Source organism: Quercus robur, chromosome 4, assembly GCF_932294415.1.
Source record: "Quercus robur chromosome 4, dhQueRobu3.1, whole genome shotgun sequence".
Classification (NCBI taxonomy): domain Eukaryota; kingdom Viridiplantae; phylum Streptophyta; class Magnoliopsida; order Fagales; family Fagaceae; genus Quercus; species Quercus robur.
Window position 1 is genome coordinate 7282570 of NC_065537.1, and position 144179 is coordinate 7426748.

Sequence of the window (144179 nt, forward strand, 5' to 3'; positions counted from 1 at the left end):
CATTAGCGTTAAAGAAAAACCCAAACTGAAAAACCCTTTTGAACCCATAGCTAACGCATCAATTTCTGGGTTTGGATCGTCGAATCCGTAGATCTCAGTCTCTCTATCCTTCCTCATTCTCAGATCGGAGCTTAGATTTTTTTATTTTATTTTTTTTGTAGAGAACCAAACGGTCCTCACTCTCAGATCGGCATGGAGCTTAGATCAGTGTGGATTGTGAGATATCTCCATTCAATGAAACGGAAAACAAATCAGTAAGTTGTGGTTTGGGTAAGTGATTGTTCTGATTTGGTATTTGTTTGGTGGTGGATTTCTAGGTGGATCTGAGCGTGACCGGAGCTGGGTGTGTGCTGTGATGTGTGCGTGGGTTTGGATCGGTGAGTTTCTCAATGGGTTTCTAGGTTGATCTGGGTGTGACCGAAACTGGGTGTGTGCTGTGATGTGTGTGTGGGTTTGGATCGGCGGAGATCGGAGTGGGTTTGAACTAATGCTTTGATGGGGTTTTTTTTTTTTTTTTTTTTTTTTTTTTTTTTAATTTCTGGGTTTGTGTTCTTGGATTTGAGCTTGTGTTCTTGTTGTTCTTGTTCAAGACATACTTAGATCTTATTCATATAATTTTTAGTTTTAAATTCTGTTTTTTTATTTTTTTATTTAGTTAAAATTAATAAATTAATTTTTTTAATTTAAATGTTGAGGCATTTTTTATTATTATTTTAATGGCCACGTCAGGCTAACAGTGCATGTCGTTTGCCAGCTATGCAATTTTTGTTACATCAGTAATGGCAGGGACCAAAATAAAAAGCGTTTTTCAAGATAGGGATTAAAAACGGTAAAAATAAAATTTAGGGACTAAAATGGGAATCGCCTGAAAATGTAGGGACTAAAATGTGCTTTTTGCCAAATTTAAATCATTAGCTATGTATGATCTTATTGTAATAACTTCAGATATATCGATTCTAATCATGTGTAGCTGGAATTCCAGTAGTGACTTTAAAAAGAGAGGCCATAGTACATTTTAGATCTTAAAAGAGCACCTACAAAAGTCATCATAAAACGTGTCTTAGGGTTTCCTTTAAATACTATGTGAAATACATCTAAAACCCTAATCACTTAATGGGCTTAACTGGTTGTTGGGCCAAAATTAAATTCTGTAGATCCGTGTCTCGATTTGTCAAACTTGGCATGTTTCGAATTCCTGAACCTATAGCTTTCTTTTTCTTGTATTCAGACTTGCAGCACCTTGAGTATTGCCTAATCATACCTATAGACTTATGAATCTATATCTAAAAAAGTTTGTGCTCACGATTTGCTAATTGTTCTAAACTTTTAGAACCTAACAAAACAATTATATATTTTAGAAATGTATAGTTTAAAAAAAAGTGTAAGTTAATGCCATGCATATTTGAACATCTTTTAGAAAAAAAAATGTATAATTTGAATCGTATAATTACAATTGTTTTTAATTGTAGTTGTGCACATGCATGGGCAATACACTAGTTTAAATAATAAAAAAGAAATGAATTGAATAGAATTAGATAATATTATTTGGATTTTTTTAAGTTAATGATGAAAAGAAATAGAATATAAGTGACTTTATCGGAATAAGTGTTTGAAGAAATGGTACGAAATTACATTATAATAATATTACTATTATACTCCTATTTCAAAGAGTAATGCTAGCGTCACATAAAATAACACAATTTGTGCTACAACTCACCCATGTGGAGTTGTGAGTGGTAGAAATGTGTCTCCATATAGACCCCTATCACACTTATATCACTTACAACTCGCCATGTGGGCAAGTTGTGCCATTTTATTTAGCACCAGTTTTACACCATTGGAAGCATATTCATCCAAATTTTAGAGAAATTAAATTTTAAAATTTTAAGGGAAAAGAAATGAATAACTGATCTTGCTTACCCATTTCATTCATTCCCATTTAAACACTCAAATAACATAATTATCTTTCAATTTTCTCCATAAAACTCCCAAACAATGGAATAAAATAAATATTTTAATATAATTCTTTTTCACTTGAAGAACTTATAAAGTAAGTGCAATTGGTGTCCAAACAATTTATAATGCGGAACATGTATTGATGTAATCCTTGTCGACAACATTTTTGCTATAACCTATAAGCATTCATATATATATTAATAGCCAAAGCTTAGAAAAAATCCAATTAGATTTTAATTGGATTCTCAAATTTACGCCATGTGTCTCATTTAATTTTTAATTTTGTGCCAAATGAATTATTGAATGTAAAAATCGAACAGTCCAAATCCAATTAGATTTCAATTGGAGTTTAATTTTTCACTACGTGTCCATCTATTTTTTAAATTTTTGTGGGAAGCTAATTATTTAGTGCAAAAACTGAAAAGTATAAATCCAATTAAATTCTAAATCATATATATATATATATATATATATATATAATGAGAAACCATTACATATTTTAAAAACATATAGCTTAAAAAAAATGTAAGTTAGTACTATGTATAATTTAAATTGTATAATTAAGATTATTTTTAATTGTACCCGTGCATATGCACGAGACTACATACTAGTACTATTTAATAGCTAAGACAAAATACCATTAAAAGGTAAAATACTATTAATACTCTTAAAGTTTAGGCTTGATGATGCACAAAAATCATCAGTGAGTTAATCGTCCACATACGTGCCAATGGATATAACTAAAAGGAAAAAAAAAAAAAAAAAAAAAAAAAAACCAATCAAAGGCCTCTAGTGGGGTACTGGCCAAAGACCCTTCGAAAGTTAAATCAGTAATAGAAGACTCTCCAAAACTCAAGAGTGCAAGAGATAGAGAGGGCATCCTTGATTGTCTGTCTACCACTTGAGTATAACTTAGAATTTGATCTGGTGCACGAGGGCATCCTTAATCGTCTGTCCACCCCTTAGGTAGGACTTAGGATTTGATTAAGTGTACGAGGGCATCCATGATCGTCTATCTATCCCTTCGGAAGGACTTAGGATTTGATCAAGTGCACGAAGGCATCCTTAATCATCTGTCCATCCTTTTGGTAGGACTTAGGATTTGATCAAGTGCGCAAGGGTATCCTTGATCGTTTATATATCCCTTAGGTAGGACTTAGGATTTAATTAGGTGCACCAAGGCATCCTTGATCGTCTGTCCATCCCTTAGGAAGGACTTAGGACTTGATCAGGTGCACATGGGCATCCTTGATCATCTGTCTACCCCCTACGCTTTCCAAACCGATGAGTTAGGAAGATGTGTGACATCCCTCGACAGATCCTTGATGACAGAGTAGATCAGCTTGGTCACAACCCAATTAGTCAGGGGGATGCGTGATAGATCCCTGATGACAGAGTCAATTGGCATGGTCACAATCTATTGGGTCGGATATGCTGACAATCTCTTGATACGTGATGATCGTTAAGGCGAAGTGTGTTGCATAGTGTCAGGGAAGGTACCTGACGATGCTTTTGGTAATCGAAGACTCTAGGGTGTTAAAAACTTTCTAGATGGTGAAAATATTCCCTATCAGTTGTCCCTCATTCCGTGGTTGTTACACAAGTAGATGAGTGCAGAATATGAAGGTTTTGTAATAGTAGAGTGTTAGGGGTTCATTTATTTTCCCCCTATTCCATGAGAATTCAGTGTAACTTGTTCGGTTGACCACCACTTACACATACCGATGATTGGCCAGGATATTGGGTCATCTTAGCAACTTAATTAGAGGATCATTACTTAAGTCAATTGTCATCAAAGGATTGCTGTTTGACTCAATTATCTTTGGAGGGTTACTTGGATCGTTTGTCACCTTGGTTACTTGATTCGAGGATTTCTACTTGAGTCAATCATCTTTAGAGAATCACTTGGATCATTTATAGCCTTAATGACTTGGTTCAACAATCTTTATTTGAGTCAATCCTATTTGAAGGATTTCTCGGAAAGGATAATTTGGATCATTTGTCACCTTGGTGACATGATTAAATGATCTCTACTTAAGTCGATCATCTTTGGAAGATCTCTTTGATTAGTTGTCACCTTAGTTACTTGGTTGAATGATCTCTACTCGAGCCGACCATCTTTGGAGGATCATTTGGATCGTTTGCCACTTTGGTGACATGGTTAGATGATCTCTACTTGAGTCGATCTTCTTTGGAGGATCTCTTAGATCATTCGTCACCTTGGTGATTTGGTTGGATGATCTCTACTCGAGTTGATCATCCTTAGTGGATATATTGGATCATTCATCACCTTTGTCATGCCCAAACCCCAAAGAGTCCAAAGCATGAGAAAGACGTCTCAAGTACCTGTAAATTTTTCCTTTTTGACAATTCAATCCACATAAATCCTATCAAGTGCCAACATCAAGAATTTTCATAATAATCTCATAGAATATACTCTTAGAGTAAGTCAGAGCTCTAAGCATTAATTACAAGGACCATTGGCCACAAAAGAATAGAAATCTGAATAAACAATTACATATCAACCACTTGTCCCATAAGTGGGAATACAATCATAACCATTATAATATACAAAAGAATGAGTCAAGCCTAGTCTAAGATGTATACCATCTAATATATCCATTACAAAAGTTCAGCCTCCATCAGTAGTTAGTCTAACTACTATTAGCTACCAAAAGCTGTCTCAAAAAATTGTTGCCTACTCTGAAAAGTTTAGAAAATAATGGAATGAGACAGAGCATAGTAAGTAGCATATTTAATGGGGGTGAGGGAAATGCAAGTTTCATCTTCAATAATAATAATATGATAAGGATGATTAAATAATGAAACACAAAGTTTCTCAAAGTAAATACCTTAAAACTATATACTATAATCTGTGAGCACCAACAATATAATTTCCAAATCCATAATATCTAACATAAGGTAACTTATTATAAATATACCACACTACCACATAAACCGGTCAGGAGATCCACCCATTCACAACTGGCGTGATATTGTCCTCTTTGTTATGCAAACTCTTGGCCCCATGGACAGCAGCCTCACTTATACCCTCAAGGTTTTTCTCTCCCCCCATGGGCAGCAAAGAGAGCGCGTCTAATAGGACCTCTCTTGCATGTGGTCTTTTGGCCCCATGGACAGCCTCTTCACCCACACACAATCAAGGAACCTTTTCCCCCCATGGACAACAGGGTAGAACGCGTCATCCAAAGTGAAAGGGCACTGACCTAGATTTGATTCCATTGTCACAAAGACTACGGAAACCATATCAAGTGATCATCGGAAAATCACACATGGCATGGTGTTAAAACCACATAAAGCTCACAGGTATACATTTTCTTTCAAATACATAGTTTATAACCAGGTAGTTTCAGAAAAACTTAAATAATCAAACTTCCACAAAGTTTGTAAGGTTTTCAACTTCATTCTTGTCAAAAAAATTTCTAACAATTTCCCACATAACAAGACGAGATAAGCATCTTTAAATTTTCTAATATATCATAAAATCTAAGATTTCCTTATCTAAGAGTGAATAAAAGATGCTTATTTTTCCATATCAACAGTTTATGCATTCCCTAAATGCGATACCAAATATGATGCATTTTCATATATATAATCATGTATATATTAAGGTTACGACACAATAATTTTTAGGAAAATATAGTTTTCATAGGTAGTTTTCAAAAATGTGTCTCATTTATGCAACATGATTATATTTTCAAAATTCCATTAAAAAGCTACTTACCTCGCAACCGCAAAATCCTAATTCTCCAAGCTCCAAGAAGATTAGCTAGAACCTAAACAATATCAAGTAAACCTATCACAATAAGCATAGAACTTGAAATTGCATCTAGCCACAATTTAGGAATTGCCAATTAATCACTTAATTAGACAAGCCTAGTATCTAACCTCATCAATAATAATATATTCTACTTCCAAAGTTTCTCAACAATTAGATTCACAAGACAAACTCCAATTTACAAAGTTAACCCATTTAATATCATCTCCAACATTATGACTAGCTTCCATAAAATTTATACTACATCATTAAGAGAACCATGAAAGCAAAATCAATATATCCTCCAAGATAAGAAATTTAGAACTTCAACTAACTACAAATAAACCCAATGGCAATGGAAAAATTAAATTTACCAACAATTACATGTAATAACTTAAAACCCCTAAATTTTTCACCATACATAAACCTTAAGTAGTCATCAATAGCACAAAGTATATACCCACTCATCAAATAATTCCACCAATACAAAACCCATATATAAAAACACATAAATATCACTTCCAATACTCATAAATCACATGTGTATCATTATTAAAGCTTAGATAAAAATAACCTCAAGCAAAAGTGTAAAACCCACCAAAAAGATGAGAAATTTTTTTACCTCAAATAAAATGATGAAGATGCTTTGGGGTTCCTAAGTATTTTTCTGGTGATCTTGCTGGAAAAATGATGGTGAGATTGTGTGATTTGGAGTGGAGGCCGGTGGGTGAGTGTGTGTTTAAGAGAAAAGAAAGAAAAATAAAAGAAAGAAAAGAGGGAGCCGGCCAAAAGAGAGAAGAAAGGTGGGTGAAAATGAGTGGTGGGGAGTGGGGTTAGGTTGGGGCACACGTGGTCCACAAAAAAATGCTGACTTTACATTTTTTTTTTAAACTGACGGGATGTTACAACCTCGGTGACTTGGCTAGATGATCTCTACTTGAGTCAATCATCTTTGGAGGATTTCTTGGATCGTTCATCACCTTGGTGACTTGGTTCATTTGTCACCTTGTAGGTAGGAAGACTTAGATCGTTTTCCAAGGACCTCGTGGGTGGCTTGGTTCATCCCCCTATCCATCGGTAGGATGATTTGGATTTTTTACCAAGGCACTCGTGGATGGTTTGGTTTGTCCCTTCACCTCTTGGTAGGAAGATTTAGAATTTTTACCAAGGCACTTGTGAGTGGCTTGGTTTGTTCATTCACCCGTAGTTGACTTTGGTCGTCATCCTTCCCTTTCGGTGATGAACTTACTTTAGTCGTCGTCTTTCCCTCTTATGTAAGACTTTACTTTGGACCGTCCACTCGTAGGTGACTTTGGACATTGTCCTTTCCTCTTAAGTAGGACTTTACTTTGGACTGTCCACCCATAAGCGACTTTGGTCGTCTATCCACCCGGAGGCGACTTAGGTCATTGTCCTTCCCTCGTAGGGATGACTTTATTTTAGACTGTCCATCCATAGGCAACTTTGATTGTTGCCCTTCCCTCTTAGGGATGACTTTATGTTGGATTGTCCATCTGTAGACGACTTTGTTCGTTAGTCCACCCATAGGTAGGACTTAGTCTTTGGGCGAGGAACAAGTGCCCGTTGGCATCCTTGATCAGTCCATCCCGTAGGTTGGACTTAGTTTTGGATAAGAATTAGGTGTCGTTGGCATCCTTGGTTGTCGATCCATCCCGTTGGGATGAGGATTAGGTGCCCATGGGCATCCTTGTTTGTTGATCCATCCTGTTAGGATGAGTATTAGGTCCTATTTCTGTTGCAATCAATGATACTGTATGGTCCTTCCTAGTTGAGTCCTAACTTTCCTTGTGCTGAATCCTTTGCAGCTATGGTCACTTTCCTTAAAACAAGTTCCCAATGCTGAAGTGTCAAGGTTTGACTTTGGTGTTACAGTGTTTAGCCATGAGGTGTAACGGGCCATTCATTGTTCAGCAATTGCCCTGACCTCATCTAGTATATTCAAGTGTAGATGGATCTCTTCTTCGTTCTTCCCTTCGTAGTGTTTAGCCATGAGATCTTACTGAAGTGTTGGTACTCATTTCATGCTTTTACGTAGGATTGGGCATCCTTCTGCATGGTAGGACAATAGTACCGTGCTTGTATGAGCCTGTGGTGGACCAACAATTACACCTTCAAGTGGTTTCCATACACCCCTTCATGGACTTTCCTCATGACATAGTTTGCTTCGTCAAGGATCAAACACTTTAGGTATGGTCAGGAGAAACCTCTCCTATCAGCACAAAGCGTGATGCTCGAACTTTCGACCTTTGGGACATGTTGTGGTCGTCCAGAATCATCCCATTTTTAAGGAAGGAGGTGATTAGAATTTTCCAATCAGTACTTGTTGATATCACTTGTACTTTCAATTCCTCAATGGTAGAGGAGTGTTGGGTGAAGGATAGTACCTGATGATCGATAGTCATGTGTTCAGCAAATGCGGCCTTGGCCAATCGATCAACATGTTCCTTTCCTTCCTATGAGACTTGTGCAAATTCTGCTGCAAAATTTTGATATGTCCGTCTCTTGACAAGGATAAGGTACTTCTTCATCCGCTTTCCCTTGGCTTCGTAGTCTCCATTGATATGCTTGATGACAACTTGGGAGTTGCTATGGATGACAACTGATGAAACCCTAGCTGCTTTGGCTAAATCGAGTCCCGTTAGTACAACTTCGTACTTAGTCCATTATGGTCATCGGGAACTAGAGTCGGACGGTACACTCTATGACATCCCCTTCAAGAGATAGTAGGACTACTCTAGTCCTTCCAACATGTCTGTTGGATGATCATTCTGTTCAGACCTTCTATGGGGCTGCCCCCCAGCCTTCCGCCTTGTTCGTCGTAAATTCTACGACGAAGTCAACTAATGCTTGGGCCGAGGGGTTTGTTCGTCTAGACAACTATGGTGTGCATTTCTAATAATGGCCTAAGCTTGCAAGCTACTGTGATTAGAGTGAAGGCCAACTTCTCCATGGGGGGATATCTTTCTTTTACTCCTTTAAGCACTTGGCTATTCTAGTGTACGGGTAATTGCATACGATCCTCAGTTTGGATAAGAGCTGAATTAATAGCCATGGGGGATATGACCAAGTACAGGGAAGCTTTTCATCGGGTGTGGATGGACTGAGGAATGGTGGATATGCGAGGTACGCCTTAGTTCCTAAAATGCTTTTTGACATTCGTCGGTTCGCTCAAATGCTTTCATCTTGGTCGTCCCTTTCCCGGTCATCGTTCATCAAGGGACGCTTGTTGTTGCATTTGCCACCGCCCTATTCGTCATTTTGGTCATTTGAATGTTGTTCGTTGTGCAGGCCCAACTTTCACTCCAGCTCATGATTTTGTTGGGTGAGTTGATCAACTACTGTAGTGAAGGTTTGCACTTGTTTCTCTAAGGTGTTGGGTGGGTTTTCAAGCTCTTAGTTGATGGTAACCATTGATCGTGTTAAGACTATACAACTCTTTGTCTTTGAAACGACAATATAGCTTATCACTTGTCCCCACAGACGGCACCAACTAATGATGCACAAAAATCATCAGTGATTTGATCGTCCACACACGTGCTATTGGATGTACTTGAAGAATAAAAGAGAAGAACCAATCAAAGGGCACCAATGAGTACCAGCCAAAAACCCTCCGAAGGTTAAGTCAGTAATAGAAAACTCTCCAAAAACTCAAGAGTGTAAAAGATAGGGAGGATTCACATACCTCAAGAAAGGTAATGTTTGTGATTTATATAGTGGTAGAGAACTGACATGAATCCCTTGATACGGGGGAATTTCCTTGTAGAGAGAAAGGTCCTAAGATACTCAGGATCACCTTTCCATATATAAGATATTTGATTGCATAGTAGGGCCTTTGGTCATGATATGCAAGTAATTTCCATACAAGGATGCATAAGTGGGCCCCACGTAAGCCCCATGGAAACCCTAGGGGGACGAGTCGTAAAGATCAGGGATTGCCTAATTCATCAACCCACGTGTTGGTCATCACTTTTTGGGGTCGGTCATCCATTTGGGATCGATCATCCCTTTTAGGATCAGTCATCCGTTTCAGGGTTGGTCATCCTTTTGGGGATCAATCATCCCTTTTGGGGTTAGTCATCCCCTTTTAGGGTTGATCATCCCTTTCGAGGGTCGGTCATCCTTTTTGGGATCAATCATCCTTTTCAAGGGTCGATCATCCCTTTTTAGGGTCAGTCGTCCATTTTGGGATCGATAATCCCTTTTGGGGTTGGTCTTCCCTTTCGGGATTGGTTATCCCTTTCGGGGGTCGGTCATCCCTTTCGATTGATCGTCCCTTTTGGGGTTAGTCATCCCTTTTAGGGATCAATCATCCCTTTTGGGATTGATTATCCTTTTCGGGGTTAGTCATACCTTTTAGGGTTAGTCATCCCTTTCGAGGGTCAGTCATCCCTTTCGGGGTCAATCATCCCTTTTGGGATTGGCCGTCCCTTTTAGGATTGATCATCCCTTTTAGGGGTTGATCATCCCTTTTGGGATTGATTATCCCTTTTAAGGTTGATCATCCCTTTTGGGCACCTCCATAGCAAGCAATCAAAATTATCCTTGTCATGGCCAATGCCAACCAAGTTCAAGACTTTTCAAAATTGATCAACTTTACTATTTTTTTTTTTACTTTGTCTCTCATAGTAGCATTTCTACAAACAGATGGAAGACATGACTCCAAAGAAAGAAAATCACATCTCAATCTAATTTCCAACATTTTCTTCTCTTTTGAACCATCTATATGGATTGGTTGCTCTAAAAACAATTAAAAAAAAATTATGAATCTCATATTTTTCATCACTTAGGAGCCAAAAGTAAAAACCACTACCCAATTAAACCTAATATGGTTTCTCCAACCAAAAAAAAAAAAAAAATGTAAACCTAAAATGCAATAAAAATACGTTACAAAGTGCACCAAACATTAATGAATTTCAAAGCACCATGAAACAAAAAAGATTAAAAAACTATGTTTTTTCTTTGTCTGTTTTCTCAGGAACCAAACAGGATTGGGTTTGAAGATGGTGGATAAGAGATCTTGTAAATTGGGGGATAACTGTGAACTTGGGTGTAAGGGTCAAGATACCAAAATGTGACACCCTTCACAATTCACAACAAACCAAAGTGTGTCAAGTTGTGTATCTTGACCCTAACACCCAGTCTTACCGTCATTCTACTTTGTCAGTCTATGCGGTCGAGGAGGAGAATCGGGTTTGTGAAGGTTTTTATAGAGGCAAGGCTGCTACCACAGAGCTCTGTTTTTGCAAGATTGTCCTTTTTCTAACACTATAAGTCCTTCATCGAGGACCCTCTTGTTCACTAGCGGCTCTATTTGTCTGTAAGGGTGGACCCAGATCCGGATCCTCTCCATTTCTATTTGAAATGGAGAGTTTCTAGTTAAGGGTTAGGATCTGCCTAAAAACAATCAAAGGCTTATAACATTCCACCTCATTTAATAGCTTTAACCTAATCAAATAGCAAATTCAAATTTTGTAACCAGAGTTAACTCTTGTCCAAAACCCAAAAAAGCCACCCTAGGTTCCCAACAAGGCAGCAACCGTATCCTCAGGTTTAGATCCTTTCAATCTCAACCCCGAGTGCCCATCAGCCACCAGCAACCAAAGTGATCAAACACTGATTTGTCTAGTTTCTTCTAGTATTGTATCAAACACTGATTTGGCTTGCTCTCAATTTTCGACTACATCATTCTTTTTCATTGATGTAATAATCACTACTTTTAATTCCATTTTTTGATGTCTCAAAACGTTAATAATCCAAAATTAGGCAAAAAAGAAAACAAAAAAAATGGTTTTGCAAAAGTTGACTATATGTAAAGGATAAAGGATTTCTAATTTCTTTGTTAGTTATGCAGGGTGTTTATTGAATTAGGTTAGTCAAATTAGAGGTGACTAACCTCCCAGAACATGAGAAAGAAAAGACCATTTGTGATTTAATTTGCTTGCTTTATTATTCAAGTCTCATTGCTTAATTACAGTGTAGTTTACAAGTTGATACAATCGAATAGAATAAAAGATAACTCAAATAAATGAAACAATCTAAATAACTTAACTCTCCAAAAAACTAGAAATCTTATTTGTTGAACTCCAATACTACTCTTATCAATGGTCCTTGAATTAAGGCACAAACTCAATCCATTAATCCATAGCTCATCCAAACAAAATAATAATAATAACGATGATGCTAGGTTGATGTCTATCCTTATCCTCACTTTCACTGTTCCCTTGCTTCAAAGCTCTGGATCATTTGATTGATTGCTTCACCCATTTCTTAAATTACTAGACCACCATAAGTTCATCATATTCAGAAACACCAAAAGACTAACGAAGCATCAAAAGTTGAATATATAAAACAAGCCATAAATCACAGCCATAGAACATAAAATAAACGTGAAATTCACATCTCGCAGGGCCTGTAGCAAAAGCCAAACGAAGAACAAGAGAGAGAGAAATGACGCCCCAATTTTGGAAAATCAACTCATGGGTCCACAGTAGCGTGATAATAGCGAAGATGGTGGCCGGTGGCTGATGGGCAGTTGGGATTGAAGAACTGAGTCTTGAAGGGGATCCAAATTCCGGACACAAGGATCTAGTGCTTTTTTTTTTTGGACCATAGTTAACTTTGTTTACCATAGTTATTTGTTATTTGGTTAAGTTAAAAACTTTTAATTGAGGTGGCACTTTGTAGACCTTAGATTCTTTTTAAGCAAATCCTAACCCTTAATTGGACACTCTCCATTTCAAATAGAAATGGAGAGGATCCAGATCCAGTCCTAGGACCACCCTCACTTGTCAAAAAAAAAAAAAAAAAAAAATTATACATGCAAAAAAAAAAATATATATATATATATAATTATTTTAAATTAATATGTTCCGTAACCACCTTGACTTGAAAAAATTGTATATATATATACTTTTAAAAAATATATTATTTACTAAATTAACCTATTTTGACCACCTTAATAAAATTTTTGAACACTTTTACTTGAGACTCATAAGAATTTGAGTTCAATAAATATAAGAGCCACAACAATTTCACAATAAATCTTATGTGGTAAGTTGTTGCTCTAATTCAAGCTCAATATTGACATGTTTTTCCCACCATTAATATGCTAACAACTTGTTACATAAGATTTGTTATGAAATTGTTGTGATCACTTTATTTTTCTCATATCAGCATTTTCAATTTACACTTTATCTTTTATTAGTCTTTTTTTTTTCCTTATTCTCTTTGTTAGTATAAAAAATTGTAATATTTTGTGTATTTGCATTTTTTTTTTGTGACGTTGATATATTCAAATTGTATCTTTATTAAATTTTGTATAATTTAAATTTCTTAGTGATCACCCTAAAAAATATTCCTAGAGTCGCCATTACTCTTGTTTTTAACTATTTAGTATTTAGTGGGACCATCTTTGAGTCCAAAACCAAAATTGTGGGAATGGTGGTATCTGAATCATGTCTGCGAGGATGAGTGCTGTGCAACAGTAGATGGAAAATGAAATTAGTAAAGTGAGCTACCAAAATGAAAAATTTTGTTTGAATGGGTTCTTCATTCTTGTCCTCTTTAGTTTTGAAATTTATTTATTTATTTTTATTATTATTATTTGTGTGTGGGTGGGAGATATGGGTTTGTATGTTTACAACGTGGGTGGTGGGAAGCACAGGTGTGGCTCTAGGGCCACGACACCCACACTCAACACACATCAACGCCCCAATTCGCTTATCCTTTTTTTTTTTTTTTTTTTTTTTTTTCATTTTTCGATTCATGCTGATTTGGGTCGATTTAGGCCGAAACTAGGCGAGAAACTGGCCGAAATACTTGTTTAAAAAATTAATAAAATAAACTTGATTTGATTTTTTATTTATTTATTAACTTATTATATATTTGTCAAATTATTTGTAGGTTAAACAAATTAAATTAAAATTACTAAATTATTTGTATTTATTATTTCTCTTAAATTGGTATATATTACCATTATATGAATATATATATATATATATATAATATTTTTTTTAAAGAAATAAATGTAGGGTTAAGGGCCCAAATTGTACATTGGGCCTTGGCTCTTGGCCGAGAGCATAGTAATCCGAGAACAAATGAATGGTGTTGGATGGGTCAAGCTTAGAATCTAATGAGTGAGATACAAATGGGAGGGCGGTCTGAGGAGGAATAACTCCTCAGATATGCTAGGTACAGCTCAAATGTATGTCCCAATAGTCAAGGGAACCTTTGAGGAAGCTCTAATGATAGGGACGTGCATCATGAACACACAAGAAGGATGGGAACTCAAAAATATCTAAGAGAAAACTACTACCACCACATTGAGTGCCATGCAGCTAAACTTCTGGTCGTATTTATGTGGAGAAGACCCCTGAACAGTGCTACTTTGGCTACCACAATTCACAAAAAGTCAGAAAGGGTGTCTGATGGGACAAGCACTCAAGTAGTGGCTCAAATGATTGACAAGTGTAGGATCAAGATCGTCTAAAGGAAACTATATAATGTAAGTGGTCCTTCATAGATGGGGACCCGAAAATGAAGAGAGAAAAACATTGTAGCAATCAAAGTTATATTTGTAACCTGTTTAGTTGATTTATATGAAAACTTATGTCCTCGGACAGTGAATTCATTCAGTTTTATGTTCCTTGTTCTTGCTTGATCATCATCTAAATCCATACTGGCCGTTATCAAATTTATTACGGCCTAATTCTTTGACCCATTCTCTACAAATTTATTGTACTAGGCTCACTGGGCCAATATCCTATACATCTTGGGCCAATATCCCATACATCTTGGGCTTGGGTTGCAAAATGTGTTCCTACAATAAATATTTAATAATTTATTAGTAAACGTATCCTACCACACTCACACTCTATTTTTTCAAAAAATTTTGAGTCACTTCACAGTACTCACACCTAAACACGAATTTGCACCCTTGCTTCCTAGGGTGGTACCGGACAAAATATGGGAATTTTTTTATGATTGGTTTGTTGGATCGTATATGGGGGCTTCGAATTTGAGGTCATGGGTATGTTGGTCAAGTGTTTGTGGTTGGTGTTGAATGTAAGCTTGGTATTTAGAGTGGTGTGGTTTGGGAATTTTCAGGCTTGGTTATCAAATGAATAAATTTCGATGTTTGATTTGTTAAGCGCTTAATGTGGTTTTTATGATTGTTTATGACCGTTGAGAATAATGAATGTAGTTGGAAAAATAAAACTTTGAGAGTCCAATTACGCTTAAGAATTTGAGAATGAGTTTTATAGATTATGTGTTTGGGAATGACTTTTTTAATAGTTTGAGTTTGGAAATGGCTTTTGGAGGGTATGTGAATTTCTTAGCTTATTGCTTGATTTTGTAGCAGCGTTGATGTGTATATATATATATATATATGATAGTGTTTGAACCTTTATGTCTCCATTCTATGATGATTGTTTTTTATCATCATGTCAAGATAACAATTATTTTTTGGTGATCTCATATTTGACGATAAGAGATTTTATAATTGGAATCCACACACTGTTAATGTATTTGTTTATGTGTTTGAGCTGGGCGGACCTCAAATAAGTGTTAGAAACAATTTGGTTTGGAGTTATTGCATGAAACCACAAAGGACTGCAACTGTTAGTGCAGTCAACGCTCTAGTTCTTAAGGGAAGTGCTGATCCGCACTTAATGCTTTATATGGATACTTATATGGATTTTATAATGTATTAAGAAATAATGATTTTGTGTATTTATAATTTGTTAATACTATATAGATGCTTATTTGGAGTTTTTTTTCTTTCTTAAACTTTGGCTCCCTCTAGTTTAAAATTTTGGGTTCGTCCTTACTTGCCAATAATAACTTGGCCCTTGTTTGCTGATCAGTTTTATAATGAAAAGTTTATTGTACAGGTGTTGAAGGTTGGTGTGAGTTTAGGGGCTGAATTTGTTGTAAACTGGGTAGAGGAAGAGAAGTTTGGGGTGGTGCTAAATAGGGATGAATTTACAAGGGCTATAGATCAGTTGATGGAAGAAGGAGATGCAGGAGAAGAAAGAAGAAAGAGAGTTAGAGAGCTTGGGGAGATGGCCAAGGGTGCAATGGAGGGTTCTTCCTATCTCAACATGAAACTCTTGATCCAAGATGTCATGCAACAAGTTATGGGAAAATTAGAATATGATCATTTTGGTTGTTGCATGTGAAGTGGTATTTTCAATAAAAAAACATACAAGATTTAAATTCCTTCTCTCCCCACAAACTGTTGAATTATCTGAAAAAGAAAGTCATTGAAAAAAAAAAATCATTTCACTAACTAAGTGTGTTTGGGGAATAAAAATAATTTATAAATATATTTTTTTGCTTATTTTATATACTAGTAATCATGGTTTTTAGATCCGAATCGGACCAGGCAATCCAATTGGGTTAACCAGGAATCGGACTAAAATCCAGTTTTTTAAGCATAGAGAACCAAATTTATTGTTAATTCCATGAACCCCTTAAACCAGGGTTGGATCGCACAGTTCATGCAGAACTGGTGGCATGAACCATACGATCCAATCTTGGTTCAAACATGCACGGTTCTACATGAACCGTACAGTCCAACCCCAGTTCAAGCATGCTTATTAAATAAGAAAAAATCAAAAAAGTGCGCTTTCCAAGTTTAGAACCTAGGCACGAGCCTAACCACTCAGCTAAGCTTGCAAGTTGATGCTCAACAATAACTAAAAAAATACTTGAAGTAAACTCAACGAAATTTTTTTTTTTTTAAATAAAAACAACTTAACACAATTCTATTCTACATAATTAAATTATCCATCTCTTACAAGGAATATAATATATATATATATATATATATATAAAATTAAAATCCTTCAAAGATATTCAACTCTACTTCAAAAATTAATCAAAAATTATAATTTTTTCATGGTTATTATTTTATTTATTAACTTACTTATTTAATTATTAAATATATGCTTAAAAATCATTAAATTTCCCTCACATATATAGATATATTAGTCAATTTTGCTAGTTTTATAAATTTAATATCTATATTTAGGTTTTAATTAATTATTAAAGTAATTATTATGTCATAGCGGTTCTACCTCGATCGAACCTTGTTTCGACCTTAAAAACTTTGAACCTCTCCCTTTACCAGTTTTTTGAACGGTTTAGATCTGAAAACTATGCTAGTAATTGGTACATATGTTGCACAATTTTTTTTTTTCAATAAAATTTTTGTAACAACCAAAACAAAATTTAGTGTACATTAAAATAACAAAATTATAATGAAGGGAAGTAAAATGGTTGTTTTTGCTTTCAAAATTTCTTTAATAATAATGAGATTCGAAATATATTAACCACTCATCAATATCCTCATGTGATATTTCATTCTTTTTTGATGTCTTTATCATTTTTTTTAAAGAAAATCTGATTTAATTAATCATAGATTTGCCATCAAGTTGGCAAAGGAACTTTTATTATAATAATTAAAAAAAAAAAAAAAAAAAAAAGAGGTTAGTTAAACTTCTTTTCCTTGAGTTTTGAGGGAATGACACTTTATCACAAACCTGAAGGGAAAAAATAGTTCCCCCTTGACATTCATTTGACTAAATTCTATTAAATTGGAGAAAAAAAATATTGTATACTAACTTGTCCTTTGGTTAAGGGTAGAATTCTAAAATTACCTTCCATTTCAAAGTTCAAATGTCTACACTTAACCTACCCTATGATGAGCCTATGATGAGGTACACCTAAATAATCAAGACTCGTCACCCTTTTTTTTTTTTTTTTTTAGATTATAATTCATGTGTTTTGGGTGGGGAGGGGTTGTTAAGATATATATATATATATATATATATATATATATATATTTCAAACAAACAATGTTTTACTAAGTAAGGTTAATAAGCAACCAGAACTTAGCATATTGAGATAGTAAATACCTATATTTCGCAATTCAAACTTCAAAAATATCAGTTGAATATGCAGCTCAGTCTTCGTTTAAGTCAAAAAAAAAAAAAAATTTCTTCACAAAAATAAAAAATTAAGTCAATTTGTTTACAATTTACGTACTAGATAGAATTGAGTTTATATTATTCTCTTTTTACTAACCATGGTTAAACTTAGGTAAAGAGAATTTTTTTTTTTTTTAATTAGAATATATCATTACTAATATTAATGGAGTGGGGAATATTATTTTCTTCAAATCTCTCATGTTTTTTCCCTTTTAAGTTTGGAGTGAAGTGTTATTCCCCCAAATCTCAATAGAGGAGAGTGTAATTACCCAAAAATGAAAAGTCAAGTCCAGTCTAGAATAAAAAATGGAAATAGAGCTACATCCTTAATAATAATAATAAATATACAGTCTAATGATGCTTACTTTTAAAATACAATATATTGATACAACACCACTGGTTACATGCTTTTTGATAATAAGCAAAACCAAAAAAGTATATATCATAACCATCATTTGCAACAACCCGGTTGCAACTTTTGGATGAATTTTCCTTCACGGTTAGAGGATTGATGATGTCAATCTTGTTTTAAGTTATCATAACATGTTCAACAGTCTGAGCTATGGTATCCATCTAAAAGCAAAAACTAAACATGTGGTGAGATGATCACCGTGTAGTCTTAATGTTTAAACTAAATATATTGACATTAAAAGTAAAATCTAAAAATTTCATTGCAAACTAAATTTAAGTGAAGTAAAATATTAAAAGTAAAGTAACAGTTTTTGCGTATTCATACTAATTCACCATGCACGCATGGCTAGAAATCGATGTCAGGTTAAAGCCGATTATAATTTTTAAAATAGCAAAATGGGATTTTCCAATTAATATGATCACACAGCTCAACTAGTGTGGAATATCAATTTCCTTGGAAGAGTTAGTGGAAACTTAAAATCCCTTCATTGCCAGTTTACTAGAGACTAGAGTGGTGTGGCTTGGCTCATTGAGGATACACACCATATTGGTACCCAACTTTTGAAGAGACCTTTGGGCTTGAAATAAAAAACTAGTCAAGCAAAAACAAAGACCCGCAAATGGGTGTGAAGGCCTGAAAAGGCCCATACAAGAGGCCACAATAGAGCCGAAATGAACGGATAATTTCCAAAAGCATTAACCACAGGGTGGAAACATTTACAATTTTACCGAAAGGGTATACAAAATACCTATCCTATTCCTAACTGAACTTATTTGGGACCTTAAGCTTAATGAAAAATTATCTACCTCTAAATTCTTCAAAAATAGTTTCTTTAAATTGGACTTTGTTTGGGTAGGACTCAATTGCTACTCTAGACTTAGCTGAATACTGATTTCCTACTTTAGTTCTATAATTGCAAAAGATGATACTGTTGGCAAATACCGAAAAAATTGCTGAAGTCATTATTTACATTGCTACTATCGACACATACCGACAAAGCTGTTGAAGATCTGCTATGATAGTAAAAAAGTTAAATTATTGCTCACTATTCACCATTCAATTAGTGTCTAATTTTGCCTATGAAAAGGCTACTTCGCTTCAATTGTAATAAGAACTCAATTGTCTAAGCTTCTATATTCTTCCAAGATTCCCCTTACTTTCCTAGTTTTTAATTTTGTATTTTTCGTCCATTCCTACTTAGACTAGGTCTTTTGATAGGAGTAGCCAACACTTAGACTCCACTACTTTGATTCAATACAACTGACTCAAAGGGTGTATAAATTTGGTACACTTTTTTCATGATTTTCTGTCTTTGTCCATGATAACGTTTTCTCTATTACAGTTATCTTTTTATTACGGTAGTCTAAAAAGTCAAAGAAACTAAAGTATGTCTTGGAGGGAGCAACTAATGGCTCAAAGCCATATTGTTCACAAAAAGTTCCTAGCTCCTTTTTAGCATAGGAAAAACTTGCTTTTACCTCTATTTCCATTCCTACTTGGAAAATTTTGTTTCTACCTCTATTTCCTATAAGTGTTTTTTTTAAATAACTTGCAATGTCCTACCATGTCTAATTATAGATGGTATCAAGACGTTTTCATCTCTAGAGTTATGCTTCGTAATGATAGCCTGAAAACCTTATTGGAAAGAAAAGTTCATTGATAGTCTGCCTCATCTTTTTGCTTGTAAGGTAAAAGAAGAGTTAACTAGTACAACTAGTATAATCAATTATGATATATTGATGATGTCCTTCTCTACTCAAAGTCTATTGATAAACCTAGGAAACATTTGTATTCCTTTCTTGATATCATTAAACATAATGTCTCATTGTTTTTGTTAAGAAAATCAAACTATTCCAAACAAAAGTTTGTTTCTTGGGTTACAATATTTCTAAAGTACAAATCCATCCTATTTATAGAACCATCAAATTTGCTGATAAATTCCTGATATTATCACAAATAAAACACAATTTTATACATGTCCACAATCAATTGCTGTTGGTAGTATACCACTACAATTTGTTGGACGCAAATGTATCATCTTCAATGTTTTTCCCTAATGAAAATAAAACGATATTCATACATCTAATTCTACTCTAAAGTCTTAAAACAAATAAAATATAAACTTAAAATATAAAATTGAAAACAATCGATGATGAAAATGATAAGAGTATCAACATACATAGCTATGCGATCTCCTGAACAAGAAGTAAAATTAACTGACCCACAAACTCAAATCACATGATCAAAGAGGAAGTAAAGTTTTGAACAAGGTAGCATCAACCTCAAAAAAGAAAAAAAAAAAAAAAAAAAAAAAAAAAAAAAAAAAAAAAAAAACAAAACAAAAAAAATTCTAAGCATTACTCCAACAGTTTGAAAATTAATCTAGTCTGTCTGAGCGTTGCTTTGCTGCCACGAGTTGACAAGTGACGCATCATTAAGTGACGTAGTATAATCAAAATAGGTTCAAGAGGAAGGTTTACTCAGTACGACAAAAATAACGAAGATGCAATGTGAGAGATAAAATTGCAACAACTTTTTGCACTTCAATTTTTTGTTTTAAGCATTAAGCATTCTCAAAAAAAAAAAAAAAAAAAAGTTTTAAGCTTTCTTTGTTTATTCAATCCTCCAAACTATGATATCAGCAAAAATTATGGCCGCAATTTTACCATTCCACCAAATGGGTATTTTCTGTAGAGAGAGAGAGAGAGACTAGCAATTTTCATTTTCTAAACATCACCTACTAAAGTTAGTATACGCATATTTGTACATCATCGAAAAAAAATAATAATAAAATAAGAAAACAAATAATATGGACACATCAAGCAGAACCAAAAACAAATAATGCTACAACATTGTCAAAGCTGCGAGAGAATGGCAGGGATGTAATGGGATAATTCTGCAGTGAGGGACTGAAATCTCCAGTGGAAAGTGAAAAGATCCTTTCCCTTCTACTTCCCAAATCTTCATCCTCCATTACTGCATCAACAGCAGTTATCTGCAGGTAGCAGACTCCAGGCTGTAATTCGTCTGCCTTCACTTGTCTCGAATCTGGAATAATGTGTAAACTGTGATTGCCATCCATCCTAGACTCATATATATGACTAAGTGTCTCCATTATGTCACCTAGCCGAACGTCACGGGGCTCCCGGTATACATACTCCTTTCTATCAAGCTTCCCAAATCTATCACCATAGAATCCCACCCGATAGTATGTGGCATCAGTGAATGGAATTGGGCTTGATTCCTGCTCAAGAATTGATTCATAGATAGTAGTGAGTAATGTGTGACATTTAGCCAACTGCCCATATGCCCTCCTGCTTTTATAAACTGGAATTACAAGCTCAAGAATGCTGGCACAGAAGTGATAGAGCTCAGCTTGAGAGAAAAGCTTATTAGCAAGCTTAAGGTACTTCACTGCAGAGTCAACTGTGAGCTTTGAAGCACCATATCCCTCTACCTCATCAGCAGAAGCCTCTGATGTGATCTCATTGCTCACCATTGGGCAAATTTTACGAAGAGCAGTTACATGATCCTTGCTCCAAACACCATCATTTCTAGCCACAAGGGCCTGCAGTAAATTTAATTAGACATATGAGCAAAAGGCAGTTAATATTTAAGCAACAGTAAGCAAATCATGAAGTCAACTTTACAGCTCTGCACTGTACAAGGTGAGAAAATAGGGAAATAGTTAGGTAGATTTTCTAAGGTCAACTTTCCATATAAGGACTGAGGGTGGTTGAACCACAAGCCCCAATAACAGTTTACTACCTGCATCACAACAGCAGCAACAGCCACAGCACACTGGGCAGCTTCAGCCCAAGACTGCATTTCCTGATATGCATCACATAAATGTAGCAACCACATTATGTGAAGATCTGGGACGGGCGCGAATGCCATTGCAAGTTTGTAGAAACTTTCAGCAGCTGCATATCTATCCATAGTCATCACAGATCCCTGTGAGAGAAGGGGGAAATTGATAGTATTATTTTTGCTAGTTCAATAACATTTACTCATCAGGACAAGAAAGTAGGAAAGTAATGACCACATTCAAAATTGGAAAAATTTCTTCAATCCCATTTGCGCAAATATGCGCAAACTTCCTTATTAATGGTAACAAAGATATGTCTCTGTGTGTATGAAGCTCCTCTCTTTCTTATCAACCCAATATCCCACAGCATCCACTCCATGGCAGTTGTCAATTATAATTGAATTTGTAATAATAACTTACCTCGTGTTTCAAAAGCACTCTATCAAACATCCACATAAATTTGACTAAACGCTATTGGGTTGGCACTGCAAAAACCCTATCTTGACCTTAACCCTATTCCTAAAATCTATATCTGCCACTTGCCCAAATAAAATCCCATCCCTGTTAGGGATGGCAATGGGGCGGGGCGGGGCTGAAGGATGGGGTCTTCGTCCCCGCCCCGCATGGTTTTGTCTTACCCCATCCCCGTCCCGCCTCGCATGATGGGGAATACTTTCTCACCCCATCCCCGCCCCTTGGGGCCCCGCGAAGCCCCGCCCCGCCCCATAAAACTCTACTTTTTGTTAATTTTCCCTACAACTAGTACAATTTTTTTAATAAAACTTATTTCATTAATAAAAATATACTTGAAATTACAAATTTATCCCATCAAATCAAATCAATTTTTAGAAAAAAATTGAATAATATAACACATAACAAAATAAAGACAGAGAATCACATTGGGTAGAATAAAATATGCTAATATTAATATGTTTGTTTAAATAGTAGGGTTTTAGGGTATGAAAAATTTACAATTATAACCCTTAGTAATGCGGGGCGGGACGGGGACGGGGAGGGGCGGGGCGGGGTGGGTCTAAAAGGTCTAAACCCATCCCCGCCCTGCCCCGTGGTGTGGGGCTAAAATCTTGCCCCATCCCCGCCCCACTGCCTTTGCGGGGCGGGGAAAACCCGCGCGGGGCGAAGCCGGAAGGGGCAGGTTAAGCGGGGCGGGGAAAAATTGCCATCCCTAATCCCTGTGCCAATAGGGAGTAGAGAATCAGGTCACCTCTTTAAATTGATCCCTCGCCATTCTAGCATACCTGGCACAGGCCTACTTTAAGGTGGGAAGTTCGGGGTAAGGAGTGGCGAGGGAAGGGGCTCCCTATCAATTTATAGAAAGGATTTTTAAGAATATTTAAGTTTGTTTCAAGTACATGTAAATTGTCAAAGTTACTAGTACTTCTAGGAAATGTGTCCTTTTAAGTGTCCAACTTTACATGTGTCTGTAGGTTACTTTGACTTTGATGAAAGAAGACATACTCTGCCAAAGCAAAAATACTTATACAACCTACTGATAAAATTACAAACCCAGATAAGTAATATATGGAAATAAGCAGCTCTATAAGACTTATCTCCCACCATGAATTAGAAGCAATGTTAAATGTCCACACAAGATGTGCCAGTTACAATGAAAGCAAGAATGTAAAACAGAAGTTTAAAAAAGATGTCAGTCTTGTCTTGGGATGTGAGGCATCAACCCTTAACCCTGATTAGTGCAACATTCCCATCCTAATAGGGTCAGGGCGTAGTGTTTATTAATTGAGTAATTATTCCGACTGTTTCTCAAACTCAAAGCTGATGCAAATCAATATATATATAAAAGCAGAGACCTCATGCGAAAGTGCATAAGGTTCTGCCAACTAGCGTTTTCTATAGCTCTTATTTAAGCTATCCATCTTCCTTTTCTTTTTAATTTTTTTTTTTTTTTTTTGGTTTCAAGTAATTACACCTCATCTGTATTACTCCTCCTCACTCCTCTAACGTTTAAACTTTCAAGTATACCATTAATTCAACCCTGCGTCTAACCCTTCGTTTGCCTGCCCCTTGCAATTATCCAAGTTACATTTTAGGCTTTACCTTACTTCCAGCCCTGAGTCTTAACAAAAGTCTTAACAATTTCTTTAATTTTTTCATCTTTCTTGCCTCTCCTTTCACTCTACGACATCACCACCATATCTTCATCACCATCACCAAACAAATCTATAACTTCACCATCATCTCTTGAGCCAAACTTAAAAAATTTCACAGCAAAAACTGAAAACCCAAAACCCACCATTTTAGCCAAACTGAAAGCCTAAACCACCTACCACCGCCACCAGACAGCCCAAATGTCCACCATTTCACCCACGCTACTGCCGATTTGCAACTCAAACCCAGACCCGCAACACCACCACCCAAAGCCAATGCTTTTAACCTGAGGAGGTGGATGGTGATCTGAAAAAGGGTGGGGATCTCTTTGTTTTGTGGTTCAAAAGGTGAAGTTTATGGCCAAGAAAGAAGTCTTAAATCTTTGTTTTGGAAAATTTTCTTTCATTACCTTCTTGCATGTTTATGCTCTGTAATTTTTTGGTATTTCAGTTTGGCTAATATGGTGGGTTTGTGAAATCTTTTCAGTTATTCTTGTCAATATGATGATAAGGTATGGACTGAAATCTATGTTAGTAATGTGCAGTTCTTCATTGTTGATTTTTTTTTTTTTTTTTTTTTTTTTTTTTTTAAAGCTGGTGCTTCTGCCTCTATGGTGTCAATGGTGATACTGGGGAGAGAGAAGATGAAGAAGGTCACGTTAGATCTTAGAAACTGGAAAGAGAATGAAATAAAACAATAATGAGAAAAACTGTGGTCGACGTTCCTTTTTTAAAAGGCTTTTAGATGAAAAAGTTGCACGTGTTACTCATCTCCCATTACGGATTTGTAGTGAGTCTCTTATCACATTTGAATATGGAAAATGTGAGTTCCTCCTAAGTCCAAGATTAAGATCTTAAGATGACATGTATGTACAAACATTCTGCAGACTGCAGTATTCTGTACATCATGTACTAAATAGACAAGAAACAAGAAAAAGGAATTGTACTATTTTAGGGATCTAACCAATCCTTATATGTAGATTCAGAAGTCACAACACTTTGTATTCAATTTTTTATGAATGTTGTGCTCTACTTAATCCTAGCAGTGTCTTGCTTTAATGGCCCAATTCATTTGGATGTGGTGGTGATTTGTTTGTTGTGAAAGTTTTGGAGTTATGTGGTTGAGAAAGAGAGGAATTGAGAGATTCAAGGTAAAACTTTTACAATCACTTCTCTTCTTTTCTTTTTTACATTTCTCCTTTTTAAATTTTTTTTCTAAAATCTTTAGCTACACGCTTTTATAACTCAAAATGTTGATGGATTGTGCTTCAAACGGGTACTCCTAAGGCAAATCTCTAGACTCTGTGAAGTTCAAATATGATGAGTAAGGGTTTGAAATTTTATTCTTTTTCCCCTTTTGAAAATTTATTCTAGAAAAGTGATTGCATTCTTGGGTAAATAAGAGGGAACACGAATACAATGCTTTAACAAAAATTAACTAAATTGATTTATATATATATATATATATATATATATATATTTTGTGTAAATCAATAGAGGGTTAGGTTTTAATTATGTTGTTATCAATCTAACATTAGAGTTTTCAATTTCGACGTGTTGGGTTTTTTGTTGGAATTACAGACAGATAAAAAAGTAGTTTACGAAATCCCATGACAAAGGCAATGGCAAAGGATCCCATCATATCCAATTGCTCTCTCTCCACAGTTTACACCTTTGCCAAAATCACAAATGTGTCATCAAAATTGGAATGTCTCTTTAAGGCCAGTTTTATTTTTCCCTGTTGTTTCTTTTGGGATGTTATTTTTAATGTTCAAGCTAGAAGGAACTTTTCTTTTTTAATTAATAATAATTTATAATTTTAAGGCATGCAAAATTAATGAAGTTTTCTATGTATGATGAAGGATTGAAGATTTGAAAGCTTTAAGGGAAATTTATATGTTGGAATTACTTTTTAACCATTGTGGTTTGTAACTTTCAAATGACTGCATATTGCAAATGGTCATGTTGATATTAGTTTGGGATACTTGCAAAAAATTACGGAGTGTTTTCAAATCAAACTTGGCAAATTTGGCACTAACTGCACTCACTAGAATTTTTAGTTTTAATTTTGAGCTTTAATAGGATTTGATTAAACATTGATGTTAAAATAGGAGTGTTTTTTATGTTTTAAATTTATTTTTTGTTTCTCATTATTTCAGTTCAATAATTATGATGGATATATGTATGCAATTTATAATTGTTGCTTTTATAATGAACTCATTACTAATAAAGTTCTATAACAATTATGCTATTATACATGTACAACATTCTCCAAAATCATTTTATGTAAAACATTATAACATTATCGGTGCATCGCACGGGTAACTTACTAGTAATGCTAAAAACTTACCAATAGTGCATGCTCCAAGCTTCCATCAAGGGCAAGAAGAAGACTATCAGAGAGATATTTCACCTCTGACCAGGACCACCTGTTCTCTTCCGATCTTTCTGGAATTGTTACCAGAGCACTATCAGAAAGTCCACACTCCCTCAATAGGTTGGGCCTTTTACCTTCATCTGACATTTCCTCCAAAGACTTTCTAAGCCGTCGTGCTTCACCACTTTCCTCTAGCGTTCCGTCAGGCTTCATCTGAGTCACTTGCACATCAGACATCAGCTCTGATAATGTGATAATCAGCATGACCCTCAACCTCGCTGTCTGCATGAAGCAATAGAAGGAACTCTGCAAAACATATAAATAAAATAATGTAAGTTAAGAACAAAAGCAGCAATCTATGAACTTCTGTCATACCTTCACAAGTATCTGGAGCCCAATAACAGCCCTTTTCCTGACGCTTTCATTTCGGAAAACTGCAAGTCGAAGTAGATGGAAAGTCACTTGCTTTAAGAAACGATCATTTTCCCTTGCCATTAGAGTTCCTCCATGAAGATCAAAGACATTGTTGAAGACAGAAAACAAAGCTTTCCAGAAAGACACAGGTTGATTTCGGGAAAAGAAGCTCATTAATATGGCTGTGATACAATCAAGTTTTCCATAGTCAGTAGAGATGCTATGGGAGGCAGCCATCATGGAAAATTTCTCTGTTATTTCCAAAACCTGGAGATTGACAGAAGCACTCAAGTTTTCTTCCCAAAGCTGCTGGAGTGAATGTGAAATTATCAGTGGCCTAAAATAGCTACAATAAATGTAAAACAAAAATAATAGTCATTTCTTGGAGTAAATGGTGCTGTTGCAGCAATCAAACAAGCAATCGATTTTTCTATCCAAAACTGTACCAATTTTTGTCTCAATATCGGGTGCAAAGATTCTCGAAGTGCTTGTGCAGAAGCTCCAATCCTAGAAGACTATGCCTGAGCCAGAGCTTCTCTCAAGGAATATGGCCGGCTAGGGGAGCTTAATTGGGAATTCACTCTCTGCCATAAATAACCATTTTCAGGTGTTCCCTGAGGCTGCATTAGAGCTTCAAGGCGTATTGAGGATACAATGAATATGTTCTATGCCGTGAATATTTTCAACTTCAAAAATATTTTGTTCATGAAAGAGACAATAAAGTACATAATTTCCAAAAGCATTTACCACAGGGTAGAAACAGTTACGATTTTACCAAAAAGGGATTCAAAATACCTGTACTATGTGGACTTCTTTGAGACCCAAAGTTTAAGCTTAATGAAAAACATCTACCCTAAGTTTTTAAAATTGGAAAAAGTAGCAACACACAAGCCAGGAGGATATATATATAAATGTCCACACAGTCAATTGCTGTTAGTAGTCGACCACTACAATTTGTTGGAAGTAAATCTATTATCTTCAATGTTTTGCCTTAATGAAATCAGACAATATTCATACTTCTAATTTAACTTTAAAGTCTTAAAACAAATAAAATATAGACTTAAATAAAAAATTAAAAATCAACGATGATGGAAATGATAAGAGTATCAATGTTGCTATGCGATCACCAAAACAAGAAGTAAAATTAACTGACAAAAAAACTCAAATCACATCATCAAAGAGGAAGTAAAGTTTTGAACAAAGTAGCAATCTCAAAAAGAACTAAGCATTCCTCCAAGAGTTTGAAAAATAATCTACTCTGAGCGATGCTTTGTTGCCACGCTTTTACAAGTGATGCATCTTCAAGATTGCGCACAATTTGCAAAATAACAATTAAAACTTCACACTTTTCAACGGCATTTAGGTTGTAAAAGACAGGCATTTCATCTACAATATGCATATGGGATCATTAAAGTGTGTTTGGATATCGCTTATTTTGTTGAAACTAAAAACTTATTGCTTAAAGTACTGTAAATAAATGTAATAGTTAGTTGGAATAGCACAATGGGACTCATGAAAAGTACCAAAAAGTGCAATAGAACTCATGAATAGTAGAAAAAATAAGTTGAATAGTAAAATTGTTAGGTTCTAAATATTTAGAACAATTGGCAAATCGTGAACACAAACTTGTCTAGATATTTGATCTATATTGGAACACCCTCAATCACAAAATTAGAAACACCCACAAATTAAATATATACATATATATCTGTATATATTAAGAGGATTCAGAAAGTTAATTATTTCTTTTTTCTCTATCAAAAATACCCTTAAATTAATTAACCAACAACTTAAAAATTGGGTTAAAATAGTAAATTAGAAAAAGAAAGTTAGTTATTGCTTTATTTATTGTCAAAAATACCCCTACCTAAAACTTAAAAATTGGGTTAAAATAGTAAATTGACAAAAATAATAAATTCTTATTTCTACGTTCAAATGTCTTCGTGCTTCTAATAAACTCCTATTTTTACGTTGATTTAAATTTCTATTTATACTCACTAACTCCCTACAAAATAGGATTACTCTTTTGTTAGTTTTAAAACTCCTCCAATCTACAAAACTCACCCCACGTATTCATTTTTTTTTTTTTTTTTTTTACTTCATCACAATGTATATGTTTCTTTTGTCTTCCTTTAAAAAAAATAATAATAAAATTAAAAAAAAAAATCATTACACCCTTAGAGTTTTTTTTTTTTTTTTTTTTTTTTTTTTTTTTTGGTGATTGGAAAAAGTAGAAATCCCAAATTATAATAAATGCAAATTATTATAATTTGAGATTTCTACTTTTTCTAATCTAAAAAAAAAAAAAAAAAAAAAAAAAAAAAAAAACCTTAAGGGTGTAATGAAATTTTTTTTTTAAAAATTGAAAAAAAAAAAAAGAAAAAAAAAAGATAGAAGAAACAAATACATTGTGATGAAGTAAAAAATAATAATAATAGTATGTGGGGTGCATTTTGTAGATTGGAGGAGTTTTAAAACTAACAAAATAGTAATCATATTTTGTAGGAAGTTAGTGAGTAGAAGTAGGAATTTAAATCGACGTAAAAGTAGGAGTTTATTAGAAGCAGAAAGACATTTCAATGTAGAATTAGGAATTTACTATTTTTTTCAATTTACTATTTTAACCTCATTTTTAAGTTTTAGATAGGGGTATTTTTTATAGTAAAAAAAGCAATAACTAACTTTCTTTTTCCAATTTACTATTTTAACCCTATTTTTAAGTTGTTGGTTAATTAATTTAGGGGTATTCTACTTTCAAGAAAAAAATAATAATAAAAAAAAATAAATTTTGAACCAAAATCTGAAAGAAAAAAAAATTGTAACAGAGCCAAGCCCATGGCAAGCCCAACAGATTATAGAGGTAGCAAACCCTTGGATTCTCAAAAAAAAAAAAAAAAAAAAAAAAAAAAAAAAAACCAAACCCCAATATAGAGCAAATCAAATCAGAAATCACTGAAGGCCTAAAACAAGCAAACCTAAAGAGTAAAGACAGAGCAAGCAATGCCTCAGTCCCTCAAAGTAACGCCTCACTGCCTCAAACTCAAGCCAACTGCCAACAGACGAAGTCACAGAGATCGAATCAATCACGTCACTCACAGTAGCCAATTTTCTTGATTTAAACTTGAGTTACTCCTCTTCTTTTTAACTGAAATTATTCTTTGCTTATCAGAGAAAGGGTATATAATTAGATTCCTTTCCCTGTTTGATTTGCAGGGCATAATGTACTAGCATATTCATGCTTGGAATGAATTTTAGCCTATTTTTTGGTTTGTAGCAATTGCCTTAAATAGTTTGAACCAAAATCATGGTCATTTCTCCTGTTCTCCTGTACTTTGTGGAATTTATTGTATTTTTCTTTCCTCTAATTTATCCACTTATTTGTTCTTTTGTTGGGAGCTTACAAACTCGGACTTTCAGTTACAATGATGAGGGTTTGCTTCTTCTCACAATAAAAGTTTGAATGTTTGAAGCACAAAGTTTGTAAGCAATGACTACAAACTTTTACTAAAAAGTTAATATGGTTACATATTTTGAAAATCTTATCGTTGGATTGCATGTTCTTTATACTTTTAATATGCATATCAAATTTCGTTCAAATCAGATGTTATTTACTATTCAATTTATAAACTTACTTTCAGTTACAATGATGAGGGTTTGCTTCTTCTCACAATAAAAGTTTGAATGTTTGAAGCACAAAGTTTGTAGGCAATGACTACAAACTTTTACTTAAAAGTTAATATGGTTACATATTTTGAAAATATGATTGTTGGATTGCATGTTCTTTATACTTTTAATATGTATATCAAATTTCGTTCAAATCAGATGTTATTTACTATTCAATTTATAAACTTATTTTTTATACATAGTTTAAGACTACAAAAACATGAAATTTAAATATTTGATCACTGATAGGACAAAATTTAGTTATAAAATTGGTTGTAGCCTAAGGCTATAACCTTACTCAATAAAATAAACATTATTATTTATTTTGAAAATCTAACTGTTAAATTATATATTTTTTACACTCTTGATACACATATAAAATTTTGAGTCAACTGGATATTATTTACTATACGATCTATAAGTTTATGTATTATGCATAATTTTAAATTACAAAAACTTGCAATTTAAATAGTTTATTGATGACATAATTATTGATCTTCAATTTTCTAGAAATTTTGTAAACATGGAGTATATAAGAAGAAAATGTAATCTAATGATGGATTTGTCAAAATTCACCTCTAAGAAAAAGATATTGAGTAGGGTTGTAGCCTAAGGTTACAAATAATTTTATAGCTAAACTTTGTTCTTAATGATATAGCTATCGCTCTTTAACATTTTAAAATTTTTGCTAACATGAATAATGTTATAAGAAAATACAGTTTAATAGTGGATTTATAAAAAATTCACATCCTATAAAAATGAGATATAAAGGGAGTTTGTAGGCAAACTTTGTTCATGTTTGAAAATCTAATAAATGATTAGTATCTGTTTATGTAAAAGACATGTAAACCCCTGGCTCAATCATAACTTTCTTCTGTCAGGATGGCATAGTGTTCAAAAATTGTAATTTTACACTGTACCTGCTCTAAAACTCTTCAGAATTTTTGTTGCTGAATTGATTAGCGTTACTGGTGGCAGGTGGTTCCTAAGGTCAACTAGTTGGAAGCTGACTTGTAAGCCAGAATGGGAACTACTTCGAAGTTTCTTGTATCTTTTTATCATCTTCTTTATTCTCTTTTTCAATTTTGCCTCATCAAACCTGAAGGATGCCTCATCCTCCTCTTTTATGCTTACTTCTCGTTCCTAAATTTTATGTTTCTTTCTTTCAATTTTGTTGTCTTTTAAATTTCACTTCTTTGCTATTCTGTGTCCCAAATTGTTAGACTCTATTATATTTTAAAATGTCCCAAAAGGAATCTTTTAAAAAATTTTCAATAAATAAATGTCCAAACATACACTTCACCTTATTAAAAAAAAGGCTATCGCTCTCTCACTAAAGTGTTTGTTTGGTATTAACTTATAAGCTTAAGTTTTAACTTTTAGCTTTTATATACAATTTTTTAAAACATCATTTTTTCCACTTTTTTAAGGTAAAATTATACTTTAGCACACTTTCAGCAAAAAGTTAAATAAGTTGTTCCCAAAGAGACACTTGAGCTTTTAAAAACGTGTCTATCCTAAATTCCTAACTATTTCAATTATGTATTTATAGACTACCTATAATCCAATGACTCATTTCTCTACATTTTCTGGAACACTCCCATGGCATCACATGACATGGCAGATCACATTCACAACACTTAACTATGTCATCCCATATATAGTTTCTCATTTGTCAGAAGTCAGTAAAAGTTCAAATACATAAAAAAGTTAACATTAACTTTTTTTTGAAAAAAAGAAAAAGAAAAAAAGAAGCTAGTTTATTGCTTTTTTATTAAAATAAAAAGTTGGACAAGCTAGTTTATTGCTCTTTTTCTGGGGCTAGAAAGCTTCTATCCATACTGACAAATGTCTAACCCAGATAAATTCACAAAACACTAGCATATGGTTAACAAATACTTTTACCCCCCCACCCCCAAAAAAAAAAAACATAATTAGAAACACAATAGGAAGAAACTTCAGAAATAATAATATCTGCCTCTACATTTTTCGCCCTTAACCGTCAATCCCAAAATCCTTGGTGAATTTCTCACACGCAACAATTTCAGCTTTACTCACAGTTGGCTTTTGTTTCTCAAGCACACTATCAAAATCTGCTTTTGTGTTGGGTGGTAGCTGGATCTGCAAGTCATCAATTCCCAGACACACGAATATGAAAATTCAAAGTGAACATAGGGGTCTAGAAAAATACTACCACAAATACTGAACTTGAAAAAAAAAAAAAAAAAAAAAGGAATCCGCCTATATTAATGAGAAGAGAAAATCAACACCAAACATGAATCAATGCAATTGAATGAGACATGCTCTTTTTTATTTTTCTTTCCAGTACACTAATCCCCTCCCCTCTTTTGCGTTTTTCTTCAATCCTATTTTCCATAAATTAACTAACTACTAAAGTCAGGACAATCTACATATGTTCAAGAAATTTATTTATTAGTTACTAATACTCAACCATAAACATGATTTATTGGAATGATTTCATGTGTTGAACATCAGTTTCCTAGCTAATCCATACCTTTGGAGCTTCGACTTTTGCTTTAAGTTCCTCGAAGGTACGCTTCTCAGCTTTTGGCTGATCACCTTCGCAATGGACCCACATGCCTGGAGAATATTCTCTGAAGAATTCAGCATCAAGAGTTGCACGAACAGGCTGATATAGTGCATTTTAACCTACAAGTAACTACCAGTTTTCAGCCATATAATCACTTTGAGGAAATGCTGACACCTAATGTAAAAGTGTAAAATTGATACTTAACGCAAACGGATATATCTGAACCAGAGAAACCATCTGTTTTGCTTGCTAAATACTGAAAATCCTCTGTACCAAGGTTATGAGGAGTTTCCCCAATATGCCACTGCTCAAATTAAAAAACTAGAGGATATTAAACAAGACATAGATAAACAACAAAAGCATTAATCACAATGGGTTTATAACTACATTCCTTTGATTTTCCAAATGCATTGCATTACGAAACTGAAGTACCTTAAATATTTGTTCCCTTGCCTTCAAATTGGGAGAGGGATATAGATTCGCTTATCAAAACGCCTCCTGATGGCCTATGCTAATTAACTTAGCATTAGCCTCAAACCTAAAGCATTGTAGACCATAAAATATTTTCAATACATGGCCGTAGGTTAGAAGGGTGGTATTTTTTTTCTCACCACATCCAAATGATAAGGAGTATTTGTGGCTGCAAGAACAAGAACATTTTTCGCATCGTTGGATACAGCCTGAAATGTATTAAAGAAAATTTCTATTTCAATATTACATGTAGATAAGTGGAAGGAAACAATGCAAGATAGTGCTATGGATTAACTATCTAATAAAACATAAAGTTATTATGAACTGCATTGCAAACTAGCCAGCCATTTTAAGGCCAACAAGGCTACAAGGAAATGGTTTGTCATTTTCTCCTCTATTAATTGTATGTTAATGATTCCTCTTCTTTTAATTAATTAATAGATTTAATTAAAATCACAAATAATAGAACATAGTGCATGGGATGTATACAAGAGTAAAAACAAAAAAAAAACAAAAAAAAAGCAATTTTTTTTGGGGTTGATTATGGATCTTCAACAAATAAACTAGAATCGGATACATATATTCCTGTCTTCCATTATATTCTATTCAAAGTAATATTTTCTATCACTTCCTTAATTGATGTCATTTTTAACTACTTCTACTAATTTTATTTTTGGTCTTCCTTTACTATTTTTCTTACTAGTGAATTAGTCACTCTCCTCTGAATATGATCAAACCATCTCAAGTGACTCTCCCTCATGTTTTCATCGTTAGAAGCAAACTCAATCTTTATTCTTTAAGTGGATTTTTTTCATTTAAAATCCTATACTTCTATCTATTTTCACTTATCAATCTTAACTATTGCATTTCAGTTAAAATCATTGTATAAATATGTTTCTTCCCAACAACCCAACATTTAGTACCATAGAGGATAGTTGGTCTTATAGCAGTTTTATAAAAATTTTCCTTTTAATGTAATAAGCACTCTACGATCACAAAATACTTTTTATGCGCTTCTCCACTTCATCCATCCTGCTTTACATCGTCTTCAATCTCTCCACCTTTTATGAATTATTGATCCAAGATATTGGGAGCTCTTGTTCTTTACCATCTTTTGACTATCAAATCTTACAACCCCTTCATCTAGCTCTATTTACACTTTTACTAAACTTGCATTCCATGTACTCTGTTTTAGATTTACTTAATAAAAAAATTTCAGATTTTAGAGCATCTCCCCAAATTTCTATATTGACATTAACTCCACTTCTAGTTTCATCTACTAAGACTATATTATTTGCAAAAAGCATACACCAAGGGACTTTCTCTTGATGCGAGATCTTTTAGAATTCAGCACTATACTAGATTTCTTGATGAGTTCTTGAAGGTTCTTAATGTTTAAGGGTTTCAAGTTAGAAAAGAATGGATCTTTGATGGTTGTTTAGGGCTAAAAGCCTAAAACAGAGTTTTAAACAAAAAACAAAATAGATAAAACACTAGGCAATCACATCTACGTCTTCCTAAATAATCAAACTTATGTAAGAGAAGGCAATCACACCCTCAAGGCTTAAAATAAACCACACGAATTTTGTTAATCAATCACTTTATGAATATTATTGAATACAATATAGCCTTATAAATAAACTATTCCTAGGATGACAAGGAATACTAATAACAAACCAAAAAGGATTTAATAACTTCTAAACCAAATAGGAAAGGACTCAAAACATAAAAGAAGACTCACCGGCCTCCAGGACAGCCAATTCCAGAAAATTTGGAAATTACTAAACTACTCTTATTTTATTAAAACTAAACCAGTAAGTTTTTAACCATAAAAACATAATACTAAGACTCAATAATAACTAAAACAACCTATGAAATTTGTGAAGAAAGTATGAAATCATAACTAGACCACAAATCTTGATTCTTTTGATATTTAATCTTGTATTCCGTTAAACTCTTTCTTGTCTGCATCAGCCTTGCTTTTCCAAAACCTGCCACATAACTTTTCTAGGGACCATATCATGTGCTTTCTCAAGAACAATAAAGACCAGATGAAGATATTTACAAGCCTCTATATTTTTTCATAAGATGTCTAAGTAAGAAAATAACTTCCATGGCAGATTGTCCGGACATAATACCAAATTGATTCTCTAATGTTGTTGTTTCTTGTCATAACTTACATTCAATTATTCTCTTCCAAATGTTATAGTGTGACTCATAAGTTTAATTCCATAGTAATTTATACAATTTTAAATATCTCCCTTGTTCTTGTAGATAGGTATCAAAGTACTTCTCCTCCACTTATTAGGCATGCACAAGAGTAAAAATCAAAAAGAAAAACTAAAACCTAAAGTTCAAAAGAAATCACATCCTTCTTTGGACCACATACATGATTTCAAGTTGCTTAAGCTTAAATACCTTACAGTTAGGTTACCAATAGTTTAAATTTTCCATCAAATCCCTCAATTCCATTTTAAGTATAAAAATGTTCAACAAGATGCCTTGCAACTCATATCATGAAATGTAAAAAATTCATACCCAACAGAATAGTAATAAACTCAATAAGTTATTGACAAACTACTTGCTCCAATTAATCTAAGCATATCAATTATATTATATAAAAATTCTTGGAAAAAATCACTCTAATCTATTACCAGGGAAAACATATTACCTGCATTTGTACAAGAAATTCTGTTTTGATTCGTCGAGAGGCTTCATTCTCATTATCATTACCTCGCGGGCCACATAAGGAATCAATTTCATCAATAAAAATAATGGATGGAGCTTCATCACGAGCATATTGAAAAAATTTGAGACTTTCTTTTCACCTTCTCCCATCCATTTGGACACAATGTTCGATGCCAAAACACTGTGTATAGACAGTACACATGTAATTGTGTTGGCAACATTCCATCTATATGGAATGATTACAAAGCAAACGCATCTACATCTATGGGAATTTTGTACATGAGTTGTAATAATGCACCCCTAAATAACTAATTGGAAGAAGTAGACATCAAAACAATCGTAGATGTGAATCAATTGAAGCATAATGGCGTAGATGATGAATTAAGAAATTCAATACATTCCAATAATGTGATAACTGCAATGAAAAAGCATATGAAAGTACTCAAAGATCTAACCATATGAAGTAAGAAATTAAGCTGCGTCAACAATATAAAATATTAAGAACTCAAGGCTCCATTAAAAAGACAAACAGAAAACCCTCAAGTCCACATTTGCTGAAACTCAAATATCTTACATTTCAACAAGAATACTTTTTGTCCATCATTTCAACTATTGGACATTGTATTTCTACTCTAGGCCTTTAATAGCAAGTAAAATCTATAGAAAATGGGTGAGAATAAGAATAATATGTGATTGAGAATTGCTGCCTAAGTCACGAGTTAATTTGCATAGAAATTATGCAGGAAAACTGAAACATGGAGAAGAAAAGCCACATAGACTTCAAAATATAAGAATCACAATTAAGTGCAATTAGCAATATGTATTACCATTTAGAAGATGAAGATTAGTTCTTTCTTCTCTTGCCATGCATAATTATCAGTTATTGTAATCCAGTTGCTTGCAATGTATTGGTATTGGTCAAAATATAAATATTTACCTAAAGAAAGCTGAGCCTGCGTCTGTTGCAATTGCGTTTGCCACGTCGGTCTTCCCTGTCCCGGGTGGATCATTTAGCAATATAACCTTCCATGGTTTTCAATTCCCTAAACAGGAGCTCAATTGGTAATTTTTCCCAAGAAGAAAAATCACCAAGGTGTTAAAAAGAATTTTTTTAGCACCAAAATACTAGGGCTCCATTTGGTAGGATAAATAACTCATTTTCAATTTTTAAACGACTTTACACAAATTTTTACACACTTTTTTATTACAAGTATTTCAAAAAACTACAAATTACATTACTATCTCACCCTCTGCTCCATCTCTCTGTTTTATCTCTCTCTATTCCACCTCTCACCAATGCCTTGCCACCAAGGGCATCTTTTTTTTTTGTTGCTCCGGATCAGCAATGGTATTGAGATTGGTGACAGCTTGGGCGTGCAGTGGCGGTAGAGATCGGTGTGCAGCGTTGGCGTGGTGATTGTTAAGATCGTCGTTGGTGTTCTGGGTTCGTGGGTTGCGATTTGTTGAGATTGGTGGGTTTTGTGGCTTGTGGGAGTGGGGGGTAGTGGTGGTGGGTTGTGATTGTAACTTCTCTCTCTTTTTCTCTCTGTCTCTCTCTGAGTCTCTGAGTCTCTCTCTCTCTCTATCTGAATGACTGAATAGTCTAAATTGAAAATTATGAAATGAATAACTCACTCTCTCTATTCTTTAAGACTAACTCACTCTCTCTTTTGAACCATATGTCAATAGTGGCCGAACTTTAACTTGATTAATATTTTGTCTGTTTTTGACTTTTTGAATTTGGCATTTTGTTTTGGTGTTGGTGCTAGCGTTGGTGACATATTAATTGTCAGGGTAATGTTTATTGTGATTTGTGGTTGTAAAACTTTCTAGTTCGCAGCTGGTTCTTGTGATTGGAGGCATTAGATATGAGGCTTTTGCTTGTCTGATAGTGAGGTGAGAGGTGAATGTGGAGAAATTCTTGGGACCTCCCGGAGGACCACTGACATGGTCCTCCTGGGTCCTGCCATCCAATAGGGAAGTGTCATCTAGCCATTTTATAAAACTCAGCTCCACATCGTCTTACCCATGAACTAAACTATAGTTAGCAAAACCAAAGCAAGGTTAAAACAAAAACAAAACTCAGCAACCCAAACGTGTTAACCCAAAATCATTTGTAACCTTCTGAGTTCTAACCCAAGTTCTAACTCAGCAACCCAAACCTTTTCTCTCCCCCTTTACCCACACCCGACAACCCAAAATCAAAGCCAAAATCAACGGCAACGGCAACAGTAACGGCAACAATAATGATACTCTGAGCTCATTCAAGCGTGCGAGAGCATGGGTGTCACTAGATCGAACGAAGAGGCCGCTGCTTTCGCTCAGGTTCTCAACGAAGCCGGCGTCATTCTTCTCTTTCGCGACAAGGTCTACCTTCATCACGATAAGGTCGAAATCTCTCTCAAGCAGCATCCTTGCCGAGAAGCAAAGATAGGACCCAAAGCCCACAAGCTCCGATCGGTTTTGGTGGTCGTGGGAATTTTGGGTTTTGGTTTTAAGACTCATGCCCATTCGATCTTAACAGGGATGTGGTTTATGAGATGAAGAGCATACAGATTTTTTTTTTTTTTTTTTTTTTATGGGAATTTGAGTGTTGTTGTTGATGCTGCGAAATTGATGTCCCAAAGTTTTGAAGAAAGATTGTATCAGTAGCTTTGAAGAATTGGTTTTGTGTGATACAAGGCCAAAATACTGAGGCACGTGCTAAGGCAATGGTGTGTATTAAGGTGTGTTGGGTGATGCACAGCTGTGTGCATTGAGGTGTGCACTAGGGTGCGCGGGCTGTTGCTGTATTGTGCGTGAGCTGCTTCTGTGAGGTGCGTGGGCTGCTGCTGTGTTGTGCCAAAAAGTTGAGCAGTTGGTTGGGATGAGGGGTAGTTAGTTAGTTAGGCAGTTAGGGCAGGGTTGTTAATCATTGGGTAGTAAATTAGTTACTTACTGTTAATGCATTGATTAGTGAGATGTAATCATTGATTAGGGGATTAGTTAGTTAACATGGATTCTGTTACATAAATAAGCTGGATTGTATTGATAAGGGTCATAAGGAATAACACATTTGATTTCACTTGCTTCCTTAATTGCTCTGTTTTTGGTGTTTGGATGTCACTGTAATTTTTGTTCATTTTGGCAATAAAATTTCTCAATTGTTGGGCAGCTTGTTGTTGAGTTGGAGCTTGTTCCCAATTATATGAATTGTTTTTGAATAGTGCCTCTCTCATTGAGTATCTGGGCAAATTATTGGTATTGTTGTTAAAAGGGAAATTTCTCATTGAGAAGTGTAAGTATTTTGCTTTGATGGATGAACTCCTAAAAAAAATAAGGTGCCGATTCATCTTTAAAAAGGGACATGGAAGAAAGAATTCTAATACATCATTTCCCTCCCAAAACCAGGTTAGAGGATCATAAGTATATTAAAATAACCATATCTATGAGAAAAGATTTTTTAAAAAACATTGCTTAAGGTAGGCTGATGATTGTTATAAATATATTGAATGGTCCATGTGTTCTTCTTTGTGATCAGAAATCAGTTTTTAAAAATGTTTGGTGTTGACTTTATTAATATTTTTTTGTTGATTCCCTCATCCCATGTGATAAACTGTTGCCTGTTTTCCTAAAAACTTTGAAAAGGAGAATTATGGACAAGTTGGTTTTTCCTTATGAAGATTTGCTTCTTCTTTTGAAATAGCTTGGTATAGGCTTCAAGTACCTTTTTGTGCCTTCTGTTGTACTTAATAGTGTCTATTCTATAGCTGTTTTTTCTTTTTTTTGCTGAATTATTTTTTTCACTGGATGTCTATTCTATATCTGTTTTGGCTACTAAATCTTCTATGCACTATAACTGGGCTATGCCACCAAGTGTGTAACTCTCCTTTTGTTTTGTTATCAAGAAAAGAAAAAAAAAAGTGTAGTGGGTTGGGCAGTTACTACCTCTCTCTTGTATTCTGATAAGTGCCTGTGTAATTGTGTAATTGTAAGTGGTAGGCCAAACAGGTAGGATTCTTCATGGCATACTTAGTAGATGCATTAACGGGTCCTTTTGTGGTAGGCCAAACTGGCAATTTCATATGCAAGGTAGGACTCTTTGTGACAATCATCAGTGTGATACTTTTAAGATGAATTGAAGATTTTGAGAACCTGAAAAAGCTAGCTGATGAGGCTACCTTCTATGACAAGCAGTGGCAAGCATTATGGCAAGACCAAAATGCTGGTGCTTTGGAGCAAATTGGAAAGAAAATTAAGTTTGCCTTGTATAAATTTGTTCTTTCACTGTGTTACAAAAAGTCAGGACTTAGGACTATAATAGGCACCGGATTTGCAAGTGAAGGAAAATTGTATGATGATTGCATAATGCATCTGCTAACTGTTTTGGACTACATAGTTTTCATTTGGCATTGCTGTGGGAAGTAGAGCTTTAACTGTAAATTTTAGTAGTAGAGCTTTTGTGATACCAAGTTATGATATTGCTGGTGTAATGGTATAAGTAGGTAGTCAAGTGAAAAAGGTGAGGATGAAATATATGGAGACATAAATGAGAGAGCATTGAAAAGGCCTAAGCAGTTTCATTATCTTGCATACTACCCAGGATGCTCATGGCCAAAATTTTTTATATACAGTAGCTTTACATCAATAAAATTTCTAACATTTCTCTCAAAAAGCCATCACTAATAGTATAACAAATGAGAAATTTTATTGTCAAAATGAACAAAATTTACAATGATATCCAAACACCAAAACAAAAAGATGAAAGTCATCTATAAACGCAAAATTTATTTGCAAATACAATAACTATACCAAAACAACTATACCAAAACCACATAAACAATTCACATCAGAACACACTTCCTACAAGTCAGTAGCAAGACTACAACCAAATACCACTAATACAATCTTGCCCACAACCAAATACCACTGATACAATCTTTCTTCAAAACTTTGGGACATCAATTTCGCAGCATCAACAACAACATTCAAATTTCCATAAAAAAAAAAAAAAAATATATATATATATATATATATATATATATATATGTATGCCCTTCATCTCATAAACCACATCCCTGTTAAGATCAAATGGGCATGAGTCTTAAAACCAAAACCCAAAATTCCCACGACCACCAAAACCGATCAGAGCTTATGGGTTGTGGGTCCTATCTTTGCTTCTCGGCAAAGATGCTGCTTGAGAGAGATTTCGACCTTATCGGGATGAAGGTAGACCTTGTCGCGAAAGAGAAGAATGACGCCGGCTTCATCGAGAACCTGAGCGAAAGCGGCAGCCTCTTCGTTCGATCTAGCGACACCCATGCTCTCGCAAGCTTGAATGAGCTCAAAGTATCATTATTGTTGCCGTTGCCGTTGATTTTGGCTTTGATTTTGGGTTGCCGGCTGTGGGTAGAGGGAGAAGGAAGGTTTGGGTTGCTGAGTTAGAACTTGGGTTAGAACTCAGAAGGTTACAAATGATTTTGGGTTAACACGTTTGGGTTGCTGAGTTTTGTTTTTGTTTTAACCTTGGTTTGGTTTTGCTAACTAAAGTTTAGTTCATGGGTAAGATGATGTGGAGCTGAGTTCAATGTGTGTTTTTTTTATTGTTATTATTGTCAATATATAAAATTTTCTTTTTATTAAACAGTATAATTTATGTTTATTGAGGAACGCCCTCGAAAAAATTTCTAGAACCGCCATGGTCTCTTCTCCCAATCATACATCACATTACCACACGTCACATTGGGTAATAAAAACCGTGATTTGATCTATTCAATTATTGAGGAAAGACATTGAACAAAGAAAATTGATAAAACAAAACTAGTACTTTTAAGATAATTGTCAAAGATATGTTAACGGTGAGGTGCCACTTAAGTAATTTTAGAGAATATAGAGTCAATAAAGTTAATTTTTTAAGTTCATTTATCATTTCAGTATTATTTTTAACCACCTCATAAATTTATACAAGTTCTTTATTAGATGGACATCACAATAAATCATTCTATGACTTACTTTGGACTGAACTGAAGAAGGGGACTATGAGCAGCAATCTTCAAAGTAACGTAACTTTTCTTTTTATTCTCAAAAAATTACAATATCACGCATCTGCAATCAACTCTACCCATTTGTGACTCTTTTCTCAGTTTCTTCCTCTCTTTGTGTTCCAACTTCAAGCTCAATAATCATTGTATTAAAGTTAAGTTTGATTTACTATTCTTTTTCCCCTTTTCTTTACTCATTAGCCATTTATGAAGCAGACAACTGGTCTTCATTGCTCCAATTTCCAAGAGAACGTGCACCACATGTGTGATTAAAATTTGATGTTTTCATCGATTGAAGTGGTGGCTAAGTATGACTCCTCTTTCTTCTTTAATTCTTATTAAAATAATATATATTATACTACATAACATTAATATATATATATATATATATATATATATAACTATTATTAAACTACTATACATCATATAATATATAAAAAAAAATAGAAATATAACATGATTTTATGGGCTAAGCAAAACAATTGATCATTATTATTATTTTTTTTATAGTAATTGATTATTTGATTAGATTTTTCATATATTGAGATTTGTCTACTTTCTAGCAAATCTTTCATTTATTATTATTTTTTTATGAATGAATAATTTTTTATCCCCTTCTTGGTCACCTTTATATTTTCTTCTCCTTTATTTTGATGAATATATATATATATATATATATATATATATACATATATATATATATATATATATATTATGGTTTTTTATATTTTTTTTAAATAGTAATTTTTGTAGATGAACCACCAAACCCTATGTCTATAATTGTATATGATTCGTTTAAAGTTTAGATTCATTAAAATTTAAAACTTATTATTTTATGGGTTCGTGTACTTTTTTCTTTTTCTTATATTTCTCTTTTGAATAATCATATATTTTTTGAATTGTTTCAATAACTTATTCTTTAATTATATATCTTATTGGCATTTTGGAATTTTTAATATCTAAATTTGTGTTAGTATTTGCAATATTTGAACATGTTTAGCAAATTTTAATGACTATACCATGTATTATTCTTTTGAAGGTAATCAATTTTTCTTTTATATTTCTCTATTGTGTAATCATATAAATTTTGTTTTGTTTCAAAAATTTATAGGAATTATTCTTTAATATTTTTGGGCCTTTCAAAAGTTTTAACATCTAAATTATTCTTTTCATAGTAACACATCTTTTTCTTATATTTATCTGTTGTGTAGTCACACACACACACACACATGCACATATTATCTATAATTTGTAGGCTCTAAATCTTTTGATTCATTTCAATAGTTATAGCCATGAATTATTCTTTTGAATGTAATTCATCTTTCTCTTATATTTTTTTTTTATTGTTTAGTCAAATATATATTTTGTTTTGTTTCAGTAATTTCTAAGCCGTGACTTATTTGGTTTTTAATATTTTTTGGTTTTTTAGAATTTTTAATATCTAAAATTTCATCATTGAAAATAACAAAATCCATGCAAACATTAAAATAAAAGTTAATGTTATATAAATATTAAAAAATTATAAATAGAATAGTATTCCTGAATACGGATTTACTTTATGTGAGTAAAATATAATATAAGATTTTTTTTCTCTTAATGTTTAAATGTGCATTTTTATACGGTATTCCTGAGTAGTTAATGTAAATTCATGCAATATAATAAAATTTCTATGTTATTTTACAAATTTTTTTGTATGCCATTACACGCTCAAACAATGACATTTTCATCAAATTGTAACACAAATTAAAGTCATACAAAAGCAAATCATGCAATGGTATAGTTTTTTAATCAATTTAGGATTTTATAAAATTATTTTAGCCTATCTCACAAATAGATAAGTTCCCGTACATAACATGGATTAGCGACTAGTATTATAATATTTTTGCACTAACAAATTCCAGCCATTATAATAGTATTTCTTATTGAAATTTTTGTCTTGTCTTTTGGTTGTTTTTTCTTTCTTTTTTGATGGATAAACTAAAGCCTATTGGGTTTTGGTATAAGTATAAATTCACATATAAAGATTCATAACATATTATATTGGCTTTTCTCAAACAATTAAACTTATACTAACCTCATCACGCACGCGCTTTTTTTTTTTTTTTTTTTTTTTTTTTTGTGGTCTTGTTTTGTAGCAAAAAAAAAATGTGTAAAAAAACATGTTTTATTTTATATATAATTTTTAGTTTGAAAATTTAATTTATAAGTGGATAAATCAATTTGAAAATCAACAAAAGAGTGATCCTATTTTTGAGGCAATGTTTTAGTAGAAGTTAGAGTTGTATTTTTACCAAATTATCCTTTAGTTTTGTCTTTACTTAAATATAGGGGTGTAAGAATATTTTTGAACTAAAAAAATGAGAAATCCAAACAGGAAAACCTTTTAAATAATAGTATATAGATAATATAAACATATAAATAATATGTTTCTAAAAAAATATAAACAATATATATTTTTTAAATTTATTATATTAACAATAATTCTAAAACGGTACCCCGATCGATACCGAAATATTTTATTTTCTAACCCAAATTGAAGCAATCTCCATTACGGTATTGGATCGTACATTGGTGAAGTTTTGGAATGGGCAAAACATCCTTTTACCGTAGCTGGGACCACCTACCACACAACGTTAAAAAGCATGGCTTTGTGGCTATTTCAGAGCAGATGACCTTCACCTTCACCTCCATCTCCAAAATCCAAATATTTTACCATGTTTGCCACCCCCACCACCACCACCCTGCCCACCATTTCCACCCCCCACTCTGCCTCCAACACCGCCAGCGCCAGCATTTGAGTTTCCTCCACTCTCACCTTTTCCGCCATTGCCCGATTTGCCGCCTTTCAGTGCATCACCACCACCACCACCCAAACCTCTGTCACCACCAGACAACACATGGCCACCACCAAGTCAACCACAACCACTACTCACGCCGCTCCTTCTGGTGTGTATCTTGGCTCTAACAATAATAACCACCTTCGTCACAATGAAAATTTACAATTCTCTACGAAACCCGCCTCCGGGAGAGCAGACACAACACAACCAGGGTCAAGGACGGGCTGAGGAGCATTCAGTCAATATACTGTACGTAGTGATGTTAATATGGCCCTGGCTTACAAAGGTGCCGGGGACTAGATCACATTGACCGTCATAGATAGTGACTGGTGAAGGTAATTTTTTCCCTATCTGGATTTATTTTTTCCCAGTTTTTACCGTTTGGTCAGATCTGAGTATCAGAGTATTTGAGTGTTAGAGGTTCTGTAACGTTTTTTTTTTTTTTTTTTTTTGGGGGGGGGGGGGGGGGGGGGAGGGTGGGGTGGGGGTTGTGGGGTTTAGTTTTGGAGTGCTTTTATTTGACTATTTGGGTGAAATGTTTCTTTATATTGGTGTTTAACAAGGTGTGGATAAGTTAAAAGGTCTTTTATGTCGTAAAGAGGGTTGTATCTTTCCCAGAAATTACTATTGTATATGCAGTTAGGTTCTTTTAAGCTTACCTCAATTTAAAATTCTTTCATTAAACGGATGGAGATTGCAGAAGCCCTTGGCAAGCTGGAAGAAACAGTCTTTGTGTTTGTGGTAGGCTTACTTTTATTAAGAGTACATATAAGTATTCCGTTGGTAACAGAATGTTAATAATTTAAAAAAACTGATGGGTTGTAATCATATAGTGGTCTAGTCAAAATTTGAATTCATCAGAACTTTTATAATATATATATATATATATATTTATTTAAAAATTAGCTTTAAAAATATTAATTGACATTCACAACAAAGTAAATAAATAATTGTAAAAAAAAAAAAAAATTCCTACAAAATCTAATATAAACATAAGTTGTAATATATTTTTTTAATACCTAATTCAATTTACTCAACAATCTTTGGTCCACATGATTTATTCATTAATTCCCAATTGTTTGAACTCATTATTATCAATCTCAATCAACTATAAGAATATGTTTTATATGATTAAATAAAGAAAAAAAAAACCAATTCATAATTATTAACAATCAAAGTGAGAGAATAATCCAAATATTGAATGGATGTGTTTTAATTTTCTTAATATTAAATTTAATGCTACATCATAGTTCCATATTGAGACTAACATCTATTAACAGAATGACCAATTAGCAAACTTTAAAGACTAATAATGTTTAGTTAGCAAATTTAGAGACCAATAATATTGTTTTACATTTTGTTTTTTTCTATGTCGGCATCTGTTTCTTTAAAGTTGGAACCAGGGAAGTGCCTTTTAACCTTTTTTCTATGTCAATGAGGGAAAAGTAGGTTCACATAATCACAATACAAGTATCCATAAAAATTTCTGCAATTCTTGCGCTCAAACATGTGACATATTGCTTTCGGTGGAAGATGCTTGCCAGCGTACCAAGGTCAAACCTCTAATGATGATAAAACTTATAATAGACTATACTTACTCAAGGTCAAACCTCTAATGATGATAAAACTTATAATAGACTATACTTACTCGTCTGTTTCCTATTGTACTTTGACAAATCAAATTAACTTTTGGTGCTATAGACTGCCAAGAAAGGTTTTTAACGCATTAATTGTACCATAAACCTTTTGGTGTAGTAAATTCCTGTTCGTAAACCAAAAATGCTAGTGAAGCTGCAACTTCATGACACTGATATTGCCAAAAAGATCATCTCTATGCCAGTTTCGATTCATGCTGGTTTCACTGATGAAACCATTTGGCCTTACACAACTAAATAAACAGTAAGACACGGAAATATGAAAATAAATATGAACTTCTCAACTAAAGAACAAAAAAGTATATAAATATATCTCAAGTGGTCATCCCCACTTTTCAATTGATACGAGGATATATGTTTGATATATAACACTTGAGTACAGGTGATATATATATATATATAGAATCGAGTACAATTGATATAAACTGCTTGATGCATTAATATATTAACCCAAATATAAAGATGCTTGACAAGAGGGGTGCTTTCATTGTTAAGCCGATCAATGGCTGCTCTAAGAATTTTTTTTAGGGCAGTCACTGAGAAATTTAAATTACCACAATATTTTTCTTGGTACCATTTTTAAAAAAATGAAATTAGAAATTATTTTTATTGAATAAGTTGAACGAGCTATAAATTTTATCCTTTTGTTTTATAATAGGCTTTCTGTTGAATAATTTTTTCACTTCTTGTTGTTTGGTCTTGCCTTGTTTTTGTTTGGTTTATGTTTGTTGTTATTTGAGCTAATATTTATTGTCATTATTTAAGCTTTAAGAAAAAAAAAGGATTAAGAATTATGTTTTGAAGTAGAATTAATTTTGGAGTAATGTTACGTTCATAACATTTTTACAATAAATCTTATACAAAAAGTTGTTATTAGTGGGTAAAAAAATAATATTAGTATTTGGCCCAAATTAGAATTAGTAATAATTTACTACATTAGATTTGTTGTAAAATTATTGTGAAAATATTGTGAATGTAATAAAACTACTTTTATTTTGTTGAACCCAAATTTTTATACTTTTTAAGTCAGGGTATTCATAATTTTTATTTGGATGGTCACAACAAATTAATTTAATATATAATATTTTTTTGATATATATATATATATATATATATATATTTGCAAGTTAGGGTGATCATGTGACCATCCTAATTTGCATGTAGGGCTGCCACTGAAGCCATAGAAGATTGGCTAGATGAGAGGCCCTTTTTTCTCATGAAAATATTATTTAAAAAGGTTCCAATTATTGACCTACAATGATTGCGTCTATTACTTCTCCCATGACCATGCGTCACATTACAGCGCGTCACATTGAGTAATAAAAATTGTGTTTTGGTACATGTTTGTGTTCTGATAGAATTTATTGTGCATCTACGTTTTCTATTTCACGTTTCATTCATTTTTTTTTTCAATGCATGAACAATAAAATCATATGGATTTATTGTGTAGGAGACAATTATCACTGTTCACACACTGTAGCAGCATTGTTCACACACTGTAACAGCACTGTTTATGAATTTCAAAATATTAAAAATGGATCCCACGGTATTATTTACACATTTAAAAATTATTTTGTTACAATATTTTCAGTTTTCAGTTTCAGCAAAAATAAATTGTATCCAAATTGACCCTTGATCTATGCCTTTATTGAGAAAAGACATTAAACAAAGAAAATGGAAAAACAAAGGTAATAGTGAGTGCTTTTAAAATAATTGTTAATAAATTATAAATCATGTTAACGAGTAATAAATATATTAGCATTTTTCACTTAGTAATTAATTTTGAGCTACAAGACAGTAATACTTGTTATGATCCTTATGGACAATGTTGATATCCTATAATTGTTTGTGCAACTATTAAATCTTTTTGTTTGAATGATTTTTCAAGTCGGAAAATTTTTAGGTATTTTTGGTGTTCGAAGAAATTGTGCTCCCTCCTCTTACATTTATGGTGGATCCCACCATAAATTTAAAGAATGGATCCTACCATAAATATAAGAGAAGAAAGCATCATTTTCCATGCTCTGAGAATACCTAAGAATTATTCTTTGGAGTCCATTTTAAAACATCAGCAATAGGACCCCACATAGAGCTTCTGACAATCAGCTTGTGGTTTTAATTGAGAGCTCAAACAAGGAGTTCTCTATCTGTCTTTTTTGACCTTGCAATCATAACTAACACCATACATATAAATATATATATATATATATATATATATATATATATATATATATAAAGGTTAATCTAACACCATTTCTATAAGCCAAGAGTGATTATTATACTAAAAGACTTTATATCACATTGGACCATATATCTCAAACTAGGAGATTCCACCAATAGAAATTCATATATATATTTGTGTGTGTGAATAAAAGCTGGAAATTCTTTTGTTATTTAACAATAAGGATTAGTATTGTTAACTTGCCATTGGATATCCATTTGACTTATTCTCTGTTTGGAGCTCCTTTGTTAATTATTTTTTTTATTTTTTATTTTTACTAAATGTTACATGATAAAATGCTCGAACTACATGATAATCGATTAATCGAACATCAGCAATTTGATTCTTTTTGACTAGTAAAATGCAATCACATTTCCATTGTAGTTTATTAGGCTTCGTATTTGTTTCAGGCACTGGAGAATGCGGCATTGCTTCTAATACTCCATTATTTTGGTTTTGTTACGTAGATGGACAATAAAAAAAAATCAGAGCAGCAGTTCAGATTTATCCATCCTTACTATCGGGGCTATACTATTGGATGGTAGTGGTTTTATACTATTACGGCTATGTATTATGGAATATTGTTTTAAGTGTTTTGGATGATTATGTATTAAAACTTGGATGGTGTGGTATGTGGTAGCAAAATGAGAATTATAATGTTGGAATTTTAGTTGTACAGTCTATTTTCAATTACTTCTACTCTACTCTCCTCCCCTTCACTCCCCCTCCCTCTTCCCTCAATTCAAATGGGTTTGACAATGATAGTTGTGGAATTTGTACTGTGTTGCTTTCTCCCAACTAGCTGAAGCTGGATGAAACCCTGTTTCTCAACTTGATTTGCATTCACAAGTTTCTTTCTTTAGCTTATGTTTTAGCGTGCTACTATAGATAAAGATGTGTAACGTTTTATGATTTGTTCCAACAAAAAACTGTTTATTGCTTTCTGGTAAACAGTAACAGGCTTGAGTGCAACGTGTGAGAAACCTTATTCAATATCTCACGTACTTGAGCATTCCTTGCACTACTAAACATCTCCGTGTACATTTGCATCTTATAAGCAGTTACTAGTAAATTCCTATGTGATTAACCATTAAAACCAAGTAACCAACAATGGGCTGTTGTGGAGCTCAAACAAATGTCTGAGTCTTTTTTGTTGCTAAGCTAATGTGTCATGCCTCGAAACCAAGAGCTAGGCATATGACAACAGTCACATACTTATAAAGTTTATACCCGAAAAGTGTAAAAGACCTTTTTAATAACTAAAGAATTACCTTCAAAGAAAATTTCAAAATTTAAAAATATCTTCAATAATGCAGTTCTCAAAATATCTCCAAATAATAATCTTTCAACATCAAAATAAAAATAAACTAAACCCTTTAAGTCTTAAAGTCTACACAAATGGTAATTTTAAACATAAAAGTTCAAATCTTACTCTATTGATTTCCTAAACTTCACTCATCATCCCAGCGGAAGCCCAAACATATATTACACTTCCTGATCAGAATCTGAAAGGGGAAAGGGGCGCTCAGGGGGGTGGGTGAGTTGACAACTCTATGAGTAATCAAAGTCCTAATAAGTTTTACCAAGCAAATAGATCTGTAAAATAATAAGTTGTATATAGAGCCCGTTTGGATAGGCTGTTCACAAAACCTTAACGCGTGTTTTAGACAAAACGTGATTTGCCAAATCGTTTGGCTCCACAAAATTAGCACGTTTGTGTTTTCAAAATCCAGATTTTTCACGTTTACAAAACACTGCAAAGCTTTGCTTTTTCAAAGACGCAGATGGGCTAACTGCTATTTTTTTCTTCAGAAAATAAAAATAGCGCCAGTACGATAAGAAATACCAGCTTTATCCCTTCCCCCATGTATACCGTACTGGAACCTTGGCTGGTACAGGAACAATAGTATTTCGTTCCGGTTTAAATATCGGCCGTACCGGAGTCATTCTGGCAATACCAGAGCGAATACCAAATTTTGGATACCGGATTTCTAAGAAATTGAAGGTCTTTGAAGAAGAATAAAAATCGAAGAAGCAGTTGAGGCTTTTGTGAATCTTTGAAAAAAAATTTCACCTGTCGTTGCAGATCAATCAAGCTGCTGCTTCTTCTCATTTCCCCGATGCTACCTCATGAACTTCTTCTCTTCTTTTGCTTCTAGCAAGTTCATTCTCCACCAATATTACTTTTTCTTTGTTTTATCCGGCTGTGAATCTCAATGCAAAATTTTGAAACTTGTGGTCAGTGATGGGAAGTTAGAAAGACAAGTCTTCAAGTTCACTTTTTACCCATCCAAATGGTCATGTCACTCACATGGCCTATAGATGGTGTATTTTTTATTCCCTTTAAGAGCATCCACATCAGTTGGTGGATACTCTTCTATAATACAAAAACTTCCTCATTTTACACATTTTGGCCAAAAAATCTCCCACATCAGCTCATGTAAAACTATGTAAAATCTTCTAAAAATTTCCATGAGCTACAGTAACCGTGCATATATACACGGTTACTGTAGCTCGTCTATACATTATTATAATAATTTCTAATTTCGCTCGTTTTTCTCTCTCTCTTCTCCATCTGCACAACCAACACCTTCATCATCATCTGCTTCTTCCTCTGATACACACACTCCCACAGTCAAAATCAAAAATCAACCACAAAAATAAAAAATCAACCACAAAATCACCCAGAAACACCACAAAACCAAACACACCCACACACGGACACACCAACGGAGACAGAGAAAGTGGATCGGAACTTGTGGCAGATCGGCATGCTTGGATCGGAGTGCTTGGATCGACGTTCTTCTCGTCGTGCTTGGATCAGAGATAGAGAGAGTGGATCGGCGCTTGAGGCGGATCGGCGCTTGTGGCGGATCGGCGTGCTTGGATCGGAGTGCTTGGATCGGCGTTCTTCTCGTCGTGCTTGGGTCGGAGTTCTTCTCGGCGCCGTGCTCCTTGCTTGGATCGAAAGTTTAGAAAGTTTGGAATAGAGAGGAGTGAAAATCTTGGAATAGAGAGGAGTTTCAGAGAAACTCTAGAACAGAGTCTCGTGAGTGGAGAGAGAGAGAGGCTTGTGAGTGGAGAGTGGAGAGAGAGGGTTTGAGATAAAATAATAATAAGAAAAGTAAGAAAATGATTATTTAAATAAATAAGATGGTAGAATAGATGAACTGATGTGGGTGTTTTGTAAAAATGAATGTGTAAAATAAAAAAAAGTAAGTTTTTAGTGTAAAAATGGATGTGTATAATACACAAACTGATGTGGTTGCTCTAACCGTGTTATATTACTACTCTTTAACTCAAAAAAAAAAGTACAGTAGTATATATAAATATATATATACGGGTTATCAAAAATATATATATTATAATAAACTATATATTCTGTACATTAGTTAAATAATATCATATATTTGTCAACAATGATCATTATTGGCTCATTGCTGCTAAGAGATTTTGGGAAAAAAAACTTTACCATTGGTGGTAGAAGTATAGATTCTTTGATGAGGTTGATTTAAAAAAAAAATGACAAACCTTGAATACTCACTTTTTTGAAACTGTATGGATGACTTAATAACAATCCAAAGGGAGCAACATAATTAGTTAGGGACCTTTGCCTTATGAAGTGGAGGTCACCACTGTTCCTCTTCCTTGGGGCCAAAACTTGTTTATCTTAAAAAAAAAAAAAGGATGACTTAATGACAACATTATCTACCTCCACTCTTAAGTTTCAACTATTTGTCAATGACTTTGATGAGCTCTACTTATTTCATGGTCTTAAATTTACTTTAATACTTGTTTGATTCCCTTGAGTTATACCAATTAGCTCTGCTTATTTTTTTTAGTAATTATTTTAATATAATTATTTTCCTAATCATTTTAATATCTTCCTCTTGTCAGGGTTTTTTTTTTTTTTTTAAATTTTAAATTATATAAATTTCTCTCCATGATTCCAACAACAACAACATTATTATTGTTATTATGAATGTAATTGTCAAGCTTAATTACATATTTTCAAAAATAATTAAAAAAACACTGATTAAAAGAAAAATGACAAAATAACCTTAACAAAATAGTTAAGTCCTTTTTTGGAATTTACACTCCAAACAATCATTTTTGAAACAGCTTATCCAAACGCTTAATGTAGCTTTAAAAATAAAAAACTCATATTTTCACATTTTTACCAAACGCTTATCTTTGGTTTTTAAAATGATGTTTTCAAAATGCACATTTTAAAAACGCACCTTTATGAACAGCCTATCCAAACAGGCCCATAGATCAAATATTTTAAATCTTACAAATATATCATAAATGGATTAGAAATTAATCTGTTTTCCATATATATCAAAGCTATAGTTTACAATAGGTTCCAAAAACGCATAAGCAGTTTCAAGGACTTAAAACAATTCAAATATTCAACATAATTCGTATTTTTACCAATCTTTACGATTATGGTCACGCTATATCCCCGTGACTAGGCATTAGATTCAAATGAAACTATGTTTTGTGCTAATGTATATCCCCCGTTAGCTGAGTCCAGAAACACCATAGGCTCGTGATGCCCCAAATAGAACTAGTTTCAGTACCAATGAATAACTCTCATTGGCTGGGTATTAGAGTCAAAGCATAGTCAAATTGTCTAAAATCGTATATATCAAATCATAGTTCAAACAAAAATATATTTCATTCAAATACATACATAAAATCATATATTTAGTAAATCAAATACATTTGAGATAATTCTTTATTCTTTAGTTTAAATCAATATAGCTAAAACAATTAAATAAAATTATAACAATTATAAACAATGTTCAGTAGTTAAAATACGTAAAATAAAACCAATTAGGATGAGGTTACTTACCTCAGCTACCTCACCACAAAAGAACTTCTCCCTAACACTTTCTCTAAACTTATAACGGTATCTGATCAGAATAGAAACTGCTAAAAATATCCCATATCTATCTACTGTTATCTCCCACCAAAATTCCACCTAATCATAAATATTTTTCTTTATATATATATATATATATATATATTGTTTTTTTCTGCCACAAAGCCTTAGAGATAAGACCATAACTCCTATTACTATGTAGGCATGTGGGCCATCTTCAAGTACGTGTGTTCCTTTGATTTTTTTTTTTTTTTTTCCTTTTTTCACCTTCCGCCATTATCATCTTTTGAGATGGTGATAACTCCAAGTACAAGCTAAGCACATGACCTTACGGAAAAACAGCCATTATTCCTTTTTTTCTTTTTTTACACTATAATTTATGACTTGTTAGGCTTCACTGACTTCCTATTCACCCCTACGAAGACTAATAAACAAAATATAATAATAAAAAGAAGATGAAGGCTACTTTGTTTCTTGTTTTTTTTTTTTTTTTTTGCCCTCATTTTTTTTTTTTATAAGAGGGACACTTACAAAGACCAAAAACTGAACTACAACAGAGAGTAGAAAGAACAGCCCCACTACAAACAGTCCAGCTGAACCAAGTTTCTCACAACAGGGGGAGACACACCCCTCCAAACCTGGCTAATATTATTACATTTTGCAAAGTGGGCCAACTCATGTGCAACCCTGTTGAAATCCCTTTTCAGGTGCCGAACTTGCTAGCTATGAAAACCTTCAAGAAAACCCGAAATACCATGGACAATATGGCCTAGACCTCCGTTGAAATCTTTCACCAAAATTTGATGAACAACTGAAAGAGAATCCAATTCCACAATGACTTGATGCAGGTCCAATTCTCTTGCAAGAATGATTCTTGCCTCTATAGCCAATGCCTCTGTCTCATCCACCGAGAAGCAGCCAGGAAGAACTCTGCAAAGAGCAGCAGCCACCTTTCCTCTAGAGTCCCTAATGACCACTCCTATGCTTGACCGCCTACCATCAACTTCCGTAGCTCCATCAGTGTTTATCTTAAAGACCCCAGCTTGAGGTTTTTTCCACCTAACCTCACAGGCCGAAGGACCCAGCCCACAAAATTTCACAGCCTCTCTGAAATCAAATAGCATACTGATAGCATGATTCCATACTTGATCCGCCCCCTGACAAACCATCTCAAACACTCTCAAGTTTCTACTACACCAAATTGCCCAAGCCACCACAATCAGTAGCTCCATGTCTCTCGGAGTACCACACTCTAGCATCTTTAAAGCTAAATCTGAAAAATCCATGTTTTCAGTCCCTATCACCATTGGGCACTCCTTCCACAACTCCCAAACATTCTTAGCACCAACACACTTGAAAAGAGCATGGTAAATAGACTCAACCTCCTGCCCACACACGAGACACATTCCATCCGTATTCACCCCCCTTCTTCTTAAATTTAACATAGTTGGTAAGGCATTAACACAAGCCTTCCAAAAGAAAATTCTAATTTTTGGGGGAATTTTTAACTGCCAGATCTGCTTCCAAAGAGGGGTTCTAGGATCGCCATAAGAACTCTCCCCGCAGTCTGATGAGTTAATCACCAAAAGTACAACTTTTTAAGGCAAAAACTATGTAGAACTGGACCTAATCACCATGCGAGCACTTGCATCAGTAAGAAAAAGTGTTGAAATATGCATATTATGACAAAAAAAAAAAACACTCATATTAGCAGATGTAAAGTTGTGCATAAATGCACAAGTGTTATAGTAACTATGCATATATGCACGATTACTGTAGCTCATGCTTTTAATATTTTAGTATTTTTTGGTAGTGTTGGGTATGTTCAAGAGAGGGGTAGTGAGTGAGGAAATAATAAAAAATTGTAAAAGAATAAATATTTTATTGAATAGATATGTAGAATAGATAGACTAATGTGGGTGTTTTGTAAAAATGGGTGTGTAAAATAGAAAATGTACTTTTTTTTGTGCAAAATAGATGGAAAGTTTGCATGAGCTGATGCGGCTGCTCTAACCTTCTACAAATTCATCTATACTTACAAACTAGACCCACCATGACCATGCCTAATTTTCTACAGATCAATCTACACTTAACGCAATAGTGGCCTAGGAAAAGAATAATTATTATCGAAACAGTACAAATACTAAAAATATAATTTAATCCCTTCTTCGATCACATCATAAAATTCATTGAGTATTTAAATAGTTTCACTTCTGGCCAAAATACCCAAATAAAATATACTCTAATTCCAAATAAAGCTTAGATTTGACAAGAAAGAGATTCTCAAGCTTTTACCTCAATTGTGTAGTCAAACCTTTTCTACTTGAGTATTTTGGGTAGTCTCCTCTCTCAAAATATATATCATTATATGATAACTTAAATTAGATTATATATTGCTAGGGTTTCAACCTTATTTTCTAAAAACCTCCCTTAGTAATATTAAGTATAAAATTGACCCCATAAACAAATTTACTTAAATACCCCTCCTTTTAAATCTTTTTTTTTTTGGGTATCACATTCTCCCCCCCCCCCCCCCCCTTAAAAGAAGTTTAGTCTTCTAAACTTGACATACCTGAGTCCTCAAAAAGATACGAGTATTTCTCCTTCATTTCATCTTCTAACTCCTATGTAGCCTCTCTCACAAACTGGTTCCTCCATTGAACCTTGACATAATGTATGGTACGATGCTTCAACTCTTACTACTTCTTGTCCACAATTTTAACTGTATGTTCTTCATAAGTTAAATCATCTCTTAATTTTAGAGGCTCATAATCTACTACATGACTAGGGTCTGGAATGTATTTCCTCAACATTGAGACATGGAAAACATTATGTACCCCTGTTGACACCCTATTTTGCAACCCGTATTTAACCTCACATGAAGGGTAAAAGGGTAATTTCACATTGGAAATATGCATCTTGATTCTGGTAATTAGATCCTTAATCTCATTTCACCAAAATGATCTTGATGTTGTAACGATCAAATCGACTGGTCATGAGCCCTAATCGGACCATTAGATTGAAAGTTATCATCAAATCAAGTTTTAATAGCTGAGATGCACTATTACAAATTGAGTCTGACTATATGTGATTATGAACAATTGATTTCAATTGGTTATAAATATAATCAACTTGAGATAGATGATGTGTCATAATTTGATTGGTTAGGATTACATTTTATGATAGAGTTGCAAACACCTAATTAACAAGATAGTTAAACATTAATTATTCAATGAGTAATTTGTGCAATTATCTTTTAATTAGAGTAAATTAAGAGCCAATTAAGTCTGAAATGGGAGTGATTGGAGCCATTTAATATTAATTGGGAGCTAATTTGGGGACCTATTAATGTTAATTGTTCTGAAACCATTTTCTAACAAATGACCTCTGCTTACTGTTTCATTGATATCTCTCAGAATATTTTGAATCTGTGAATGAGGTTATTTTTCCCAGAAACTAGACATCCGGAGTTTCAATTTGAGCACAAGAATGAGACAATTCCGATCAGAATTGAGGCAGATATGATTTTTCAAAGTTGGCTCTATAGGCTGTGACAGCAGTTACGGGAAAACCGAATTTTGGCTTGCTCCTCACTCCCACCAATCTTTCCATTTAATGCACCAGATTTTCCCAAAGGCTAAAATGAGGTCTAGGTTCATGATTCCTTGTCAACTCTCATTAAATAGCCTTCCATTCATATTTCCTCCACCACTACTATATAAACCCCCCTCTCCTTCATTCAAAAGACACAAAAAATCCCCCTCTCTTCTCTTCTCGAGTTCTAGTGAAGTTGAGTAGTCTTGTTATATCTTGGTCTTCCTGAGACTCAAGGTATTGAGTGAGACTCACTCTCCCTCTCCTAGTTCTTCTTTTCCTCCACCCTTAGGACCCCCATCAAGAATCTACTCCTCCATTACATGGATCTTGCATGAAGGTATAATCCCCTTCCCTAACTGTTTGCTTATATGTCATGATGAGAATTTAAGATTAAAGCATGATAATTCTCTTGAATATGTTTGAATGTTCCTAATTGTTCTTATGTGTTCTTCACATGTTTTTAGTTGTTCATCACATGTTCATGTATATCACTAGATTTAATCTTAAATCCACATCAAAAATATGAAAAAACATGTTTGTTTAGTAATTCTTTCAAATTCTTGAATCTAGGTTATCACTATCCACACACATTCACTAGAGTTCATTTTTTTAATCCAAACGTCATGCTTAATAAATTGAATTAGGGTTTATCATATGCACACACATTAAATTCAACATACAAATTGATTGACATATTGGATGATGTGATATGAATGTTGGCCACCATAGTCTAAAAGACCGGTTTCACCGGGTAAGGTGGGTGCCTAACATCTTTCCATCTTGTAACATAGCCTCCGAGCTTAGATCAAGGGTTAGTAGATCAAATACTTATCCATGTAATTTTTTATTTTTAGATTGTGACTAGGAAATAAAGCCATGTACTTTATCTTAGATTGTATCTAGGACCAAAGCCATGTAATTTTCCTATGATCAATGTAAATTTAATTTCAAATTAATAAAATGAGGAATTTTTCATTCATGGTTTTCTTATTTTTCCAATAATTAAATAAGTGGCGACTCCATTGTAAAACCCTTAATCTAAAGAGAAAAATATAACTAGTCGAATCTCCATTTTGAGACACAATAACACGACTCCACCCATTCACGTGGGTTTGGCCCAACATCCTATAAAAACGGGCCGGGGACGCGGTCTCTCGCAACCCCTGATAAAGTAGGTGGTTAGGCGAGCCTATAAGCAACCTTACCCATCCTTTCCAAGACTTTAAAAGGTCCTACAAAACAAGGGCTCAACTTACCTCGAAAACCAAACATCATAACTCCTTTAGTAGGTGAAATCTTCAAGAACACATTATCACCCACTTGGAACTCTAATTTCCTTCTTCTAAGGTTTGCATAACTCTTTTGCCTACTTTGAGCCGTTTGGAACCGCTTTTTAATCACTTGAATTTTATCCACTGTTTGCTATACAATTTCAGGACCCAACAATCTTCTTTGTCCAACATCATCCCAAACTATAGGAGACCTACACTTCCTACCATACAAAGCCTCATATGGTGCTGCTTTAATACTTGCTTGATAGCTATTATTATATGCAAACTCCACCAAAGGTACATGTTCATCCTATGAACCTTTGAAATCAATTACACAAGCTCTCAGCATGTCTTCCAATGTTTGTATAATTCTTTCTGAAAGTCCATCTGTTTGAGGGTGAAAAGCTGTACTAAACTTCCAATTAGTACCCATTGCCTTATGCACACTCTCCCAAAATTGAGACATAAATCTTCGGTCTCTATCAGACACAATGGACACAGGAGTACCATGTAATCTCACTATTTCATTGATATACAATCTAGCTAACCTTTCGAGTGAGAAATCAATCCTAATGGCCAAAAAGTATGCAGATCTTGTCAACCAGTCCATAATCACCCAAATTGCATCTTTACCAATAGAGGTTCTAGGCAGCCCCGTCACAAAGTCCATAGTAATATTCTCCCACTTCTATTATGGGATTGGAAGAGGTTGCAAAAATCCAACAGGTCTTTGATGCTCAATCTTGACTTCTTTACACACTAAACATTGAGCAACATATTGAGCAATCTCCCTCTTCATGTTGTTCACCAAAACGTCTCCCTTAAATCTCGATACATCTTAGTGCCTGTTGGGTGTCTTGTGTAACTCATGTTATGAACCTCCTTTAGAATTTTTGCCTTAAGGTCTAGATCATTTGGTACACAAAGCCGATTACCAAACCTTAAGGATCCATCCTTATGAATGCAAAACTCAAATTGAGAGACTAGATTTATCAAATCTCTTATCTTCTACAATTGTGGACCATTACTTTGTGCAACCTTTATGCTTTCAATCAAGGTAGGTTGAACTCTAAGGTTTGCCAATTGTACCTCTGCTTCATGAAACCGTACTTCTATCCTCATCTTCCTCAAATCTTCCAGGATGTGTTTTTGAGTAGTCGTCAAAGCTGTCAAATTTCCTGCAGACTTCCTACTTAAGGCATCAGCTGCCACATTGGCTTTTTCAGGACAGTAACTAATAGTCAAGTCATAGTCCTTTAATAGCTCTAACCATCTCCTTTGTCTCATATTCAACTCTTTTTGAGTAAAGAGATACTTAAGGCTCTTGTGGTCAGTGCATATCTCATATTGTTCTCCATACAAATTGTGCCCCCAAATTTTTAGAGCAAAAACCACCATTGCTAACTCCAAGTCATGTATGGGATAATTTTGCTCACAAGGCTTCAATTGTTTAGAGGCATATGCCACTACTTTCTCATGCTGCATAAGAACACACCCCAAGCCCTTCTTAGAGGCATCACTATAAATGGTGAAACCTCCACTACCCAAAGGTATGGTGAGAATGGGTGCTAACACCAACCTTCTCTTCAATTCCTAGAAGCTTTATTTACACATTCTAGTCCACTCAAACTTAGCTCCCTTGTAGGTCAAGCGAGTCATAGGCATGGCTACGTGAGAAAATCCTTCAATAAACCTCCTGTAATAACTAGCCAGTCCCAAAAAGCTACAAACCTTTGTCACACTGTTTGGTCTATTCCATTCTACTACTGCTTCCACTTTCTTAGGGTCAACAACAATCCCATCTTTAGATACAAATTCCCAAGGAATGCAACACTTTCTAGCCAAAATTCACATTTTTTAAGCTTTGCATACAACTTCTTCTCCTGCAATAGTTGCAGTACAAGCCTCAAGTGATTCTCATGCTTCTCCACACTCTTGGAACATATCAAGATATCATCAATAAAAACCACAAAAAATTTATCTAAGAAGCGTTTAAACACCCTATTCATCAAGTTCATAAAGGCTGCTGGTGCATTGGTTAAGCCAAAATGCATCATCAATATTTCATCACCAAAATTTCATAATGGCCATATCTTGTATGGAAGGCTATCTTGGGCACATCAGCAATCTTAATCTTCAATTGATGGTAACCGGAACGAAGATCAATCTTAGAGAAAACCTGTGCTCCTAGGATTTGATCAAACAAATCATCTATCCTCGGTAAAGGGTACTTATTTCGCACTGTCACCCCATTCAGCTCCTTATAATCAATGCAAAGTCGCATGCTCCCATCCTTTTTCTTTACAAACAACACAGGTGTACCCCAAGGGGAAACACTAGACCTAATGAAGCCTTTGTCAAGTAGCTCTTGAAATTCTTCTTTTAATTCCCTTAACTCAACAGGTGCCATTTGGTATAGGGTTTTAGAAACTGGGCTAGAACCTAGTAATAGGTCAATAGAAAACTCTATCTTCCTACCTAATGGTAACCCTAACAAGTCTTCTGGAAACTCTCTCACTACAGAAATGTCCTCCAACTTCAATTCACCTTGTTGTGTGTCTCTCATGGTGGCCAGATATCCTTTACACCCTTTCTTCAACATATGTAAGGTTGAATTTTATCAACCATCTTATTGGCTTTATTCCGTGCCAAATTTTCTTATATTTTAGCAATTAATAACCCTGTATTTTCGTGGGAATCATGTAAGGATAGTGAGTGAGAGAGTGTGAAGAAATGCTCAAGATTGTGCAAGGATACAGAGACTCGCGGCTGGGACTCACAGGTGACTCGTGACTGGCAAGCCGCCAACTGCAGCACATGAGTGAAGCGTGCAGAGAAGATGAACAATTACGCCAGTTGGAGCACTACAGGACAAAAAGTCCAACCTGGCCGTTCTGTTAACTCGTGGCTTGAACACGCAACTCAGTCAAGTCATGAGGCCAAGCCGCCAGCCAACTCTGTTTTGAAAAACCTAGCTCTTCGCATTTCACTCTCACCCTAGTATAAATACCCCTTATACCCATGAAATGTAGAGAGCTTCTAGAGAGAATTTTGGAAGAGAAACCCTAGAGAAAAACAAGATTGACTCATCCACAATCTTCACATAGAGACTTTTCAAATTTCTCTACTCTCTTCCTCTCCATTGTTACATCCTTGAGAGGTACATTACCAAAACCTTTTCTCACCATACCCATATCTGTGAGAAGGTCATTTGGTGCTTTGCCAAGCAGTTAGGAGGGGACCAATCATATTGGTTGATGCTATGGTCAAGTAGCGGAATCCGGTAAGCTAAAGAAGAAATAAGTTCGGTGTAATCTCGTTGGAGTAGGAGCTTGGAGGGCTTAGATACACTGGGTAGATTGGGCTTGGAGGGTTTTCTACTATTCATGTATCTCAACTACATTCTTTAGTGGATTATTTACCGTTTGGAGGGTGGCGGAGAGGTTTTACGTTGAGGACTTCGATTTCCTCTTCAATAATACATTGTTGTATTATCCTTGTATTTGCATCTCTCTTCCCTTAATCTTTGCCATTTAATTTCTGCTGTGGATGTGATTTTATTTGGTTTAGATCGTTTATCAAATCTGCATTAAGCTCATGTTCATATTTCGCACATTAATTGTTTGATATTAAACTTGAATTGGTAATTTGTTAATTGGGGGTTAAAACGTTCATAGCATTTTATATACTAATTGAACTTTCAATTGGTATCAGAGCAGATACACTTGTTTTGGTTTAAATACCTAAGTGTGATCCTTGACCCCTTATGTTATTTGCCATGGATAGTGCTTTGTATGCCTCTATGCATGTTTTGGATGTTGATGAATGTAACATACCACGTGTTTGTGAAAATGCCTTTGTGAGTGATACTCCTCATGATTGTGATTCTATGTTACATGAATCTTTGGGTGTTGTTGATATTCCAAATGACAAACTCTTGAAGAAAAAGGCTAAGAAGTTTCAAAAGAATTTGAGCAAGATATTTTGTGAAAATGATGATTTGATTGCTAAGCTCAATGAATCCAACAAATTGGTTAAAAAATATAAGAAACTTGTTGAAAATTCTCTTGAAAAACTGAAAGAGTTTGAATGCTTGAATATGGACTTGGATGATAAACTTGTTTTGTCTAACAAACTTGTTGATGAGCTAACATGTGAAAATGAATCTCTTAAGATACATGCCAAGTGTTTGATTGTTGAACTTATTGCAAAAAAGGATGATAATATATGTTGCAATCATGTTATGGTACTCGATTTCGTGCCTATTATAGGTTCTACCTCAAAGGACAAATCGATGTACATTCCTCCACATAAAAGAAATCAAAAGGTGGAGGAGAAAGGCTGTTAAGTCAAAGCCTTCGTTTAAGTCTCAACCTAAGGTTGTGGATGGATCTAAGTTTGTTCCAACTTGCCGCCATTATGGTGTGATTAATCATATAAGATCTCAATGTCATAAGTTGAAGAGGGAACAAAACCATGCTGCTAGATCCCTTCTGTAAGGTTGAATTTTATCAACCATCTTGTTGGCTTTATTCCATGCTAAATTTGCTTATATTTTAGCAATTAGTAACCATGTATTTAGATGGGAATCATGTAAAAGTAGTGAGTGAGAGAGTGTGAAGAAATGCTCAAGATTGTGCAAGGATGCAGAGACTCGCGGCTGAACTCGTCGGTGACTCACGACTGGTAAGCCACCAAAGTTGGCACACGTGTGAAGCATGTAGGGGAGCTGAAGAGTCATGCCAGCTATTACACTACAGGACAAAAGTCCCAAGCTGGCCAAGCCGTTAGCTCGTGGCTTGAACTCGTGACTCAACCTAGTCACGAGACCAAGTCGCCAGACCCTATTTAGGAAAAACTGACTCTTCGCATTCCTTTTTCACCCTACTATATATAGACCCTTATACCCACGAAATGTAGAGAGTTTCCAGAGAGAAACCTTAGAGAAAAACAAGATTGATTCATCCATAATTTTCACATAGAGACTCTTCAAATTCTTCTACTCTCTTCCTCTCTATTGTTAAATCCTTGAGAGGTATACTACCAAAATTTTTTCTCATCATACCCATATCTGTGAGAAGGTTGTTTGGTGCTTTGGGAAGTAGTTAAGAATGGATCAATTTCATATTGGTTGATGCTATGGTCAAGTAGCGGAATTTGGTAAGCTAAAGAAGAAATAGGTTCGACGTAACCTCGTTGGAGTAGGAGCTTGGAGGACTTAGGTACATTGGGTAAATTAGGCTTGGAGGGTCTTTTACTGTTCATGTATCCTAACTACATTCTTTAGTGGATTATTTACCACTTGGAGGACGGCGGAGAGGTTTTATGCCGAAGGCTTCGGTTTCCTCTTCGATAACACATCGTGTGTTGTCCTTGTGTTTGCATCTCTCTTCCCTTAATCTTTGCCATTTAATTTCTACTGTGAATGTAATTTTATTTGGTCTAAGATTGTTTATCAATTCTGTTATATGCTTATGTTCATATTCCGCACATTAATTGTTTGATAATAAGCTTGAATTGATAATTTGTAAATTGAGGGTCTAAACGTTTAAGGTTTTTTATACACTAATTGAACTTTCACCTTCCTAAAAAGTCTAGTGGACCTAAACACATTATTTGTCACCATTGTGGTGCCTTTGGTCATCTAAGACCTCAATGCTCTAAGTTTTATATTTTTTAAAGAATCAAAAGAAAAGAGAAATTTGAGCTTCTTGGAAGTAATACTAAAAATGGTAAACCGGATTTGAGTGAAAATAACATGTTGTTAAAGAAAGTGTTTAATACTCTTAACTCCTTATCTATGTGCATCTCCGGTTCTTATTTTTCCAACCTTCGTCTCACTTCTCATGAGACACTCATTCAAAACAATTGTTGTGTTTGGATGAGGAAAGGTTTCTATGGTTGAGCTTTTGTTCTTTTGGTCATTGATCTAATTCTTTTGATCTTTGTAGGACCCTTCATGCATTAGATACTTCATTGTCATGCATTAGATACTTCATTGTCATGCATTTGTGCATCGTGCATCTCTTTATATGCATTGTTTTGATTGTTTTTGCATTTGATCTTATTTTTGTTGTTTTAGTTTTGGGTGAGTAAAAATCCAAAACCTCATAAAAAGTGAAAAATTCAAAAAGTTTGATCGTATATGTTTGAGCACATATCACATATGAGTTTTGCCTTGTGCCTTTGTACAAATGGTTTTATGCATTTACGAGTTTAGCTTGTTCTTTATGCACTTATTTCTTTGTGGGAAAAATCTTGAAATCTATGTGTTATTATTGTAAATCGATCTTCAAGCTTGTCATGAATTATTGGTCAATAGTCTTGATGGTTTTGATACTTGCATAGATTTGTACTTATATATCTTCCCACACTTTTTATTATTTTTGCTTAAAGAGCTCAACAAATGTAAATCTCAAAATGAAAAGAGATAATGAGTTGTAAAAATCATCGCATATACTAGTATTTGACTAGGAAAAAGGGAAAGCGACTCGTGTTGAAAATATATGATACCCAAAAGCTAAAAGCCTGTTCATCAAATTGAAATATCAAAAATTTCAGGCATCAATCTCAAAATGAGATGTATTGATTCAAAATGATCAAATGTTATGAAGTGTAAAGAAGCCAAATGAAAAGTTTCAAAGATAAATAAATGCCTTATTTATTTGTTCGATTGTACTTGTTTAAATGTGATGTGTGTATGCTCAACTATATATGGATCAATCCAAAAATATTTTTGATCATTTTATATGTTTTTGGAAGTGATGTTTATCACTCTTTGTGTCCATGTTTAGTGCATACTTTGTTTTTCATTGTTTAAACATGTTCTATGTTAAAAAACATGTGTCATAGTTTTTCGAGACTCAGCTAGTGACTCACCAATCACGAAACCCTAGTCACGAGTCCATCCAGAAGTTTTGGCGACTCACTCGCGACTTGCGAAAATTTTCGCGACTAAACCTAGCGACTTGCCCAGTTGCGAAACACCCAAAATCAATTTTTTAAAGAGTTTTTCATGGGAAATCTGTTTTAAACCTCTTCCATCCTCTTTTAAACCCCTCTATCAATATTTTTACATCAAAGCCCAATCAATTTGAATGGTTTTTCATTCCATTAACATCTCTAAGGTAATTATAAACTCTTTTCATTAATTTTGGATCCTTGGATTATGTTTTAGTGAGTTTTGTGCTCTTGATTGGGATTTTCATAATAGGGGTTGGGAAAACTTAATTTTTATCAAAATTTTGTATGAGATTGGTTTCTTTGGTGATTTGTTTTGGTTGTTGGCCCCTTGTGGCAAAAAGAACATGTATTAAAGGTGGATTTCATGATGTTCATGCATTGTTTCACATTGTTGTTCATAGTGTGTATGCTAGGTGTTTGATAAAATGCCTCTTAGGCATTTTCTCGCTTGTTTGGACTCCGATGAGTACCAAACTTTGAGGTTTCTCATGTTTCCTCATTAGGAACATTTTTGGTTCATTGGTTGTGTATTTAACACAACTTCCCCACATGTGTATTTTCCATGCATTGGTCATGCATTGCACATAGCCACCTCTTACACACACCTTTACTGCTCTTGTCATACTTTGGTCTATACTTTCTTCATCCTAGCATGTCATGTTTACCTTGTGTTTTGTAGCATTTTGATTTGTTTTAGGTTTGAGCTTCATTTTCTTATTCATCTCGCACTCCTCATGCATCATTATCATTGTTCATACCTTCATCTCTTACCCTTGTTTCTCCTTGACCCTTTGTCTATTCCTAACAAAAAGGGAAAGAGTATACTCTAGAGAGTATACCAAAGTGTTTTGTCATTTCTATTTGACTCTTATGCGCATCCTTAGGGGGAGAAATTCTATTTCTCATGCATATTTGTAGGGGGAGAGATATTCCATAGGGGAGATGCATATACCAAGGGGGAGAAGATATTGAGTTAACAATAAAACTTTATTTTGTTTGTTTCTCTTTATGTTTGCCTTCTTATATTGCATTGTGTTTGTGTTTTAGACATGCATACATCCTTATGCTATTGTGCTTCATTGAATGCATGTTCGGATGATCAATTTCTTTGCTATGTAGTCATTGTAGTTATTTCTATATGATTGTTTTGGTGTATGATCAAGTTGCTCACATGTTTCACATCATGTTTACTTGATCGCAATTTCCTTGTTACATTATGCTTGTCATTTTATTACTTGCTTTACCTTGAGGGTCTAATGTGTTTTGTGTAAGTGTTTCAGGTTACAAGTATATATGTTCCAAGTGCATCACAACTTCTCATCATTTTGAAGGGGAGAAACTTTAAGCATTTTTAGTTTATATTGTTTAAGTTTATATTCAGTATTTTGTGATTTTGTACCCATGTTGCTTTTGTAAGCTTTTAGGGTTTGTTTCCATGTGCTTTGTAGGTTTTTATGGTTTGTACAATGCTTATGCAGCCTCTATGCTTTGTTGCGAAGTACTTCTAGCTAAATGTTATGCATTTTCTTTAAGTACTCTTACTCTTGTGCCCTAGTAGGATCTTGGTCCTAGATGTATATACTTTATGTATTATGCATTGGTTGAGTGTTGGGCATGCAAGTGATTTGCATTAAGCTTATTAGCTAGTATGTCCGGATGTTCATTCCAAGTGTGAATGAGTATTGTGGTCACTATTTTGTAGTGATTGTTTGTATGGTCAAGCCATGGTTTATTACTTAATTCCATTTTGCTTGATCGCATTGTACTTGCTTCATATGCAATTACAAGTTTTTCTACATACAATAATCATACTGTGTTGTTGTGTTTCAAGAGATTCTTGTTCATATGATTCAAGAGCTTATCAAATTCTAGAGTTAGGTGTGAGTGAGTTTTGTTCAACTGTTCCCAACTCACATGTTAAGTCTAGAGTTTGTTTTAGGGTTTTGTCACGGAATAGCCAAAGGGAGAGATTGTAAGGTTGAATTTTATCAACCATCTTGTTAGCTTTATTCCGTGCCAAATTTACTTGTATTTTAGTAATTAATAACCCTGTATTTAGGTGGAAATCATATAAGGGTAGTGAGTGAGAGAGTGTGAAGAAATGCTCAAGATTTTGCAAGGATGCAGAGACTCGCAGCTGGGACTCGCGAGTGACTCGCAATTGGCAAGCCACCAACTGCAGCACACGAGTGAAGCGTGTAGAGAAGATGAACAGTTACGCCATCTAGAGCACTACAAGACAAAAAGTCCAGCCTAGCCGTTCTGTTAACTCGCGGCTTGAACTCGCGACTCAATCAAGTCGCGAGGCCAAGCCGCCAGCCAGCTATGTTTTGAAAAAACTGACTCTTCGCATTCCACTCTCACCCTAGTATTAAATACCCCTTATACCCATGAAATGTAAAGAGTTTCCAGAGAGAATTTTGAGAGAGAAATCCTAGAGAAAAACAAGATTGACTCATCCATAATTTTAATATAGAGACTCTTCAAATTCCTCTACCTCTTCCTCTCCATTGTTACATCCTTGAGAGGTACATTACCAAAACCTTTTCTCACCATATCCATATCTGTGAGAAGGCCATTTGGTGCTTTGGGAAGCAGTTAGGAAGGGATCAATTTCATATTGATTGATGCTATGGTCAAGTAGCGGAACCCGGTAAGCTAAAGAAGAAATAGGTTCGGCATAACCTTGTTGGAGTAAGAGCTTGGAGGGCTTAGGTACACTGGGTAGATTAGGCTTGGAGGGTTTTCTGCTGTTCATGTATCCCAACTACATTCTTTAGTGAATTATTTACCATATGGAGGGCAGCAGAGAGGTTTTACGCTGAGGACTTCGGTTTCCTTTTTGATAACACATCGTTGTGTTGTCTTTGTGTTTGCATCTCTCTTTCCTTAATCTTTGCCATTTAATTTCTGTTGTGGATGTAATTTTATTTGGTTTAGATTGTTTATCAATTCTGTATTAAGCTTATGTTTATATTCCGCATTTTAATTGTTTGATATTAAACTTGAATTGGTAATTTGTTAATTGGGGGTCTAAACGTTCATAGTGTTTTATACACTAATTGAACTTTCAACATATGTCTAGCTTGTAAAGCTGAAATCACCCGTAGAGAAGTATATGCCCCACTTCCCACAAAACAATACTCAATCTCACCAAGTACTTGGAAAATTACCTTCTTCCTATGACAATCAACTATGGCATAATGAGTAGCCAACCAATCCATCCTAAAGATTATGTGAAAATCCCGCATCTCCAACAATGTTAGATCTACTTGTAACTCTTTATTTGCTATTTTGACTAAATAAGACTTGCAAACACTATCAATAACTACTACACCCCCAACTGGGGTATCCACATATAATTTAGATTCCATAGGCTCAAATTTAAAATTATGTTTCTTTGCAAAATTAGTAGATATGAAGGAGTGAGTGGCACTAGGATCAAGCAATGCAAAAGCAAAAGTTGTGGAAACTGGAATAATATCTGTTACCACAATATTAGAAGTATTAGCATCCTGTTAAGTAAGTGCATAAACCCTTCCTTGGATCTTGGGCTTTTGGCTTGCTCCCTAACTTTGTCCTATTGTTGGTCTTGGAATGGTCTAAACCTCCTTCTGTTAGGGACACTCAACAATCCTATGACCCTTTTGTCCATATGAGAAACACGCTCTAGTATTCTAGTGGCAATCCTTATCTGTATGAGACCTACCACATCGAGCACTTTGGCAGTTCCTTGGTATCATCACATTGTGTTCATTGTTTTTTTGGCTTGAAAGCTAGAGCTTTGCTCTCCTTGCCTAGGCCTCTTCTTTTGGTTGTTATCTCTATCTACCTGAGCCTCATTAAGTCCCATCTCCCCTAATAAATCCTTACTCACAACTGCCCTAAAGTTAGTCAACTCAAAGGGCACAACTCCTTGCTTGATTCGGAACCTAAATCCATCTTCAAACCTTCGAGCCTTAGTTTCTTCATCCACCACCGTTATCGGATCAAATTTGGCTAACCTGGAAAATTCTACTTCATATTGAGCAACTGTCATGCTACCTTGTGTCAGCTTGATAAACTCTTTTTCCTTTTGAAAATGGATGTTCTTAGGAAAATATTTCTCATAGAACATAGACTTAAACAACTCCCAAGTCCAAGGTTCAGCCTTTTGGCCACGTTTGCCTTCTTCTAGCTGCCACTAGTGATAAGTATCTCCACGCAACATATATGCCGCATAAGCCACTTTCTAGCCCTCAGAGCATTCAAGAACTCTGAATACTTTCTCCATCTCAATGATCCATTCTTCCATAGGCTCAATAGTCCCCTCAAAAGCTGGAGGAGACAACCTCTTGAATTCAATCATCCCACCATGATGACCTCAACATTGCACCATCATCCTAGCTAGGTTGTCTCCAGTAGTGACCTGTGTTAGACCACTCCAACCAAGGTTTGCATCATCTGAATCATCTTTGATGGCTAGCCTTGGTTGTGCCTAGGTTCTCAATTCCCATCTTGCTGATTCCTACCATTGCTAAAGTTATTGGGAGTTTTCACAGTGTTTTTGCTATGAGGTGGCATCCTAACCTCTGTTCATTATGCACATGACAAACTAACATGTTATCAAATTTCTAATTTAATTAAAAAAAATAGATCAAAAACTCATCTAGTATATATATCATACAATGTATCCCTAAATGCCTAATTTCTACCCCTCTCATCATTTAGTTTCATAAATCAATGCCTAAGGATCCAACCTAGAGCTCTAATACATAAATATTGTCACACCCCGAACCCAAGTAAGAGCTAGGCACGTGACAACAGCCTCACACTTATAAAGTTTACACCCTACAAGTGTGAGAGGCCTTCTTAACAACAAAAGAATTATCCTCAAAGAAAATTTCATCAATAAATTTAAAAATATCTTCAATAATGCAATTCTCAAAAGATCTCCAAATTATAATCTTCCAATGTCAAAATAAAAATAAACTAAATCCTCCTTTAAGACTAAAAGTCTACACAAATGGTAATTTTAAACATAAAAGTTCAAATCTTATTCCATTGATTTCCTAAACTTCACTCATGCACACATCCCAGCGGTAGCCCAAACATATGCTACTCTTCCTGATAAGATTCTGAAAGGGGAAAGAGAGGGGGAGGTGAGTTGACAATTCAATAAGTAACCAAAGTCCTAATAAGTTCTATCAAGCAAATAGATCTATAAAATAATAAGTTGTATATAGATAAAATATTTTAAATCTTATAAATATATCACAGATGAATTAGAAATTAATTTGTTTTCCATATATATCAAAGCAATAATTTACAATAGGTTCCAAAAACACATAAGCAGTTTCAAGGACTTAAAACAATTCAAATATTCAACATAATTCATATTCTCAACAATCTTTACGACTAAGCTCATGCTATATATTCCAGATGAAACTAGTTCTGTGCTAATGTATATTCCCTATTAGCTGGGTCTAGAAACACGATAGGCTCGTGATGCCCCAGATAGAACAAGTTTTAGTACCAATGAATAATCCCCATTGGTTGGGTATCAGAGTCAAAACATAGTCAGATTGTCTAAAATCATATATATCAAATCATAGTTCAAACAAAAATATATTTCATTCAAATACATACATAAAATCATATATTTAGTAAATCAAATATATTTGAGATAATTCTTTATTCTTTACTTTAAATAAATGCAGCTAAAACAATTAAATAAAATTATAACAATTATAAACAATATTCCATAGTTAAAATACGCAAAATAAAACCAACTAGGATGAGGTTACTTATCTCAGCCAGCTCATCACGAAAGAACTTCTCCTTAACACTTTCTCTAAAATCCTTAGATATCACCTAAACAATTTTAAAGCACCATTTACTCAATAACCAAATAATTCAAGAAAAACTTATAATAGTACTCGACTAGAAGAGAGACTACTAAAAATATCTAATAACTATCTATTTTTATCACACACCAAAATTCCACCTAATCATAATATTTTTCTTTATATATATATATATATATATATATATATATATTTCTACCACAATTAAAGCCTTACAAATATATAAGACCATAACTCCTATTACTATGTAGGCACGTGGGCCATGTTCAAGTACGTGTGTTCCTCTGTTTTTGTTTTTTTTTACTTAAATACCCCTCCTTTTAAATCTTTTTTTTTTTTTTTTTTTTGGGTATTACGTAATGCATTGTCCCAAGCTCAATCAGTAAGTATGCATAAGTTATGTGTACAGTTTGCATACACTCATAAAAATTTTAAAAAACTAAAATTTAATTTCACTTTGTTAAAATTAGTCTATGAGATTTAGATTTTGTCAATTCAATCCCCCTGTTAAAAAGAGTGATTATAGACTTTTTGTTAATTTTGGTTAAAGTAGCTAGTACCAATAAGTCATTAACCCCCTTAAATGGCATCTTTTAAAACTAACTAGCCAATGTTCCCATGCGATGCACGGATATGGTATAAATTTATTTTAAAATATTTTATAAAAAACTATCTTCATGATCATGCATAATACTCATTATGTGATTTAATGCGTGTGAAATTAGTTTCAATTACATTACATGTTATTAAACACAGAGTAAATATAATTTTCTAAGATTAATACACAAAAGAATATGAATGTAATGATCATATTTTAAATTGTTAAGTTTACTCAAACTAAAACAGTAGTTGTCCTCATAATAAAAAAAAATTAAAAAAAAAAAAAAAAAACAGCGGTCGTGAAGACTAAATAAAGAGAATGTTGTTCTTTCAAAATAGAAAGGTACATAGCACTAATTTTGAGTTGCAACATAGGGTTTTGCTTCATTGATTATTGCCTTACTCATGGTTAAGAACTTAGGATAAGTTAAAAGCTAATCTGAAATGGTGAAACCAATTTTCAAAAGTAAAATTAATCCAATCAATGCTCTTATGCCTATCAAATACTGATATGCAAGTTGGAAAAATCATAGCTGATGGTACTTCAAAATTGTGAATCCTAGTCATTCTATTGAGTTTCCAAAAACCCATGTTTTATGATTACATCAAGGGTGACATCCAACAACCCTATATCTTCATATTTTTAATATCCTCTGGGGGGAAAAAAATATATCACTGAAGTTACAGCAAATTTTGAGAAAATCAGTAATTTTTTCAAAATATTGAATCTATTGTTCAATTCTTGTAACACAAAATCAATTGTGGCAATAAACACATCAACTCAATAATAATGCTCTACATCAATATCATCTCATTGACGTCGAGATCGACCACGCCTTCCAATATATCGAGCACTCAAATCAGGAATATCTATTTTGTGCTCCTCACAAAATAATTTTACTTTCTTAAGAAGATCTTCCCATCCAACTTCTCTCATTTTTGCAATCAATTTTTTAGTACTTGAAACAAGATCCATGGCATTTAGAATATCTTGAGATTTTTGTTGCAAGACTTGAGAAAGAACTTCAGTGATTTCCATGATGTCCATCATGAGATGTAATATAAAGATAAAGTCAGAGGACATTAATGAGTTTAAAGCAAAATCTACATCTCCACGTTGACAATAGTTTCCTTCTGTAGAAAGATTCTCTAAAACTTTATAAGTTGCATCAAACATTTTTATCAAGTTAGATATTGAATACAAGTTAGAGCCCCAACGTGTATCTCCAGCTCGCTTCAAAGTTCCAATTTGATTTAACCCTCTTCCGGATTCTATTTCATTATTTGATTATTTTCTTGCAACATCAATAGCTTGAGCATCTTTCAACTCATCATTCCGTTTGCTTGAAGGTGTAGTGGTATTAATGATTGAAGTCAAATTATTGACAATTTGATGAACAACACTTACTTTAGAATATGCTATAACTAATGCAAGTTGTAGGCGATGTACAAAACAGTGAATATAATAAACATTGGGACATTCTTTACAAATTAAAACTTGCAACCCATTCAATTCACCTCTCATGTTGCTCGCATTATCATATCCTTAATCTTGAATATTTTGAATAACTAACTCATGATGAGAGAGGACATTAAATATCTCATCTCTTAAAGTTAAAGATGTAGTGTCTTTGACATGGACAAGACCAAAAAGCAAAAAACCTTTCACAAATAAAACCATCTTTATCCACAAACATAAAGCCTATTCGGCTATTCTACTAACTTTAGGACGGTAGTATGGACCCTAGACCCTAAAGTGCGCTCACAAATGTTTTAAGCTTTTAAGTTTTAACATTTGTTTAGTCTTTTTCTTTTTTCTTCTTTTGACTCAAATATTTGCTGGACACCACAAACATAAAGCATATTCTAGGAGAGCCTTCACTCTTCTTCCATTAAAAGGAAAACTTGAATGGCTGAACAACAAAAGCTTGCCATAGAGAGACTCTTATAGTCATAAAGAAAGTGAGAAACTTACCAAACGTCCATAGTGAAGACAGATCGAGGCGGGAGAGGCGAAGGTAGCTTGACTGCTTGTGGCTAGAGAAGTTTAGATTTTTAGGTTACCAGGTTGGGAAGTTTGGGCTGTGTTTGTGAATTATTTATTTATTTATTTATTTTTTTTATAACCGTGTTTGTGAAGTTTAATGTTGTGATTTGTATCTATTTATTTGGATTTTATAGTCCTAGTTTAATTAGAAGTTGGTGTCCTAATTTAATTAGGAATAGGAATTTGACTAACAAGCGATTTGGCTTTTGTTTCTTTTTTTAGCATAACTGTTTATGGGCCAAAAGAATGGACTGGGTTTTAAAACTGAATTGCTATATGCTATATGTATTTTTTGTCAAAAATATGAGGGGGGCGGCTCTTGCTAGCCACAACACGCGGCAGTTGGAGTTCTCCGATTGTAGATGGAAATGAGAGAGATGAATGGGAAATCGGACACGCTGATTAGATTTATTGCTCATGCATATATATATATATATATATATATATATATATATATATTGCATTGGTACAAACTACAATAAGTTATTGACAAACTACTTGCCCCCAATCTTAATCTAAGCATGTCAATTATATTATACTAGTGTTTAATCCGCACAATCCGCGGGATCACTTGAAATCTCATAAGTAGCAGAGAATTTGGCTAATTAAATCATTTTTTAAAGAAAAAAATTGTTGCAAAGTGTGTAAGATACGTTAGTTATCAATTTGTTTTTTTAATTAATCCAACCAAAACACTCAAAACTAACTCATATTTCTTAGTTCATATACAAATCAAAGGAAAAAATAAAAAAGAAAAAGAAAATAAGTAAAGCTAACAACAACAACAATTGCATATTTAAAAACACTGCCAATAAACTGAACCTAATAGCCTAAGCAGTACAAAAAATAAAAGATACCAAGTCTAATAGAACAATTTTGAAATAAACATCAAGAAGGAAAATTAAAAAAAATAATAGTAAGCATTCCAGTAAATCAAAACAATAAATCAGAAGAGAAACAATAGTAAAATAAAATACTAAGAAGAAAAATACAAAGGCAAGAATACAAGTGAGTGTGCTAAATATGTTTAAAATCATGAAATTTGGTGTAAAGATAGAATTAATTCAGATGTATTCTTTGAAACTTGAAATCTGAATTAAAATTTGAAAATCAAATTTTAATGCTAAGATAAGAAGCTAGTATGGGGTAATTCTTATGGATTACGTCATAAACAACCATCCAAACCCACAAAATGTTCATCCAACAGGTACAAACTATCAGTTGTGATAGAACATGATAGAATTATAATGACAAAACCAACTTCAATGAAATACTTCAATTTAAATTACTTTATCAAAACTGAAACAAAATTGTATCATAATTATATGATTTTGAAATTATGTAGACAAATAAAACTGAAGCACCACTTCAAAAACCAAAAAAAGCTTTTTAATTCCTCAAAGCTTTTCTAATCAATCTAATGAATCACAAAAGTCAAGCAAAAAACAGAAGTTAGCATCTTGCTATATTTTAATATTTTTCGTCGCACTTATAATAGTAATTGAAAGCCTATAAATGCATACTTTTGGATGAGCACATCAACCAAAAAGGCTTTGCTTTTACACCACCAACAAAGAAAATGCCTTTATTACAAAAGAAGTGTAAGACTGTTTTTCTGCAAAACACTAATTACAAATGCAGGTATCAATTATACAAAAAGGTTTTAAAAAATAAAATTTATAACAAATTTTTTTTTTTCAAAAGCATACTACAATTAGAATCCCTAAATATAATAATATATTTAAAAAAACAGTTGAAGAAATAGATTAAAGAACCAAACAGATATGAACAATGCAACTGCAAGAAAATTGTACCTTCACATAAACCATGCATGTTACTTAAAGAATCAGTCTCATAAATATGGTCATTAACAAACTCTTCAAAGTAAACAAAAAATAACCTTGAGCAAATATTCAAAATTCCACACTCTCACCCCCCCTTACAAATAACAGAACAAGTAATAGAGAAAACAAAAAACCCAAAAATTATAAATTAATTATTAAGTTTAAAAGATAACCAACCATTAAAAGTTAGGGAGGTTTCAAAATTTTAGAAACTGTATTACAAAAAGTTACTGTTGTGAAACCTACAGTCGGTACACTCCTCCATGGATCTCAATTTAAAAATACATTTGAGCAGTTCATTGAGTTGCAAAGCTAAATTGTCAATAAAAGCTCGAAAACTAACACCAAATGGTGGGTGCATGCACATATGATAAATTTTGTGAATTATAAAAATCAACAGCTACTATACATGAAACACTTTATGCTAAGGACCACAAACTAAATATTGAACACTGGCTTGAAATTGTAATTAGCAGTTATACAACCCTCAAGATTACAAAGTAAAATATCTCAAAAATCAACCAACACAAACACAAATAAGTAAACAAAATATAAAAGCAGTTCCTACTTTCTAATAAATCAAAAAATGAAAATAAATATCAATAGATGCATATTTCAATAGAGAAATAAAAATAAAATTAAATATCAAAAAAGGAAAACAACAAAGGCGATTGTATATTCCAAGCATTCAGTTTTTTTTTTTTTAAATACAATCTAAACAAAAATCTGCCAAACTAAAACTAAATTTAATCAATACTACAATCGAACAAAACAGGATTCCATAAATTGTAAAAATAAATGAGAAATTAGGGAAAAAGGAGGAAAAAATGCCTACGTTCAACTATACCCATTTTTTCTTGGAAACCCTAGAAACGGCAAATGAATAGAAAACAAAAAAGAGGGAAAAATGTCTACCTTCTTAATTGTTTGTTGTTGAAGAGCAGAGACAGGATAGTTTCTAAATCGTCTGTTGTAGAGAACGAACAGAGGTTTCCACCGTTGCAAAGGTTTTCACTGTTGCAGAGGTTTTATATTTCGTCCATTTATACTTCAATCGAACAAAACAGGATTCAAGAAATTGTAAGAAAAAAAAATGAGAAATTAGGGAAAAATGGGGAAAAAATGCCTACCTTTGACTATACCCTTTTTTTCCTTGGAAACCCTAGAAACGGCAATTGAATAGGAAAACAAAAGAAGGGGGAAAATGTCTACCTTCTGAATCGTTTGTTGTTGAAGAGCAGAGACGGGATGGCTTCTAAATTGTCTGTTGCAGAGAACGAACAAAGATTTCCACCGTCGCAGAGGTTTTCACTGTTACAGAGGTTTTATTTTTCGTATGTTTGATAGGTTGGAACACGCAAGTCCGGTCTGTGTGTTTGAAGGTGCAGCGAAGTATCGCTAGTCTAAGTGAGTCTGAATTTTGATTGGGAAATACGGTTTGGGTTTTAGGGTTTTTGTTTTTTTTTTTTTTTTTTTTTTTTTTTTTTTTTTTTTTTTTTTTTTTTCTGTGGAAAAGCGGCTGGTGTTTTTATAAGGGCTTGCGTTTCTTTTTTTTCTGTTTTTTTTTTTTTTTTAGATAAGCGTGTTACTGTCTGAAAAGGAATCTCTCCAAACGCACCGTGCGGTTTTTCAAGTTTAAACTCTATATGTGTCAGTTTTTTAGATAGGCATTTTTCCTAACGTGTCAGCACCTCCTTAAAGGCTTCTGCTGTTATATATAGTATTAGATAAATGGAAGCTTGGAACAAATGACTTTAATCCATTTCCAAAGAAAATAAATTACCTGCATTTGTACAAGAAGTTCTGTTTTGATTCGTTGAGATGCTACCTTCTCATCGTTTTCACCTCGTGAAGCACATAAGGAATCAATTTCATCAATAAAAATAATGGATGGAGCAGCATCACGGACCCGTCAGAAAAGAATTGAGACTTGCTTTTCACTTTCTCCCATCCATTTGGAAACAATGTCCGATGCGGAAACACTGTGTATAGACAGTACACAACACATGTAAATGTCTGTGTATAGACAGTGCACAACACATGTAAATGTGTTGGCAGCATTCCATCTATATAAAAACATTAGAAAGCAAACACATCTACATCCTTGGGAAATACATTAGCTGTAATAAATGCACCCAACAATAACTGCTTGGAAGAAGCAGAGAAACAAAACAATCGCCGATGTGAATCAATTGAAGCATAGTGGCATAGATGATGAATTCAGAAATCCAACACATTCCAATAACGTGATGATTGCAATGAAAAAGCATATGAAACGAGTCAAAGACCCAACCATATGAAGTAAGAAAACTACACCAACAATATAAAATATTAAGAACTCAAGTCCACATTTTCTGAAACTCAGACATCTTAGGTTTCAACAAGAACATTTAATCTATTAAATCCAAATTTCATGAATTTTGTCCATCATCTCAATTATTGGACAATGTATTTCTGATCTAGGCCTTTAATAACAAGTAAAATCTACAGAAATGGGTGAGAATAAGAACAACATGTTAACTATAAAATGCTGCCGAAATCACAAGTTTTCAAAAGAAATTATGCAGAAAATCTGAAACATAGAGAGAAAAAAAAAGCCACATAGACTTCAAATATAAGAGTCACAATTAACTGCAATTGGCAACATGTATTTGCCTTTTGAAGATGAAGATTAGTTCTTTTATCTCTTGCCATGTATGGTTCTTACATCATCACTTATTGTAATCTTGTTGCTTGCTATGTATTGATATTGGTAAAATTATAAATATTACCTAAAGAAAGTTGACCCTGTTTCTGTTGCAATTGCATTTGCTAGATAGGTCTTCCCTGTTCCAGGAGGACCATGTAGTAATATAGCCTTCCACGGTTGTCGTTTTCCTAAAACAGGAGTTCAAAACATTATTTAGCATAATGTCCACATTAGTGTCCACAGGAGTTCAAAACATAATGTCCACATTAGTGGTCACTATAACCCAACTCTTATTATTAGCACTGAAACTAAGAATAACCAAATAAACTAAAAGCAGAGATTAAAAAACCCAAAAGTTAAATACAATGATGGAGGGAGAACTTACCAGTAAAAAATTGAGGATTCTGGATAGGCACTATGGCAGCTTCAACCAATACCTCTTTGCAAGCCTGAAGTCCGCCCACATCACTCAACTTCGCATTCGACTCTGTAAGACCAAGCCCGCTTTCTGCTCTTCTAGATAAAGAGGGTCCATGTAAGTGATGACGGCCTCTTATTTTTGTTGCCCTTCTATAATGGCCCAAAAATAACTGCCTATTCTGCTTCTTAAGCCATGGATTGTTCTCATAGAAGAGATAAGTGCCTGCATACTCTAATGCCTTCATATAAAGCTTATAGGCCTCTTCAAGTTGTTCAGCCATATCCTCCACAACTGCCAGTTTCACATTCTTTTCAGCAAGCTCTAAGAGCTCGCCAGTAGGGACAGTAGCCATCTATAAAACACACACACACACACACATGTCAATTAGTTCACTCATACAGTTATTCATAGTGATGAATTTGCAATAGATATGCATGATGAGCAGTAACTCTAATCAGAGTAATCATCTAAGACTCTAACACACACACACACAATTACACATACAGTTATTCATAGTGATATGAATTTGCAATAGATATATGCATGATGAGCAATAAATCTAATCAGAGTAGTCATCTAAGACTCTAACACACACACACACACACGCACATATACACATACAGTTATTCATAGTGATATGAATTTGCAATAGATATGCCTGAGCAATAAATCTAATCAGCGATTCTGATTTCTCTTGATCTTCCTCTCATTTTCATCCGCAGTCCGTAGGGGGTTTTCTTTGGGCCGGGGCCACCTAACTGACCATGACAATTTTGGCGAGCCCCAGCCGCCGCGTGTTATGGCCGTGAGCGAGGGTGGTTTCGTTTTTTTTTTTGGGTGTCGAAGGTTTCTCAGCCACCGTGTGTGGTGGCCGAGATTCAGATTGAATGAGGGTTTTCCTTTTCATGTTTGGGGGTATATGGTAATGGTATGGGCGCTGTTATGAATTCTTAGGTGTGCATATAGGTGACCATTTTCATTAATTGTGAACTGTGACTTAAAAAAAAAATAATAATAATAATGAAATTGTGACATGTGATTTTGTAACGGTAAAGGTAGTGTTTTCCGGTTTTGTTTATGATCTTCGAATGAATATTATAAATCTATAATATGGAACATAATAATGATCTTAGCCAAAGGAAACATAGGTCAAAAATATTAATCAGACCCATTACTAGCTTTTTTGCAAAGTGTGTAAAAAAAAAAAAAGGTGATGATTTAATACCTGGACAAGTGAGAACGGTATTTGTTTTTCTACCAAGAGATCGCTGAGATAAATCAAAGTTCAGACAAAGATATCGTTTGTAATTGTGGTGTGTGGGTGGAATTGATATGACTTTTTTTTTTTTTTTGGGAGAAACGATTGATATGAGATATGAATGATAGAAATCTAGAACATAATTATATCATAATAATGGGGGATAGAGATCAATGTGCTTTCTCTCTACCTTAACATGCAAGGTATAGGGGGTAGTAATAATAATAATAAAAAAGTCGAAGGTATACAACATTCTAGAATATGAAGTCTAATGATTCTAATAATAATAATAATAAAAAATCTAACATATATTACAATTAGTTTAAAATATCCAAAATATTTGTGTTGTTCCTTAGTAAGTAAGAAATAGTTTTTTTTTTTTTTTTTTTTTTTTTTTTTTTTTTTTTTTGGGTTGAGAAAATGTAAGCAATAATTATATTCAAGAACCAAAAGTGCTTCTCTCTATCTTCCACATGCACGGTATGTAGGAAAAACGTAATAATATAATAATAATATTAAAGTCGGTGGTATAATAGATTCTAGAATGTGAAATCTAATGATTCTTAAAAAAAAACATCAATATAATTAGTTTAAAACATCCAACATATTTGTGATGTTCCGTAATAAGTAAGCAAACCACTTATATTCTAAAAGGATTAATCAATTTTTAATTTGAAATTTTCATAATTACCAAGAAAACCAATATTCATTTAGTAAACACTAAATGTTGCTCTCAACATGTACTCACACAATACATATTATAACGATTTAAATCAATCAAATTTATACAATTTGGAATATAACAATCCAATTCAAAGTTAGTTCACATACTTTTTTTTTTTTAGAATTTTAACTTATGATAGCTATAATTGAACCTCAAATTTCTTATTCAGCTACCAGAGACTTTACTAATTGAGTTAACTAAAACTCATTGTTATTTCATATACTTTTTTTTTTTTTGATAGTTATTTCCCATACTTGGGTTATATATTTTGCCACAACTTCCATTAATAATAACTTGTAATTAGATTATATTACTTATACATTAATTTGTTACTAATTCTTAATAATACATGTTTAGCAAAAAAAATAAATACTTAATAAAAAGTTATTCAATTATCCTCTGTCACGTGTCTTGGTGTCTAATAAATTGGTGGTTGTTGGCAGATTCTGTTCTGTTTTGACCGTGCAATGCAGTACACATTGGTGAGACTGTTTGCTTGGACTCATTGGTCATGACCAGTAGGTCTAGAACTAAGCAAAACTAAGAAAAAAAAAAAAAAATTTAATGTGACTAATCATATCTGTCAGGTAATCTATTATGAGTTTTACTGACGCGTGTTCTTTGGGATATGCTAGTAAATCATTTCAGAAAAATTTCTATTCGAGAATTGAAAAAGCTATTAAACTAATGTATGCCCTTTAAGCATATGTTAGTAAATTATTTCAGGAAAATTTTTATTCGGAAATTGAAAAAATTGTCATACTTTTTTGACAGCTTTTTCAATTTTTGATAAAAATATTTCTAAAATGAATTATTATTATATGTCCTTAGACCCATATTTTATTAAATGCTAGTACTATTGCAAACTTAAATATATGAAAAACATTTAAAAGATGATAAAATTTCTAGAGATGTTGTTCTTATGTTCATGGAAACTGACATTGAGATTCTATTTCAAGAATATACATGTGCTAAAATTATGTTTGATGCTTTTACTAGAGCATCTAGTGTATGCTTTAAAGCATATACTTAACTTTTAGTTGAGAGATTCAATGGAATTGTAACGAAAGAGTTAGAGATATATTAGTCCAATAGTGTAGATCGAAGCCTAATCTTACTTTGTGTATAAGTCATTGATATATACTTTCACTAAAAAAAAAAGTCACTGATATATACTTGTACTACAAGTTTATTAATCATAGTAGTGTATGATTACTAGTTAGTATAGAGTTTAACCTATCATATTTAGCACATGCTTAATTAGTTAATTAAAATAAGTTAGGCTAGGCATATGTGCAATCAATCAATCAACCAATAAGAATTAAATATGCCCGTGTATATAAACCCTCCTGTAATTATAAGTGTGGAAGGTCATAACAAGAAAGTTAATTGCATCTTTATGTTCTTTTCTCCCATCTAATGGAGAGAATGAATTTCCATAAGATCCACCATTTTTATTTCCTTCCAAATTGTAAGGGAATGAGAAAGTAGAGCGAGTTATATACGATATGAGGCCCACCTCTTTCCCTTCTTTTCTAAAACCTTGCAAACCCAAATACTATGAAGGGGAACTATTCTCTTTTCTCTTTCTCTTTCTTTTCCTCTCTCCTCTTTCCTTTGTTTTCTCTTTCCTTGTATTCCGTTTTGTCAAACAGTGTAAAAGTTTCCTCTTTCACTCTTATTTAAATGATTAGTTATTTACCATGACTTTTGAATGAAATTTGTAATATGCTTTTATGTTAGAACCAATTTCCCTCTCTGTTATGTGTGTTTTTTTCTCAATTTTTTTTTGATTAATTATTTATTTATGAATCTCTTTTACTCTCTTAATCACTTTTTCCTTTAGAAGGTCGTGACTCCCTTTATCTATTTATTCACCACACATTCCATTCCAAACCTTAAATACCATACTATCCTAAATATACTCAAAACCCTAAAGCAATCCCAACCAGGTTCCTAAGCTTTCATCATCTTAAACACTCAACTCAATTCAACATGACCTTAACCCTAACTGTGCTCCTATCAGAATACATCTGCACTCTCCCAACATGTTCAAACTTGGAGACTTATGCATCTAAACCATGCATGTGCATGCTCCTAGCATATCTGCATATGCATGCATGGCTCTTATGAAATAAGATTTTCTTTCTTTCTTTTACGTTAAAAGAATTACCAACTTTAAAGTTTTAATAAATAATTTATTAATATAACCATTAAGATTCATATTTATGTTATATAAAAACACACACACACACACACACACACATATATATATATATGTGTTATGACATTGACAGAGACTCAACTATTTTGAAGTTTTTTCCATAACTTGTTATGATAAATTATAATATGAACATCATTTTAAAAGGAGTCCACTATTAAAATTTTCTTCTTTTTTGAGCTGACCTAGAAATTTTAATCTAACCTACATATAATTCTTCCCTAGCTGGGGCTAAATCCATGATCCTTCCCCCACCCCACAATTACTAACCATCACGTGGCTTAAAATCTTCTTTATTATGCACCAATCATAAAAAATATACTTCTTAAGAAAAAGAAATTCCTTATTTCAAGAAAAAGAATGAATAGTTGACTCCTAGTAAAATATACAATTTTGCTGATTGATTGTCATGGCAATAAATTGATTGTTTTAGTAAAATTACCATCGAGTTTCTGGTTTGGGCAAACTAACAAATTAAACCATTGTTGAAATTTCATGAGTTTGACTCTAGATAACCTTAAAAAAGGAGGTAGTTCCAACATTATTGTGATTCTCTATACTAAATCTCAAAAGAAAATTGTAATAAGAACCTAAACCAGCGAACTTGAGTTGTCATTGGCCAATTTGTTGTGGATTTGGGGTCCGATGAGCTATTGTACAGTGCAATTACCCCTTAATGTGTGTGAGAGAAGTAAAAAGAGTGAAATTTTTTTAAAGTAATAATAATAAGAAGAAGAAGAAGTGAAAAAGTTATGATCCAATTGTTGTGATCAAAGATAAACTTTTCAATTTTCTATCTCAGCCATTAAACAACTATTTCAATTGTATCTCAAATCTCAATCCATTGGCTATAGGTAGCTTCCCCAAGGCTTCAAACTGATGTAGAGTTTGTTTGGTTCAACCTTTTGATTTTGGATTTTTGGAAAAAGTGGCGCTTTGTAATTGCTGCTTAGGAGATGCAAATTATGCAATTGCAGCATAAAAATACACTTTTTCACCAAATGCCCTATGGTCACGTTTTTAAATTGCCAATATGATTTCGGCCCAACTACAAAAGCTCTAACAAAACAGGCGTGTAGTAGGCTTCATACGTTGGGCCTTGCACTGCTGAAAATTAAGGTAAACTTGACTGTGAGTCCGTGACTCATTGTTGGGTTCTAGGCTCTCAAAGTGTGGGCTTCGATGGGCTGATATTATTGGGCGTTTTTGAATGGGTCGGGTTGTTGTTGGACAATTAGAATGGGCTTGGGTTATTTTCTCTTCAATGGCTTGGGTTAAGAGCTTTTGCTTCGGTTAAGGATATGGAGGCTAATCTAAGATGATCAGGTTTCGGTTAGTTGAGACTGTTACCAATTTGGGACAGACTCGAAGGTTTGCTTCATGTTACTCTCTGACTCTCTTTGTTCACTGTAAATAATATTTTGTCTGTGACTAATTTTTAGTATTAATAAATTGAAATAGTTTTGGACTTCATAACGAACACATTGGTTTTCAAACTAGTTTGCTTCTCAGATCAATGCAGTTCAGCTGTTTGATAAAATTCTTCTCAAAATATGCACAATATGCCGTCTAATATGTGTGTGTATTTTGTGTTTGTGACTATGCTTTTAATCATGCATCATTGTTTGCAGTGTGAAACCCAGACCCAGTTGAAATTTTCACCATTTCAATCGGTCTTTTTTTTGGTTTGGATAAGTAACTTAATTGATAAAGGAAATAGACTATCTCTTGTAAATAATAAACACACAAGATAGTCTGAATAATTACATAAAAAATTATTACTCTTTTGTTCGATAAGTTGTGGTATTTTATTAATGGAACGATTAATATATGCTCAACATTATGAGCATGAGCACACAGTAACATTAAAAAAATTCTGCTTAAAAAGATTGCTTCTTTCAGTTTTGTGCACAACTATTATTCAGATGGGTTGTCTTATATTCTGCAATGTTCTGTTGATCAAATTGGCTACTACCTAATAATCCTAAGTAGGTGACTTTATCTACCCATTAGTAAGCCATTCTTTTTCACATCATTACCAAAACTTCTATTTTGCAAAATGCTTTGATATGCTTATCAAAGCATTTGTGATCATTACGTTATGATTGAAATACCATTATTAGGCATGGTAACTAAATTAAGGTGAACAAGTTATTGCTTATTGTTACATTCCCAAAAGCAAAAGACTTAAGAGACCAAACCTTTTGCTTAGGAAAAAAAAGATCCCTTTGATGAGAGAGTAAATCTCCTACTGTCCATAGCAAAATTCACATCGTAAAACTCTAGAAGGATCTAATTTCAACACCCACAATCTCTCTTTCTCTCTCTTATTTGGTTGTGTAAATGGAATGGTTGAATTTCAGGATCAATAAGTATATTGGTTGGGAACACCATTGTTTAGTACCATGGAAATTAACAAGTTGAGATTTAGAATGAGATTTGGCGGTGGGGGTTTTGTGTACAATTTTGTCAACTGTTACAAGTTTCGGCAATTCTAGCTGAAACTAAACAGTATTAGCACATATGGTTGATAGGATGTTTCAAAAAGCACAATGGGAAGTTGAAGGGGATTTTGGCTCCAAGGGTGGCCAAAATGCACCATTTCTCATTTTTAAATGGGATGTTTCAAAAAGCACAATGGGAAGTTGAAGGGGATTTTGGCTCCATACGGTGGCCAATTGTTACACTGCACAACTGCAACTATATTGCTCCCAAAGGTCAAGCTCTTACTGCATAGCTCAAACCATCCGCCCATATGATAGCTTCTGGGTTCAAGCCACACCACATCCTCAACTGTCTTATGGATATCTATTGTAAATCATCCAATATTGCCTATGCTAGCCAACTGTTCAACAAAATTCAAACCACATAAAGTTGCAAGAATGACGTTGATTACTGCACTCTACTACAAGAAGTCTAAAAGTAGCTTAGGAAGTATTTGGTGGAATCCCACTCGGTATGCGAGACACTGTTTTTTACAATGCAATGATCACAGGTTATTCCCACTACAATGATGGCCATGCTGCTATTCTACTCTTTCGTGATATGAGGTGAGACAAACTTAGGCCTGAAAATTTCACTTTCACTAGTGTTCTTGGAGTGTTGGTGCTAATAGTCGAGGATGAAAAGCATTGCCAACAAAAATGCGTTGTGCCGTGCTAAAGCCAGGAACAGTGTTTGTTAGTTCAGTGTTGAATGCGCTTATATCCACTTATGTTCGGTGTGCATCTTCACCATTAGTATCATTTTCTTTATTAATGGGTGCAGCTAAAATGTTGTTTGATGAGACGACAGAGAAGGATGAGTTAACATGGACAACAATTATTACAGGGTATGTGAGGAAAGGTGATCTTGATGCAGACCGTGCAATTCTTGATGGCATGACTGAAAATATGGGGGTTGCATGGAATCCAATGATTTTGGGTTATGTGCACCGTGGTTTTATTCATGAGTTTACCCACACGAGTGTAATTAGTGCTTGCACTAATGCTGGATTGTTCAAACATGGAAAGTAAGTGCATGCTTTCATTTTGAAAACAGAAGAGAATCCTAAACCAGAATTTTTGCTGTCTCTAAATAATGCATTAGTTACACTATACTGGAAATGTGGTAAAGTTGATGAGGCAAGGAAGATTTTTGATAATATGCTCATAAAAAATCTTGTTTCATGGAATGAAATCTTGTCTGCATCTGTTAATTTAGGGCACATTGTGGAAGCTAAGTCCTTTTTAAAGGAGATGCCTGAGAGGAATCTTCTGGCATGGACAATGATGATATCTGGTTTAGCACAAAATGGCTTTGGGGAAGAAGGTTTGAAGTTATTCAACCAAATGAGAATAGAGGGTTTTGAGCCATATGATTCTGCATTTGTTGCAGAAATTACATCTTGTGCAGTGCTGGGAGGGGAGCATGGACGTCAACTCCATGCTCAACTAGTTCAGCTAGGGCATGATACAAGCCTCTCAGCTGGAAATGCAATTATCACATTGTATGTGAGATGTGGCATTGTTGAGGCTACAAATTGTGTGTTCCTTACAATGTCTTATCTAGATTGAGTACCTTGGAATGCCATGATTGCCGCTTTAGGGCAACATGGACATGGTCTGCAAGCAATAGTACTTTTTGAACAGATGTTGAAGGAAGATATAGTGCTTGATTTGGATAACTTTTCTCACAATTCTCTCTGCTTCTAGCCATGCTGGTTTAGTCAAAGAAGGACATTGTTATTTCAATTCAATGCATGTTTGTTACGATATAGTCCTGGGTGAAGATCATTATGCTCGATTGATTGATTTGTTGGTTTGAGCTGGGAAGTTTTCAGAGGCAATTGATGTGATTGAATCAATGCCTTTTGAGCCAGGTGCACGAATTTGGAAGGCTCTTCTTGCTGGTTGCTGGATGTATGGGAACATGGATTTGGGGATTCAAGCTGCAGAACGACTTTTTGAACTAATGTCACAGCATGATAGGAACTATGTACTTTTGTCAAACATATTTGCCACTGCAGGCACGTTGATTGATGCAGCTAAGGTGCGGAAATTAATGGGGGACTAGGGGATTAAGAAAGAGCCTGGTTGTAGATGGATTGAGGTTTAAAGCAAGGTTCATGTGTTCTTGGTTGCTGATACTGTGCATAATTATCTTGAGCAATTGGCATTTGAAATGAGAAAACTTGGGTGTGTCCTCAACACAAAGTATGTGCTGCAAAATATGGAGTATGAGCATAAGGATTCTGTCTTATAACTCATAGTGAGAAGCTTGTGGTTGTTTTTGGGCTTATGAAGATTCCTCTAGGAGCCACAATTAGGGTTTTCAAGAACCTTAGGTTTTGTGGCAATTACTGGTAGCCGGATATTTTGTCTGCCAATTATCTTGAGGAAGGTTACTGTCAAAAACAGAAAGCCCCGTTCTTCACTTGTTCTTTTTTGCAGCCCCATGGTGGGAATTTATAAAATGGACGATCATGCCAGCTATTGATCCAACTACTCAAACATATAATTACCTCAAAACTACTTTTAGAAAACTATGTAGAGGCAGATACATGAGTTTTTCACTTCAGTCTGGATTTTCTTTAGAGAAGATGGTGTAGCTCAATGGTGCAAATATGTAGGTGGTTTGGATACCAGAGTGTGGTATGAATGGTTAATGTACCGTATTTTGTTTTGAGGTTAGGCAAATAATATGATTGTTGGTTAAACCACTAATTTTGAATATGAAATTTGTTGATATCGCCATGATGGCAATTGTAATTACATTCAATAGGTGATTTTTATAAATTTCTCAATAGAATGAGCAACAGCCTTGGACTTTAGTTTCTGTTTTTGGCTATACTTGTTAACTGACGTTTATTTTAGTTCTCGACTCACATGTTAGCTAACTAAAATTTCTTATACTCTTACATTGTTGATCCAATAATATTTGAATAGCAACGTAATTTTGCATCCAATGATTTTTCTTATACTCTTACATTGTTGATCCAATATTAAAATTTTTACTGCATGTACATTTCATAATGCCTTCTTTTTTTAAAGGATTTAATTAACATTTAAATCAGAATTCAAGGATGGCATTCGAGTTAATTAAACTTTTGCATTTGCAAATATGCTTGCTAGAGTCTGATTCTGTTTTTAAGCTACGTACTTTCTTTTTTTATTTTACTTTATCTACCTAATTTTAACCATTGATGTGAACTTAATTACAGGCCGCCTGATAATAGATAATGTATTGGTTGCATATGAGACCTTACATACTATGCATGGTAGGAAAACAGGGAAAAAAGGGTCTCTTGCTCTTAAACTGGATGTTAGTAAGGCATATGATCGGGTTGAGTGGAGCTTTCTAAAGGGTATTATGATTAAATTGGGTTTTCCTGAGGTCTGGGTGGATAGAGTCATGTGTTGTGTTACTACACCATCTTATTCTATCCTAATAAATGGGAAAACATATGGTCATATTATACTTCTAGGGGCCTCCGACAAGGAGACCCTCTTTCACCATATCTTTTTCTTTTATGTACAGAAGGATTCACCTCATTGCTTCATAGAGCAGAAATGGAGAGACAAATCAGAGGGGTGTCCATTTGCAGGAGGGCCCCAAGAATTACTAATCTTTTGTTTGCAGATGACTCATTGATATTTTGTCAAGCTACTCAAAATGAAGTCCAAGTGATCTCAAAGATCTTACAGGTGTATGCTGGGGCGTCGGGTCAATGCATTAATTTGGAGAAATCTTCCATTTACTTTAGTGGTAACACACCACTTGAGCAGAAGAGATGGATCAAAGATTCTTTAGGAGTAAAGGAGGTGGATCGGTTTGAGACGTACTTGGGCTTGCCCACGCTGGTGGGGCGAGCTAAATACCACTCTTTTGCTTATCTGAAAGATAAGGTATGGAAGAAGCTTCAAGGGTGGAAGGGAAAGATGCTATCTAGAGGTGGGAAGGAGGTATTAATAAAGGCAGTGGCTCAAGCTATCCCCACGTATTCCATGGGGGTATTCCAATTACCCAAGAAACTTTGTGACGAACTCAATGCTATGTGTGCCAGATTTTGGTGGGGGCAGGAAGGAGAGAAGAGGAAAATTCACTGGAAAAGTTGGGATAAATTGACCGAAGCTAAGAAGATGGGAGGGTTGGGTTTTAGAGACCTAACATCCTTTAATCTTGCCATGTTGGCAAAACAGGGATGGAGACTAATACAGCAGCAAGACTCCCTGATGGCCAAGTGCTTCAAAGCTAGGTATTTCCCAAGGAGCCACTTATTGGATGCCTCGGCTTCTCCTAATTGCTCTTATGTGTGGAAGAGTATAATGGCGGCAATTCCAATCCTAAAATCTGGATGTTGTTGGAGAGTGGGAGATGGCTCAAATATTAGAGTCTTCATGGATAAGTGGATCCCAAATTACCCAACGAATGGAGTTTTGCATCCACCTAGGATGGAGGAGGGTGGTTGGTTTGTCTCGGACCTCATTAACCAGGAGCAGAAAATGTGGTATAGTGAAATTATACGGGCAAATTTCCATAAGGAGGATGCCGATGCTATTCTCAAAATTCCCCTAAGCCATAGACAAGCCTCGGATATGATAATGTGGTTACATACAAAGAAGGGAGTTTATTTGGTCAAATCCGGCTACCATGTGGCAAGACAGCTCAAGAAGATGGAGTCATGGGCAGAAGCATCAGCCGGTCCGATTGGTGTTCAGGTTTGGTCTAAACTCTGGATGCTTAACGTGCCTAAGAAAATTAAAGTATTTGGGTGGCGTGCTTGTCAAAATATTCTGCCAACCCGGGCCAATCTTAGGCGACGAAAAGTCATGGATGACGATGTGTATATGCTCTGTTTAAGAGAGGCCGAAACAAGGGTCCATGCTCTATGGGATTGTACCGTTGCAAGGGATGTCTGGGCGGGTAGCTTAGTTCGGCTGCAAAAATGGAGCGTGGGTCAACAGGATGTTCTTCAATTATTTCAAGAATTGATGATCCGGTTAACCACAGCTGAGTTTGAGCTTTTCCTGGTTCAGTCTTGGCTGATTTGGAGCCAAAGAAACACCGTAGTTCATGGGGGAAAAATGAGAGACCCGAGATGGCTCAATAAGAGGGCATGGGATTACCTTAATGAGTTTCAACAGTCACAAGATCAGTTGAATCCCCAGCTGCAACGATTGACTACAAACACCTGGGTTGCCCCTACGGATCCGGTCTACAAGCTGAATTTTGATGCCACAATCTTCAAGGAGCTGAACTGCTCTGGAGTTGGAGTAATAATATGGAATGCAAATGGAGAGGTCATGGCAGCCATGTCTGCAAAAGGACCGCCGGTTGAGGACAGTGAAGTGGCAGAAACGCTAGCTTGTCGAAAGGCGATGGAGTTTGCAATTGATGCAGGTTTTTCGGAGCTGCTCATCGAGGGAGACAACGTGGCTGTGATGTCCTCACTTTCACATGGTGGACCTAATTTGTCTTGGCTTGGTCATGTTGTGCAGGATATTCAGTGGCTTGCAACAGGACTTCGATGGGCTCAGTTCAGTCATGTGAAGCGAAGTGCTAACTCAGTGGCACACGTACTTGCTAGATATGCTAAAAATGTAGTTAAGGAAATGATATGGTTGGAGGAAACTCCACCACCTGCTGTAGAAGCCCTGTATTTGGATTGTATGCATTTATCTGAATGAATGAGAAGGTTGGTTTCAAAAAAAAAAACTGGTTTAACTTTTTTTTTTTTTTTTTTTTTTTTTTTCTCTTCTTTTGAACAATTCTTTCAATCAAAATTAATTAAAAAAATTACTTTACCCTCTCCTCCATTATTATTTTCATACCCCTCTCGCTATTGCCTTAGTCCCCCACCCACTCGCCTTCCTCATCCTCAAGCTGTTACCCTTTTCGCTGCTATTATCTACCCTCTCACATCCCGCCTCCTCAAGCTGTTACCCTTTTTGCCGCCATCATCTACCCTCTCACATCCCGTCACCATCATCTGTCTACAGAAGCCAAACTTCACTGTTTGATTCACTTCAAAGTCAGTCATCCTTACAGTGGTTTGATCATAAGATATGAAAATTCAGTTCATACATTTTCCTTGTAATGGCAGAATGGACAAAATACCAAGGTGGAAATATTACATCTTCTTTAGCAATGATAAAATAGTTCCCTTAACTATTAACATTCTGATTTATTGTATAATCATTATATGACTTTTTTTATTTTTTTTTTTTTAATATCAAATTTTAAAATTGTGTTTAATAAATTTTTATGTCATGTCATGTAACCGAACAATAATAAATTCCAAGGTTTCAAATAGGTAGATAACTAGGTTGTTATGAAACTTTTACAATTATAACATGTTTATGTTTGCTTCTTAGAAGTTTAATATAAAAAAATAAAAATAAAAAACTTTGATTTTCCAATATGATTTTCCTAGTTAGCCCAAGAGTCAGTTCATTTTTTTATTTATTATTTATTTTTTATAACCTGCAATTCCATTCATGAAGAAGAAATTGATGGACAGTCTAGCTTACAGACAGCAGCTAAGGCTTCTGCTAGATTGTCCTTATTGAAAACAAAAGACTCTTTAAAACTATAAGAGAAAATTTTGCTGCTGCATGAGCAGCTACGTTGCAATCCCTTCTGACCAACGAAAGAGACATCCTAAAAAACGAGATTTAAAACCCAAAATATTGCTAATTACATTATTGATCGACCACTCAGGGGAGACGTCATTAGAGAGTAGTGGGTCTAGACGATTCTTAGCATCGCTTTCAAATCTGACATATCTTCAACCTTCACAGAGAGCAAGCTGCACAATCCAAAGCATGGCCGAGGCTTCAGCCATTATAGGTGAACTTTTTTGATGTAGTTTAGACCAGACTTTAAGAACCTCACCGTTGTTGTCTCAAGTTATAGCTGCTAAAGAGGAGATGGGATCAGCAATGACAGCGTCAACATTCCCAGACTAGCTGGTTCGGGGCAGGAGGGGGCATTCTCATTTGCAAGTGTTGAGGTTTACTCAGCTAGCTTATGTTGAACTCCTATGATCGAAGTGACAATGTCAAGGCTTATATTTTGAAATAAAACTTGGTTCTTGAGATACCAAATTTCATCTAGAATAATGGCCATATTGAGGATGATCATCCATTGGTTTTCCTTAGGACAGCTAGCCTCAGGAGGGTCTAAGATCATCTTGATGATATCTTCACAATTGGAGATGCCATGTATAGCTTTGAATCCCCAGCAGCAGGTAAACCACAGAGCCTTTGCGACTGAGCAGTTAAGAAATAAGTGGCAATTGGATTCCACTTCTTGACGGCATAGTGCACAACTTGGGTTGTTTATCTCCATCCTTCTTTGCATGTTTTCTTTTGCAGGGAGAACATCTGCCCCAATCCTCCATAGTCGCATTTTTACTCTCAGAGGCTTTGATTTTCCACAGTTTCCTCCATGGTAGCTCTTGGGAAGTAGGTGTTGCAGATTGGTTGGTTAAGAGCTTGAATGTCGAGTTAACCAAGAATATCCCTTTGGAGCTTGGAGTCCAAATAAGCTTGTCTCTAGCCTCCTGCTGGAGTGAAAAGGCAAGGGAAGAGATAGGACGGCTATAAGAACTTTGAAGATGATAAAATATTGGGCATGATGGGCTTACCTTAATGGGCCTGACGGATTGGGTCTCTTGGGCCTGCGTGGGTATGGTCCCAGCTTTGAAGGCCCATCACTACTGACGCAGCAAGGGCCCATGATCCGGTAATGAGAATCCTTGCTCACCACGTTTGGAAGAATTGGGAATAGAGTCCCACATTGAAAAGATGTGGGAACCAGAAAGGGAAAGTCAACCCCTTATCACTATAAAAGGCGTAATACCCACAGAAATCGAGGTATGCTTTTATGAACCCTCTCTAACGCACTAAGTAAAACAGAGGAAGTCTAACTTGACCGTCGGAGAGTCTTTGGCCGGCACCTCACCGGTGCTCTCTGAAGGATTCTTTAGTTTCTTTCCTCGTGCAGGTTCAATTCGAGTCGCGAGTACGGTGTGACCCATTGGTGACGGGAAACGACGTCATCAGTTGGCGCCGTCTGTGGGAATCGACGACCGGGTACGGTAACATTTCCTAGATAAAGGAGTTACATGGTACTCACGCGCTCGATGGCAACCACAAATGACGTCCAAGAAGAAGCTCCTACGACTGCCCTTGAGAGACAGGTCAAGACGCTCGCCGCAGCTGTGGAGCGCCTCACCAAACAAAACCACGACCTGACGGAACAGCTGAATCAAAAGAGTGCAGCCGTGAATAGCCAGGGAGATCAAGAAGGGAACAGTGCGGAGAGGAGAAATAATGACGGACCGCAGGAGAGCAACGCACCGAGCAAACAAGTGCGACGGGACGCTAGCATCCCCTCAGTGACGGACACAGCTCCACAACCCATCATCGCAGAGATGCAGGCGATGAAGGAACAGATGGAAGTCCTGATGAACGCTCTCAAGGGGCGAGTGTCCAGCGATCTTGACGACCTTGTCAACCGGACTGACTCGCCATTTACGGCGTCCGTCAACTCCTTCCCCCTGCCGAGTAAGTTCCGCATGCCGAGCATGGACAGTTATGACGGAGTCAAGGACCCCCTCGATCACCTAGAGACCTTCAAGACCCTGATGCACCTCCAGGGAGTGGCGGACGCAATTATGTGTAGGGCATTCCCTACAACCCTGAAGGGCGCGGCAAGGATTTGGTTCAGCCGCCTGACACCAAACTCCATCGGCACCTTCAGAGAGCTGAGCGCTCAGTTCACTACACACTTCATTGGAGGACATCGGTACAAGAAATCCACGGCTTGTCTGATGAACATCAAGCAGAGAGAGGAGGAGACGTTACGGGCCTACATATCACGCTTCAATAAAGAAGCGCTCACGATCGACGAAGCCGACGACAAAATATTGGTGGCCGCGTTCACAAACGGGCTGAAGGGGGGTAAGTTTTTGTTCTCCCTATACAAAAACGACCCAAAGACAATGTCGGAGGTGCTTTACAGGGCCACCAAGTATATGAACGCTGAAGACGCTCTACTAGCAAGAGAAGACAGACCGAAGAAAAGAGACAGACAAGAGGATCCCCGACAGGACCAGGGGCAAAAAAAAGGACGGATGGGAGATCGAAGGGACGAGAGACGTCCAAAACCCATGGGTGGAAGGTTCACAAGTTTCACCCCGTTGACCGCTCCGATAGACCAAGTCCTAATGCAGATTAAGGACGAAGGATCCCTGACGTTTCCGGGAAAGCTGAAGAGTGATCCCAACAAAAGGTCAAGAGACAAATATTGCCGCTTCCACCGTGACCATGGTCACGACACTGCCGATTGTTACGACTTGAAGCAACAAATCGAAAACCTTATCCGACAAGGAAAGCTGAAGAAGTTCGTCAGCAAGGAAAGAATGGATCAACCCCAACAAGAACAACACCCCCGTCGAGAAAACGAGCGGCCAAGGCCCCCAATAGGGGACATAAGGATGATAATTGGAGGAACAGCTGCGGCCGGATCGTCCAAAAAGGCTCGCAAAACGTACCTTCGGATGGTACAGAATGTCCAGCTGGCAGGCACGGTACCAAAGATGGCTAGAAGGGAAGGCCCCATTATCGGGTTCTCGGAGGAGGATGCAAGACGCCTACACCATCCACACGACGATGCACTCGTCGTCACCTTGCGGGCAGGCGACTACAACATCCACCGGGTGTTGGTCGACAATGGTAGTTCGGCCGACATCATGTATTATCCGGCATTCCAACAAATGAGGATTGATAGAGAACTGCTAATACCGACAAACGCCCCGCTCGTTGGCTTCGGGGGGAGTAGGATATTCCCTTTGGGCGCCGTCACGTTACCGGTGACGGTAGGAGACTACCCCCAACAAATCACCAAGGACGTAACATTCCTGGTGGTCGATTGCTCGTCAGCCTACAATGCTATTATTGGACGGCCCACTCTCAACTCGTGGAAGGCGGCAACATCAACATACCACCTGATGATCAAGTTCCCAACGGAGTATGGGGTAGGAGAGCTACGCGGAAGCCAAATTGCCGCACGAGAATGCTACGTAGCTATGATGGAGGTGGAAGACCAGATCCAGGCCTTGAACATAGAAGAACACCGAACGACGGCAGAACCTACTGAGAAGCTAGAGGAGATAGTTCTCGACAGTTCCAATTCAGATCGAACTACCAGGATCGGAACGCTTGTCAAACCCGCAATCCGTCAAGAGCTCGTAGCTTTCTTGAGGAGCAATAAGGATGTGTTCGCTTGGAGCCATGACGATATGCCAGGAATCGATCCCTCGGTCATGGTACATAAGTTGAATGTGTTGCCCTCGTTCCCACCCGTCCGACAAAAGATGCAAGCTTTATCAGGGAAGTCTACTACCCCGATTGGCTGGCGAATGTGGTAATGGTGAAGAAAACGAGTGGCAAATGGCGGATGTGCGTGGACTTCACCGATCTTAACAAAGCATGCCCCAAAGATAGCTATCCCCTCCCAAGGGTCGACATCCTAGTGGACTCGACGGCTCAACACCAATTGCTAAGCTTCATGGATGCTTTCTCGGGTTATAACCAGATCCGCATGCACGAGGACGACCAGGAGAAGACTTCGTTTGTAACCAGTCAAGGTCTCTTCTGTTACAAAGTAATGCCATTCGGTCTGAAGAATGCAGGGGCAACATACCAGAGACTAATGAACAAGATGTTCGCACAGCAAATCGGGAGGAACGTCCAAGTTTATGTCGACGACATGCTGGTGAAGAGCCGGAAGGAGGAAGACCATTTGGAAGATCTCAAGGAAACATTCGGCACACTCCGATCCTACAACATGAAGCTCAATCCAGGAAAGTGCGCGTTTGGTGTAACGGCAGGAAAATTCCTAGGATTCATGGTATCTCAAAGGGGGATTGAAGCTAACCCGGACAAAATCCGAGCCATAATGGAGATGGCCCCCCCGAGAAACGTGAAGGAAGTACAGAGCCTTAACGGCAAGGTAGCGGCATTGAATAGATTCGTGTCGAGAGCGACGGACAAATGTTTACCTTTCTTCCGAACATTGAAAAAGTCATTCGAGTGGACGGACGAGTGTCAACGAGCATTCGAGGAGTTAAAAACCTATCTATCTTCACCACCTCTACTGAGCCCCTCGCAACCAGGTGAAGAGCTCTTCCTCTATTTGGCCGTCTCCACTGTGGCCGTCAGCGCGGCCTTAATCAGAGAGGAGGACAGGGCACAGAAGCCCGTGTACTACGCCAGCCGGGCGCTCCGCGGTGCCGAGGAAAGATACCAACCTATGGAGAAACTCGCTTTTGCGTTGGTCACGGCGGCTCGCAAGCTCAAGCCCTACTTTCAAGCCCATACCGTGAACGTAGTGACCGACAAGCCCTTGCGAAGGGCACTAAGTAATCCTGAGGCCGCAGGTCGACTGACGCTGTGGGCAATAGAATTGAGCGAGTTTGACATCAAGTATCGTCCACGTGTGGCCATCAAAGGACAAGCTGTAGCCGACTTCATAGCTGAGTTTACGCATGACGCGGACAAGGGGGCAGAAGAACCCCCCTAGTGGAACATCTACACCGACGGATCATCCAATAAGCGAGTTGGAGGAGCCGGCATAGTATTGCTGTCACCTGAAGGAGACAAGATTGAATGTATGGTCCGTCTCGACTTCCCCATTACCAACAATGAAGCAGAATACGAAGCAGTAGCAGCAGGACTCGACCTAGCCAAAGCCGCCGGAGCTGAAAGTGTGGTCGTGCATTGCGACTCTCAAGTCGTGACCAATCAAGTAAACGGAGATTATGAATGCAAAGGGGAAAGGTTGAAGAGATATCTCGATCAAGTGAGGGCTAGAGTCGATGGGCTAAAAGCAACGTTCGTCCAGATCCCCAGGGGAGACAACGAGCTCGCTGATCGGCTAGCCAAAGCCGCTTCAGCAGAACACATGATAACACTGGGTAATGTACTTCCCTTTGTTCAAATCTTTCCGCTAATAGACCCCGACAACATGCAGGAGATACGCTCCGAAAGAAACTGGACTACGCCGATAGCTTCATACTTAAAGGACGGGATATTGCCTGAGGAGAAGGAGGCAGCGAGAAAGCTAAAAGTCCGAGCGGCAAGGTTCGTCTTGATAAAAGACATTCTTTACAAGAGAGGTTTCTCCCGTCCTTACCAAAGATGTCTCGGGGTTGAAGAGGCAGACTACGTGATGAGGGAAGTACACGAAGGAATATGCGGGAACCATTCTGGATCGCGGTCGTTGGTGCACAAGCTGTTACGAGCTGGTTATTACTGGCCGACCATGCAAAAGGATGCTGAGTCCTATGTTAAAAGATGCGACAAATGCCAGAGGTTCAGCAATTTTATCGGACAGCCAGCTGAAGAGCTGACCCCCATAACGGCTCCATGGCCGTTCGCTCAGTGGGGACTGGACATCATGGGACCTTTCCCAACGGCGATAAGGCAGCTAAAGTTCTTGGTAGTGGGCATTGACTACTTCACGAAATGGGTAGAAGCGGAAGCCTTGGCCACCATTACAGAAAAGAACATTAGAAGTTTTGTCTGGCGGAACATAGTATGTAGGTTTGGTATTCCTAGAGTCCTTGTCTCAGATAACGGGAGGCAGTTCGATAACGGCCCCTTCCGTGATTTCTGCTCACAACTAGGAATAAAAAACCACTACTCATCCCCCGCCCATCCTCAGGCTAACGGTCAGGTTGAGGTCACAAACCGATCCTTGCTAAAGATTATCAAAACTCGGCTCGAGGGGGCAAAGGGCATATGGCCAGAAGAACTGCCAAGCATACTGTGGGCATATAGGACAACGGCGAGGACTCCGACAGGAGAGACACCGTTTCGACTGACCTACGGGAGCGAGGCAGTCATCCCAGCGGAAGTTGGGCTCACGAGCTACAGGGTTCACAACCACGACGAGGGAAGGAATGACGAATCCATGAGGCTACAGCTGGACCTTATAGACGAGGTCAGGTCGGATGCAGAACAGAGGATCGCTAGATACCAGGATCGCATGTCCAAACATTTCAACTCACGGGTCCGACAAAGAAGCTTCCAAGTTGGAGACCTCGTACTCAGGAGGGTCATGGGTACAACTAGAGACCCTACACAAGGAAAGCTCGGCCCCAACTGGGAAGGACCCTACAGAGTTACGTCGTGGAAAAGGAAAGGGACATACCACCTGGAGACAATAGACGGAGAAAAGCTACCACATCCGTGGAATGCCGAGCACTTGAGGAAATACTACCAGTGATAGTATTTCGACAACCAGTTTCTCTTTTAAGACTTTTTGGGAATTATTAACTTTTATTGGCACTGTTTAACTATTTTTGCTACAATATTGTCGTGCCTTTTTTAAGCCCAAGGGGGCAGGCACTTTTCCTTTACGCGTTCTACAATCAGATGCAATTTTTGATCTTCTACTTGAATGTATGTCATTGCAATTGCCCACAAAAGTTAACGGAAACGATAGAAGTCCGCAAGATGGACGGATTATCCTACAGGGACGATCCCACTACGTCCACAAGGTGGACGGATCATCCTACAGGGATGATAGCCATAAGTCCACAAGATGGACGGATACAATATGAAGTCCGCAAGATGGACGGATTATCCTACAGGGACGATCCCACTACGTCCACAAGGTGGACGGATCATCCTACAGGGATGATAGCCATAAGTCCACAAGATGGACGGATACAATATGAAGTCCGCAAGATGGACGGATTATCCTACAGGGACGATCCCACTACGTCCACAAGGTGGACGGATCGTCCTACAGGGACGATCACCCTGAGTCCACAAAGTGGACGGATCACTAAGGTGATGAAACAAAAGTCCACAAAGTGGACGGATCACTAAGGTGATGAAACAAAAGTCCACAAAGTGGACGGATCACTGAGGTGATGAAATATGAGTCCACAAAGTGGACGGATCACTAAGGTAGTGAAACATAAGTCCACAAAGTGGACAGATCACTAAGGTGATGAAATATAAGTCCACAAAGTAGACAGATCACTAAGGTGATGAAACAAAAGTCCACAAAGTGGACGGATCACTAAGGTGATGAAATGTGAGTCCACAAAGTGGACGGATCACTAAGGTGATGAAACAAAAGTCCACAAAGTGGACGGATCACTAAGGTGATGAAATATGAATCCACAAAGTGGACGGATCACTAAGGTGATGAAACATAAGTCCACCAAGTGGACGGACTACTTAGGTGATGTGACATAGGTCCACAAAGTGGACGGATCACAAAGGTGATGCAATTAGTCCACAAAGTGGACGGATCACTAAGATGTTGAAATACATGAAATAAAGTCCTTGAGATGGACGGACTGTCCTACATGAAATAAAGTCCCAAGGTGGACGGATACAATGGATGGACGTTTTCGCAAAGTGGACGTATATTGGCTACGTTAAAATTTTCTACAAGTCCATTAAATACGCGATATATTTAAAAGTGATGAACAACGCCACAAAGTGGACGGTCCGCATAATAAACCCCTCAAAACAGACGGAGAAGGAAAATCCTCACCGATGTAAATGCTCAATCCGTCTGCAATGTGGACGGATAATCACAGATTAACAAATATCCTCACAAAAATAATCCCTCAAGAAGGTAGACGGAGTTTTAAACAGAGCACCAAACAATTATAAAAAGCATGTGAACTTTTAAGCCAAAAGCCCCAAAGGCAAATGTTCAATACAAAAAAAGGACGGATTGTCTTAAAAAATGAATAAAAAAGAAAGACGGATTGTTCACAAAATAAAGTACATATGCATCAATCTTTCTTTTCTTCAGCATCTGGGACATCCTTCGACGGGGCGGACTCTCCGTCTCCCTGAGCAGCACCGTCTCCAAAAAGGTCCTCCGTATTTTCGGAGGCGACGGGGAGGGCAGAAGTCTGGGCTTGGTCCTCAAGTTTGACCATTGTCAAGTCCAGCTCTGGATAAGCCTTCTTGACTTGACGGAGGGAATCATCGAATCCTTGGAGGAAGGAGTCCGACAGCTCGCCCAAACAGGACTCCGAGCATCGGTACTCCTCGACGGCTGCCACTCTAGCCTGACGGATCTCTTCTTTGAGTTGTTTTATCTCAGCTTCTTTGTTCTCTATGACCGTCAGCGAAGTAGCCGTCTTCTCCTCAAGCTCCTTCCTCGCCTGCTCAGAAAGCTCCAGCTTCTTCTCCATCTTGGACCTCCATCTCTGAAGTTGTCCGAGCTCTTCCTCCGTCTGCTGCGCCTTCGCGCGCACCCGGTCCAAGCTACTCTCACGGTTGAGACACCGGTCAAGTAGTCCCTTCATCATGACCAAGGACTGCAAGTAGAAAAGAGACCGTCACATAATGTAAGTAACAGGAAGAATGAAAAACAAAAACTTATTTGACAAACATAACCAACCTGAGCGACGGCGAAGAGGCCCGTCTCCCCCATGGCCTCCGTCGAATGGTTTCCCAGGTCTTCGTAGTCTTCTGCCGTGATGATGGACGACAGTTTCTCCAATGCATACTTGGAGTCATCACGAAGAAGGGAAGGAGGTCTCTCTTGCTTACCGTCTGGGACCGCCATCAATCCTTTGCCCTTCCCCTGCTTCGCTGGGGTGACGGCCTTGTTACCCTCAGCCATTAAGCCAACCACAGGTTCAAGAGAGACCTTTGGTTGCTTAAAGGGACGGTCGGATTTTGTCGTCAGTTTCCTTTTAGGGACTGAAGCTGATGCCTTAGGAACCTCCTCGCCGGATTCCCTCTTCTTGACGGCTTGGGACTTGATCAAAGCTCTCCTCTTTGCGTCATCCATCTCTGCAAATAATGACGGATGAAATTAAAACAAAATAAAGCAAAGTAAATGACAAGTAAAGTTGACGGGCTTACGTTTGTGAACTCGCTCGTCGTATCTTATCGCTTCTTGGGTGGGCTCAGGACCGTCGCAGTACCAATGTATGGTCCTCGGGTTCACCAACTTCGCCCAAGTCCTTTCCTCCGGCGTAGTCTTCTTGCAAACCTTTTCAAGGAAGCTAAACTCCTCGAGGCTGACTTGTGGGCGCCGTCTACCTGCAAAGAAAGATGATCAAGATATACACATATAACTGGACGGATATGAAAAGCAACACAAAATTTAGACGGATGCATACGTGTCTGATTTATAACTGCCCAAGTTGTGTCGACGGGCATGAACTCCGTCTCCCCTGGATGGTTCATCCATCTATCACCCTCCAGGAAGAAGTACCGACTCTTCCAGTCTCTATTTGAGTCTGGGGTCTCAAAGATCACCTTCAACAAGGGGCTCCGACTGGCAAAACTGTACATCCCCCTTGATCCAGAAATCTCGTCTGGACGGTAACAGTGAAGAAATTCACGGACCGTCAATTTCCTTTCCCTGTTTGACATTGCACCGTAGAGAATCTCCATGGCTATGAAGACCCTCCAGGCGTTAGGGGATATCTGGGTGACGGACAACCCCAGATACTGCAAGAGTTCCCTATGAAGGGTAGAAAGCGGGAATCGAAGTCCAGCCTTCAATGCCTGTTCGTACACTCCTACACCGTCTACCCCTTCGTAATAACACTTCTCCGACACATATGGTAGACGGATGGAGACATAGTCTGGAATTTGGAAGTTGGTCCTGAAGGTGCTGAAATGTCTCTCCCTGATGACGGATGTAAACCTATGAACAGTCCACTCTGGCAACATGATGAACTGCCTTAGTCCATCAGCGCCTACAACGGACTCCAGTTGTTGATCCCCGTCATCATCGGAACCCTCTACTTCGACTATCTCCACATCCTCATTTGTTGAGGATGAAGAGGAGGCAGACGGACTCCTACTTTCGCCGGGGCTCTCTTGGTCTTTATGACCGGACGGGTATACATCCTCGTATTCCGTCCCATCACGAACCACCGACTGGTTACTTGACGCACTAGACATTTCCTACAATTGACAATAAAACCTAAGACCGACGGGTTTGAAAGTGTTGACGGGTATGGAAAGCCTAACAACAATGCATAGAAGAGAATGTAACTTGACTATAGTAAATTAGAAGCACTTACCGAACTTAGCAGAGGACGGGTGACGGTTGGTGTAATCAGCGAATATTCGTCCTCGACGGATTGCACAGATTAGGTTGACGGCTTTGCTCTGACAGGGTTGACGGCTTCGCTCTGACAAGTGTTTTCTGAGTGAAAATTGAAAAATGAAAGAGTGAGGCGCCTTATATATATAGGAAGTGCACGGAAGACGAAGCGACGCTTCGATCCTATACAACGACCATTCAGAGAGTGACACGTGGCATGCTTAATAAATGCTGACAACCTGTCAGTACGTACCAACAGATTTGTACCTGCCATGTATCCGTCAACTGGATGATTCTCCCTTTGACGGGTTGATCCAGCTAGGACCGTCGTTCTATTTTGCATGAATCCGTCATATCCATATGTAAGGACCGTCACCCCACTGATCCTTTGACCTTAAAGGTGACGGATCATCGGGGTGAAGGGGGCAACTGAAGATGATAAAATATTGGGCATGATGGGCTTACCTTAATGGGCCTGACGGATTGGGTCTCTTGGGCCTGCGTGGGTATGGTCCCAGCTTTGAAGGCCCATCACTACTGACGCAGCAAGGGCCCATGATCCGGTAATGAGAATCCTTGCTCACCACGTTTGGAAGAATTGGGAATAGAGTCCCACATTGAAAAGATGTGGGAACCAGAAAGGGAAAGTCAACCCCTTATCACTATAAAAGGCGTAATACCCACAGAAATCGAGGTATGCTTTTATGAACCCTCTCTAACGCACTAAGTAAAACAGAGGAAGTCTAACTTGACCGTCGGAGAGTCTTTGGCCGGCACCTCACCGGTGCTCTCTGAAGGATTCTTTAGTTTCTTTCCTCGTGCAGGTTCAATTCGAGTCGCGAGTACGGTGTGACCCATTGGTGACGGGAATCGACGTCATCAAACTTAACTATATCATATATATATATATATATATATATATATATATATAAACAAACAAACAAAAACAAAGCACAAACATTGTGTTTCAGAATTTTTTTTGTGACATTACTTCCTATGAAAACCAAATAACTTTGTCCACTAACCATCATAATTAAGAATAATGTCACCCACTAACCACATGGATCTTATTGCAGTATGAAAAACCAATGTAAGAACAGAAAAATATCTGCTTATGATTACAATGTAATGAAAACACACTAAAACAAAGAGAAAAACCAGTAGTGTTGCAATACAAACCTAATACAAATATTCATCAATAAACATGCCTCTTTCTTTGAGACGGGTCTTTCCAATACTTGGTTTACTTTATAAGGTCTTTAGGGCGAAATATTTTCCTAATGATAGCATCCTGGAAGCTCCGGTTCATCCACAATGTTCTTTTCCTTGGAGGAGTATTTTAGAGGCAAGGGATGTCATTAATAAAGGTGCTGTTTGGAGAGTGGGGAATGGAGAGTCTATTAAAATTTTGGAGCATACTTGTTTGCCAGACCATTCCAACAGTAAGGTTGTTTCTCCAAGGACTAACACTGATGCTCTCTTTGTGAAGGACCTGTTTTTGGAAGATAGAAGGGTGTGGGATCCTGGTTTAGTGGAAAGGATTTTTTTGCCGTGGGAGGCTGAGTTGATCCAACGGATTCCAGTGAGTGAAGAGTATGTTGAAGACCTGTTGATTTGGCCTCTAACTCGTACTGGGGATTATAGTGTGCAGAGCCCCTATCAGATGTTGGAGACAAATGCAAGACGATTAAATCCAGGTTCTTTTTCACTGGATGGGCAGAGCAAGGTATGGAAGATCAAGACTCCAAATAGAATTCGTCATTTTTTTTGGCGAGTTGCACGTGACTCTCTACCTACAAAACAGAATCTTCGACATCGACATGTCCCTGTTGAAGCCTCCTATTCAACGTGTGATGAGCATACGGAATCTTTAATCCATTGTTTATGGTTGTGCGATCATGCCTAGGCAGTTTGGAAATCTAATATTAGTTTTGTCAGGTTCTACAGAAAACAATATTGGAGCATTTTCGAGTTATGGGAGGAGGTATTATGTAGCGCTTCGGAGTATCAGGTGGCTCTATTTTCTACTATTTCTTGGTGTCTGTGGCAGAGGCGGAATAGATTGAGAGAGAACCAACCAACTTGGCCGTTGAAGGAAGTTGGTGAAGGGGCAATTGTCTTAGTGAGGGAATTCTTTGATGCATGCAAGTCTGATGCTGGGCCGAGTGTTCTTGCTGCTCATGTGCGTTGGTCTCGTCCTCCAGAAGGTATATATAAGGTGAACTTTGATGCTGCTATGTTTGAGAATTCAAGTTGCGCAGGTATCGGGGTGGCGATTCGAGACTCAGATAGTGAGATCATTGCTACTTTGTCCCAGAGGATTCCTCTTCCTTTTTCAGTGGAGATGGTAGAAGCCATGGCAGCTCTTTTTGCGCAAGGAAGTTGTCTATCTAAGGAATAAAGCAAATGCAAAGTAAATGGTAGCTCTTTTTGACCCATAATAATAAACAATATACTATAAGGAATATAAAAAATAAAACAATGAAAAGTAAAGTAAAAAAAATCAAAATAAAGCAAATGCAAAGCACCTAACCTATCTGGGAAAGAGTTAAAAAAAATAGGTCATGGGTCATCCGGTTTGGGAGAAAGAATACTATATTTTAGTAATACCAACTCAGCATTTATTTTGGTATTTCCTATTCAATAAATGAGTGATACATGTTCCAAAAAAACCACATCAACCTGTTGCATTGGACCAAAGCAAAAGCCAATTTTATCCTAAAAAATTTCAAACCAGTGCCACTTTCTTCCACACTTTACCAAACTTGAAATTGCAAAACCCATATGTTTCTCTCTCTGTCTCAAATGCTCCCTCTCCTTTCTCTCTCTCTCTCACTCCGAACCTCGCTGCCAAATACAGCCATTGCCGTGCATTGCTGGTCCAGCGAGATCGGAATTTGTATCCTCTGAAAACCTTGAAAATCATTTTTATTCTATTTCTAGCATCATCGTTAGAACCTGCACCACTTTCTCAGTCATCGATTCCAACACCCAACGATGCAAAGGGGTAATTTTTCCTTTTTATCTGCTTCTTTTCAATACTTTTTCACATCTTTTTCATTTTCTTTTTATTTACTTGCAAACTACTGCTGGGAGGCATATTTGAGCGTGGAAATGAGACAAATTTTTTATTTTCTTTTTATTTCTTTGCAACTATGGATGGGAGACATTTTTTTTCAATACTTTTTCACATCTTTTTCATTTTCTTTTTATTTACTTGCAAACTACTGCTGGGAGGCATATTTGAGCGTGGAAAGAAGACAAATTTTTTATTTTCTTTTTATTTCTTTGCAACTATGGATGGGAGACATTTTTTTTTTCTTTTCTAATAAAAGTTTAGAAGATGGGAGGCACATTTGAGTGTGGAAAGGAGATCGATTTTTCAGTTTCTTTTTATTTATTTGCAACTATAGATGGGTTTTTTTCACTTATCACCACACAAAATAATGCAAAGGCTCATTTTAGCGTGGAAAGGAGATAGATAGGAATACTAGAACCTGAAACTTGTTGTATATGTGATAGCCTAAAAAAGAAGTTTATTTTTTATATATATCCCAGTTTTTGTGAAACAAAGAGTTTAAGAAACTCATCAGGATATTGAAACTGATCTGTCTCTCTTTGAATTTGGCATTGGTGCAAGGATGTGATGCTTCTGTTCTATTCGGTTTGCTGAAGGAATTGATTCCAATAGTTAGTCTCTTTCTAAAAGTCTCCGCTAAGGCATTCAATCTATCTCTTCCTTTGTCTTTTTTTTTTTTTTTTTAGTTTTAAGTCTCTGATTGTGTAATTATGGAAAACTATGAGTTTTGTCTATTCAAGTTGTTCATTCAATATTCTTTTTCATGATTAGGCTATACTAGTAATGGATTTTTCAGAAAATGCTCTTGATACAGTTGGTGACAATGAAAAAAAGTGAAAATCATGAAATATAATATTGGGTAAATACTATGAAATTAAACTTGGAATGCTAGTGAGTTCCTAAGGAGAAGCATATAACCTTTATAATAAGTATCAAGTATGCTTTAAACAAGGGGTTTGGCATTCGAAAAGGGGAGATGGTGGATCAAAATTAGATTATGACTGTTTTGAGAATACTATTTTTTATACCACTTATTAAACTAATAAGTATAACTTAATATGTGCACTATTTGTGGGAATCAATCGTCATTAGAACAATGTTTTAATTGGTCGTGCCTTGTTAACAGATGAGACTATTGAGAAGAAATGGAAAAGATGAGAAGTGTAAAATATGCAACTAGTTCACTAGCTCAGCAAGCTAGTTCTATGATACATGGTATGTTCAAAATTACTATTTTAGTCTCTCTTTTTTTCTTAGCTTTGCTTGTTAAGTTAAACCATTTGTTACTATCTTCTCTTTTTCTTAGGAGATATTCAATCATCATTATTTTCCCCGGAGTTGTCTATTACTTATCCCATGTTTAGTTATACATGAATGCTTCAAGAAAGTACCTTAATGTTACACATGAGCTAGGTACAATATGTTACTTTATAAACTTTTTACATTAGGGGAAAAAAAAAAAGGCCCTTTAACATATAAATTTTTTTTCCAGGGCCCTACTTCAAGATTCTGAAGAATGATGGAGAACGGTATTGGACAGTTTTTTGGAATAGCAAACTACACAGATATATGCACAACTAGTGGACAATATTTTTGGGCAACATATTTGACTTGGACAGTTTTTTAGATGGGATATCTAACAATTTGGACAATTGATATCTTTTGTAACAACTCTTTTGGATACATTTTGTAACTAATGTGGCTAAACAAAAATGTTAGATTCTATATGAAAATGATGAATATTTTTAAATGTAATGGTAAAGTTCATTTCTATATGTGCATCTTTGAATAAGACAATTGTGGATGAAGGTCGTAAAATTCATTAAGGGAGAGGTTGATAATTTTGGAGGGTGATTACAATTCCTCCCATCTAGACAATTTGCAAATAGTCTTGGGGATGACTTCGGAGTTCTCATTTTCTTTTGCTTAAAGTTAACCTTACAAAGGACTTTTGTTCAATACGCGCAAAATTTAATTGTATTAAGGGTTTGTTTGGATATCATTTATTGCTAAAAACTGAAAACTGAAAACTGGAAACTGAAAACACTGTAGTAAAATAATTTTCAAATGTGTGAATAGTGCCATGAGATCCAGTTTTAAAGTTGTTTTTGTTGAAAAAAGTAGTTTGCGAGTCCTGTGAATAGTGCACGAGATCCACTGTTTTAAACGTAGACACAAATGTGCACCAAATAATCTATATCCAAACTCATGCTAAGATGAACTAAATACATTGATGTGCTCTCTAATTTGTGTTGCCAAAATGTTTAGCCATTCAATCTTCAATTTTTCTGAAATCCAACAATTATAATCAATTTACAAAACAATTTAATACATCAAATTTGAATTTGAGCTTTATGAGTAAATTGTTGTGCAATCATAAAATTCTGCTTAAAACTAGATCATTCTTTACTTCATAATTTTTTTTCACCTTTGGGCGAGGTCCACCTCCATATATAATGATGAAAACTCAAGCATGCTTTATTGTATCCTAATTGGCTTGAAGATAATATTTGCAATTACAAACTTGAAAACAATATCTTAGCGAAAAACAAACTTGAAAACAATATAATTGTCCACTATTCATATATGAAAGTTGTATGACAAACATGAAATGAAACAATCTACTTATAAGACTTTTTTCTTAAATTATGGCTCTCAAAACAACTTGCGAGCATACAATTGCCTAAGTAGAAGACCTCAAATGTCTTCTTTTCTCAACATTCATAAATATAGATAGTGAGACAATTTGCAAATCACATCTTCCATCATTAACCCAGCATAAGCTACTTGATATTCGCTTTCAATGTTTTACAGCATTTAAGCTCCAGCCTTGGAGATTTATCTGTACAAAAAAAAGAAAAAAGAAAAAAGAAAAAAAAGAAGGCACTCACATAAGAATAAGAAATTAAAGTACCTAACACAATCATAGGCATTAAACAGTACTAGTAATTGCAGAGTAAAATACAAAAACTATATGAATACTGAATAGCTTTGCCACTACAAATTTCCAACAAATCTGATGGTATCAAAAATAAATTCAAAGAAAGAAAATAGAATTTCATTCACTCATTTTGGGAATGATTAAACCCCAAACTTTTACTAATGAAATGTATAAATTCAGTAAAACGAAAATGATATCCACCAATGAAACAGTCATGAAAGAAAATGTTAATAGCTATGTAGTAAGTATCACCAACAACAATGACATTGAAGACACAATTAAGAACATCAAACGTGCTAATAAGCATGTTATGTGTTATATCATACCTTTACGGCTTTACCAACAGTAAACTAAGACAAAGTATTGTACCTATCAAAGAATATGTCTAATTCCTCTTATCAAAATTATCCATTGACTGCCCACCTTCTCCTACAACGAGCTCTCTGCGTACAAAACTTCCTTGCAACCACCTTTTCTTTTGTACCACAACTCTACTGAGCCTAACACCACATTTTCAAAAACCAAATAAATAAACAACAGAAAATAAAAATATTTTATTAACATAACTGATAATGGAAACAAAATTAACAAAAAATTTATAGTAAAAATAAATGTAATTTGTGCTTAGAATTCCAGATTATATTATTTCTTTGTAACTTTTAGTCTTCTAATTCTCCAATACCATAAAAGGATCTCTACGTTACAAATCTAGACTACACATTCATATAAATATAATGGGTAAAAATAATAGATAAGCATAGTAACTTCAAATTTTTGGCCTGATCCGAACCTACCCACAAATTGCTATTTTCTTCATCCATACTTTTGAATACATTTTGGAGGTAGAGATAAGGGCTATCAGTGTATATGGATATTTTTAAAAAGAAAAAGAAAAAGAAAAAAAAGGAGAAAATTACCCCAAAGAGAGAATACCTAGAGGTGGTCGGAACCGCAAGTAGGGATGGTGCTTTGTGGTGGTCGGAACTGGAGGTAATGGCTATAGTTTGTGGTGGTCATAACTAAAGGTTGGGGAGAGTGGTGCGGTGAGGAAATGGAAGCTGTAGTTGCAGGTAGAATGGAGTTTGAGAGAGAGAGAGAGAGAGAGAGAGAGAGAGAGAGAGAGAGAGAGAGAGAGAGAGAGAGAGAGAGAGAGAGAGAGAGAGAGAGAGAGAGAGAGAGAGAGAGAGAGGTAGAGAAGAACTAAAGAAGAGTAAAGTTGATTTGGGAATTAGATTCCAAAAAGCGGAAGAAGGAGAAAGAGAGGAGTCATAAGGCGGGGTTTTGAAAAAAATTCAAGGTCAAGATGGTCTTTTTGTTTGGATTAGATGAGGAGTCTGGTGTGATTTTTTGAACAACAAAATAGATGTCGAGTTGGTATTATTGAAACATAGACATGACAAAACGGTCAAAATTTTCTGACCTGACCGACCCGAACTCGAACCATTTTTTAAAACTTTTTTTGGGTAAAAAATAAAATAAAATAAAGACAATATTGATTTAATTATTTGTTGTGAGTTTTAAGGAAACAATTGAAACATTTACATAACTACATGCAAATTAATTGAAAGATGAATGGTTGAGCATTCTGTAATGAGTAAAGCTTTTAGATATCAAATAGCAAAGTACATGCCAAGATAATTTGGTTACAGTACAGTTAAAAACATAGATTTAAAATTGTAGACGTGCGAGAAACATTCACAAGTGTGAAAATAGTGAAGCCAAAGTATCATATTAATATAAATTATGAATGCTTAGACCTATTTTTTTAACAATTTATGTCCAAAATAAACGGATTTTCAAAATAAATTATGATATTTCTTAGAGTGTGTGTTGTTTAACAATGATATGTAAAAGAGATAATGTATAAATAAGTAAACAATCAAACTTTAATGTATATCTCAAATTGAAATAGAGTGCCAACCACAATTGACAATAAGTCATGATTGTAAATTTCTTATATTTTTTTATTTATTTTTTGTCAAATGAATTATCCAATAAGTCCTTTGTAATTTTGTTTTATATTTTGGGATGTTGATATTGTATAGAAATAAAACTTGTGTATTTGTTTTACTTATCTTTGTGTTATTTTGTTTTAGATAGTAATGTTAGGATTTGTATAATTTTAAAATTATTGAATAAGTATTAATAAGTGTAATTTATTCTTGATATAAGTGGTGAATTCAAAGTAATACATTTTACATCAAGTAGTTTGTTGCATGACTTTCCAAATGGCAAATACATGTTGTTTTCTTTATAAAAAAAATTCATGTGAAAAATACGGGTCAACTGGACCCAACCCAACCCGCAACCCGATTGACCCGAACCCGTTTTTAACCTACTTAAAATGACCCATTTTTTACCTGCAACTTGTTTAACCCGCAACCCGATTAACCCGACCCGTACTCGACCTGACCCGCCTGTTTTGCCATGTCTAAACATGGTATACTTTCTCAATTAGGGGAGCTTAATTGGGAATTCACTCTCTGCCATAAATAACCATTTTCAGGTGTTCCCTGAGGCTGCATGAGAGTTTCAAGGCGTATTGAGGATACATTGAATATGTTCTATATCATAAATATAAATAAATTGCACAAAGAATAACCAAGAAACTATTGACCAATGAAGGTAAATATTCAATGGATGTAAAGTCAACATTACAATCAATGAATGAATGACATAATAGACAAAACACCGAAACATTGATTTCAGAACTTTAACAGTAAAATTAACTTACTCTGACTTCTTGTCTTGATGCCTCAGATGGATAATTGTTAACTGCAGGAGAAAGTCTAATCAGAGTACTTGGGGGAAGTAGGCCCATCCCCAACTGGGCTGCGAGAACTACAGCCCATGAGCATGCCATCACCTGGTTTTCTATGCTGTAAAAGTACATAATCAACAATTAGTTTTAAGGGTAATGTAATTAGAGTAAGAGCCAGAACAACAAAATGTGATACAAAACGCAACTTCAATAAGGACTCATACAAAAACATATATCGACTATGAAGGGCCCAAAAAAAAAAAAAAAGTGTTAGGACATATGTAGTTCAGGTTAGGAACATATGTCAATATAGAATTGGCTAATCTTTGGACAAAACGCACTTTACTTGTAATTGGGTAGATTTAGAATGTGTTTACTACTTCAAGAAACAAGGTTTTAAGTTCAAGTGTTAAAGCCATGCAAGTCTGTCCAAGAATCAAGTGAAGAAGTGCTGGATTTTAAAACTCGACAGCTAGTATCTATCGAGGCTTAAAAGACTATTTTAGCCCGAGACTCGACTGCTGCTCAATAGATAGGATATCTATTGAGGTTTATGAAAACCAATTTTCCAGATCTGATTTCACTCCAATTCATGAATAGATGTTGGGGTTTTCTTTTCTCACAACCCTAAACATATATAAAGATTGTTTTAAGGGTCGTCGCAGATGATGCAACGAAATGCAAAGGTTTCTCAAAAGCATATTGTGAACCGGAGACATATGCCTTAGTTCATCTTTCTATTCAAGAAGCTGCTGTGTTTGTACACCGTAGAGTTTTGTAATCAAGCAACTTCGTGATCTTCATCGTGTGATGAACTGAAGAACTTTGTAGCCAACATTCCTTCTCAAGTTGGTGATTAAGTCGCATATTAGGAGCCGTGCATTAAAATGAGATATTGTCACTACAGAACAAGTCCAATTGAGTATTGGGGTAAGGGTTCAACTATAAGTTGATATAAGATACTAGGATTCCTTTACTTGTAATCGCTTGTAATAACAGTGGATTCTCGGGAATGGTGACCTTAAAATCACTCGGTGGGGTTTTTGCCATGTAGGTTTTCCCCATTTGTAAACAAATTACCGTGTCAATTTATTTTCCGTTGAATATTTAGTTTAATTGGTGATTTGTTTGTGTTGCCACGCATATTGTATGTGAATCTAATTAATTAATCAACTTGGCTAATTAATTGGTTAATTCATCACATGGGGTTAATACATTATTGGCCTATCAAAAAGAGTTTCAAAAATATTTTGTTCATGAAAGAGAGCATTAACCACAAGGTGGAAATAGTTACAATTTTACCAAAAAGGGATTCAAAATACCTGTACTATGTAGACTTCTTTGAGACCTAAAATTTAAGCTTAATGAAAAACATCTACCCTCTAACTTCTTCAAGATAAGTTTTTAAAATTGGAAAAAGTAGCAACACACAAGCTAGGAGGAATATATATATATATCCACACTGTCAACGGCAGAAATTCACTTCCTTATTGATTTGTCGTGGGTAAGAGCCAACCACGACAAGCAGGGAGATAGTACCTATTGGTAGAACCTTAATTCCTCCAAAGCTGATCAATGACACACTTACTGGATGAAGTAACTCCTTCTTAATTCTCATTTGCTGGAAGGTTAGATAGTAGAGAATATCGGCTGAACTCCAGTTGTCCACTAACACCCTTCTGGTTGTATAATTTGCAATTGTCAGAGTAATGACAATAGCATCATCATGAGGGTGGTGCAGTCTTCTTGCATCTTCATATGTAAAAATTATGGTTAGCTCATCGTCTTTGATCATCCTTGGTCGTCGTCTAGATATCTGAACATTTTGAACTTCCTGTAGATAAGTCTTCTTGGCTTTGAACAAGCTTCTTGTTGACATGCCCCTACAATGATCTTTATTTCTCCAAATGGTGGACGCACTGGTTCTTCAACACTTATACTCTGTCACATCACAATTGTGGCAAGAATTGGTTTTACAAATGAAATTTATAATGTGTTGTAAAATTTATAAGAAGTAATTTATATCAGAATTTTTTTTTTAATTTTTAATTTTTTTAATAAATTTTGAAATCTAAAAACAACCTTATGGAAATGTGTATAACGTTGCAAATAGGGTGGCAAAATAGGACAAAGTGAATTTTGTTCCATGTTAGTGCAATTCTTCAAAGCCTAACTTTTGCCTTAATCATTGGAGTGTTTTCAAGACCTCAAATTATTTCATAACTTCTTTGTCACAATTCTATTGTGGCAGACTGTAAATATTTACTTATCATTTACATATTAGCCTACTATTTTTTATCTATTACTTATACTCTGCCACACCATAGTTGTAGCAAGAATTGGTTCTTACAACTGAAATTTATAATGGATTGTTAAATTTCTACGAAGTAATTTATATTAGAAATTGTTTTTTTAAAAGTTCTTTAATTTTAAATTCTCAAATCTATAAACAACCTTATGGAATTGTGTACCACCTTGCCAATATGGTGGCAAAATTGGATGATATGAATTTTGTTAATGTTAATATAATTCTTTAAAGTCCAACTATTGCCTTAATCATTGAAATGGTTCTACGATCACAAACTATTTCACAACTTCTTTGTTAGAATTCTGTTTTGACAAACTATAAATGGTTGCTTATCACTTATATATTTACCGGCCATTTTTTGTCCACCATTTATATTCTGTCATGTCATAGTTGTGGCAAGAATTGGTATTATAATGGAATGTTAAATTTATATGAAGTAATTTATATTAGAAATTATTTTTTAAAACTATTTAATTTTAAATTCTCAAATCTAAAAACAACCTTATGGAATTGTGTTCCACATTGCAAATAGGGTGATAAAATAGGATGATATGAATTTTGTTCCATGTTAATACAAATTTTCAAAGCCAGCTTTTGCCTTAATCATTGAAGTGGTTCTAGGACCACAAACTATTTCACATTGAAAGCATGATAGGCCCACATACATGATCCATAAAGTAAAGATGTCAACAATGTGAGAAAATTGAAAACAAGACAGGTTTAGTACACAACAAAGTCATTTGTCGTACCATTATTGAGGGTTAATATCATTCTAGAGCATAACTTATCTATTATCATATGAAACTTGAGAGCAATCAGAGCTATAAAAGTATAAACCGACTTTTCTAAAGGTCCAAAATATATTTATCAGCCATTTTTTGTCCACCATTTATATTCTGTCATGTCATAGTTGTGGCAAGAATTGGTATTATAATGGGATGTTAAATTTATATGAAGTAATTTATATTAGAAATTATTTTTAAAATTATTTAATTTTAAATTCTCAAATCTAAAAACAACCTTATGGAATTGTGTTCCACATTGCAAATAGGGTGACAAAATAGGACGATATGAATTTTGTTCCATGTTAATATAATTTTCCAAAGCCAGCTTTTGCCTTAATCATTGAAGTGGTTCTAGGACCACAAACTATTTCACAATGAAAGTATGATAGGCCCACGTACATGATCCATAAATTAAAGAAGTCAATAATGAGTACACAACAAAGTCATTTGTCGTACCATTATTGAGGGTAAATATCATTCTAGAGCATAACTTACCTGTTATCATATGAAACTTGAGAGCAATCAGAGCTATAAAAGTATAAACCGACCTTTTTAAAGGTCCAAAATAACTAGAAAGGTGAGAACATTATGAACCATACATTATAAATAGTGCAATTCTTTAAACATTATGAACCATACATTATGAATAGTGCAATTCTTTAACTACGTATTCCTTGAATTGTTGAAATTGGTAGAAATCAAAGTTTCGAAGCCACTAAAAATACCCATCATTTTTCCTTTCCTTAATTTTGACTTTAATGGCAGAAAAAATTGTTCACGTTACGTGTGTTAAGTGCAATTCTTTAACTAGCTGCCAACTTACTTTTCGATGGTTAGAGCATTAGCATCCGAAATTGCATAACAATTCCTATTTTAACATTTAAAAAGTTACTTTAGCTATTATACAATATACCTAACATCCAAGTTTTTTATTTTAACATACAACACATTAAAATAATATAAATTATACAATTAAATAATATAAAATGTTAGGTTCTAAAAGTTTAGAACAATTGGCAAATCGTCTTGTCTAGATATAGATCCTAGAGTCTATAGGTATTATTGGACAATGCTCAAGGTGATTCAAGTTAAGATTCAAGAACATACAAGCTGAAGAAAGAAGATTTCAGAATTTGCTTGGTTCGACTGATCGAGAGACAGGCTCGATCGATCGAGAGTCGTATCTGCAAAATTTTAATTAAGCCTGAACAGTAGTTCAAGCCCAAAAAGGATTAGGGTTTCAGATCTACTTCTTCTAGTATATAAAGGAAACCCTAAGCACGTTTTTATAAGGCTTTTTAGAGAGAGAAGAGTGTGCCTCTTTTGTTTCTAGGGTTTTGTACCCAAAAAACTCTCTCGGCGTTATTCCTTGATGAATCTCAAGATTCGATGTTGTAGAAGTTGCTGTCTTCTCTAGTCATCAAAGGAGTTGATGATATAAACCTTCAAGGGTGGTCTTGGAGTCCCAAACAGGAGAGGGTTATGGTGTTTGGTGGTAATTTACTAAACCACACTCTGGCTGGACCTTTCAAGGTGGTAGGAAAGGCTTTGCACATAATTTCATCTGGAACACCTTGAAGATTCCTGGTTGTTTTAAAAGTGGCAATGTGATCGCAGGGGTCAGTGTCCCATCATATGAATCCAGGGTAGGCATTTTAAACTTGGAAGAGAATGGATGATTTATGATGGACGCGATAAAGGGGGAATCAGTCTTGTGGACGAGATTATCCACATAATTTGCTCTCCTCATAGAATCTTTCATGTCTTCCATGACTCTTTTCATTTGGTCCATCTCTCTCTCTCCAAATGTGAAACCCTGCGAGTGACGATACCCCTAGACTGGTCTCCTTTAGTGTTATTCTTAGCACCTTCATTTCCTGAATTTTGGCCTCATTCTCCACCATGGTATTAACATTGTTTGTTGACTTCTCTAGTTAACTCATGATTTCGTTGTGTCAATTCTACCATCACTGCTGCCATGAACTGTAATCGTTGTTTAACGGTCATGGGGGGTGGTGGTGCACGATTTGGATGACTGTAGGCATTCCCACTCTCCTAGTGTCTTGGACTAGTGGCCATTAACCTAGTCCGACCCATCCGGCCTTTTTGTCTTGGAAAGCGGAAAAGTTAGTACTTAGAAACTTTTTAACTCTCTTCTTCCCCACAAATGGCACCAACTGATGATGTATGAAAATCAGTAGGCTGAAATACTTCGGGCTATGGTAATGGCTGTAAGTCCTAAAAGGAAAGAAAGAACTGTCAAAGGTGACCGGTGTGAACTGGCCAAGGATCCTCGACAGTTAAGTTAGTTTTCTCTCTAGTACACAAGGATAAAAAATAGTGAATGGTTAGAACTTAACTTGGGTGAATGAGATTTGATCCTTTTATAGAGAGTTAGATGTGGGTCTACTTGTTTGGATTCACTACCATCATGGGTAATGTGGGCAGTTTTTAGAGAAAATGGGGTATGTGAAGCGTAGTTCGAGGAATCTCTTCCACGTGTTAAGAGCAACATGTCGTGGTTTGTTCATGTAGAACCTTTGGAGAATTCTCTGTAGAATTTACTAAGTATAATTTGGTCGTCCATGGATCTAGTCATCTATGAATATAGTCTTATAGTCTTTTATGGACGAGTTCTTTCAACTGGATTTTATTATTCCTGACGAAGGGTCTTCTTCATGCATTCTGTCATTCTTGGATGGTTTTCTTTAGACGTGGTCTGGTCATGGACGATAACCAAGGCGGATTATACTTAATTGATTCCCATCAAATAGTATTAAAACAAAACTATCCAACCCATATAGGTTCAACCCGACCCAACCCTAATCCATATGGGTTGGGTTGAACCCCTGTAATGGGTTGGGTTGGGTTGTATTTTTTATAAACCATCATGGTGAGTTAGGTCGAAAAATCTCCTCAATCTGACCCAACTCGATCCATGCACACCCCTGCTTGAGACCAATGAGAGCTATAAAAATAAAGATAAAATATAACTTGTCCCTGTTAAACCTAACCAAGAAAGCAAGAACATTTTAAATAGTAACATTTGGAATCATGTATATCCTAAAATCACTCACCCACAATGAGGGTGATAATATTAATGTTATGAGAAAACTCTCTCTACTGGGTATGGATTATTCACTACTTGGAAATATTTTGGAAGAAATAAAGACATTAGTGGCTGATCTTTGTAATTACTATTTCTAATGTGTCAGGTGATTTGTAACTCAGTGGCGCACTCTTTAGCTAAATTTGTTAGTTTATCTCTAATGATATAACTTGGATGAAAGGCCCTCCTCCCCTTGCCTTAGAGGCTCTATTCTTTAATGTAAATGTTTCTCTTTTATAAATGATAGTCTTTTGAGACTAAAAATAATTAATATATATAAACTCAAATTAGCTAAGTTTCGCTTTCACCTGTCAAGAGTAGAACTTCTATTCAAATACCAAAATTGGAGCTAGATGATCCACCCGATAGAGAGATTATTGATATATGTTGTTATTATTATTATTATTATTATTATTTTTTCTTTCCACGTAAAAAGCTAAAACAAATAAAAACACGTATTAGAGCATGTACCCACAATAAATCAAATGATGCAAAAATTGTCACAATTAACAAGAGATTTTTTTAAACCCTATTCCCCCCCCCCCCCCCCTCTGTTAGTGAATTTAATTGTGATTAATGCATTGTAAAATTAGTGTTAATAGTAAACTTAGTGAAAGTGATGTTACTATAATTAGACTTGACTTCAATCCAATGCATTGAAGCACTAAACTCATGCTTTACCTGTTCTAATTACAATTTATCACTTTAATAAATTGTAAAAAGCTTTACATCTCTAACATGACACTATTCCATGTTATCATATTTATCCTCACTTCACGCTTCTATTCAATAGCGACTTCCAAAACTTTGCATTGCAGGGGTTTCAAATTCTATTACCCCAACACGCCTTAAGTGCAATTCATTAGCTTGGGAATATCAAAAGGAAGGGGGGGGGGGGGGGGGGGAGGAGGTTGTCTTTTAGAATCAATATGTTTTCAAATAGTTGATTTGAAAAGTTGAAAGCCCTCTTATTGGATGATCATGATACCTCTTGGAAATTGAAATTCTTAGACAGTTATAGTTATGGTTGTTGATCACCCAAAGAATATTTGTTTCAAATAAATTGAGCTAATATATAATACAAACTAAAAGAATTCTTCGTGTTACATGTATTAAGTGCAATTCTTTAACTACCTTGAAAGTTGAAATCAGTAGAAATCAAAATTTTGAAGCCACTAAAAATATCAATTCTTTTTGTTTTTGTTTCTTTATTTGGATGTTGTATATTAATTTGGATTCAACTCATTCATGAAATTAAAACTTTTGTTTTATTTTGACTAAATGGGATGACCCAATACATTTTGGGATAGAAGGTGATAAATTTAGAAAATTTTTTAATATTTAAAAAGCAATTATTCAATTATATATGTCTTTCTTTTGAACCCATTCTTCTTGCTTTTGAAGATACAAAATTACTATTATAGCTTTTGTATTTAGATTTTATTAATATCATTTTTTACAAGTTTTTAGGAAAATCGATTGTCAATAATTATTCAACATATTCATAATAATTAAGCTCATAGCATTTTTTTTTTCCTTTTTGTGAAACAATTGCGTTGGATTATTGGCCCAATATTTTTGAGGCCTTCTTAAAGTTGGGAAAAGAATGTAAAATCTTTATAAAACCCTAGTATGGGGTCTAGTGGTCTAGCGCCACGACCAACTTGCAATCATATATATGAGACTTATTAGCACTAGTGTTGTTGGCTAATGTGAGAATCCTATAGTATACCTTATTAGAGAAATGATATGTCCACAACATTTTTACAATATTTTTACAACAAATTTTAAGTGGTAGGTTGTTACTGGTTGTTATTATTGGGACCAAAAAGTAATTTTAGTGTTAGGTTTAAATTTGAACCAATAATAACTAACCGCCTATGATTTGTTGTAAAAATATTGTGAAAATGTTGTGAACGTAGCACCTTTCATCTTATTAAATAGGACATGACTTGCTCTGATGTTTACCATTTTTTTTTTTATTTAGCAGAAAAAGAAAAAAAGAACAATTATCAGTATACCTATACAAGGAAAATGGTATGAAAAAAATAAATAACAAAATTAAGTCGTAATCTCACATTTGTAAAAATAACATAAGACTAAGAAACAAACAAACACTAGATGGAGTCGGCCATCTCCATGATAACATATTAGCATTGGGTCAGTCAGAAATCAAATTTGAACTCATTGAAAAAAAAAAAAAAATCATAACACTTTTTCACACGTGGCAATCAAATATATATATATATATATATAAAATATGAAAATTGTAATTTTATTAAGACGAAGATAAAAACATTACATCTTGAGTTAAAGTGGACTTAATGAATGAATGATTTTTCCTCTATCCATGTTACATAATTGCTAATATTCTTGACGTGCTGAGCTAACAAATGAGCAAGACGATTGCCTTGTCTTTTAATATGTGTAACTAGAACCAGGCAAGACTCTCTAAACTTGTATTAAATCCTATCAATTGTATTAACAATTCGTAGTTGCTTTACTGGAATCATTTAAGGCGTTGAAAACAATCTTTGAATCACATTCGCACAGCGCAATCGAATTGATACACACCTTTAAACAGAAATCTTCAAATAATCCATATAAAGGAATTTCATCCCATATTATTATTGAGACAACAATCGAGACCTATCCTATCTTTAACTTATACGTACGTGGCTATATATATGCCATTTGCATTTATGTATGAAATAGGTACGCATAATTCTCGATTCCTCGTACTGTAGAGGAAGACTTTGTCAGTGCCTTAGAAGAATATAATACCCGAAAAGGTTGAGAAACACAAAATGTTTGGCACTTCTTTGCCAAGCATAATTGAGTCAACACATTTAATGGTATTTACTGTATATTTGTCGTATTAACATCAAAAGGCTATCAAGATCCAATTGTCAAATACTTGAGGTACCTTCAAATAAAATAATTGAGAGGTACTCTTCAAATAGTAGAAATTAGGAATGAAACTTAAAATAAGGTACAATATTAGGTGCGTCGTGGAGTTTTTAAGACCTTCCTCGTATGTAATTGAATTTTTGAGTCCGCGTCTTTAGTTCAAGACTACATTTATCTTCCTTCTTAGTTTGGGAAATTTTCTTGTCAAAAAAAAAAAATAATAATAATAATAGTAAATCGCACGACAACCATTAAAGTTTAGTTCAAGACATGTGCTACAATTATTGATCTATTAAATTGGGAAATTTCATAAACAACACTTATCGTCTCAAAGAGTGACTTAATTTGGGCCTTAACTCCACCACCTTTTATTAATAAACTTATTTGTTGCAAATAAAAAGAAAGTTCAGGTAATATTTCTCATATTTATTTCCAATATCTATACAATACTTAAGATCAATTTGTACAATAACATGAGTATATGACGCATGTAAATATTATGTGGGATTTTAATGTTAGAAAACCGATAAGCATATCTATTATATTTTATTTTATATATCTGAATAGGTTGTGTAGTAATTATTTTTCATTGTAAAAAAATCCACTTTTAATTCTTATATAATGGTTTTTAGTAATTAGATAAACCTTAAGTACAACTTATCGGGTTTTGTCAAACTTATAAAATGATTAAATTATAAAAAATTTGGAACTATTTAGTAGCTTTTTTTTTTTTGAAAACATATATAGTAACTGATGATGCAGAAAAAATCAGTAGGTTGAGTGCTCCGAGCTTCAATGGACTTGAGGTTGTTTAGAAGACCTGAAAAAAAGTACAAGATCAAAGGTGACCGGGTTGAACCGACCAAGAGCCCTCCGGTACTCAAGTTAGTTTTTCTCTCAAGAACTCAAGAATCCCAACTTTTAGGAGTGGTGGAAACTTACCTTCATTTGATATGTATAAGTCCTTTTATAGTGAGTTTTGGAGCGGTTACTTGTTTAATAACTTTCTCCACATGGATGGAAGTTGGAAGGTTCAGACTTAGCTTCCTCAACTACTATAGAAGTTAGAAGGTTCAGTCTTATCTTCTACAACTGCTATAGAAGTTAGAAAGCTCAGACTTATCTTCTATAACTGCTATTAGAAGTTAAGAACTTAGTGAGAAGTTAGAGCGATGAGTGACGATTTTGCTTATACTTCAAAATAGTAGAATGTTGTCCGAATTATAAGCTTTTGCAAATAAATCCATTCTGGAAATTTTCTAAGTGCTGAGGGGTTGTCTAGGTGCTTCCCTAATGGATGACTTCGTACCCATAGACGACCTCCCCACGGTGGACGACATTCTTATGTTGGGTTAACATTTCTGTCCCTGGATGACACTATGGACAAACTGGAGATAGCCCAATTTTTGGTTCACCATCAATTGCCCCCTTTGTCCAAGGTTCATTCAGAACACTGTAGTATAATTGTTGGTTTTTTCCACGTGTCAAATTTTAATGGTCAATAGTTGCGCCATGTGTCATCTTTACCCTGGTTGAATTTTACTATTCAAGATTGTCCCACGTGTCATAATATCATTAGTGGACTTGTTGCATCGATTCATCTTTTTGAGTAAAATGCCACACATCATTTTTTAGTTGGTCCGTGTCGCTTCATTGACCTCACCTCTGGGCCCTATAAATATGTGTTTTCTCTCTCTTACCCCTTACTTTTCTGATAATTACTTTTTTGCCATCTCATCCATGAGCCTCGTCTAGTCCTCGTCTTCAAGTCTTGTTAGGTACTTCCTTTCCTCCATCTTTAGGTTTTCGTCTTATTTATTTTTCTAATTATGTCTGTGTCTAATAGTAGTCTAGAAAGAGAGATAGACAAGTACCAGGACATGTCCCCTGGAAGTGGTAAGGGTAGTACAAGTAATAGTAGTGATAGTAGTTCCTTAGATGAGCATTATTTTTCTAGGGTCCCTGGTTTTCCCTTAAAGGATTTCTAGGAGATGCAACATAGTATGGCTTCTGGGGCTGAGGCTAGCTCGTCCAGAAAGTCATCTAATCCTCCTCAAGATAAAGAGGAAGAAGAAAATGTAATCTATAGTTGTGCCCCTGAGGTGGCATCTACTCTAGACACAATTAAATTAAATACCCTTGTAGGTAGATACCAAATTCCTAGTGAGTTTAGACATCGTCTACCCGAAGAGGGGGAATGGTGTTGTTCTCCTTCTTCTGGTTTAGGTGTTTATACCTTATCTCGTAGCAGGTCTTAGGTTTCCTTTAAACTCTTTTTGTAGAGGTCTTCTCCATAGGTTGGATATTGAACCAAACCAACTCAATCCTAATGGGTGGAGGACGATAGTTGCCATGCAAGTGTTATGGCGTGAGGCACTTGAAGGGAACTGTCCAATCACAGTGGACAAATTCCTTTATTGTTATAAGCCCTCAGAGATTAAACAACCTGCTTGTTTTTACTAGTTCTAGTCTAGGGGCCCTTAATTTAGTTTAATTAAGGGCTGTAGTTCTTCTGATAGGTTTTGGAAGAAAGAATTCTTTATTATTTCTGGAAATTGGGTTGGGGACCCAGTTGATGTAAATAGTGCCCCCTTCCCTCCTTTTACCAGCCCCCTAGGTTGTCTTCGTCCTGAGGGTATGTCTTTCTTCCTTTTTCTTTTATTTATTTTATCTAATTTTTTTCTCATCTAACCTTTTCTTTTATTGGTGCAGTTGTTACTCGTCCATGCTTGGACAGTTTTCATTTAGAGCGTATTGATAAAGTTCGTGCCTTCCCTGAGAGGTCTTTTCACAGCTTAGTGACTCTTTGTCGTCTAGCTGCTTGGGGACTTGGTCTTGAGCCTACTGTTGAAAATCTTGCACACGAGGAGACCACTTGTCAAAGTAAGTATCGTCCATTCCTCTTATATATATATATATATATATATATATAGCTTTGTCTTCTTCACCATAGGGTTGGCCACCATGAAAGAAAACAAGGAGAAGGCTGTTGCCAATGGTACTGAAGATGAAAAGGACATCCAGGTCCAAGATGATACAACTCCTTTGGTCTTCCAGAAAACTGTTGTCCAGGCAGGGAAAAGGAAGGGCATATCTAGTTTTATGGACCTTGGTGACCTTCCAAGTTGTCAAGGCTCCAAGAAGCAAAAGTCTAACAAGACTCCTCCTCCCAAGGTTCCAAAATCTACTCCTCTGATGGTAGACTTGGATAACTTGGCAGAGAACTTGGTACCCATCCAGACCATTCCATTTGTCCAGCCTGAAAACCTTCCTTCTCCTGCAGCCAAAGCTCCTTATAGGACTCAGGACTCATCCTTCAGAACCAGCCAAGCGTTCTCCTAACTTGGTGTTGGACGAGGGTTATGCTTGGAGGTCATTCAAAGGACTCGTCACTGATAATAAGGTGAATGCTTGTTACAACATGTTAGTGAAGGACTTTAAACGTTCTGCCATCCATGACCTTTTTAAGGTAAGTAGCTTTTCATTATCTCTAGTTCCCTTTCTAAGAAATTTAGAGAATTTCTAACTTTCCCTCGTCTATCCCTTTTTCAGGCCATGTCGAAGTTTTACACTATGTCCACCCAAGCCAAGGAGCTTTGTGATGAGGCTAAGGCTACTAAGGAGAAGAATAAGGAGCTGGCTAATGAGGTCCTCTTGAAGAAGGAGGAAGTAATCAGGTAGAGTGAGAAGGTCACTCATCTTCTGGCAGTTGAGACGAAGCTAAAGAATGAGGTGGAAAAGCTCAAGCTAGACTATGTTAAGAAGGAGTCTCAGATAAGTCACCTTGAGGTGAAAGTCCAAGAGCTTACCTCGTCTCTGAAGAAGGCTAAGGAGGAAGTCATTGCAACCTTTATGAAGTCAAACGATTTTACTACTCATCTAGATCGCTACTATGCTACTGGCTATGAGGACTTCTGTGTTGATGCCAAGGAGACTTACCCTGAAATGGATTTTGACTCCTTCAAGATCCCTACTGCCACAGAGAGTTCCCTGCTTCCAACGAGCTCTGAGGATGTCAACATTGTGGACGACGCCCCAGCAGAGCCTACCAAGGATGCCATTGCTGCCAACAAGGATGACCCAAAGTCTGGGGTTGAAGCCCCCAGTGGTTTATTCTAGTAATTCATTTCTTTTTTAGAGAATTTATTTATTTTCGTTTGTTGAGGATGCCCATTTTTTTGGGCCTTATTTCAAAATTATTTAAGTACAATTCCCTCGTCCGAGTTTATGGATGAGAAACAAATACAATTGCCTTAATTGGCTTTGAACAACTCAAGGGTTTTTGGACAGTGGTCGAATACCCTTTTTAAAATTTTATGAATGAATGTCTACCTTTATTTTCATTCCTCATTTGATGTTGAACATGTTGTATGCTTTATGTATGAACGAATTTCCTTTGTTTACATCGTCCATGTTATTTTTGTGGTTTTACTTGTGGTCCGTCCTCTCATGAAGACATTTTATATTGTCCTATTTGCATGAATGAATTTCCTTTGCTTATATTGTTCATGTTAGAATAAATTTTTCATGCTTAACACCTTTACCATTCTTTATGTTTTCCAAGTATAACTCGTCTATGATTGGTATTTCTTTTGCTAGCTTTATTCGTCCATAAATTTGACTTATAGCTTGCATTATTTCTCGTCCATAGGCTGGACGGTCCTTTATTCGTCTTTGGGTAAGACGTTTCCAGCATTTACTCGTCCAAAGATCGGACTGTTTGGTTGGTCACATTCAACCATGGATTTTAAGTATTTTTACGTGCACATTTTTTCTCATCCATTGGTTAGACGAATACACTTTAAGTTTTTACCTCATCCGTTGATTAAACGAATATACCATAGGTTTATTTTTCTTTGCTTGATCCTTGTATCAAGGAAAGCTTATAGATGTTACATCCCTACGACCAGATATTTTACTCGTCTTGGGCTTTTAGCCTTCTTGTGGACTAGTTTGAATGAAAATAACAAAAGAATTAGAAATTCACACATTATATACATTGGGAATCCAAACTGTACATAAACATCATCCACAAATGTAGCACATGCTTAGAAGATAGTGCCTTCAGGGAATTAAAAATACTTATATACAAACAGACAGACTAAGTACATGACTTCGTCCATGACAAATTTGTCCATAGACAACGCAAAATAGGAAACTAATGCACTTTTAGGGATTAAAGACATGGTACTAGCAATAAGCACAAATAAATATGGAGAAAATAACACATAGCATCAACTTCGTCCATGATGATACTCGTTCATGATGATGCTCGTCCAGGCTAACCCTTCATTGACAGTATCTTCTTAGATGCTCAGCATTCCAGGGGTGCTCTAGCTTCTGTCCATCAAGGGCTTCCAAGTAGTATGATCCTTGCCCTTTGTAATTGATAACCCTTTAGGGTCCTTCCCAATTAGGTCCTAACTTTCCATGAGCCGGGTTCCTAATTGCCAAGGAGACCCTTTTAAGGATGAGGTCCCCAATGTTGAAGCACTTAGGTTTCACCATTGCATCATGTTGTCTAGCCATAAGATTTTTGTATCTTGCTGTCCTGTGCTCTGCATCCATCCTTACCTCGTCTATAAGATCGAGGTTAAGACGAAGTTGTTCTTCATTCTCCTCATCTTGATACCTCATCACTCTGTGGTTGGCCATGTGCACTTCTGTTGGTATGACTGCTTCACTTTCATAGGCAAGTTTGAAAGGAGTTTCCCTTGTGGAGGTTCTCACAGTCATCCTGTAAGCCCATAGTACACCTGGTAGCTCGTCTGGCCATGCTACCTTTGCCCCCTTAAGCCAAGTCTTGATGATCTTCAACAAGAATTGGTTTGCTACTTCTGCTTGTCCATTTGCTTGTAGGTGGGAGGGTGAAGAATAATGATTCTTGATTCCCAGCTACTCGCAGAATTCTCTAAAGGGTGTGTTATCAAACTATCGTCCATTATCTGACACTAGTACTCTAGGTACCCCAAACCTACATACAATGCTCTTTCAGATGAAATTTTTGATATTTTGCTGTGTGATTTTTGCTAAGGGTTCAGCTTCCACTCACTTAGTGAAGTAATCAATCCCCACCAACAAAAAATTTATCTGCCTAGTTCCAATTGGAAAGGGATCCAAAATATCCAATTCCCATTGTACAAAAGGCCATGGGGCCATCATCGGGATAAGGTACTTCGATGGTTGTCTAGGGACGTTACCGAAGCATTGACATTGATCACATACCTTCAAATAAGCCTTAGCATCTACTTGAATTGTCAGCCAGTAATAGCCTGCACGGACGACTTTGTGGACGAGTGCTTTAGCTCCTGAATGGTTGCCATATGCTCCTTCATGAACTTTTCTCAAAACGTAGTTTGCTTCGTCTGGAGTTAAACACCTTAGGTAAGGTTGAGAGATGCCTCTTTTGTATAGCACCTCATCTATAAGGACATACTTGGTTGATCTGACCATTAGCTTTCTGGCTTCATCTCTCTCCTCTGGAAGACTTCCATCCCTTAAGTAAGCTATTATTGGTGTCATCCAATTCTCTTCACCTTCTATTTGCTGTACCTTTGGAAGATCTATGCTAGGCATATATTGGACTTCATCAAGCTCTTCCACCCATCCCTCTGTAGATGTTGCCATTACCAAGGTGTCTGCTTTCATGTTTTCGTCCTTTGGGATTTGAAAGAAACTGGCTTCCTTAAACTTCTTAACAAGGCATTTCACCCTACTAAGGTACTTCTTCATTCGTTCTTCTTTTGCCTCACATGTTCCATTTACTTGGCCCATGACTAACTGAGAGTCTACTTGGACGATTATTGACTCTGCCCTTAAGGACTTAGCCAATTCTAGCTCTTTAAGAAGGGTTTCATATTCAACTTCACTGTTAGTTATTTGATACTATAGATGAGCCGTATACTTTAGCTTATCTCCTTCTGGGGATTGCAATACAACTTCTATCCCTCTCGCATATAGTGTAGATGACCCATTTACATGGACGACCCATGTCTTAGCCTCTTCCCTTCCATCTAGATCACCATGACCTAGAGTGAATTTTGCAATGAAATCTGCCAGAACTTGAGCCTTTATTGCATTCCTAGGTTAATACCTAATATCAAACTCACTTAGCTCTGTAGCCCATTGGATCAATCGTCCTGCGGCTTCCAACTTGTTTATCGCCTTCTTGAGCGGATGATTCGTCATAACGTTGATGACATGTGCCTAGAAGTAATGCCTTAGTTTCCTAGAAACTGTTATGAGTGTAAAGTCTAACTTTTCAATCATTGGGTATCATCCTTCTGCTTCTCTTAGTGCTCGGCTTGTATAATACACAGGCTTCTACACTTTCTTTTCTTTCCTGATTAATGCTGAGCTTATAGCATGTGGTGACACTACTAAATATAAATACAACTCCTCACCTGGTATGGATAGGCTTAGCAGGGGAGCTGTAGTAAGATAGACCTTAAGATCTTGGAAGGCCTTCTAGCACTCGTCCATCCATTCAAATGTTTTCTTGAGAACTTTGAAAAAAGGCAAATATTTATCTGTAGCTTTTGAAACAAATCTGTTTAAAGCTGCAACTCATCAAGTGAGGGACTGGACTTTCTTGACATTATTTGGTGGTTCCATGTTCAGTATAGCTTGGATTTTATTAGGATTCACTTCAATTCCTCTCTGTGAAACAATGAATCCTAGAAACTTCCTCAACAAAGCCCCGAAGGCGCACTTACTTGGATTCAGCTTCATATTGTATTGTCTAAGTATGTCAAAGGTCTCTTGTAGGTCTTCTAGATGTTTCTTCTTGTCCAAGCTCTTCACCAACATATCGTCCACATAAACTTCTACATTCTATCCTATCTGTGGACGAAACATGTGATTGACTAATCTCTAATAAGTTGCCCCTGCATTCTTTAAACCAAAGGGCATCACTTTATAACAAAAAAAACTTTGACTAGTAATGAAGGATGTTTTCTCTTGATCTGCCTCATCCATCTTGATCCGGTTGTAACCTGAGAAGGTGTCCATAAAGCTAAGTAACTGATGACTTGCTGTTGAATCCACCAGTAGGTCAATGCGTGGTAATGGATAACTATCCTTGGGGCAAGCTTTATTCAAATCAGTGAAGTCTACTCACATCCTTCACTTGCCATTAGCCTTCTTGACCATCACCATATTAGCTAACCAATCTGGGTAATAGACTTCCCAAATAAATTCTGCTGTAGTTAACTTCTAAACCTCTTCTTTGATAGCCTTATCTTGCTCAGGAGCAAAGACCCTCTTCTTCTGATTAATAGGCTTAGAAGATGGATACATATTCAAGCGATGAGTAATGACACTTGGGTCAATTCCTAACATGTTTTCATGACTCCACACAAAAACTTCAGTACTCTTCCTTAAGAATTGAATGAGGTATTGCTTCGTCTCTTTCTCCATACTTGTCCCTATTTTGGTAGACTTCTCAAGGTCACCCTCATCCAAAGGAACATCTTCTAGTACTTTAGTGGGCTCTGCAGTAACCCTTCTCTCCTCTATGTTTATCGTCTGTACATGCTCATTCATAACCAACATGGCTAAGTAGCATTCTTTAACAGCTAACTGGTCTCCTTGCACTAGCCTTACTCCATACTTAATTGGGAACTTGACATATAAGTGGTAGGTAGATGTCATTGCCTTTCAATTGTTTAAAGTTGGTCGTCCAATGATGGCATTGTAGGAAGACGAACAATCTACAATGAGGAAATTCACTTCTTTGGCTATCTGTTGTGGATATGTCCCCACCACTACAGGAAGAGTAATAGTGCCCACTGATTGTACTTTCATTCCTCCAAATCCTACTAAGGACGAATTCATTGGACGAAGTTGATCTCGTCCAAGCCTCATCCTCTAGAAAGCATGGGTAATATAGGATATCTGTTGAACTCCCATTATCTACCAACACCTTTCTAGTCATGTAATCTGCAATGAGCAAAGTGATGACGATTACATCGTCATATGGATGATGAACCCTTCCAGCGTCTTCGTTTGTGAAAGAAATGACCTGCTTGTCTGCCCCTTTCGTCCTTGGAACTCATCTAGAGAGTTGGACATTTTACACTACTTTCAAGTAGGTTTTCCTTGACTTGAAAGATTGCTCTACTGAAGTTCCTTCTACAATAACTCTTATTTCTCCAAGTGGGGCTCGTGATGGCTCTTCTACTTTTCCTTTAAACTTCTCGTCCTTGTGATCTCGTCCAAGGAAATTTTTCAACTTTCCTTGTCTGATGAGATTTTCAATCTGTTGCTTTAAGTCATAGCACTCGTCTGTGTCATGCCTGTGATCTCTGTGGAAGCGGCAATACTTATTCTTGTTGTGCTTGTTAGGATCTCCCTTCATCTTCTCTAGCCATTTCAAGGACGGGTCATCCTTGATCTGTATAAGCACTTGGTCAAGTGGGACATTCAAAGGCATATAATGTCGACTTTGTCCTGAGGACGAACTTGCCTTCTTGTTTTCTCTATCCCTCTTCTCTCTTGTTCAGGCCTTCTCGGGCCTTCTTTGGACAAGGTCCTTGTTCTGGATATCGAGGGAACTCTACTTCCATCTGTTATGCTTTGTTCCTCTTCTTGGCAATGATTGCATCCTCTGCATTCATAAAGCTTTGGGTTGAATGTACTAGTTCAGCCATGGCCTGTAGTTCTTGTTCATAAAGCTTGTGAATGAATAAATCTGCACTAACTCCATTGTAGAAGGCTACTAACAACAGCTTGTCATCCATCTCGTCTACCGCCAAGGCTTCCCTGTTAAAATGAGTAATTAAAGACTACAAACTTTCATTGTCCCTTTGCTCTATGGTCAATAGGCTGGACGAGGAGCGTTTATGCCTTTGTCTCCCGATAAAGTTGTTGACGAACAACTTACTCAACTCCTCAAAAGAACCAACCGTATTCAGAGGTATTTTACTGGACCACACTCGTGCTGGCCCTTTAAGGGTGGTCAGGAAGGCCTTACACATTATCTCATCTGGAACTCCTTGAAGGTGCGTTATGGTCTTGAAGGTTGCAATATGGTCACATGGGTCGTGTGTTCCATCATAAGAGTCCAAGGAAGGCATTTTGAACTTGGAAGGCAAGGGATGATTGTTGATAGAAGCTATGAAGGGGGAATCAGTTTGATGAGCCAAGTCTTCGACAAGATTCACTCTTCTCATATTCTCCCTCATCTCGTCCATGACTTTCCTCATTTGATCCATCTCCTTTTCCAAGTGTGGCACTCTACGTGAAGCGGTACCCCTTGATTGATTCTCGTGCTCCACATTTTCTCCTTCTCTAACTTCTTGACTCTGAGCTTGTCCTTCTATACATTGTTTATGACGTTGCCTTCTATGGTTAATCTCTTGAGTCAATTCTTGGTTCTGATGGGTTAGCTCTACCATGGCGTGTAACACCCCAACCTAATTTTTATAATTAAACTATGTGTTTAAGTGGTTAAGTATTATTAATATTTTAAGCCACTTACTTACAAAAATTAATAGAAGAGTACTTAATAAGTATATTATTTTATAATGCCATTGAATGAGAATTGTAAAGATTATACATGACTGAATTGCTATCGGTATTTTAAATATATACTAATTATGTACAAAACTATATTAAGTGGTTAAGTTATGAGATATATATATATATATATATATATATATATAGTTGTTGGTGTTTTAACCATGTATGATGCATGAGATATTATAGTGGAAATTCCACCCACATGCAATCAATTGAAATTCAACGCATGTAAAGCTTAGAACCATGCATGATGACAAACCCCATAGACCAAGACTTGGCCATGCAATCACCAAGCTCCACCTCACCTCTTCCTTGACTTTCTAAAACAAATAGAACATCCAAGAAGCTCCTTACCTCTCCATTTCCTATGGGTAAACACCCAAGTCTGAAATTTCAGCTTAACTTGCTCTCTTTTTCTCTCAAGGAAAGTGCTAGGAAGCTCCCTTGAATCTTCCTCTCAAGTCCACTGGTTCACACACCAAAAGAAAGACAAAACCCCACCCAAAATTCTTCCCCTTATCTCATTTTCTTGGCTGCACCAGACAGAAAGTCCAGCAGCAAGAAGGAAGCTTCTTTCAACTCTCTCAAGCTCTCTACCTCTCATACTTTCTGGTCCAGCCACTAGGAAAAGAAAATCCTTTCATGTAAGTCTACATATATATATATATATATATATATATGCTGTTTTAAGAAGCTTTGAAGTTGTGTTGGTGATTTGTTGAAGGTAGATTAGGGTTTTTATTAATTAATGATTTTGTATGATTAAGGAAGTAAGAACAAGTTAGGATGAGTATTGTTGATGCTGCTGCTGGGATTTTTGTTGTGTGTATTTTTGCTCTAAATGGTTAAATGACTATATGTAAGTGTTTTATAACATGTCTTATGAGTATATAAAAATCTCCATATGAAAATACCATCGTTTGGTAATTTTTTATGAATTTACAATAAAATGTTGCAAAGCTGTCACTGTGACAGATTCTGTGTTCATGCATGTTAAATTATGTGTTAAATTGTATATAGTGAATTTGGATGCTAGGGATAATTCTTATGAAACCTAAGACACTTATGGTTGTTATTGAATTGGTTTCACAGCATTTGGATTCATATAAAAATAATGGTTTAATTTATAATTTGCATGAAATTCTGTCAGGACAGATTTGAGTATTCTGTCTTACATGATTTTTAGTAAATCATGGGTTTATGCTTTGACTCCAAAATTTTTATGATATATACTGTACATACAGGGGAGTAGTTCTGTAAATTTTCATGACAATTGGATATGCGTGAACAGCCCATTGTATTTTACAAATGAGGCACATGCTGCTGGAATAAAACAGTGAACAGTAAGGGACATGCCTAATTTTGAGGATTTAATTCCAAAGTTAGGTTGAATATTTTGAGCTATAATTTAATATACTCATCATTTGGTATGTTAGAACCATATATAAATTTTATGAATTGGTTTCTCTATGATTTAGTACATCATGTTGTCTGATGAATGCATTTTGTGTTTGTGGGAACCTCTTTGAGGTGAGATTAGGACTTCCTTGATTCTAAGAGATAGGCTTTGAGATGAATGTAAAGTTTATGATAAGGAATTATGGATAGCAATAAGCTTTGATATTTGGTTTAGGTGTTACTAGTATCCAAGTCTAAGCTTCTTTGACTTTAGGCTCTCGATTCCTCTGCTTTCAGGTAAGGGATAAGTTATATGGGCATTTGGTAAGTCATGAGGTTATTTTAAAATATATTATGCATTAAAATGTTTTTGATTAGAGATATGACATATAATTATTATTCTGACAAAGATATGTTCGTGAGCTTTCGAAAAACTTATGTATATGATTTAACCATATTGATGCTATTATTAATTCCACGAACATGATGTTTAAAGAAAAGAATGGAAATGCTATTATTATGAAATGTTATGCAAAATTTTAGTATGATGTAAAGTATGAAATGTTTTCGGGTTATGTCCTCTGGTAATCTGAACTCAGCTAGTACCGGTTAATTACTGGCTTTCCATGGAAAAATGTTATATGTTTGGTCATTTAAAGTAGAGGAAATGGGGTTACTCGTAACTCAAGGCCATTTAAAGTAGAGGAAATGGGGTTGCCAATAACTCTAATCTAAATAAGGCCTTCTCCCCAATATGTATGGACGGCGGGGAGGAACAAAATCTGGAGGGGATGTGCCATCAGGCCTCCCAAAGGGGACAATATCATACACATGGGGGCACCCAAATGTGATGAGGCCTTCTCTGTACAGACTTATCAGATATGGACTAACCAATAAGTTATTTATGAACAACTATATTATGTTATTAATCATGAGAGAATGATTTTTGTTTAAATACATTATGAAAAGTTAAAAACTCTCATGAAAAGAAGTTTCTGATAAAGAGAAAAGCTGTTCATTAAAGACAAAAGTTTCTGAAGTTCTGTTGTACTATAAAGATACAGCTTCTAATGAAAGTACAAATTTACGTTTAAAAATTATCAGATATCTATTTTTATGAAACGTTAAGTTTTATGATCATGAAAGTTATAGTATTCTATGAGAAGAAGTTTATAAAGAAAGGTTTTCTTATTAGTCAAGATGTTTCTAGTTTAATACAAAATTGCCAATTATCTAATTTAAGTTAAATAATTATTTTGTAATGAGAATATATATATATATATATATATATATATATATGGCGACTTTGTAGGAAATGAAAGAAGTTTAATCCGAAAGGTTTGGTAATGTTAACCTAATAAGAAAAGGAGAACAATTGTTTTCTATGAAGAGCGTATAAGTTATTATTATGAATAGTATTAAATATTATGCATGAAAAGATGTTCTCCTATTCGAATATTCATAGAATGAAATGATCTGATTTTCATGTATCCTTATTTAATTCTCATATCTCTTACCTTTACTGAGCTGTGTAGCTCACCCCTTCCACTCTTTCAGTTAGCAGGTTTTATTTTGGAGCGGAGGGAGCCTTAGTCGAGTTTGGAAGGAGCTGGTTTTAGTTTTATATGTATAGATCTTAAATTAGCAATATGATGTTTAGATTTGTAGCATTGTTTATTTTAGGATCTAATGAAATTGTATACCTTAAAGTATTAAGATATGTATTATGTGAAATTCCGAATTTGAACAATTGGTGAATTATGTTATTCTTTGGAGTACAATATAGATGCTCTGAATGTCAAGTGAAAGGTTATATCTTTTAAGTAAAGAAACAAAAAATTTAAAGAAAGAGGAAAGCTTTTGTAAAAGTTAAGTTGGTTCTTGTTAATATCAGGTTTAGGCTTGATATTAGCATGCTGGTCATGGTCACAAATCCAGGTATCAGGTTTGGGGCGTGACATGGTGGCTGCCATAGATTGCATTTGTTCGACAGAAGGCAGTTGCATGATAGGTGCTGACTGGTGAGCATGGTTGGGATGGCTAGAAGCGTTTCCACTCTCCTGGTGGCCTAGACTAGTGGCCATTGACCTTGTCCGAACCATACAACCTTTTTTCTAAGAAAGATAAATTGCAAAATACAAATTTAACTTCCATAGATGGCACCAACTGATGATGTACAAAAAATCACTATGCTGAATGCTCTAGAGTTCAATGGACTTGAGGTTGTTTGGAAGGCCTGAAAAAAGTAAAAGATCAAAGGTGACCGGGTTAAACTGGCCAAGAACCCTCTGATGCTTAAGTTAGTTTTTCTCTCAAGAACTCAAGAATCCCAACTTTTAGGAGTGGTGGAAACTTACCTTCATTTGATATGTATGAGTTCGTTTATAGTGAGCTTTGGAGCGGTTATTTGTTTAATAACTTCCTCCACGTGGATGGAAGTTGGAAGATTTCAGTGTTATCTTCTACAACTGCTATTGAAGTTAGAAAGCTCAAACTTATCTTCTATAACTGCTATTAGAAGTTAAGAACTTAATGGGAAGTTAGAGCGATGAGTGAGGATTTTGCCTATACTTCAAAATAGTAGAATGTGGTCCGAATTATAAGCTTTTGCACATAAATCCATTCTAGAAATTTTCTAAGTGTTGAGTGGTCGACCAAGTGTTTCCCTGATGGACGACCTTCGTACCCATGGACAACCTTTTTATGCTGGGTTAACATTTTTGGCCGTGGACGACACTATGGACAAACTGGAGATAGCCCGATTTTTGGTTCTCCATTAGTAACTGTTTGGGGCGTTTGAAAATTTAAAGTGTAATTTAAAACAATATCAATTTATGTTATATATACGCACTTATTTTGGGAAAAATAATAAGTGTGCTCTCTTTTCTAAGACGAAGACCTTCATCTAAAGAACTGATAATGTTACTTTCCGGATGATTTTTAACCACTTTAGATGATGGCTTCTTTGAGGTGGACACTTTATCATTTCGAGAGATAGAAGGATGAGCTTCCAGAGGGATAAGAGGGCTTGGGGATCTGGACAATGATCTTGTCTCCATTGTAAAGTTCACAGGAATAGATTCTCTTTCCAGTGAACATTCTTCCACTTCCACACCTTGGGCATCAATCTCAACGATAGCTTCTTTGGAGCTTGTTCCTTCTTCACTATCATCATTTGCTACGTTTGTTATGGCATCATCAATAATCACATTGCTGGACTCCATTACCGTTTTTGTTTTCTTGTTGAAGACTCTATATGCCCGGCTTGTGGTTGAATACTCGATAAATATACCTTCATCACTCTTTGCATCAAATTTTCCAAGGTTCTCCCAATCATTTAGAATGTAACACTTTCTCCCAAAGACTCAGAAGTATTTCACTTTTGGTTTCTTCCCATTACAAATTTCATATGCAGTCTTCTTTGTTTCCGCTTTGAAGAATATTCTATTGTCAATGTGACATGAGGTGTTCACGACTTCCCCCCAAAATTTTTGAGGAATTTGCAAGTTGAGTAGCATAACTCTTGCCATTTCTTGAATCACTTGGTTCTTCCTTTCGACCACCCCATTTTGTTGAGGAGTTTTAGGATCTAAAAACTCTTTCTTGATCTCATTCTTCTCACAAAAAGACTCAAATTTTGCATTCTCAAACTCCTTGCCATGGTCACTTCTTATCTTGACAATTGGTACACCTTGCTCATTTTGAAGCTTCTTACAAAGAATCTTCATCTTCTCACATGCTTCCGATTTCTCTCTAAGAAATTCCACTCATGTGTATCTTGAGAAATCAACGACAATGACCATATTATACCGTTTTCCTCCTAAGCTTTCCATTCTTGTGGGCCCTATTAAATCAACATGAAGAAGCTCTAAGCAACATGATGTAGAGATCACATTCAACTTTTGATGATTTTCCTTTGTTTGTTTTCCCATTTGACAATGTCTTCAAGTTTGGACACTTTCGCCACTTGTTTGAAGTTTGCATGGCCGAGTCTTTGATGCCAAAGTTACAACACATCGACTCAGGCACTCCTACAAGAGATATTTGGTGTAGGAACCACTCCATAGCAATTGTCGGTGGTCCTATATCCCTCCAAGACTTGAATCCCTACTCCATTTATGATTACACATCTTATCTTTGAGAATTGAACAAGAGAGTCCTCATCACATATTTGAGTGATGCTCAAGAGATTTGCCTTAAGCTCTTTGATATATTGAACATCTTTCAATAGAGGTAGCCCCGGTATCTCAATAGTCCCTTTGCCAAGAACTTGAGCATGGCTTCCATCCCCAAATGTTACATAGTCACCAACCTTCTCTTTGAGAGACTTAAATATTGACCTATCTCCTGTCATATGATGAGAACATCCACTATCAAGATATCATAAACAAGAATTGAATACTTTCATAGCAATGTGCACAAACAAGCAAGCATGAGATAAGCATTCTTGATCTTTAAAAAGAAAATCATCTTCATTTTCTATTCTCTTACTAGATTGAATTCTTTTTTTAAGGTGATCAACCTTGTCACACAATATTCTATTTCTTCTTTTATACTTCTCAATCAATGAATTTGACTCACATAGACTATTGTGTAAACCATGGTTCTTGTGTTCAAGATACTTTAGCACGTGAACAAACATTCTAGCATGTTTCTTTGTTTTTAACAACTCTAGGAGTTCATTGTTAGGACAATCTTTAAAAATACTCATAGAGTCATTATCACAAACATTTGCAACACAATTCAACATAGCCTTTTCCATAGCTTCATCCATAGCTACAAGGGGTCTAGGATCACACTAAGGATATTGAATTCCGTCAAAGTGTACCTGCTTTGATACCAATTGAAAACTCACTTAGTGTGTAGAACACTTGTGAATGTTTAGACCCCCAAATACAAATTTTCAATACAAGTTTATATTCAAATAATATATGTGCGGAATATGAAATATAACCAATACCCAAATTTGCAAACTACTCTAAGCCATTAATTAATAACAACCAGCAGAAATTAAAAGCTAAGAGTAAGGGAAAGAGAGATGCAAACACAAGATAACACTGACACGTGTTATCAAAGAGGAAATCGAAGAACTCAGTGAAAAACCTCTCTGTCGCCCTCGAAGTGGTAGGCCATTCAAGCCTAATCTACCCAATGTACCTAAGCCCTCCAAGCTTCTTGCTCCACCAAGGTTATGCCGAACCGTGTCTTCTCTAGCTTTCTGGATCCCGTAATTAGCCCATTATATCAACCAATATGAATTGGTTCTCTCTTGAACTGCTTTCCAAACACCAAGAACCTTCTCACTACTCTAAATTTGGTGAGGTAAGGATTTGGTTTATAATCCCCTCATGGGTATGACAATGGAGAGGGTGAGAGTTGAGGAATTTGGAGAATCAAATGTATAATATTATGGATGAATCAATCTTTTTTATTATTGAAAACTCACTATGAGAGACCTCAAAATTAGGGTGCTCTCAAAAAAGAGAGATTTTTGTGGTGTGCCTTTTAGGGCACCTCTCTTTTTGGGTAAGTGGTGTGGAGTTGCCACTAATTCTTTATGTACAAAAAATAAGAAAAACTAAATAAAAAATACATAATTGAATTGCTTTGCTTCATTGATTGAATAAAGAGGATACATATTTGAAAGTTTGAACATTACATGGCTTTGGGTCCTAATTACAATCTACCAAAAATACATGGCTTTTTTGTCCTAGTTACAATCTACCCAAAAATAAAAACAAAGATAAAGCCTAGGTCTACCAATCCAAAGACACTAAATTTGAAGGCTAGGTTATGGAATGGGAAGGCGTTAGGCATCCATTTCGCCCAGACAAAGTCTGGTTTTCTAAACTCTTGTGACCAATGTACCATTTTTATGCATGACATGAATGATATGTTGAACATGTGAAATAAAAATTAAGCCACACAAATTTATTATGAATGAAGTCTCTTCTTTTGAAAAGAATCAGATCTGTTTTGGTTGGTAAAAAAAAATTAATTTTGATTTATCAAAATACCAGATCTATTTTGTAGTATGAAGAAAAATAAGTGATTTTTGGAGATAAAAATTCAGATCTGTGTGTATCACATGAAATAAAGCCTTTTGATTTGAAAAATATAAGATCTGTTTTTTTAAGAACTTAGAAAAATGGTTTTTGATTTGTAAAAGATCAGATCTGTTTTTTGAATAATAATAAATAAATAAAAAAGGTTTTTGATAATAGAAAAATCAGATCTGTTGTTTATATGTTTTGAAAGAATTTTTTTTCTTTTTTTAAAGAAGAGAGTTTCACTCATAATTTAAATTCATGCAACATGGACTAAACACAATAAACACAATCATGTTTTATCTTTTTCTTTATTTCAAAAATTTGCATATGTTAAAGAAAAATCATATCTGTATCTAAGAAAGATACAAAACAGTTTTTAATTTAGAAAAAATTAGATCTGCATCTAATGAAGATGCAAATATGTTTTTATTTTAAGAAAAATTTAGATCTACATCTAATGAAGATACAGATCTGTTTTTATTTTAAGAAAAAGTCAGATCTACATCTAATGAAGATGCAGACCTATTTTTATTTTAAGAAAAAGTCAGATCTACATCTAATGAAGAAAAGAGTTGTTCACATGTAGATTACTGACATTCAAGAAAGAGATTACAACAATCACATAGAAAAATAATCATGCTTTAAACAAAACAATGACTAATAATTCAAAGATAACAAAACATTCATCATTTTAAACAAGAAGCATAAGGAAAAGAAAGGGTGATTGACAACAACCTCTTGCATGAGCACTCCTTGTTCTTGAGAGGTTATTTTAGGATCCAAAGAAACTTATTCAGTTATCTTTGAAACCTAAAAACCCTAATTTAAGCAGCAAATCTCAGAGAGGATCAGCAAGTATCAGCAATTTGAGAGCCTTAAAACGTGTACCTCTTAGAGCGTAAAATAAAGGTGCTAAATTATAAGACCCAATCTCCATTTATAGATGCTAGAAGACTCTAAAAAAAATAGGCACGAACAATTAGGATGTAAATCCGGACGCATCCTTTTGCGAAAAGATCGAAAAAGGTGTGCCTCATCGTCACCCGAAAGTCGTTGGGCTAAAGCCCAAAAGTGCCCAATGGTGCTTTTGGATGTCAAACCCACTTTCGTGTTCGGGTACCATTTGGACTCTCCTTCTAGGGTTTTTTGATCCGGTCCTTATATCTAGACATGTTTTCATCCTCCATCCACAATTTTTTTTTATGTCATTTCTATATAATTCAAGCTTTTTAAGAACAATTATCTTGTAGATAAATATCCTGAAATAAATCTTGATAAAGTTCAGATTATCCACAATTTTATTGTTATCCAATTATCCCTTTTATTCCTATGCATGCAATCCTATTTTAAACAATAATTATCAACCAATCACAAAATTATTTAATTAATTTTAATTGTTTAACCAATCAAAATTAATTTAAATTAATCATGTGTGGTCGACTCTTCCTAGACACAATGCATATGGACAGTGCAAACTTGATCATGCGATATCTTTCGATCCGATGGTTCGATTTAAAGACCGAACATACCATTGTGACCGTTAGAATCTCAAGATCATTGTTATGATATGCAATAAATAGACTGATGCATGCAATGCAAGAACAAATTGATGCATGTAATGCAAGAATAAATTGATGCGTGTAATGCAAAAATGATTTTTTTGGTACATGGATGGTCATTCCAGTCATCTTCCTTAATTAAATCATAGGTGCAAAATTAAGTGTCTATACTCGCTTAGTGTATAGAACACTTGTGAATGTTTAGACCCCCAAATACAAATTTTCAATACAAGCTTATATTCAAATAATATATGTGCAGAATATGAAATATAAGCAATACCCAAATTTGCAAACTACTCTAAGCCATTAATTAATCACAACCAGTAGAAATTAAAAGCTAAGAGTAAGGGAAACAGAGATGCAAATACAAAATAACACCAACATGTGCTATCGAAGAGGAAATTGAAGAACTCAGCGAAAAATCTCTCCGCCGCCCTCCAAGTGGTAAATGATCCACTAGAAAATCAGTTGGGATACATGAATAGCAATAGACCCTCCAAACCTAATCTACCCAATGCACCTAAGCCCTCCAAGCTTCTTGCTCCAACAAGGTTATGTCGAATCATGTCTTCTCTAGCTTTCCGAATCCTGCAGTTAGCCCATTGCATCAACTAATATGAATTGGTTCTCTCTTGAACTGCTTTCCAAACACCAAGAACCTTCTCACTACTCTAAATTTGGTAAGGTAAGGATTTGATTTATAATCCTCTTATGGGTATAACAATGGAGAGGGTGAGAGTAGAGGAATTTGGATAATCAAATGTATAAGATTGTAGATAAATCAATCTTGTTTTTCTCTAGGGTTTCTCTCTCAAAATTCTCTCTGGAAGCTCTTTACATTTCATGGGTATAAGGGTCTTTATAGTAGGGTATGAGATGGAATGTGAAAGGTCACTTTTCAGCAAAACAGGGTGCACTGGCGAGTCACTTTGTGAATGGGATGAGTCGCAAGTTTCAGTCGCCAGTTACTAGACTAGGCCAGACTGTATTTTTTGTCCTATAGTGATTTAGCTGTCTTGACTCTTCATCTTCTTGCATGCTTCACACGTGTGCTTCATTTTGGTGAGTCACCACTTGCGAGTCAGTTGCGAGTCTAGTCGCGAGTCACCTTCTTGTTGTATGCTCTTGATCAAATCTTCACACTCTCTTACACACAATCCTTACATTATTCCCACCTAAACACAGGGTTTCTAAATGCTGAATTAAAAGCAAATTTGGCATGGAATAAAGCCAACACATAGTTGAATAAATTCAACTTTACACAAGATAAAGAAATTAAGGTTTCAAAATCCACTTTGTTGATTCATATAAGTATATGTTCATGATCATTAATTTTTTTCCAGCCCATTGCATAATAGTCTAAAAGTCAATCTTACTATCATGGAAAATATTATCATTAAAACCCGTATTTTAAAAATCTAAACCATGCTCTTTTTCGCTTCCTAATTATAAAATCAAATCATCAATTGTATAAGTTAACAAACAAATCACAAAATATGTCTAATTTTAAAATCAAATGATTATAAACCAAGTATTCAATTAATTAAGATAAATCCAAAATCATGAGAAAAACATGATTATATTGAACTCATATTAAGAATCTTATCATAGCCAATTGGTATGAAGCAAGAACAATTTGAACCATTAAAGAATAACAATTGTGGGAAAAATTAAATTACATAAATAATACTAATAATCTTAACCCTAATTGAAAATTTAGCTACTCTTGTTTGTTGAAATAAAACACAAAAATAAAATACTAAGAATTAAGCTAGACAAATAAAATAGAGAAAGAGATAATCACAATACAGCCCTAGCCTTCTTCTTTTTTTTCATTTTTCTTTTTTCTTTTCCCTGGTTAACGTACAAACTGACCTAGGGACTTATATAAGAAAAGAGCCGCCGCTTGACACACTATGCTATAATCCTAATACAAGTAGAACAACAAACTTATATTTCCAAGCCACGCACATGCAAGGGATTCCTTGCATTAAACGCTGACTACTATTTCTTTTGTGACACGCCCCAATGCTTGATTTTAGGAGGTTATTTCCTTGCAAACTTCATCCATGTTGAATTGAATCTTGGACTTCTTATTTTTTCGTTTCTTTGTTTTTGGTCTTCTCTTGAATTCACGCTTGGGCTGGATGTTTACTTTGGGCTGAATCTTTACTTCATGCTTCGCATCTGGGTCTTAACATTGCTTGAAAATTGGCCCAGTCTCACTTTGTATGTAAATCCTTTATTACCTATAAACAAAGACAACTTATAATCAGTCCCAAAATAACATAAAAGTGGGGCTAAAATACAAATATGAGAGTACTTTTTTGTATATATTTCGTGTACATCAATCTTCCATGTCATGTGATGCCATGGGACTGTTCCAGAAAATGTTAGAGAAACAGTAAGTAACATATATGAATCATTGGATGACATGAAGTCTATAGATACAGATATGAAAAGGTATTTAGGAATTTAGGATGGAAAGATTTTTGGTGACTCAAAATGAATAACGTAAGGCAACACCATTGAGAAAAAGAGAGGAAAAAACAAATTCCATATATCTCAATACTATATATCCATGTATTCAGCTGTGTCAAAATGACGGATAACGAGTCCCTAAAATGCAGGCCTTAGAATACTAGAAATAGTATTTGTTCTTAGTTTTCCACTCAGGATCTTTTTCACGTTACTTGTAAGCTATATTCCCAAGTTCATGATGGGAGAAAACACTATGATGGTGGATATAATTAATCAGAAATGAAACATAAACAACTGGATAGTGAACATACTATCATCATCCGTAACTCATTCTTTTTTTCTTTTCTTTTTTCTGTTTTTATATGCTGAAAGCAATTTTTATCATCATCCGTTTACAAAATATTGTGACAACCAACTATAGAACTTGCACTAGTGGTAAAATTATTTCAAGCAGGGCAACCACGAAAAGTCAATTAAAGAAAAGGTTTAACCATTCTAATCCCTTCACGTTTACAACATACAAATATATATATATATATGCATAATTCTTTTATATCTCTTGCATGCATAATTCTTTCATCATCAGTTATTGTAATCCAATTGCTTGCTATGTATTGGTATTGGTTTTGGTAAAAATATATGCATATATATTACCTAAAGAAAGTTTATTTTGCTTCTGCTGCAATTGCCTTTGCTAGAAGGTTCTTCCCTATTGCAGGTGGACCATAAAGTAATACAACCCTCCATGGTTTTTGATTACCTAAATAGGCAAACGAATGATTATTTTTTCCAAAACAACAGTATAATATCCACATTAGTGGTCCCCATAAGTACAGCTTGTTGGGAAATTTAGACTCCGGTCGATAGAATTAATAAGTTTTAAACCCAAGTTATTAATTAGATTTATTATGAATGAACTTTGTTAAAACAAACTAACATCAATATCATGTCAAAATCAAGAAGGGGAAAAGTAAATAAGACAAGATATGATGACCCAGGTAAACCAATGAAACAAACTAGTTTCACAGTAAAAATCCTGGGGGTGAAACCTTCCTAAAAAACAATTCACTATAGTAAAGAGAAGTTTCAGATCTAGTATAAAACCTTTGTTCATAGACTCTACCATCTCCATAGATGAATTTATAGCAAAAACCTTCTACCACTTCAAAATCTCTGAACTCTTCAATATATGAACGCCACCTTTTTGCATGGATCCCAGTATATAACTAACCAAAAATGCACGGTTTCCAGTACATGACTAACGCACCAACTTGAAGAAGATGTTAGTTGCAAAGTTCTTCACTTCATTAACAATGAAGAT

General features: G+C 35.5%; 2 protein-coding genes, 3 long non-coding RNA genes and 2 pseudogenes across 5 annotated transcripts; 3 read left to right on the plus strand and 4 right to left on the minus strand.

The window, feature by feature from the left end:
• Positions 1–20856: 20856 nt before the first annotated feature.
• Positions 20857–27456, minus strand: LOC126720477 (guanine nucleotide exchange factor SPIKE 1-like). The gene is made up of 5 exons (XM_050422976.1): positions 27332–27456; positions 26847–27194; positions 26445–26777; positions 21929–22114; positions 20857–21728 (listed from the first exon to the last, which is right to left on the minus strand). Exons 2-5 carry the CDS (start codon positions 27123–27125, stop codon positions 20979–20981), a joined length of 1548 nt encoding a protein of 515 aa, XP_050278933.1. The 5' UTR covers positions 27126–27194; positions 27332–27456; the 3' UTR covers positions 20857–20978.
• Positions 27457–32521: 5065 nt separating this feature from the next.
• Positions 32522–80122, minus strand: LOC126720478 (protein SUPPRESSOR OF K(+) TRANSPORT GROWTH DEFECT 1-like; annotated as a pseudogene).
• On the plus strand, positions 44873–49661 carry LOC126720479 (uncharacterized). Its single transcript, XR_007653424.1, has 2 exons — positions 44873–45450; positions 49402–49661. It is a non-coding gene; the product is annotated as an uncharacterized LOC126720479 (long non-coding RNA).
• Positions 80123–85765: 5643 nt separating the features above from the next.
• Positions 85766–88207, plus strand: LOC126721281 (pentatricopeptide repeat-containing protein At1g25360-like; annotated as a pseudogene).
• A 12333-nt stretch (positions 88208–100540) lies between these two features.
• Positions 100541–102860, minus strand: LOC126720480 (uncharacterized). Its single transcript, XM_050422977.1, has 4 exons — positions 102019–102860; positions 101759–101938; positions 101289–101686; positions 100541–101205 (listed from the first exon to the last, which is right to left on the minus strand). The coding sequence occupies exons 1-4, from the start codon at positions 102809–102811 to the stop codon at positions 100672–100674; spliced, it is 1905 nt and encodes a 634-aa protein (XP_050278934.1). The 5' UTR covers positions 102812–102860; the 3' UTR covers positions 100541–100671.
• A 5844-nt stretch (positions 102861–108704) lies between these two features.
• On the minus strand, positions 108705–110079 carry LOC126724352 (uncharacterized). The gene is made up of 2 exons (XR_007654941.1): positions 109910–110079; positions 108705–108877 (listed from the first exon to the last, which is right to left on the minus strand). It is a non-coding gene; the product is annotated as an uncharacterized LOC126724352 (long non-coding RNA).
• A 21519-nt stretch (positions 110080–131598) lies between these two features.
• LOC126720481 (uncharacterized) lies at positions 131599–134570 on the plus strand. Its single transcript, XR_007653425.1, has 2 exons — positions 131599–132014; positions 133004–134570. It is a non-coding gene; the product is annotated as an uncharacterized LOC126720481 (long non-coding RNA).
• The last annotated feature ends 9609 nt before the right edge of the window (positions 134571–144179 follow it).

What these genes read in the sequence shown, in the direction of transcription:
- LOC126720477 (XM_050422976.1), bottom strand. Translation starts at nt 27,125, where the DNA reads ATGATGGCTGCCTCCCATAGCATCTCTACTGACTATGGAAAACTTGAT. An exon ending in GGCTCCAGATACTTGTGAAG is followed by an intron (nt 26,778 to 26,846) that starts GTATGACAGAAG and finishes TATGTTTTGCAG; the next exon opens with AGTTCCTTCTATTGCTTCAT. An exon ending in GCTTGGAGCATGCACTATTG is followed by an intron (nt 22,115 to 26,444) that starts GTAAGTTTTTAG and finishes CTTCTCTCACAG; the next exon opens with GGATCTGTGATGACTATGGA.
- LOC126720480 (XM_050422977.1), bottom strand. Translation starts at nt 102,811, where the DNA reads ATGTCTAGTGCGTCAAGTAACCAGTCGGTGGTTCGTGATGGGACGGAA. An exon ending in CGACGAGCGAGTTCACAAAC is followed by an intron (nt 101,687 to 101,758) that starts GTAAGCCCGTCA and finishes CATTATTTGCAG; the next exon opens with AGATGGATGACGCAAAGAGG. An exon ending in GCCTCTTCGCCGTCGCTCAG is followed by an intron (nt 101,206 to 101,288) that starts GTTGGTTATGTT and finishes TTCTACTTGCAG; the next exon opens with TCCTTGGTCATGATGAAGGG.